Genomic DNA, 144179 nt, shown 5'->3' on the forward strand with positions numbered 1-144179 from the left:
TTCTGTGGTAGTACACAGTTTGGTTTGGTTTTTAACTGTGCCGATTGCAGAACATAGCAAAAAAAGCCCATTGATCAAGAAGTACTTGAATTCTTCAGAGGCAAATGTTCTCAGGACTTGTGATATCAGTAGAACATGTACTGTAAAAAAGCCCTAAGTAGAAGTGTCTGATAGATGAATTCATATACAAACATCAAAAAGGCCACTCGGAACATTTGAGCTGTTTGAATTGGTGGAAGTGTTTACCACAGTGTAATAGCCTGAGAGAGTGCTTTATGTTTAAAAATAAAGAGTGTAAAGGGTGATCAGATTTCAAGCTGAAAAACTTGGACATTTGCTATGAGAGAGAGGGAGTTTGTAGGGTATGGTTTCAGTGTGGTATCAGAAAGATGTGCATAAAGTGGAGAGAAGGGAAGGAAAAAGGGTCTCATTCCTTCCTCTTACATTTTCTATGCTTTAGGGTTTTTTTTTCTTTCATTTACCTTTTTTTCATCTGCTCCCCGCTCCTCCTCTTTTTTCCCTAGCTCTCACCCTCTTAGCTCCCCCTCACGCTCTTTATGCCACACTTACTGTCATTTGTTTCCAACTTTACTCTTCTGTTCTTTCCCACCCTCGATATCCTGCCACAATCTGGTACTCACTTCTGGGGCAGATGAGGTGAGCAGAAGTGTGGATCCCAGTCATCATTCTGGGTCAATAGTTGCCTGCATATGGGACAATGCAGCTGAATTATCTGTGCACTTAGAGCTGTGTCCAGAGTCAGACTTGATATAGATCTGACTCTGAAAGAGCAGTCCTAACTGGGAATCTAATGGAGGGTCAAGCTGGTACCCTTATTGTAGGAGAGACCTCAAGATGGCCCTTGAAGTGCATATAACTTACTGTCAATATTTGGCAGCTCAGCCTGGACTTGGATCCTTAAAGTGGCCAGTTTCATGACAGTTACTATACAAAACAGGACAAAGCACTTGTGCATAACAAGTAATTTTTGTATGTACTAAAGCAGGAATATCTGTGAGCCAACATGATAGCTGGCTGCTAACTGTAAACAGAACCGCATCCATCAAAAGCTATTTAGTTTTCTTGCTTAATTAGTTTTAGTCACCAAGCTGATGGGCAAGATTTAGTTCCAGCAGATGAAGAAGAGAATTTTTAAAAGGCTAAGTGAGGTGTATATATACACAACACTGTATTATCATAACAATGATGGAAGCCAATGCTGTAGTTAAGATTGCAAACTCTCCTTCATAGCAAAACTATTGTTCATTGAGAACTGTCTCTCTCTACATACAGATTTGTTGCCTGAGCAATTATTCCTAGTTTGTCCTCCATGTAAGGTAGTTGTCCTGCAAATACATTTTGAGATTGAGATGATGAACAATACAACACAGCTTTATCTAATAGTTGAAAACATCTGAATTTGTTACAAAACCTTTTCTGGCAATCAGGGTAGAGACATCCAACATGGAAGCATGAAACCTCAGTCTGCTGACTTAATCCTTGAAACAGATATTAAATACTTGTACCGATTTGGAAATCAGTGTGCAGGATATAAGTGTGTTACTGAAGATTTTTTATTCCATTCATACTCTTGTATATTCTTATTCTCTCTTACTAGAGCCACCTGCTTCTTTGTTGTTTCTAGGCTGGCAGAATAGCATTGTTCAGAGACAGTCTGCTAAGAACATAGAGATCCTCAAATCAGCATATCTTTAAACATTTCCCATACATCTTAAACCTCTTAACTGTGTCCCTGCATTAAATTAAATAAAGAAGCTTCTACCTTCTCTATACCATTTTATATAATATATATAAAGCTAACATAGAGAAGATAGAAGCTTCTGTTTTCTTTTTTTAAATATATGCACACACACACACACACACACACACACACACACACTTTTATCATGTTACCTCTTATTCATCTCCTTTCTAAAGTAAGCAATCCTAATCTTTTCATTCTCTCTTCATGTGAGAGCTTTTCCATGCCCTTAATCATTCTTATTGCTTTCTCTGAACCACCTCTAATTTTACAGCATCTTTTTAGACGGTCACCGTGCCCCAACTGCAAAGGACTTATGTTCACCATGACCACATCGTAATGCACAGCGGCTGCTTGAAGATTTTGTGGGGAGAAAGGGGTCAACAAGCTGGCTCTTCATAACTCTGCTCCTCCCTGCATATACACTCATCTCTTATCATGTTCTTCTTCTTTCTTTCCGACCAATGCTGCCAGCTTTGACTCCTTGTCGCTCTTATCTTTGTGCTTTCTTCCACAATGTCTGTGTGCAGGGCACATCCTCCCTGAATTGATCCATAAGGATTCCTTTCTGCCTTCAAGGTCCTCCTCCAGACACACTGCTACCTTGATGCCTACAAGAAAATATTAAATTAATACTTCTGGGTAGATGATATTTAAAGAAAATAATTCAACTGACCGTATTTTTGTCCCTCTCCTCCATCCTTCCTTAGCTGCCTCTCTCTGATTATGATCTCTTCCAGGCTGGAAACTATCTTATTACGTGTTTAGACAGGGTCTAGCTGATTTTGGGAGCTTCCACACCACACTCCATACATCATTTTTCTAATAATTCATTTAAGATGTGTGTGCTCCCAGCCTCTTACTGCAGAAGAAGTAGAGCCCAGCTTTTTGTGCTGGGACTTGTACATACTTAACAGCCTTTAGAAGAGCTTAGCAAGGGACAATTGCCTAAATAAATTGGGGTTCTCGGATGGCTGCTACATCCCCAACCACTGGAAGATTGTTTGCATTCTGTTGAGATTTAGGACTTGTATAACACTATACAAACTAATTACTTTATTGTGGTTTAGAAGGTAGGGAGTGGCATCATTTCACAGAGGTGGAAACCGAGGCACATAGAGGTGAAAGCCAAATTTTCACACCTGGATGTATAAAGTTAGGCACCTAAGTCCATATTTAGGCATCTAACTATAAGAGGCTTGATTTTTGTCGGCAGGGCTAAGCACCTGCAATGCCTGTTGAAGTAAACTAGAGTCATGAGTCCTTAGCATCTCTGGATATAAGTGTGTAAAGTTTGGAAATCTTGCCCTAAGGGACTTGATGAAGATTGCAAAATGAGTCTGTCAGTCTTGGGCTCCACTTCTTTTAAAGTAAGAAGCTAGGGCAGGTGGAACCTAAAGATCACCTGCTCCCACCATTCACCTGAAATGAATGATCAGTACCATGGTTGCTTGTTTTCCAGTAGCACCCATAGGGTATATCTAGAGTGCAAGTGAAGGTGTGATTGTAGCACGCGAAGGCACTCCTTTAATCAAGCTAGCACAGGTAACAGTAGCAGTGTAGACATGGAGACATAGGCTTCAGCAAAGGCTAGCAACCAGAGGTACATACTCTGGTTGCTAGCCTGTCACCCAGTGTACACTGCTATGATTGTATAATAGATGGAAACAGCATGGTTACACACATAAAACACAATCCTAGTTTACGCCTCGCAGTGATTACTGTTCCTGTTAAGAAAGTAGTTTTTCTCCCAAGGATTCAGTCTTTGTCTACAGAGCTGCCAGTTTTTGGTCAACACCAGGATCCAAGTGTTCATGAATGGCTCACACCATTCAAGGGTTTCCTCAGTGAATGGATGATGGGTTTTTTCTTTGCCTTCTACTTATATCCCCAAAGTTCATTGTCTTTGCCCCATCCAGGGCAACCCCCAGTGCCTTAGTGTCTGCTATCTTCCCATCCTCTGTTTACAGCATATGCAGATTTGACTTACAATACTTAATTTACATTTGACAGAGATACACATCTTATCTGCTGGCAGAAAGAAGCCCGTTTGTCAGCTCTGCCTTAACACAGACTGTTTAGGAACATATTTCCAGTACATGGACATAACTCTTTTCATGGTAGCAATAAATACATCTTGCAATGATTATGAGAATCCGTATGACACAGGCTTTTATTAGATAGTTTACGGCAGTGGTTCCCAACCTTTTTGGCTCGAGGGCCATAGATATCATTTTTACAACCCTGAGGAGCCACCATTCTCTGTCAGCAGCCCCCTCCCCACCCACTGCAGCCAGACGGAGGAGTTCAGCAAGGAGGTTGCCTCCCTCCTCGCTGATCTCCCATCCCCCTGGCTGCAGCAGGGAAACCTCAGGCATCCTGTGGCTCCATGCATTCTACCTGGGTCCCTGGGCAGTGGCTCCCTTCTGCAGCCACTGCCAAGGGGATGGGAGAGGAGCACTGATCTCCCTCTGACTCCAGCAGGAATCCCCAGCACCTAAGGACCCAGGCAGAGCGCTTTGCCATGCTCCCTGCTACAGCCAGGGGGAGGGGACTGGGGCAGTGCTGATTTCCCATCCCCTTGGCTGCAGCAAGGAGCCTGCACCAGTCTTTTAGCCCTGTGGTAACTTGCTCTGCTTGGGTCCTTACTAGGCAGCGCTCCCTTCTGCAGCCAGCAGGAGGGGAGCAGTGGACCACTTTGAAAGCCCCCACAGGTTGGGAACCACTGGCTTCCATGATATTCTTGATGGATATATACTACAAAAGCAATGTGTGTTAGGTGTAATGAGCTTGGCAGGCCTGATAGGAATTGCTGACATAGAGTAGTGAACCTTTTGCCAGCTGGGCACCAATGGGCCTCTATGTCACAACAAACTGCCCCTTATACGTGTAACTTGGCATGGAGCTTCCCAAGAGTCAATCAGCCCCTAGATTTCCAGACCCCCGAGGAGAGCCTTGAGTGGCTGTGAAAGGACTGAGAATAACTTGGGATCTTTAGGACAAAGCAGCGCCAAGCTTTCACTCCTGGTGACTGGTTTGCACGCGCTACCGTTCCAGTGTGATCGCTGCCAAGAAAAGGGCCAGCCACATTTTTAAAAGGTGCGGTTCTCCTCTGGCTCTCTGTTTCTCCAACGTACAGGGAGGCCAGGGCTGTAGATTTTGCAGGCCCCCAAAGGCCGGCTGGGAGAGCCAGGAGTGGTGCATGCAAACAGCAAAGCCCTGGCTCCTGCTAATGCGGCAGCTGCCACAGCAAGCTGTGTCCTAGCTTCGACTGCACCTGTCGCCCAGCTTCAGTCCTTGCACGCAAACCTATGGCCGCAGATGCCGCGCGGGGGGGCATGGCAGGGCACCCCTCAGAAAATATCCAGCCACGAGTTTGCACCTCCTCTGCTCCCTCTCTCCCCCCCAGCTAAGGTCTTTCAAACCCCCACCCCCGGCTGCTCCAGTCCCTCTGCGCCCCAACTTTCCTCCAGCTCCCCCCTTCTCAGCCTCCCCTCCGCTTCCAGCGGGGTAGCGACTCCCCCTCGTCCTGTGCAGCTGCCTCTGCCCCCCGGGGGAGCGGGGGGGGGTAGCCCGCATATGCCTAGAGCAGCGGCCGAGCGGCGGGGGCGCTGCGAGTGAATCATCGCTGGCCGCGCTGGCGGGGGGCTCGGCCCGCCGGGATTGGGCGGCGGCGGCAGAGCTGCCCCGGGTAATGACCCAGCGCGCGGCTCCTCCTCCTCCTCGGTGCAGCGCGGTGCCCCGAGCTGCAGAGGAGAGCAGCGGGCGGCAGGCGGGGTTATAGCCGGGGCGGGCGGGCGGGCGGGCTCCCCGCGTTCCCGCCGCTGCCAGCGGAGAAGTGGGGCAGCGCCGGCGGGGCTGCTCTCTCGATGCTGCCCGCCCCGGCGCGAGGAGTCCGCCTCGAGGGGCTGCTGCTGCTGCTGCTGCTGGGATAGCCCCCGTCGCCCTCTTCCGCCTGCAGCTGCTTCCCGGGCCGGACAGAGGATGCTGCTCGGGTCGCGGGCGGCTCTGACCAGGGGACCAGCGGCGGCGTCCTCTCCTCCGGCACCGAGCGCTCGTGCTGCCCCCGGTGCAGCCGCCGCCTGCGGGGAGACATGACTTCAAGGCACCAGGCGGACTGGATCCCGTACAGGTAGGGAAGGAGCCTCCCGCCCTTGCAGGGAGCAAGGGCAGCCTGGCAGGCTGAGCTCGCCCTCAGCGCTGGGAAAGTTTTTAGGGACGGGAAGGGGCTCCCCTTGCTTGGAGGGGAGAGCTTCTCTCTCCCCCTCCCCGCCCGGGGGATTTTGGTTTGCTCCAGTTTGGGGCTGAGCGCGCTCCTTTGTGCAGGGACGGGCTCCCACGGGCCAGTGCTGTCATTGCTGGTTATTGCTCTGGAGGCCAGACAGCGAGTCCATTTTTGCTCCGTTGGGGGAGTGTAAGGGGGCCTGGCCTTTGCTTGTCCTTGTTTTCCAGATTGAAACCTGAAGTAGGCTGGATCTGCTTTTTTAAAAAAAAACACGCGAGAGAAATGCTGTGGGGCACGGCCGGTTTTCTGGAGGAAGCCTTGATACTTTCTTGCTTTTGCCTCCCATGTAAAGATGCCCTCCCTGCACTCCCACCCCCCATCCTCTCAGATACAGATAGGTTCTAGGATATCACTGGTGTGAATGTGAGCCAGATGGGACTACCTGAGCAAGAGTCCATATTTTGGGCCCAATCCTGCTCCCACTGAAGTTAACGGTAGCTTGACCTCTGACTTCTGTAGGAGCAAGTTTTAGGCCCAGTCTGTGACCAGTAAACGTCTCTGGCTGCTATAGTACATCCTTGACTATTCGGAAACCTACTTTTATTTTGCAGCTGAAAAGCTTTGTAACTGTTACATGCCTGTGGTGTTCAGAGGCACCAATGTGCAGCAGCAGACAAGCTTTTGGGGGTATCTTGGTGTTAATACAAAATCAGTTCCAAAGACCATCCCTGTTCTACTTCGCTCATAGAATGAATTGCACCATGAGTCCCATGCTGCACTTGCATTAAATAAAAGGGACAGTCACTGGGGGAAGGAAAGGAGTTTGGAAGGTGTTGCTCAAACAGATTAGGCACCTGGCTAAGCATCTGTAGTCTGAATCCCCAGCTGATTTTTCTATTGTAGGCATTAGTGGGTAACTTCTTGATGGGAGAACAAAGTAACTTTTTGTATAGGATGCTTCAAATTCTCCTTTTCCTCTTGCCTCACTCTCCCACTCTGCTACAGCATAGACACAATTTTGGCCATATAGAAGCCTGACAGTCAGTATTAGTTGCCCTCCCTGCTGCTGCCGCGCCATGGAGAAGAACTGTGATTGCCATGGCAGCGCCAGCCATCGCTCTCTGTCATTGGTTCCTTGGTTGCCATAAGCTACCAAAGTCTGTCTGCTGGCTCTCTTTCTGGAGAGGTGTGTACGTCAAAAGTGTAGTGGGCAGCGCCTGTCACTCTAGAATGGATCCCCTTATCCCTGCTTGTGTGGAGAGGAGGAAGGGCTGCAAGACAGACTGCAGATTGCAATTCAGACTTGCAGGGCAGCTGCTCTTTAGGGGCTCTGATTCTTGTTTATGTCTGAACTGGCACTGTGGCTGAAGTCATTAAGAGTTTGGGCGCACAAGGAATACAGGATAAAGATTTCAGAAGATAGACTCTGCTTGTTTACATCAATGAGGGGGTTTAGCCCCCCACACAAAAAACCATGGGAATTGCATTAATAAATAAAAGTGTGTTTGGGACAGAAGTTCATTTATCTCACTTTTAATAAAAAGTGCACAAATCTAGTTATGGTACAAAACTACTCATGAAAGTGACATGCAGCTACTTTATTGCTTTTTAATGCTGCATCTCCTCCTTGTCCCCAAAAAGTTGCTTCTGCCCTGGCAGTGGCTACATTACAGGTTGCTAATGCATCTACAGGTTTATGTTGTTGTTTTTATATATTTGCAATGTTTGTCTTTTGAATATTTTATTTGTTTTTATATTGTCTGTTTCATGAGATTTCCAGTGGCTGGAGCAGTGCTCTAAACACTTTTTTTATTACTTATTTTTAAGAGTTAATTTGTTTATCAGATTTCATTTTAAAATGTTCAGTGTTTTAGGTTGAAAGATTGCAAAAAGAAAGTGTGTGAGAGTTTTATTTACTTTAATATAATGGCTTCATTTTATAAAATCATATATATTTCAGGGCGTTAGTTACTGGGGTTATAAATGGAGATTTTTTTAGTTTGAATAGGTATATTCATAACATTGGTAAACAACAAATCTATCTTATCCATGTTCCACCCGTTTCTGTGTAAATCAAATAATTCTTTATATGTAGATAGTTTTCAACACTTTTTGGGAGGAAATCTTTTTATTTATTTATTTTTTTAAGTTCTGTACAAAACAAGTACAACTGTTTGAAAAGTATTATGGGAAAACTTTGCCCTTATATAAAATCCTTCTTATGTGAATTGCAGCTATTCTAATGCCTAGACATCACAGTGACGGGTACACTTTAAATACAGAAGATGAATAAATCAGTCCCTAACATGGAGTAAAAATGAGGTGGTTAATGATGCAGATAAAGATTGTAACGTGTTTTTCTTTTGGGAGATCCATGTGGATTATAGTCCTAATGAACATAAATATTTCAGAGATTCAAGAGTTTTAAAATGATTATACAGAATGTAAGAATACTATCACTGATTCCTGGACTGTGCCTTCAGGATGCGTATGTCAGTAAGACAGAGCACAAAGGAAGATGAAATACTGCTCCAAAAAACACTAGCTAAGCCTATTAGGTAATCTGTAGCCATGTAGTAAGGGAGAATGTACCACAAGTACAAATGTTCCATGACTCTTCCCAGTTGCAGTCTGGCTGTTCCCCTTATCTCACATAGTATACAGGCCAGGCTAAACCTTTGCAGAGGTGCTGATGGTGTCTATGGAGAGGGAAATAAAGCATGATGTGTTGCTACGTTTTTCTTTACACACTGCTGTTTTGGTCTCCTTTGTACTGCACTATTCATAGAAACATACTACCCTTGGCAGTGGTTCTTCATATTTGCCTCTCTTTGATGTTTATCACAATCTGTCTGGTTTCAGTTAACTTATGTTTTCTTTACATTACAACCAGCAACTGAAAAAAAAATCAAATTCTTTCTGCTGTGAAGTAAATGTTTTTGTTTAGATTTATGTTAATTATATCAATTCTGTCCTATAGAACTTGAGCTCTTTATTTTTCATTTACAAGGGGCTGGACCCTGAATTGTGGTGAGCACTGGCAAATCATATTAAACTCTGTTGCATTCAGTACCTCGGAACACCCAACCCAAAATATGTTTATCCAGGAAACTTGAATCTCTAAACTGTTTTATTTCAGTTATTGAATTATATATGAAAAAGTTTTACTAAATTAAGGCAAAACTTGCTCTTCTCAGAGATGTGCACAGTAATAGAAAACCCTGAAGTTGTGCACATCTTAGACTATGTTCTTTCCATCTGATAGCAAGATTTATATTGGCTGATTTGCTTGGAGATATCCTATCTCCTCTTGTATGTCGTCCTGGTTTCTGTGCTTGTTAGCTTTTAAAGCTGAAAGGTCTGTTGCATACCTGCTGTTGGTTGTCACATACCACCCAGGCTATACAATGTCAACAATGGATCAGAAACGGACCTCTTCATAGGAGCTAAGCAAGGCTGTGTCATCGCTTTAACTCTTTTTTCCACTTTCCTCCTTCTCCTCGCTGACAAGTTCCCCTTCAGACTTGACATCTAATACAGAATGGACGGAAATCTCTTCGACCTCATTCGCTTCTGATCCAAGACAAAGACTATCACTAAGTCAATCATTGAATTCCAATATTCAGATGACTCTGCCCTGTGCGCCCACTTGGAAGAAGAACTTCAAAAAATAGTCATTGCTTTCTCCGAGACCTACAGCCAACTCGGTCTCACACCCAACATCAAGAAAACTGAAGTACTCCACCAACAGGCTCCAAAGTACCAGTATTCTGCTCCTATAATTCAGATCAATAAAGAGAAACTGGAGAACATCAAGCACTTCCTTTACCTCGGCAGCTATTGTCGCAGAAAGCTGATGTTGATGAGGAAATTCAACACCACCTTCACTGCACTATTGTAACTTTCGGGCGCTTGAGAAAACATGTCTTTGAAGATTGTGACATCAAGAATCAAACCAAGCTTCTCGTGTACCAGGCCGTTATCATCTTTGCTCTCTTGGAGTGCTGAAACCTAGACACCTCAAGGTTCTTGAACGATATTATCAATGGTGCCTCCGCAAGATCTTCCTAATCAAGTGGGATGACCGACGCACTGACATCAGTGTTCTGCCCTAAGCCTAAGCCTCCAGTATTAAAGCTGTAATCATCCATCACCAACTCCGCTGGGCTAGTCATGTTCTTCAAATGCCAAAAAAATTGACTCCCGAAGCAAGTCATGTTCTCACAGTTGAGCCACATCCAACAGATGAGGAAGGGCAAAAGAAAAAGCACTTCAAAGACACCCTCAAAGCCAACATGAAATAGGATACCCAACCCCTCGACTGACCAAAATGGAAAAGAATCTTGTGGCAAAGATCCCAGTATTTAAAGATCCAATGGTGACAACAGGAAATGGAGAAACAGGAAAGGAGGAGAGAATGCGTCGCAGCCTGACTCAACAATCCAGATCCATCCTTTACATTGGGAAATGTCTGCCCCAGTTGTGACAAGATCTGTGGATCTCAAATCAGTCTCATTAGCCACCTGCGGATCCATCAGCAATAACTGGCTATCATTTTATGGAAGACAATCATCCTCAAACTCTGAGGGATTTCCGATATTGTACAGTTTCTTTACTATAACTGTGTGAAACTCCCATTACTACAAAATAGACAAGTGTAGTAAAGGGATAACTGCCTCTATGGTGTTGTAATGCCTCATAGCATGTAGTTTTTGTGACTATTTGAATAGGTATAAAAATACTTAGCTGATTTTTAATAAGTTTCAGCAGAACAACATTTAAAACTGTTTATAAAGTAGTATTTTTACACCAGAAAAATATAGTACTGTCAGATGAAAAGTGATGTGAGCATGGGGAAATGTGTCCCTAGTTCTCGGAAGCTTTCAGCAAAGCATCTGTGTATTTCTATTTTAAATCTACAGAGGTCTGCAAATAATCCTACACAACCCAGCAGGATCCTGTGAACTGTACAGCATGGGATCTAGCAATTTTAGCAGTTGGCTCTATATAAAGTAACTTACATATACAATACAAGAAATGTACATCTAGCAGCAATATATTTCTTTAAAAAGACATTTGGATTGTACTTGAGTTTTCTGTTGCTTAAATATATTTGCCATGAAATATCTAAGTTGTTCTTAGAAATCCTAACCTTTTAAATGGTCACTCTATAGCAATGCTATTGATTTGTAAGATAAAAGATTGATTGGATAAAAATTGTGTGGAAGAAGTGCAGTCAGAAATTCACAAATACTGGTAATTGGATTGGTTGAAAGTTTTTTTTGTTTTGTTTTGTTTTTTTCTTAAAGAGATGACATGCAGATAAGCTCTGTAAGAAGGATGTTGTTGAAGATGAAAGTGACCAATACTTGTTCTTAATCTATTAAGTTCAAAAAGACATTTATTTGAAGTATATTTTCAGTCTTTTAGCCCTGCACATCAAGGGCTACAATACAGCTAAAAAACCTAGCTTCTCAGATGGGTTCGTTTGTGACTGTGAATGTGTGGCAAAATATGCATGTTGTCACTCAGCCTACCTGCTTGTAGGTGGTAGTGTTTGATGCTTAAGGAGGAACGTGCTTAGACCACATGTCTACTGCCCACCAAATCAGGCTGATGGGACTAGTCTGAGGATTTCTGTGATGGGTAAAATTTAACATGGTCTCATCCTTTAAAACATTTCACTTATAACTCTGCATAATATGGAGACTGTCCTGCTTATATAAGATGTTATAGAAAATCCAACTGAGATCAAAACCCCATTGTGCTAAGCCTTGTACAAACACATCATAAGAGACAATCCCTATCCAGAAACATACTACCAAATAGACAAGCCAGACAAAAGATGAAAGAAAGGGAGTGTTACTGTTCCAATTTTACAGCTGGGGAACCAGACACAGAGGGTCTGATCCACTGAAGTCAATGGGAATGGGACAAGGAAGAATTGTGACTTGCCAAGGACACTCAGGAAGTCAGTGGCCGAACTGGGAGTGGAACCCAGCTCTGTTGTGCTCAGGCCAGTGGTGGAACCTCAAGACCATCCTGACCATTCTAATAATTAGACTGAGACCAACATGTCATTTAAGGTAAAGCCAGTTTAGGTATCAGCTAGTAATGACATTCAGTAACTGATTCAGCTCCGGCCCAGCTCAGTAGAGACTTTGAATGTGTGTGTCCTATTACAAATACCTGAACCGCCAGTTTTCTTTTCTTAAGCATGAGAATTTGGTCTCCCTTTGATGCTTCTTCCACTTGCTGACTTTGGTGGAAGGCAGCATTTCTTCTATGTAACTGGCTAAAAATGCTGCTTCTGGAGGGATGGATTTCCTCCACATTTCTCTTTGTCTGTTTCCTTTCCCTCATTTTGATGACTATTCCTTGTTTTTATTTTCTATTTACTCTCCTCCCATACACTTTCCTTTTAACTTGTCCATATTTATGTCTAATCTTTGCTGCCCCAGGCCTTGTTGTTTTTTCTCTCCTGTTTGCTTTTCTTCTTTGTTCTCCATGTTGTTCTCTTGCATAATTTATTTTGCCCCTTAACATTGCTTCAGATATTTCCTATCATCATTTTCAGTGCACAGGGATTAATTGCTAGGCTTTCAGGCCATTCAGAAATCTTCCTCCTTCTAGCTGTCCCTGAACTGAATGAAACCCCACAAAAATAGGCACATTCTATTGTGTTACTATAGAGGCACTAAAGAGAGCAGTGTGTGAATGAAGAATGCATGTGAGCCTGCAAGCATGGTGCTTAATTTCTATAAGCAAATAAGCAGAGGGAACCTCCTTAAAACAAAAAGGTAGGAGACTTTGCAAAATGCAGACTCAACAGCGATGTTGCAGTCTGAAAATTACTGTAAGGGGAAAAAAAGCAGCATAGTGTTTTATAAAAATCATAAAAAGTGGTCTTTCTATGGAAGACATATGAGAGAATCAAATCAAGAACAGCAACTCACGTTGGTACACACTAGGGTGTTTCATTTGCATTTTTATATAGAGTATCAGCCTGCTTATGAAAATAGTGTGGTGCTGTATTTAAACATGGCATATCCTTATATTAAATCTGCTCCTCTGACAGGTTTATTATCTTTAATTGGGATTTTATTATGTATAACTCTTAAATAATAGTATCCCAATTTATTATTTTAATAGTTCAGTAGTTAATACCCTTTAAAATTTAGCTGAAATTATTCATTCCACATATTATCAAGCATTGGTAGAAAAGGTTTCCATTGTTGCTGCAGGTTGCTCAAAGATAAACTTGCACAAGTATATTTTTCTAAAAGTAGAGTTTTTCTACCTTTCTACTGCTTACTAATGCTCTGATCACTGTGGTAGATAGGTGCCGATTATAAGGATTAGTGGATTGCGGGAAGATATTCCTACAAGTGCTAAATTGTGTCATGGGAAGATCTGTGCAAATGAATGAGAGTGGGGAACAAAAGAAATACCTCCTTGGGATTTTGCAGCCTTCTTTCCTATGGGAAGGCCCATGCAAAGAGGCAAGTCTAGTGTTGTGCTCTGCCCATGGAAGGATGATGTCAGGGAGTTCTGCAGCTGAGGGCTCTCAGATAAGAGTGCCCTGCTGTAGATCCCTAGGAGTTTCACCTTGAGCTCTGTTATTAACTATTGATGTTACAGTAACACTCTACAGATATACAGGGAGACTGTCCTGTCCTGAAGATTTTATAGTCTAAAAAGATAGAGAACAATAGACAGGCTAGGAAAAGGGGTATAATATGCCAACAAAGTGATCACGCTGATTATTGCCATCTATCTTGTTACTTCCATTTTTATTTATTTTTTGTTATAGATCATCAGCTGCCCCTCTGGTTGGCTGATTTCTTGTGAGTGTTGCTCTAGAGCGGAGTCATAATGAAGGCAGGATAGGAGAGAGTGGTGGTCTTACAGCTGTGATCAGGAAAGGAGTTCGTAAATGCACAGCCTCAGGGCAGCCCTGCAAGTGGCCCCTTGCCTCAGTTTCCCTCTTGATTCCTCAGATAAACTCCGTTTAGCTACCAAGTAGCCCTTTTTGTGGGGTTAATTTATTACTGAAAGTCCCTCTACCGTAAACCAGAATCCCCCTCTTCCCCCCCCCCCCCCAACAGTCCAAACAACAGTGTCCCACAGGTCTCAACAAATCCAACACCAAGTACAGCTCCAGCATGTCTTACCACACCTCGCCCCAGCTCCTGGGCACGACTCAGATGTCTCTCATCATGCCTCATCCCATCCAGTTGGGGTGTTTCTTTGCCATGTTTCCTTGGCCGGGGGGGTAGGGGGGGTCAGTGCACTGACCCTCCTCCATCATTCTCAGCCTTCAGCCGTCTCTGGCCTTCTGGCTTCAAGTCTTTGGCTCCGAGAGCTAGCAGCCATCTCCTTCTGCTGCTAGCCTTCAGCCCTCTCTGGCCTGGGGAAGTTTGTAGGTGACCGCCCTCCCCCAACTGCCTTCCACTTTCACCAGGCTGATTGGGTTCCACTGCTTAGCCAGGGAACTCTCTCACTGCTCTCTCCTTCAAGGGCATCCCCTTGCTGAAGATCTCAGCCCAGCTCTGTTCTTCCTCTGAGCTTTCTTTCCTCTCTGTTTCTGGACTCCCCCTCTGAGTTTCTTCACAGGATTCTGGACTCTTGAGTTCTGAGCTTCTCTCTCAGGCTTCTGGGCTCTCATTTATAACTCCGCAGGGCAGCCCCACCCTCCTCATTACACCAAACTAGGGGACAACTGGGCTGAAACAAGAGGCCATATCATTTCAGCCAGCCACTCTGTTACAATGTTCCATGAATAGGGGCATGGAAGAAAGTGCAGAGAAGGTTGTGGGAGATGCAGATAAATGAGAGGATCTTAGCTAGAGTGGCATGAAGGGATGACTCAATAAAACACACGGTTGGGTAAGTAGGGAGAGGAAAAGTTTTTTAGGGCCAGGACGGCAAGGATTAGCAGTTTCAACCCAATATAGAGAAGAAGATGCAAGTGGAAGGCGTGACAGAGGTGAAGATGAGATGGTCAGATTTACAAGCAAGGATGGTAATCTTAATAGCTGCTGTCTGTATGGATTGAAGGGGCAACATGGGTGCTAGAATGATGAGGGTGCAGGTAGGTGTCTTACAGTTGACCAGAAATGATTCATATGACTCAATCAAACCCAGGAAATATTTAATCTAGCATCAATTTTATCTTAATTTGTTGGCTTTGTATACATGGAGGCTTTGCTACCAGGATTTTAGTAACTCTATGTGTATGGTGGGGATTTGTTAAATGGTTTCAATGTGTGTCACAAAACTAGAGGATGTAGAAACTTAAGAGGGGTGGGAGTGTGGGGGTGTGGAAAAAATGATGTATGTTACATATATTTTCTTTTTTTCCCCCCACTAACTGGAAACTGAAATATGTCCTTACGTGTCTGTTTTCCCTCCACTGCTTACAAAAATTGCATTAATAGGGTTGCTAATCCTGAGATTTTGGTTTTACTCTGAAAGGGGAAAAAACAACCCAATTTGAAATGTTTTCTTTAGGGGAATGGTGTGTGTGAAAACACAGTATGGCCTCATCCAGCATTAAATATTAACTGCTTACCAATCTATGCAAAAATGGATGATGATTCTATGGCAGGCGGACTTATCTATCCATGGATAAGGTTAGCCTGGTGCTGAATAGCTAACTTGTTCCACTCGAAGCTTCACTTTGTACTGTAGAGTTGGGAAGTTGCTTGAAGGGAGGGGCTTAGAAGTGTACTTTGTAGGAGACTTTCCACTGATTTCATTGGGGTTGAATCTGGGCTCAAGGCTCTCTGTAAAATCACATTCTAGCTGAGTGCATGATGGAAAATTGTCCACAATATTCTGAATTTGAGAGGGAATTTGATTTGATTGTGTTTGAGACATTGTGTTCACTGTCCGAACAGTTGAGTGCTCCAGCTTTTTTCTGTGAAGCTGAGTTTTAGCTTTAGTTCTCAGATGTTCCCGCACGCTGAGTTCTGAATTGTAAGTTTGATTGTAAAACTTGTAATTCCTGCTGAGATGCATGTTAGCACAAATCTGTGACTATTATAATTCATAATTAGTGATGTAAATCATCTAACAAAGGTAATGAAGTCACAGCATGAGTTTTGAATGGTATATTTGATTGTAATCACAATTTTAACTACCTGCAAATGAGGAATTATATGTTGAGGAAATTCCTTGATTAATTTCAAATAATAAGTTTGAGAATATGAGTGAAATTTACCTACAGGTGGATTAGATGCATCAGTACTTGATCCCTAGTTAGGGGTGGGATCAAAACAGTTCTCTTTTCTAATGATATCACTTTGAAAGTCAGAATGGATATCAAGTACAAAGCTAAGTACTTTCCTCTAATAATGACTATGCCAAAGCAAAAATAAATGGAAGAGCAGTTGCACTTCTTTCAAAGTTAGATTGCAGTTTGTCATGTCTGTTGCAGCCAAATTTTCATTGGTCTTCAAAGGCAGGAAGACACACTCTACTTCTAGACTATAATTCTAATAAAACAATGTGAAAATTAATGCAAATTAAAAAATATGGCTTGCGTGGATGCTGACTTGGACTAACCACTTAGTTACCTAGTTGCCACTAATAATGACCTAAACAGACATAGTATATGCTAGAAAGCATCCCATTATTTTTGGCAGATATAAAACCCAAACCCAGGGTAGGAGGAAAAATTGCTTTTTCACTGTACAAGGTTTTGAAGACCGTGGGGTAGCATGTATTCTTGTATGCCTAGCTAAAACTGCAGGGTAGGTATATGGGGAGATCATTCATCTTTTGGGACATTGCATCTACGGAGCAACTGTTAAATAAGATTAAAGTTGCTTCTGTGCACCAGTGAGCCAGACTCTGATCATTGATTCTTCCAGGTTAATGAATTTTAAATCTCTTCATTTGCTGTTGTTGCAGATGTTTTAAAAGGAAGTAATGTACAAAATTGTAGGGAAAGTTTTCCATACTTTCAGTGGAATAATGCTGGCACTGTTTTGTTACATTTCCATAAATTAGGCCTAATAACTTTACTTGGCATGTTACTAAATCTATCCTATAAAACAAATTTTTTCCTTTGTTTGATGTTGGATTGGGTAAGTATCTTTTATGCTATTTGATCTCTATCTGAAATTGATTACATAGGTTCCTGTGATCATTAACCCTTGGCTGTTCAAGGATAAACTACCCCAGCATGAGCCATTTACTCTAAACCTCTCCTCTAATGCAATTTTCTTCTTGAACCAGAATTGTAATTTCAAGTTAGGTAAGATATAAATGATCACAAACATTCACGTTTATTTTGGGATATCCAGAATAACAGTCTAGAAAACTACACAACAAATTTGAATTATTTTCTTTTAAGAGTGTAATTTTAATTTAGAATTTCCAGGCTTTGTATATTTTTTTAACTACAAAATTCCCTTGAGGGTTTTTATGCTCTATAAATAATTGAGAAATATATTTACAACTGTAACTCTGGGTTAACACAATGGTTTTTGTGGATGGGAATATACAGTTAGACCACTTATTCTGAAGCATGAGGCATTCTGGAAAAGTATTTAACTTCTGTATCCAGAACAACATAATCACATAGATTGAAACCCTATCCTTATTGAAGCCAATGGCAAAACTGCCATCGATTTAAATGTGTCCAGGATTTCACCCATTGTCTTAAAGATACAGCAACTCCAACCTTTAAGAAACTTAAAATCAAATGGAAGCAGTTTTATTTTCCATATGAAAGTTATGACCCTGAGGCAGGCATCAGTTGCTTATTTGTCTAATAGTAACTATATGCTTCTGACTGTACAAAATAAAAGCAGTCCTGATTCCAAAGACTTTACATTCTAAAAGTATAAATTAGGATTACAGGCAAAATAGTAGCATTTTAATTTTAGGCTAATGTAAACCTACCAGATACAGAATTTTATGGGGGATTTAAAACTTGTAGAGATTATGGGTGGGATTTTCAAAGCACTATGGGTTCATCTAACATTGCTCCCACTGTTAGCCCAATACTGAGTCCTTTTGAAAATTTCATTGTATAACTACCACTGAAAAGTTTGTTCTGCCTATACAAAATGGCATGCAGCACAGGCTGTTTTTGTGCATTCCTTAATAAGAATAACTCATTCTCAGCACAAAATGATTATTATCAAGAAAAAACAAAATACATCATAGGCACAAAAGCATTAAGTTTTCGCTGTGTGATGAGTTATACTTACAGCCATTTAACCATACTGGGAGTTCTCAAATTAATTCCCTGTGTGTCGTGATGTAAATTCAGCCCAAAGGGTCTTAGTCTGGTTATAACTAGGTTTGCAATTTCTGTTTTTTTTCTGTGACCAAATGTTTGGATTAATGGTGCTACACATGCATATGCAATAAGCAATAACTAGTGTGTGACTTTGCTTTTTACTCAAGCTGCATTTGACTAGTATCATTTTGTTGCTCATTCCTCAGCAAAACTTTTATATGTTTTTTTTTCTCTCTGTGTGCGCGAGCGTGCGTGTGGCTGGCAATGATTGCTACTGTTTTAATAGTCCTGAAATTATTTATCTTGTGAACTGGAAACAATCTATTCATTTTCCTTCTTGCTTGCAAACCATTTTCCTGTATATTGTAAAAATCAAATAAGTTCTTCATGAACTCTACTTAATTTTACCTTAGTGAGTACTTCCCTTTTTTTATATGAATCCTTCATGTCTGGAAAATTGCTATGTGGTATCTATCCTTCTGATTATTAAATGTCTCATGCTCCTTTTTGGAAGAGTAGGGATGCTGGCCAAATTTCAATTAGGGTAATTGCAATTCAGTTTTCAATATTTTGCCTACTGCTGTAGGATTTCTAGACATGGCATGGGTTAAATTTAAAACTTGTCATTAAGTCAGTAGTGTTAAGTCATTAAGTATAAGTACCCTTCCTCCTTGTAGTACAGCTATTTGTAAATAACTAATGAATAGCCCTAAAACAACCAAATGCCTCAGCAAGAAGATGTCATGCAGCGGAGGACACTCTGTTGAAGATTTCTTGCCTCTACTCCCAAGTGTATGCAGTTGGGAACTTTCACTTAAAGTAGTCCTAAAATAGCTCGATTCCAAATGTAGGTAAGTCTTTATAAATTAGAAACACCTTGACTTGTACCTGGAAGCAGATGGGAAACAGGCACATTCCACAATAATTTGCTCACAACACACTACATTAAGCAAGCAGGTTATCACATTGCAGTAATCCAATGTGGAGGTGACCAAGGTATTGAAGGCATTATGATTATTGCATCAAGAAATGACTGCACATGACCACAGTTAAAGGTAAACCATGATATTCAAGAACTGCTGGGGGTCCAATATGAGACTGGGAAACTCTTTGCAATGGGTGCATGCATTCCACCAGTTGAGGAAGCAGCTACAAATCCTCAACAATTCCTAAAATTGCTCATCTCTGCCAGCTAGCCTTCCCTCCGTCATTTCTGGATTGAACTTCTTGTCATCCAGATTCCAGTTCTGGCCAGGTACTGAGAAAGAGAGAAAACTTGGACCACTCAGATTGATAAATAGACAGATGTAAAGCTGAGTGTTGTGCACATATTGATGGTTCTGCAGCCCAAATTGCTTCACCATGCAGCCTCATATCCCATGTTAAATAGGAACACATGAAAGGAATTTTGAGGTGAAGTAGCAGCTAACCAGTACCATCCTTTAAGACTTCAAAAACAAGAAGCAAGGGAACCTTTGGAAAACCATCAATCCCTCCTGCTGGGACTTGCGATATACAGCAGCACATCATCCTCAATGATGTCAAAGGCTGCTGGTAGTGGGGAAAAAAAATCTATGATGATTTACGTGGATATCATAATCTTCTCTTCCAGTCTTATGCTGCTATGAACCAGTTGTGGTGTTTTACCCCACAAACTGGAACGCAGTTCCAGTCAAAGTGGTAAGTCAAAGTGATTGTACGCAGACTATATATTCAGTTAGTACAGTGCTTTGGGACCAGTTTAGATGAAAGGCACCATATAAGTGTAAGGATTATCATAAAGTTCTCATTTGTCTGAGGCCTCATCTACAATGGAAAATTAGGTTGGTTTAACTACATCAGTCAGGGGTGTGAAAAATCGGACCTAACTCCCTGTGTAGACAGCTCTAGGTTGTCAAAGTATTCTTCTCTTGACTCAGTTACCTCCTCAGGGAGGTGGATTAACTATGCCAAAGGGAAAATCTCTCCTGTCGATTGTGGGTAGTGTCTACTCTGAAGCACTACAGCTGCCTGAGTGTTGACTGGAAAACCTTTTTGACTGATCTGGATGCCAAGTCCAGTTTTTTTTGTTTTGTTGAGTTCTTGCTGTTTCTATGAGTCTAGTATGAGTATTCCAAAATGACTGCAGAGAAGATGAAAAGGAATAACAAGGAGAAAGATGCAAATACTTTAGCAGCTTGGGCACTGATATTGAGAGTTGTGACTTGATGTGCAAATAACCACAGTTGGCACATGATATATTGATTGCATCCTGTCATGCGATGGGCCTTCAGCTAGTTCATCAACAAACCTGGAAATATGCAGTCATGTATAATTATCTGGGAAGCCTGGCCAAACATACGCTGGCATATGGATTTCAATTACGAGTAGAAGGAAACCATATTTTGACTATATAAACAGTTCAATTTTGGAAAGTACACATTATTCATCAATATTTAGAAATAGCTTCCCACCATGCCAGAAACAGCTTAATTGCATCTGATACAGTTGTACAGGACCTCCAGCATCATCTAGTCCAGTTTCCTGCATCTAGCAGCCAAGATAGTAATTTTTTATTTTAACAATTGTACCTCACCTTGTCTGGAACATCCATAGCGACTCATATGTCATGAGTGGTCCATGAAATAATTGCCTCAGTGGTCTTTACATGCAGATGCCACTTCTGTTTTTAGCTGTATTTGCTTGGTATGCACCATTGCTAGCTAAATAGACACTATAATGCTTTGCCCTATGTGACAGTTTGGGGAATCTTGTGAATTCTGTGTGGTATTATGAACTTTCTGTATGTATCTTTACCAAGCTGCAAACCCCATTTTGAATGTGCAGCCCTGTGCATACTGTTGTTTTTCTACCTTCACATTGGACTCAGTTTTAAAGGGTAGTGATACAGGGTTGACCATATAGAGTTTTTAAATCAGGATGGTTTGCTATTCAAATACAAACATCCTACATGATAGACTGGTTTCCCCCACAGGAGAAGTGGCTTGTCAGAGGAGGAATAGCCTGACAACAAAGTCACCTGGAAGAGGTTTGGGATCCCCTGAGAAGGCTGAGCTGGTAGTCACTTGACAGAGGGACTGAAAGGCTATAGAAGAGCAAGAGCTGCTTTCTTAGGGGATTTTGGTTATTTTCACCATCTTAAGCAGATGGAAGCTGTTGCAGGAACCTGATGAGGCAGGGGGAACTCTGCCTACCTGAACTCAGACAGTTCCACAAGGACTCTCCAGGGAAGAGTGAGGCACATTGCATATGGGACGTTTATTATTTTTCTAAATGATCTGTACTCACTCATGCTATTGAGTAAACAGCAATGGTGCTTTAGAATCCTGTGCGAAGTTTCTGTGTGTTGTATGTTATACCTATTACGTGACCTTGAAGAATTAACCAGTGACCCCAGAGCACCCACATGGCTGGAGTTCTTGGAAGAGGGTGTGTTTAAGCTCTGAGTCTGAGGGAGTCAGTACTAGTCCCAGGTGTTAGGTAGCTTGAGCGCAGGGTCTAAACTCTCAGGAGAGGCAGATCAGCACCCCAAGATTATGCCTAGGAACCCCAAGTTAAGGGCAGTGCATGGATTCAGTTCTGCCTCTGGAGGCTTAAAGCAGACAGGTCCAGTGGTTGGATCTCCCACAGCAGTGTATTAAGTGCCCAGGAGGGAGCATTTGACTAAATATGTGACACCCTGATATGATTTTCATTTGAGAATCTTGGACTAAGTTACAAAGGAGGAGAAATATTATTATCCCCATGCTACGAAAGGGGACACTTGAGATTGTGACTTTGTCACATAGTGAGTCGATGGGAGATTTGTGGTACGTTCCTGATCCTACCTCCCTCCCAACACATTCTCATCACTCTAACCACTGTAAACCATGCTGTCTTTTTGGAGTTTTTCCACTGTAAGCATTTACAACTCCAAATAAGAATAATGGTAAGCATACACGTATCCAAGACACACACTCCAAAAAGTTATTTTATGGTACCTGAGGCTTAAACAAAGGCTTCTGGGTGTTTCGGGGTTTTTTTTAAGCAACAGTAAATAGATGTTGAATAATCAGTGTAGGAATGACAAGAATAAACAAAAAACACTTTCTATACATTGTACATTTAGTACCAAAATACATTTTCCACTTGCTAGAACTTATTGCTTATTTTTATGACCAGTGTACAAAATATTGTTTTTTTCACTCTTTATTCGTGATAGCTTTTTCTCCTCTATAAAATCAGTAGTAATCATACCCCAGTATTATGCATTTGCATCATATTTTCCGTATTTTAGTTGGAATTTTCCATATGAGTGAATTAGCAGTTTCAAAAGTGTGTTCACCACATGTAGGCCTTTAGTCCTCAGTGGAGAATTGCTTTTATGGTAATTGTTGCCTCTGTTGCTGACAGACAACATGGCAAATGAACTGGAATGATTAAAATGGCAGTTGCAGTCTTACATTAATAAAATATGAAAATGATGGTACAAAAGCCCTTTTGTGTCATGGCACGATGCTATTGTTAGAGCATCTATTCACTGTTTCTACCTGATTCAGGAAGACAGATACTGTTTACATCTTACTTTTCTACAGTGTCTTATCAGCAGTGTAAATGAAAACATAGCAGAGCATATCAACAGTTAAGTTTCCATATGTTGTCTGTAATAACTTTGTGTGGCTTCTGGCATCCACAGGAGAAAAGTGTTGATGAACTGATTCTGAACATTAGTCTCTTTATTCACTAGGGACAAGTTTCAAGTTAATCTAACTCACTTCAGTGAGAAGTGAATCCAGACTTCTCCAGAGGTAAAGTCTGCTCCCATTCTCTCTGCTCCTCATTCTCTTGGTGAGGAGAAACAAAAACTGCAGGACCTGTATTATCTTAGGACCCACTTCTGTGGCGTGCTTAGCTCACAACTGCTACACACATTCCTGGCTCATGTCAGTGACATCCCTTTCAAGTTATGATCCAATGGGGGGATAATTTGGGCTTCTGGAGTTAGACTTGCATGCATAACTTTGGAGGTAATTTTATACAGACAAAAAACATATTTTGGAGTGGGCAAACTTGCAGATTTGTAGATAGCTTTTGAATATATAAAAGGTGAGGAGTTACATTGTTCAGGACACACTTCCTGTCTTGAAGCTCTCACTGGCTGAATGCAAACACTTGGGAAACAGCACTTTTCATGTACAAATTGAATATGAATTTAAGTTTCATCACAGCCCTGCTGCCTGGGATCATAGACTCAGATTAAGACAGGGTCATATTTTCATCTTTCTTAGTAGAAAAAATTAGTTGTGTGCAGCTAACTGTGTGCTTAAGATGTTCTTTTAGATTATACCATAAAAACTGATGTCTTGTCTACCCTGATGTCTTGGGTGGATGGAGTACTTCCAATGGCTTTTTTGGGAGGAACATGGAACTGCCCTGGTAGTCCTGGCCAAAACGTCTCCTCCCCCTGCTTCCACATTGTGCTACGTGTCTCAGTTTCAGGGTAACTGCATGTGTGTTGCCCCTTCATGGTCCCGCAAGGGCACCCATGTAAGGTTTCTAACTCTGCTCTTGGGTGGAGACCCATGCCTCTCTTCCTCATGACCAGTGGTTTTAAGGCTGCACAGCTCCCTGCCTTTCATTGTCATTCCCCTACCAAGCCAGTCTTCTTAAAGGCCAGCACCTATGCATTGCTTTCTCTCCAAGGGCTATGAGCAGCTAATTGCCAGAAATTACAATTTACCACACAGCTCTTTCTAAGTAAGCACATTTATTCTTAAGGTAAGAGCATTACAGAGAAAACATAAGAAAAACAATAAACATTTAAACACACTCTAAACATACCAGTAGTCACCCATCAGCCTCATTGGGCCTTAGTAGACCAAAATCTTTCCAACCCTTTTGCAAGGGCCAGAAGTTCCTATCCATTAGTAGGATCATAGGCCCTTAGTCAATTTAAACCCAGTCTTTTTATATCAAAAGCCCTTTCTTTGTCTGTGGGTCTCTGAAAAACTCATTTTGAACCAGCATATGCAAGCCTCCCTACGGGATGGTACGTCTCTGGAGGTGTTTGACAGCCTAAGTTATTTACCTGAATCACCCCACCATCACCACTACTGTTTTTGGTTCCTGGAGGAGTTCTGATAACCCTCCTCACTAGAATTGCATACAATTCCAACCCACGGTGATACACCAACTTCATATGATATGGTTCCCAAACATATTGCATGTGGCTGCAATATCTGTCACATTGTGCACTTAAAAAGGAAAAAAGGAATAGTAAGAAAAACAGATTTTCTCTAATTGGTAAATAAATTGCAGTGTTTTCAATATGAAGAGTTAACATGAAAACACCCATTAGGATTGCAGATTTGCTTTCCATTTTGTTTCAAAGCACTGACAAACAAACATACAATTTGCAACCCTATATAATTAAAATCTTGCCAGCATTCTAAAGAATTACAGTTCTTACAAATATCCAGAATATAACATTCTGGTATAAATTTTCACTGTGTGTGCAGGATTAGCAGCACAACTTTAATGAGAATTGTATTACTAATTCCTTGATCTTTGTGCTGGTAATATATGCTTCTTTGGCTATTTTGAGACTCAAAACTATTTCCTGGAAAAAAACATTGTTTTATGGCTAATGAAGAATACGTAAGCAATTTCTCAGATGGCTATCATTTAGTTTATAAAGCATGCCAAGCCATTTCCAAATAACAAACAAAGAGAAGACTAAGGGCTAAATCAATTAAGAATGGCTCAAATGATGTTAAATCCCAAATTCTTTCATTATTCTAATAAATTTGGATTTTATATTGTAATTTAGGGATTGAGAGGGTTTTTTTTTTTTGTTTGTTTGTTTTTTTGTTTGACATTAGAAAACGTTGCCATACCTGGAGTTGTGATGATTCCTCAACCCTACCCCCTCAACCCCATTTCTTTCATCCGTCGTCTTGAAGGAAAGCTTAACATTTTCCCTCTTAAAATATTTAAGCTATTTAAATGTATGTTAAAATATTTTCCTAGAGGTCCATCACAATACATATCTTGTTCTTTTGTTTTCCTTGTATATTACTATATGGAAATGTTGACTGTCTGACATTAATTTTAAAAAACATAGGCAATACATTAACATTGACAGGTTAATCAGCCTCTCTCTTGACAGCCCCAATTTCACACCCACGGTGTTATTGCAACTTCATAGACTTCAGTCTTGCAAACACTTACTTAAATATTCCCATCGAGGCCAAGAGGATTACTTATGTATAAAAATTAGACGCATTCAGCAGCCTTTGCAGGATTGGGACCATAATTTTAATTGATGGGGCACTTAATACCAGCCCCTAATTTCAAGCACTTACAATTCCAGTGGCCTGCAAACTTCCATATTTGTTGTCAGATGAAATGTGACTTAAGGAAGGTTTGGTATAATTCTCTTCTGATTGTTTATGGAAAGTATTTTTCAAGACTTAAATTATTTTTTGGAGAGGAGCACAGTAATTAGGGACTATACCAGTTGGGTCATCTCATCCAGCTTCCCAATATTGATAGTAAGATTATTGAAGAAATTTTGTTCAACACCAACAAACCATGTTTTCAAACTCTTAAAACCACCAACCAAAACTCTTAAAGATGATCCTCATGCACCTTGAAAACTTAATTTTATACCACAAAATTAATAACCATTCAATGTGGGGGAAACCCCACATTTTGAAGCAGGAGCCATTTTGGACATCTTACAGAGGGTTGGGAATGGCACCTATTAAAATGAGTGACTTCAAAATGGAAGAATAAGAAGAAAGGAGAAAAGTACTCAAGACAAATGTCCCTACACAGGGGATGGTGATTGGAACTCAGATTCTCAGGGAAACTTGTTCCCGGTGTCATAGAATTGAGAGGTTTCCCTTCCACACCATTTCCCAGGATCCCTCTCCTTTCTGGCAGCATGGCTTATGTGGACAGGGTTTGCACATGTACACGTGTTTAAAGCAAAGTTTTACATCTTATTATGAAAGGTTGGTATACCAGGTAACAGCCAAAAACAATGAAAAACATTTAAAACAATTTAGTCATGCAAGTAGGTAGTAATCGATTTCTAAATTTAATTTAAACAAAGAAAATGGAAGATTATTAGACTTGTCATTCTGCCTACAGCATCTCTTTTTAAAAGAAGTGAGAAAATTGGAGCTGCTTCTGTGTAGTAACTTTAGGTGGTGTCTTTCCTAATTATCTGCAGAAAGTGTCTAGTGGCCAGGCAGAGCAATGTGTAATGCTCACATCAAGTCACAAAGACCATTAGTAATTAAATTGCGTTCATATGCTTTCATTTGTATTTCACTTCAGGCAGATGGTGGTTAGAATGTATTCCCCATTTTTAGTCATTTTCCCTGTTTGCAGATGGTGACTGGGCTATCACTATTTCTTATAACTCTGTGATTCCTCCATACAACATTTGAAAAAGTATTGGAAGAGACATCCAGAGTAATTGTTAGAATAAATTGTAGTTTCTCATGTGATTTGCTGTAGGCAGTTTGAGAGAATCAAATGGAGACAACTCAGTAATAGGATAGATATACCATAACATATGCCATTTCTATGTTTGTTCTTGTTTTCTTGCTTGGCAAAGAATTAATAGGAATCTTTTAGAATGAAAGTAATTCATATTCAGTAGATCACTGGGTAAAGTCACTGGGAAAAACTGTCTTTATTAAATGAAGCATGTTTATAAGGCTTACATAGTGTAATTTCCCCTAATTTTCAATTTGCAAAGCACATGTTCTACCCAACTGCTCTCGAGAACCAAATATGTTTCATGGCACATGCAATATAAATGAGAGCTGGAACTGATTGAAGTGTTCAGTATCCCGTTTGGATCTGCGATTATTATAATCTATGAAGTGCATACAATAGGAATGTGAAGGAATTTAGGAATAGGAAGTCCATTTTCAGTATGGTTCTAAAATTATCCTTACATCATGAAAGATCTTTGGCAGTTTGGAAAGACTTAGTGTAAGGGAGATATAGGAAACAGATTCAAGAGATCATTGAGGTGATTTCTGCTATAGACAGTCTAAATGTTACTTTCATCTTGGAACTCTGTGGGTTTTCCTGCATGGATAATACATTGTTTCAGCTTGTATTTTGCAGCATTATAAGATGGCAGAATTTTTGGAGTGGAACAGGGTGCATAAAGATTCTCAGCTTGATTCTGTAGTAGCCAGCAGAATTATTCCCGTCATGATCACTTTAAGAGCTCACCCTTGTTTGCGATTCTTTGTTTTGTTTCCTCTAGATGTGTTTAGTTCTTAATTTCTTAGCTTTTGCTCAGGATAAAGGGCATGTTAAAATGTATAAAGAATAGGGCTCTCAAATTAACCACTACAAAAGACACAAAATAATTACACAGAAGTTAGTTATGGGACTGTCTCAATTCATAATGAAGGTGAAAATAAAAATTCAAGGATTCAAATAAACATTGGATGTTTTACATTTTTCTCATTTTTTTTGAAGAGCTAAAAACAGATGTTAAACTTGATATTAAAATTCCACCCCAATTTGGATTAAATGTGATATGAAAATCACGGGACATAATTAAGATGTATGCAGAGCACACGGTTAAATAAAATTTACAAAATGTTACATATTTTTGCAAGAAACTATGTGGATGTTGCATAAGTGCATAGACTGTTAGCTGTATATGCACTTTCAAGTAATTATGGAATGCGATTAATTTTTACTATGAATGAGACTTTTTTGCCAATTTGCATATGAAAATTTGCCAGTAGTTTAAATAATAGAGATTAACTGTGTTCAGATTACAGTAGTACATGGTAACCTAACTATGATGTAGCTATGTCTCAGATGGTCTTAAGATATGGCATCAATGACTGTTTTTTCATTAGAACAGGGGGCCTGTTGGCATGAAATTCCACACAGTGTTAGGTTTTGTGCTCTTTGAATTTTCTATGATGTTTTTGTTTAGTTTCTCTTTATATATTTTGAATAGTAAAGGTTTGAAATGGGTCTCAGGTTGAAGTTTGTCCTTGACAATCTGACTTTTCATTGTTAAATAACATCGTTTATTTACACTGAATTGGGTAGATAAGCATATGCTGAATAGATCTGGTGCAAGATGTAATTTTTTTTTAAATTTGGATTTAGGGTCATTTTTACCTGTTATTCATCACACCTGAAATGATGTGCTCCAGTCATTGCTGACAGATAAAATTTTCTCAATCAGCAACTATACTCTTCTGTCAGATTTTATATTGCAGTGCATAAGGTTTTATGTAGAGTGGCTGTAGTTCTGCTCCATGTCACCTAACTTTCCACCTTTGCTCTTAAGAATTTTTTTAAAACTAGGAAATTAATATACAAAAACTTAATTGTGAAGCAGTTTGGGTTGCTATTTATCCAACAAACAGCCACAAATCTACAAAAGCAGGGAAATAAAAGGTTAAACCAACTAACAGTTTAGTCTACCCCAGTCTTCCACCCATAGGCACTCATGTTTTCATTACCACAATTATAGAGCATCACAGACCACACTTTAAATTCTGTCCCCAATTTAGGTTGCCAACTTTCCGTCATACCCTTTCCAAATTACCTCCTCCTCACAACATATTAAAGCACCAAATATTTAGAGCTAACATTGTTGGGAAGGGGTAGTTTGGTGTAGAAGTATCTGCAGAAAGAAAGTGTCATAAGGTGCTGTTCCTTCATCCTGGATTCCTTGCTGCAAACAGTCCTCATGCACGCCAGTGGCAAGTCCAACACTACATACTTTATGTACAGTGTGCTTTATAAATGTTTGTTCTGCACAGCATAAGGCTTTTTCCAAAGTGTTTACCTACTCATGAGGCTGCAGCACCTGGTGGAGAGAGAGATCTCTTTGCCTGTATCTTTTCTTCCAGCCTCCTTCTCCCCTGTCTTGTCCTGTCTCTCTTTTAACCATGCTCAGCTGACAAACTGACTGGTTAATCACCTGGTATTTAATCAATTATTTTGTCACTTTGGGTCCTGTGGGGTCGCTCACCAAGAGCACAGAGTGGTGAGTCAGCTTTAGGCTACCTATACTCTGTCACAAACAGGTTGAGGGGACAGAGATAAGGTTGTGCTACATGATATGTGGTGTGTGGTACTTGTGGTAACATTATGGTGAGCTCCTGCAGGTCTAGGAAAAGAGGAAGTGAAAAGTTGCCACTTTTCTTTTATGGGTTTGTGTTACATATGATGGGTATGCAGCAACTAGAGTTGATCAAAGGACAATTCCATTTCATGGCAACTGTCTGAAAGAAAACAAATTTTGAGATCTTGAGAGAGTGTTTGTCTATATAGACTAGTGGTTCTGCAAGGCCCAGGTTTAACGCTGATTTGTGGCAGAGTTTTTAACCCAGATGACTCCAAAGCAGGCTGATCAGTGACTTGAACATGGGTCTCCTGTATTCTAGGCCAACACCCAAGCCACCCAACTACAGCGAGTCTCTCTTGCTTGCTCTTTCCCTTTTGATCCCTGCCTTGGATCCGAAAACCTTTCAGACAAAAATTCAGGGATACGTCTCAATGAAATGTTTCAGTGAAAATGTTCTGACCTCATCTAGTAGCAACCCTAACTATTTCAGCACTAAGTTTTTCTTTCTTTCTTTTATAGGCAGCACAAGTAGCAATGCCTATAATTAAGGTTGTCTGACATTTTCCATTATAGTACCCTGTTTTCAGTTGCTGATAACTTTGCCAAACTTTAACAGTTTGAGGTGAAATTTTCCATTCCAGGTGTCAGCTGCAAAGTGAATTTTGTTTTAAAAAAATCTGCAGAAACATTGTAGCCATTTCTCAAAATGAGGCTAGGAAAAAATACGTTGTTAGGAAATACCAGATCTTAAGGTTGCCAGTTCACCCCTGTAGTGAATATGCATTATGATATAGTCATTAATTATATGAACCCACTTTCAATTTCTGCATTGTGCACTGAATTGTCACAGTAGTTAACAGAAATATTCACCTTGTTTTCAAAGGCACACACCTCCAACATCCTGCATTTTCTGAACATATAGCTGATTTGACATCTCTCAAAATTGTGTTTCCTGAAGTATGGCAAAAGTGTCTATGCAAAATTGCCCAGAAACTCAGTCAATGTCAATTAATGCCAGCGTTGTTCAGTATGGATAGAGTTCCCTTCCATCTTTCAATGAAAAATACAAAGGTTTTAAAAACCCTGGCATCATGTTTTCTGTTTAGCTATCCTTTGTACACCTCCAGGAGCCTGTCTGAATAATCCACTATCCCTCCCCCGCCCTCTAAATAATACCCAATTTTGTTCATGTACTACTGGAATTTTTGAGTGGGGGCAGAGAGAACAATGGGTGCATGGTTCGCTCAGAGACTGCTGCATTCGAATCTTAATTGTTTAAACCCCTCAACAAGCTCTGACATATTACCTGCTTTGATCATGTGCCCTTGTCATCTGCTATGTAGTGCTTGCAAAACCATCACAGCATCACCCATTGTGAACTTTCCAACTGGTGACTGACTACCAGGTAATTATCCTGTTCGTGCAGGATAGGTGCAATTTAGCAGGGATGCAAAACCATGCTCTGAAGTGTCTCTAGTCTCTGTTTGCCAGAAGTTGGGAATGGGCGACAGGGGATGGATCATCTGTTCTGTTCATTCCCTCTAACGCACCTGGCATTGGCCACAGGTGGAAGACAGGATACTGGGCTAGATGGACCATTGGTCTTGACCCAGTGTCGCTGTTCTTATGTTTTTATTCAGGGTAGCCATTATCCTTTTCCATGGAAGATAATCTGGCACTGCAACGTCAACTTCTACTTGCCTCACAGGTACAGAAAAGTCTTTGACCTTATTGTGACGTTCTGCAGCTACTGCTGCTTCTCCCAGCTCTCGAACTGCTCAGTCCCACCCATCTGTGGTTGCAGCCTGGGTTTTTAAATATATCAGAAAGAAGCCCCCCTCCCCCCCAAAAAAGGCAAAGGCGCAATTTCCCAAAAAATGTTTTGCAGGCCAATTTTTAGCCACAAAACTAGTCTTCCTTTGGGACTTTTCTCCAGCTCCCATATCAAGCCCCTAAATGTATAATTAATATTGAAACATCGCTATTTAATTGTACAGACTACAATATTGCGAGATGAATGAATAGCTCAAACCTGTAAAAATGAAAAGTGAATTACTTTGTCATTGCTTTTTATTAACTACTCCCTCATACCCTATAACATCGCTTTATGATTCTTTATTATGCTTTTTTATTTTATTTGTAGCTCCTAGAAGACTGTATACATGTATAATGAATATACATTTCCTGCCTCAAAAAGCTTACAGTTCAAGGCCCAAGTCCTGTGAAGAACGTATGCACATGCTTAATTTTGTGCTCTGTGAGAAGTCCTGTTTGAAGTCAATGGAATACTCTCAGACAATAGTTAAATACATGCAAGGTTGGGGCCCAACTATGGAGTATGTATGGTATTATATATATTTCATACTCCTAGAATTCCAGATGAAATAACAAATAGTTTTTAGTAATACCTACAAAACATTGTATAGAATCTTGAAGACTAACTAAAATAAATGTCTGTTTGAAATAAATATTTTGTTCTCAGGCAGGAGAAGCAAGTAAACCAGATGTTGTCCATCAAAAGCTGTGTCAAAAATTTCCATTTGGGTATAAGATAAATATAGAGAATGAATCATAGCAGCATGAAAAGTTTGTTTTCTACATTTTTAGCAAATATTATAAAGATGGCATTTGTATGAAACAGGTGTTAGCTAATGAAATTGACTTTATAGTTTGTTATTAACCAGAAACACTATATCTTCCTGTTCTAAATGAGACTGCAAAATTCTCTCTTCTAAAATGAGACTGCAAACCTCCTTTTTTAAAAATTAAATCGGAACTAGTGATTTATCACTTTACAAATATAGCGTAGAGGAACTATAATTCTTTCTGTATTCTGTTCAGCTTTGAGTACTTAAGTAGCTCAGGAGTTCTTAAGTATGCATAAGTCATCCCCCTGAATAACGTAAGTTATGCCAACCTAAGCACCAGTGTGGACAACGCTATGCTGGCACGAGAGCTGCTTCCACCAATATAGCTGCCACCTCTTGTTGGAAGTGGATTAATTACATTAAGGGGAATGCTCTCTCTGTCGGCTTAGAGCAGCTATACTAGAGAGCTTACCACAGCGCCCTTATGGGTTCATCACTGAAGTTTATATGTGTACGTTTGTCTGTAAAGCACCTTGGGAAACTTTGGGATAAAAAAAGCTATATAAATACATGCTATTATTTTAAAGGTCAACTTTCATTACTTCCTGTTCTTTCATTTTTTGTGCTTCTGTTATTGTAATTGTAGGTAAAGGTATTCATTTAAAATAATAGAACTTAGAGCTTTTCACTCTTCCATCTCAAAGATGTTTACAAAGGAAGGTAAGCCACACTAGCCATGATTTTATAAACAAAGTAAGGCTGTGGTGCAGATCAATTGGGTATAGAACCCAGCTTTCTCTCTTCGAGTGATTGCTCATATGCATTCCAATGTAGGTGTGTGCGCGCCCCGTGCACAGATTCCCGGAACTTTTTTCCCTAGCAAGCCCCGCATGGCCAGCTCAGGCGCCCCCTGGAGTGCCGCGCTCATATCGTGGTATAAAGGGCGCTGCTGGCTCCGCGGGTCCCCAGTTCCTTCTTTCCGCCTGTGACGGTTGCTGGAACTATCGCCTCTTGCTGCATGCAAGTAGCTCATTCCCTAGTTTTCTTTTACTGTTCAGAGTTGTTTAATGTATGTTTTTCCCCCTGTCCCGCTCCTGCCCCAAGTCCTCCTCAAAATCAAGAGGGACAGGGCGGACATTATCCTGATTGCTCCAGCGTGGCCGAGGCAGCATTGGTACAGCATGCTGCTCGACCTCTCCATCACCGAACCGATTCCGCTACCCAGACGGTGCGACCTGATGTCCCAGGACCATGGGAGATTGTTGCACCCTGACCTGGCCTCCCTCCACCTCACCGCCTGGAGACTTTGTGGCTGACGGAGGGAGAGAGAGCCTGTTCCATGCAGGTTCAACAGGTCCTCCTGGGCAGCAGGAAGCCGTCCACGCAAGTAACATACAAAGCTAAGTGGCGGAGGTTTTCGGGGTGGGCAGAAGCGAGAGGGTTACACCCTAGCATCTCCCCTATACAGGCCATCTTGTAGTACTTACTGCAGCTTAAACTGCAGGGCCTGGCTTTGGCCTCCCTCAAGGTCCACCCAGCGGCCATCTCGGCCTTCCACCAACCCATGGAGGGCCGCTCCCTGTTTTCTCACCCCATGTCGGTGAGGTTCCTTAAGGGGGTGGAGAGGACTTTCCCTCAGGTGCGGGACCCGGTGCCACCCTGGGACCTCAACTTGGTCCTCAACGGGCTGATGGGTCACCCATTCGAGCCCTTGGCTACATGCTCCCTTCTCCTTTTGTCATGGAAGGTGGCCTTCCTAGTGGCTATCACCTCGGCTAGAAGGGTCTCCGAACTGAGGGCGTTAACCTCGGAGCCCCCATACACAGTTTTTTATAAGGATAAGGTCCGGCTGAGGCCTCACCCGGCTTTTATGCCTAAGGTGGTGTCTCAGTTCCACTGTAACCAGGACATTTTCCTTCCTGTGTTCTTTCCAAAACCCCATGAGTCGGAGGAGGAACGGAGGGGACATTCGCTGGACGTCAGGCGAGCCTTGGCCTTCTATCTCGAGAGGACCAAGCCTTTCCGGAAGTCGACACAGCTCTTCGTAGCTGTGGCAGATAGGATGAAGGGCTTGCCTGTCTCCACCCAGCGCATCTCCAAGTGGATTACTGCCTGCATTAAAGCATGCTATGAGCAGGCAGGAGTACCCCTCCCAGGGCCGGTGAGAGCACACTCCACTAGGGCTCAGGCCTCTTCCGCAGCCTTTTTAGAGAGGGTTCCCCTGCAGGACATCTGCAGGGCAGCGACCTGGTCGTCAGTCCATACGTTCACGTCGCATTACGCCATCGTGGAACAAGCGAGGGAAGACGCAGGGTTCGGCAGAGCCGTGCTGTCTAGAGCAGGTCACCGATAACTCCTACCCTCCTCCAAGGTACGGCTACGCAATCACCTACATTGGAATGCATATGAGCAATCACTCGAAGAGAGAAAACAAGGTTACTTACCAGTAACTGTTGTTCTTCGAGATGTGTTGCTCATATCCATTCCAAACCCACCCCCGTCCCCGCTGTCGGAGTTGGCAGAAAGAAGGGACTGGGGACCCGCGCAGCCAGCAGCGCCCTTTATACCGCGATATGAGCGCGGCACTCCAGGGGGCGCCTGAGCTGGCCCTGCGGGGCTTGCTAGGGAAAAAAGTTCCGGGAATCTGTGCACGGGGCGCGCACACACCTACATTGGAATGGATATGAGCAACACATCTCGAAGAACAACAGTTACTGGTAAGTAACCTTGTTTTCCTGACTGCCAGTCAGGTGACCTATCCCCATGACCCTACTGCACTGTATAATTCAGCTCTGCCTGAGTAAGTAGAGAGAGAACAGCAATTCTGTTTAGCAAGTATCCTCTTTATTGCAGTGACTCTCAACCTTTTTGCATACCAGGATTACCCAAGAAGCTAGCTGGGATCTCCTTCCCATTTAGTAATATTGGAAACCTTAACCTCCAGATTGAGACCCCTGTTCTACATTATTCACTGTGTCTGATCAATAATTCTTTTAATTTTCCCATATATTTTCTTTCCTCATAGGATCACTTAAATTACTATAGTGTGGTTTTTGGATTTCTGGGTCGATATGCTATCCTAGAGGCTCCTTTTTAACATATTTCTTGTTACCAATGGTTGGGTAAGGTACTGAAATATTTGCCTGTCCAGCTGAGAGGTCCAATAATTCAACACATCTATGAGCATGCCAATTAGTGTTGCTGATGTTGTAATGTTACTCTTAAGTTTTCAGTAATTGCACTTCCTGGAAGTAATGTGATTCATTGTGACAATACACACATTTAGATGACAAATAAAATACTCAACCTATGTTGGAGATATACAGTACCTCCAGTTCAGATTTTTTTTATTTGCTCCAATTCTCCTTTTCACTGATCTATTTAAACTTCATTTTACCTAATCTCACATAATATTCAAAGTCTGTTCTATATTGGAGTTCCACCACTCACGTTTGCTTCCTCTTTTGGAGCATAATCTTCATCTTCCCTAATACTGCATTCCATGAGAAAAAAAAAGTCTAATACTCTGCTTTCTTCTCAGGCTTCCTTTCCATTACCTGTAATTTACTGGTATGTGCTTTCTCAGTCACCTCTCTGTAATTGCATAGAATGAATCTGTGCAAATATTAGTTTAATCGATTTTTTCAAGGTAAATGGTGGCTTGGGTCTCTTAAAGCACTCAGGCTTACTATAGGAGGCAATTTTGTGTCACCTATTAGATCATCACCTGATTTTTTGCTTTCCTAATTGAAAGTCACCAATCCAAATGTTGCAAAAAGACTACAAAACCAAGCCTACTTTCTTTGAGATGCTCAGTTGGGACCCAATTCTGCTGAGTGCCTTCCTTTGCCATTAACTTCATTTTTGGTATGTGAGACATGTGGCGTCTCTTGCAGGACTAGGCTCTTTATTGTCAGAATCTTAAACCATATCTGAATGATACATAGCACATAAATGCTCCATCTACGGTTCTTACACATAGGATTGTTTTGCCTTTCTGATCAACTGGTAATGCTACTTGACTGTATATCCCATAATACTCTACTCCTGGAACTTAGTCACAATTGACTTATCTTTTTCTCTCTAGCTCTCTTTCTAAAAATTATGAGTTTAATTTTTACAAAAATTTCATTTCTACGTTTCCAACTACTTTCATGTGCCTCTGTAGTCATACCACAGGAGATGTATTTTGATGAATAATGTGAATTAAATTATGAGGTGTACAGATTACTATGGGTATTTTGTGTGCATCCTTGGAGATTTGGTTGGCATTTAGTATAATAATTAGGTACTTGAAACTGAGAAAATAATTGCAAACATATACTTGTTGTGATATACTTACCTTTACTTTATACTATACTTTTCTTTAGTTAATTCCATTGGCTGTGTGATATCTAGGGAAGGGTAGCTGAGTTGAGATATTGACATTTCAGCTCTGTGTGTAGTGTGATTTTCAAAAGGAGGTGTTGCAAACGGCCAGTATTATCACTTGTACAATTGTGACTACCAAGTTTGGGTGGTGCAGGAAGGAAAATACCATCACCAACAAAAAACCCTACTCCGTATTAACTGATTTAAAGTATAAAACTCCAGAAAGTAATCCTAATCCATAAATACTGAAATGTTGGCGTTAAGCAAATTATGACTGATCTTTATAGAATGGACAATGAATATTCAGTTAAACCAGGCTGGGGCAAGCACTTCAAACAGTAAATTAATGAGACTTTCTAGGAATGGAAATTCATAAGTGATTTTTCAAGTTATTGTGCCCACCAGGAATTTAAAAAAAAAAAAAAAAGAATACTTGGTTCTGTAATTATCAGTACAACAGCAAATCCAGTCTGTGGTCCTAGCCATCTGCCCTGCAGGAATTACTTTCATTGTTATTTTGAACATTGTTCGCTCTTCTTCATTTACTTGTCTTTACCCACTGAATCTGTGCTGATAATTCTGATACAAATATTACGGATGCAAGATAGCTATCAATATATTGCTGACCCTCTCTTTTGTCCTCCTCCTGCTTCATCTCTTTGGGTCTTTGGGGGGGGGTCCGTCAAATAGCTGCACTAGAAATTAAATAATGCTCCATTCCTTCACGGAAGTGTTTTTACTTGTGGCATGAACTATAGATTGAAATTTACTAGATTCAGGACAGTGCTGTCCTAGCCAATTTATTCTGCAGTTGGTGCTGTCTATTAAAAAAATCTCACATACAGGAATGCAGCCATTCATTTTGTTAAAGTTCCTGGCACTAGTAGTCTACTGAATGGTTAAGATGAGTTTCTGAAGACTGGATTTCTGCTTTCTCTCAGGTACTTGTAGGCCTCAGGAGAGAAGCTGTCCATCCTATTATAAAATATAGTGTTTGGATGTTCTCCTTTAGATCAAGGGATAGAGCAACTCCTTTTGGGTTAGAGGGTCCTGATGAATAGCCCAGCATGAGTTGACCCCCACATACATTAAAAGAAAAGTATCCAACTAAAAGGATTCTCTGATTAGGGAATTTATGCACTATAGTGGTGAGGACTGCTAATGCTCTGCCAAGTGGCTTCTAGGGCGCTGCAGCATATGGGTGGCATGGGACTACAGCATGTCATTATGTGGGGACTTTTAGGGGCAGAGCCTTCTCACAGTTTATTAGCTTGACTGGCTTGGGAACTTATTTAATTAAACTTGCTTCAGGGAGCTAATTATGTGGCATTCCTTGTGGAGTACATGTACAGTCTACAGGCCTTGTCTACAGTAGCATATTCGCTGAGAAATCTTGTCACTCAGGGGTGTGAAAAAAACAGTTCCCAGAGCAACATAAGTTTTGCCGGCGTAAGCACTTATGTAGCCGCGTTATGTCAATGGGCGAGAGCTCTCCCACCAATATAATAAAACCACCTAAACAAGCAGCGGCAGCTATGTTGGCCGGAGAGCATTTCCCGTCAACATAGCACAGTCCACACAAGTGCTTATGCCGGCAAAACTTATGTTGCTCAGAGGGGTGTGTTTTTCCCACCCCTAAGCAACAAAAGTTCTGCTGGCATACATGCTAGCGTAGACAAGGCCTGGGAGTTCCTTGAGTCTATCGTTCGACTTTTGCAGAGGAAGTCAGTGGTACTGCTGGAAAGCTTTCTGCTAAGCAAATGTTACGGTAATGTTTATCTAGATTTTGTCACTATCTATTTAGTGAAGTGAAGAGATTTCTAGCAGACTGTTAAAATGTACTTGGGCGAATGTCATGGAAACAACTATCCAGTAAGCCAAGTGCTACCATTTTACTTATTTAATTTATGGTAAGAAACATAAACCATTGATATGTCAGATAAGATTGGAAGTTTTAAACAGTTGTTTAAATTCCCTCCAACTCCTGTCCTTAAAGTCAGCCTTGATCTAAAAGATAAAAAGACCTTCTTTTTCTGTTACGCATATTTGTGCATGCTTTTCCCCAAAATAAAAATAAAATCTAAATGAAAAGATTTGAGAACTCTTAATGCTTGCTCTTTTTCCCTCTAGTTTTATCCTGCATGTTATTTGAATTGGTATTATAATACTAAATCCTTTTTTATTTTACTCTGTAAAAAGGTGAAAAATGTACATCACCTAATTTCTCTGTACTTCTGCTCCCATCTGTTAAATAGGAGTAATATGTACTTTTTCACACCCTTGTCTGGTTAGAACGTAAGCTGATTGGGGCAGAGATTGCCTCTTATGATGTACATGAGCCTAGAACAATGTGGCCCTGATTTTGCTGGCACATCTAGGTGCTACTGCAGTGCAAATAATTAATCACCATAATGCAAAAAGGGAAAATTCAAGGTGACACTTGGAAACAATGTGTGAAGTACCAAATATTTAGTGTAGATGCTTGTCTAAACTGGATCATTTGTCATTGCAATTTGTGCATCTCTTGACAGCTGGGCTGCATAGACAAATTGGATGTCTGGTGCTTGTAAACCTTTTTCATTGAAAATATTCCCTTTAGTGAGTGGCGCAGAAGCAAAGCCAGCAAGTAGCAAAATAACACACACTTTCATAGCTTGCTTCCTTTTTCAAAGACATTTTTACTTTAAAAATAATTGTGTTCATTTTGCACTTTCTAATAGAATAAGTTTTTCATTTGTTATTTTTTCTTGCAGGGACTTACTGAAATGTGAACAATTTGCACATTTGAAGAGACATTTTGAGAGCAGAAATGGAGAATTAACTACTGTGAAATGCATTACTTGAATTTAGACATTTCAATTTTACATTAATTTGAAATCCAGCTGTGTAAAATTAAATAAATGTAGAGAGAGGTTTATTTACTAAACCTCCTGCCTATATGGTCCCAGCTGCAAACTGAGGGACTTCATTGTAATCTATATTATAGCTTCCATTATGTATTAGCTAAAAACTGGCTCTCACTGGCTTCTCACATATCTCTTTTGTGGCATTTTTCAGATGTTGAAATGTTGCTCATAAATAAGACTCTAAAATATTTAAATAATTATCACTGATTTTTTTGTTTACCTTCATTATCATACAGAACTTAAAAACATGATGAATTTTGTCTCTGTTGCATTGAAGCATTTCTATTGTGCCTGTTTCATGCATTGCTGAATAAGTGATACCAAACACAGTATTCTGGCCAAAAGATTGTAGTGAAACATGTTAAAGCAACCATGGTGAATGAGAGGGGAAAATATTAAAATGAAATTACTCGTTTAAAATAGGAGGTCATCCATTTTTAATTTAGGGCTTGATCCAGTGCCTATTTAAGTCAATTTAATAGACTCTCTCTCATTGGTTGCAGTGGGCTTTGTATCTGGTCCTTAGAGCAAATCTCTAAAGTATAGAATTATTGGCCTAATCTTGACTCCTATTCAGGCCTTACCCCCGCTGACCTGAAAGGGGCATTTACCTGAGTTAGAGTACGGGACAGGTCCTGGGTGGGAAATTATCTAATAGCTGACCTACATAAATTCCAAATCTTTAACTTAATTTGAATTAGAATTGTATTTCAGCAAAACTGCAATAAATCTTTTTCAATATTTTACACAATATATAATTGCCTTTTCTGATAGATTGTGTTCAGCAAAAACAGCTAGCAATATGTGGTGCTTAGTCAACACTAAAATAGTGGCTTGTCATATCATTCTAATTTGCCTTAAAATTTGCAGCTGTTTAATATATGTAATTATTGTAAAAGTTTGTACCTAATTAAGATTTACTAACTCTGGCTACCTTTGTGTTGATGAGGATTTTCTGATTTGCACATCAAAGGAACAGCCAGATTTGTTCTAGTAACCTCACTCTATACTCAATTACTTTCTCTAAAGAGCCCCACCACAATACTCCCATCATTTTTGCCATTGTATTGTGCTTTTAGCCACAGACCTTCTCCATCATTGGGACCACTGATCTATGAAACTATGTCCACTTGTTTATTCAAGACGGTCTTAGGCCTGGTCTGCACTACAGAGTTAGGTTGACGTAAGACGGCTTACATTGACCTAACTTTATATGGGTCTACACTACAACGTTGCTCCCGCCGATGTAAGTTGCCCACTACACTGACCCAATAACTTCACTTCCGTGAGAGGTGTAGCACTTAGGTCAATGTAATTAGGGCACTGCAGTATCTGTGTAGACATTGCCTTACTTACATCACCTGTTGGCTCGTGTGGCGCTCACAGCTGCAGTCCCCACACCCTGGGGCCAACAGCCCGAGTTGTAAGCCTCGCGTGGGGCTGGCAGCTCGGGTTATTGGCCCCACGGTGGGGCGCTCCAGCTGTCAGTGCCCCACACAGTCGGTGGAAGTGCTCCTGGTGAGGACACACACTACTGACAGAGGGGGCATCGTGTGGACATGAAGTACAGTGGCTGCACGTTGACCTAACTTAGGTTGACTTAATTTTGTAGTGTAGACTTTCCCTAAGATACTGAGTCCTCTGCATGCAGATCAGGAAGGAAGAACATGAAACTGTTCTATTTCCCCTATGTACAGAGGGAACTGGGAAATGTAGAGGATGCTTCTGCCGTAGGTTGGGAAGGAAGAAAATGTTACTGCTGCTTCTGAACTTTCGTGTCTTCCATAAAACGGTGTAGAAAAGAATAAATCTCTGTAGTTCGATACTAAGGGCCTGGGCATCTGTATGCCAAGGATGCTGAGTGCTGTGGCAGGATCTTCTGTTAGCTCTTTATATTGTGTTTTCATCTACCTCTGTCGAAGGGTCACTTCAGTGCTAGTAAGGCCACATCCCTGGATTTTTATGCAAGCATTTTAGGGCAGCGTAGGGAGCCACCAGAGTTATCCAGGCACCAGAAACCTATTTTTAAGATGCCAAATGTCCTTTCAATAGCATATCTAGTGGGTCATTGAGTTTCATTATAATTTCTCCCTTGGGGAGTTGGAAATGTGAAATAGCAGTCATTAGCCATTTGCTCCAGGGGTAATTGCTGTCCCTTAGAAAATAATAATGGGACACTGTATTTCCAACTCAGGGTGACCTACTAATATAACAGAAAACACTGAAGGCTAAATTCTACCCTCATTTTCATCATTGACTTCACTGGGGGGTTATGCAGGCATTAAGGGAGGGAAGGGAGGTACCCATAAGCACTATTGTTGGTATTCTTCACTTATTTGAGAATGAAACCCCTGTGATAATCCCCTGTGATGATATTTTCAAAAGCCTGGTCTAGACTAGGAAGGATTTAAAGATGTGATATTAAAAAATGCCATCTAACACGTCTGAACAGTCTCGTGCAGATAAGGTATGCTGCCTTTCATGTGTGCTGAACTGCCTGAGATAAAATCTAGGCTTTAACTTGACCATGTTAGCAGATTTTAACGTATTCACTGCCTTGTTTGAAAAGTCTGGTGTCATCACGTTAATGAGAACTTGTTAGCTAATGCATTCTAATATCACACCTTTAAATCCTAAACTTGGTAAGGCCTAAATGATATCCTGTAGTGTAGAGGATTGTCTGAGAATGTGCTGTAGGAATTCTTTGGACAGTAATGATAATACTTTTCTAATACCTGCATATTTGGAGCTCCAGAACGCTTCATAAACAATAAGTCTCACATTGCCATTTTGAGGGATGTATTCCAGTCCATGTCTCACAGAGAATGAACTGAGAGGCTAAGAAGATGCTGGCATATTCACATTCCAACAGAGCTCAATTTCACAGAAGATGACTAGCGTCCAGTTTAAATGAGACCACATACAGTTTGCACTTACTTATACAAGGAATGTGGGAAATAACCCAGATATTTATAATAGCCATCAGGCCACAGAAAAGGGCCTAAAGAAGAAGCAAAAGAGTTTCATAAATTGTTTAGCAAGCAGCTCTCAGTCCCAGCTGTGGCTGCATATACTTAGAGATTCTAAAAATAATCTCATTCAACAGGAAGAGGGTTTGGAGAGGTGTCTTAAAATGCATAGTAGCCACAGCACCTGGATGAAGATTCATTACTTTGAGCTCCATTCAGCATGAAAGTTAGTCACTTTGCATCCACTGCATGCTAAATCAGTGAAAATTACACCTATATGCTGACCAGTTTTTATATACTGTATAATTTAAAACACCATTTTTATCACTGTAGGTTTTGGCCCAGCCTTCTGTAGGAGTTGTTCTTGTTTATACAAAGCCTGAATTTTGCCCATTATGCTCTACTCAATTAATCATAGGTAGTTGGCTGGCCGCCTCAGTTCCATTTCCATCTACTCTTCTGACCATTAAGCCACACATGGATACTATCATGATGTGTGCTATGGAAAATCTAAAGTTAGATCCTGGGTGTTTAGCTACCATATCTGTGGTACAATACTTAGCCTATTACTGGAATGTAATGGTTTGCAATAATAACCTATTTTTATAGAAATATAGATGATGAAGTCTATAGCTCATTTGCTGTATGATCTGAGAGAGGCAGAATGGTCTAATGTATAATGCAGGAGATGACATGAAAATTCTGCAAATGATTTGACAGTGCAAGTCACTTACCCTCTGTGGGCCTCTCCATGTACATTTTTGACTGTGCTGTTCTAAAGCTGTGGACTGTTATCTAATTTTTTAAACACCCACTTGAAATCTTGAAAGGGAATTTTTAATTTTGTGCACTATGACTTATACATTTCACTAAAATCATTTGGCCAAAAATATATTTTGGGGATGTAACTTCCTATGTAATACGTGTAACATGTATTATAGGAAAAATAAATATTCAGGATAAGGTGGACAGTCTATAACATGTGGATAGTATTTAAGTACCTTTCATGATATGCTTTGAGTTTCTCAAAAGAAAGGTGCTAAGTACAAATTATTATCTGTTGTAGGTATTTGGTTGAAAAACTCCAGCATACTTTGCTGTTGGTGCATTGTGTCTTTTGGAAAATAATACATTGCTTGGTTCTTCTGAAAACAGCATCAAGATCATAAACTCCTTGGGACAGGGAATATGGGTGAGAATTTTATCCCTGCTATGGCCACTGTATGCTCCTGTGCAGTATACAGGGGCTGTAAAAGTTCTGTGGCCAGCCATGGGAGATTTTCCACCCAACAAATGAGCTGTATGGCACAGCTGTAGGCTGTCAAGTGTAAGCCCTGTCAGGGGCCGGGGAGTGCATGATAGGGGCCTATCAGAAGTAGGTGGGTGGTGTGCTATAGCACATTGTGGTGTTGGGATTCTGGGCAGTGCCAGGAATTGGGAGGTCATAAGTGGCTTTATGCCACCTTTCCCATTCTACCCCAAGGGCTGCAAGTTTTACAGCGCCGAATGTCAGCCAAAGTCGTCATCTGTATCTTGTCCCATGCTGGGCATGCTGTCAGTGTTTAATAAATAAGAATAAGAAACTGATGTGTACAGGTGACATAGATAAGTAACTAATACCTCTGGGGTGTTTTGTGATTAGCAATGGTTCTCTTGCTAGGGATCCTAAGGCTATTTTAGAATCTGACAACCATAGATGAGACATAACTATGATGTGTTTGACATGCCACGCTCTTTTAGCCTTTCTCACACAGGCAGCATAATTTATCAAACTTGTATGTCTGAACCACATGTTCATCTTACAGATTCACAAAAGGAATGCTCTGTATGGTGCCCTGTTTTCTGGGTGTTAGACACATTTCCTTATGGGTCTGGTAAATTTTTACTAAAGCAACAAAAACAAATTTCTTTTTTTTCACATCCACAACACTCTCTGTCCCTCAGGATGTTGCCTTATGTGGAACAAGGCAGTGAAAGTTTCAAACAGGATTGTTTTAACAGCAGTCGTGACTGAATCTGCTCAGATATATCTCAGGTCAGCTGGCTGCAGGTGATACCTGCTCAAAGTTTGCAAGTGTTGTAAAGTTCACTTAGATGCCTCAGGGCCAGACCTGTGTCCCGTCTCGCCTTTGACTTTTTAGATTTAAATATTCTGAGGAAATCTTACTGGTAGCACAGCTGGTTGCATAGATATAGACTTTTCAGAGGCCACTTTTTATGCCTCTAACATGGGTATGAGCTTTGAAATTCTAACCATTTATCTCTTTATTTTCCAGAATGTTGCATGTTTTGTTGGCAGGTGGTATCCTAAATATAAAACTGCTAGCATTATCTCCCCAAAGGACCACAAAATTTGGTGTATATAATTCTTCTAAGGCATGATTCCTATTCCCAATATGAAAATTTTCACTGTGCGTCTTGTAACATCAGCCTTTTATAAGATATATGGAACGATGCATGCTGCAGATCTTATAAAAGGCTGATGTTATGCTACAAGCTTTATCACACACCTTTATTTCTTTGTCCTCTGCAGGGTGAGAGCTCAGAGCTTGTTCCTGTATTCATGTCTCCCACTTAACTCTAGTGCCATGCTGCCTGCAGCCTAGTTAACAAATGCAGAGCATGCTGAATTAGTATTATGTCACTTTCCAATTATTTTAATATGCATAAGGCCAGAAACCAATTTTAACTCTCTTGTTCTGTACTTGTAATTGTCAATGGCGCTTATAGTATGGGATGCATGTTTTGGGTTGTTAGAAGTGGAAATCAGATTAATATAGTCAATTTTAAAGCATGTTATATTTATATCTTTTTGGTACTCTATATTCACCTATTTAATTAAATTTGTGAATTTATTTATCTATTAAATTTTTAGTCATAATATTGTTACAGAGCATAGAATTTGCCCCCCCCCCCCAAAATAAGGTGGATTTAATAGTTTTATCAATTGTAGTGCATAGAAGGTTTCTTTCTCCTTTATTTCCATCCAACATCTAATTAATGAAAATGATTGAATCTGGCATGAGCTAATCCCCTAACCAGCAACAATGAATAGTCACCTAGAAACAAAGAGGAAATGATGGTAATTGGTAGCACACAATACTGTTTGCATTGCAGATCTCTGACTTTTTGAGTGCGCGACAGTAAATCAGAATTCCTTGTAAATGTAATTCTTCAGATTGGCAGGAAAGAAACCGTTCTGAATCTCAACCTGAAGAAGCTTATACCATTCATTTTCCCAAGCCAGTTTTAAATACTGATGATTTGCTACACAGCTCCTGAAACTCTCTACCATTTTATGTACTTTACATACAATTGTACAATCAAATCCCACTGCTGTATATGCCAGTATCTTTATTAGACGATAAGGAGAACAAAGCATTTTGTACTTCAGGCATAGGAGCCTTGTAAAATACTGTGGATTTGTGTTCCTTTATGATCTGTCTGAATCTAAAGTAGCCTTTATACACAGAACTTTATTTATATTTCATGGGTTGCACTTAAATCTCTTGAAACAGCTTTTGTGGGTTTAGTTAGGCAAAACTTCTATGGACTTCAAAGGAAGTTTTGCCTGAATAAATCCTGCAGGGTATGACTCCAGTGATTTCAACTTGGTACTCTGTTGACTGACACAAACTTTCTAATGAATTCTTTCTCTTTGCAGTGTTTTAGATGATGAGAGCAGCAATCTGCGTCAACAGAAGCTTGACAGACAGGTGAGATCTTGGAGTCTGCTTTTGGCCTATTTTCTTTTGATAAGTAGAGCGTGCTTAACTGGATTACTGGGGGCTATGGAGACCTCCTTTCATTGACACATACAGCTGATGGAGGTATCCTACCAGAAAATTACATCTTGAAATATTAGTTCCCTTGCCTTCTAGGGGTGTGTTATACATGCTTAAGTGATGGAAAGGAGAGGATTGTGAAGATTACTATTTGTGTTGACTGAGTGTGATTTGAGCGGTTTTCGTTTTTGTTGACTTAGAGTTGCATAATGATGACTTAGAATGTATTATTCCTTTTTTGCAGACCATGAATAAACAAAAACCAAAAAGCACAAGGATACTAGCAAGAGTGTCAACCAGCTGAGAATTAACACACAGTTTTCAGAATTTTTCCTCCTCATTCCCAACCAGATAGGGTTTAATACTTTTTGGTAATCTGCCATGACCACACTGAGTCATGTGCTGTGTTGTCTGTCTTTCTACCACATTCTTACATGGCCTTCATAAAAAGTCATTCTGAAGACCTTGGGTGAATTCATGTCTCCATTGGGTATGTCTGTGCTGCAATTGGACACCTGTAGCTGGCCAACGCTAGTTGACCCATGTTCACGGGCTTCAGGCTGCCGCGATGTTTGTTTGCAGTGTAGATGTTCCAGCTCAGGCTGCAACCTGAGCTCTCACACCCTCCCGCCTCGCATGGTCCTAGAGCCCGGGCTCCAGCCTTAGCCTGAATGTCTACACCACTATTAAACATCCTCTTAGCCCGAGCCCTGTATGCTGACTCAGCTGGCATGGCCAGCTATAGGTTTTAAACTGCAGTGTAGACCTACCCACTGAATTCAAAGAGAATTTCACATTGACTTCAGTGGAGTTAGTTTCAGCCCTTAACTTTAATTTCCTCTTGGGCCCCTTTCCAAGAACCTCTCGTTCTCTTACAACAAGCTCTTAGGGCTTGTCTACGCAAGCGCTTATGCCAGCAAAACTTTTGTCCCTCAGGGGTGTGAAAAAACACCCCGCTCAGCGACATAAGTTTTGCCGGCATAAGCACTACTGTAGACTGTCCCCTCATTTTGGTGGTTTTATTATGTTGGCGGGAGAACTCTCTCCTGCCGACATAACGAGGCTACCCTAGCGCTTGTACCAGCAAAACTTATGTCGCTCAGCGGGGTGTTTTTTCACACCTTTAAGCGACAAAAGTTTTGCCTGCATAAGCACCAGTGTAGAATAGCCCTTATTCATCAACTCTGATCTTCTGTTACTATTGCTTTCATTGTAAAGTTCACTCCACACCCATCATTCCTTCAATCTGTGCATCATTTTCAGTCTCAAATACTTTATATCTATGCCATCTTGTCTCTGATTGCAGTGTTGTTGTTCCCAGGATATTATAGAGACAAGATTGGTAAAAGAGACAAGCTTTTGAGCTATACATTCTTCTTCAGGGCTGGTAAAGGTACTCCGAGTGTCACAACTAAATACACGGTGGAACAGATCGTTTAGCATGAGTAGTTAACGCATATTCTAAGGGACGATTCATGCTGAAGTGGCCTGTTAGCACCTCTGGGAATTTAAATTCCTAACTTTGCTAGACTCTAAAAATCCTGACCTAACCTCCCTCTTTTTCCTTTGACTGCAGAGGTATTAATGGGCCACTGCACCATGAATAGTCCATTAGAATATGTGTTAATTACTCATGCTACATCATCCCTTCCACCTTGTATTTAGCTGTAACGCTCATGGTGCCTTTCCTAGACCTGAAGAAGAGCTCTTTGTAGCTCAAAAGCTTGTTTCTCTTGCCAACAGAAGTTGGTCCAATAAAAGATATTACCTCACCCACCTTGTCTTTCATGTTGCATCTGAGTCAGATTCTGACATCTAACTCATGTTGAGTAGTAGCACGTCACTCATGGAGAAAAGTACTACCCAACATGAGAGAAGGCTGTCAGAACCTAGTCCTTCATGGATATTCCTCTATTTTAACCCAACCTTTTTGCTATTTATAACCACACTGCATTTTCTTTTCCTCTGCACTGTGCTGTCTTTTGACTTCTCTCCATATAGAGAGAAAGGGGACAAATTAGACATTGGATTATTATAATTAAGCATTGTTAACCCCTATAGTTCCTTGTGGATGTTCAAAGTGGCTGCGGTAAAGTGGTACCTCATAAATGAAGATTGGTTGCCATCACATTCCAAACTTAGAAACATCTAGAGGGAGAGACTTATGCCATCGTAAAGTTTTCCCCTGCCTTCTAGTGGTAATACCTGCTTTTCACCTGGTGTAAATGAGAATTGAAAATAAAGTGTGTAATTAAAATGTATCCTATATCTTCATTACACTGGGCTTGTATCCAGTCTTGTCACTTGATTCAAGTTTACTGATAATCTTTTCTTGATTTATAAAAACATAAATCAGTGTTTACATGCCTCATGCTCTTGGTTATCATATTTGTTCTCGGCAAGTGCTCCCACGCTGTTGGCTTTCCAAAAGATGTCTTTGTTTTTTTTTTTTTTTAATCCACATCTGGCAGCCAGTAGACTGCTCAGAAACACCTATTTTGCCTGTTTGGTACTTTCAGTAGAGTTTTAGAAAGGTCTTCTTTGGCCTGGCATCCCAGTGTCCCGTTAGACTCTGCTCTTGCCACTTGAAAATAGCACACAGGTGGACTGCCATTGCAGGAGATGTAATATCTGTTGAAATTTATTGGGAAATTCTACAGTATGAAGTCAAATAACAATTAGTTAAGCAGAGTTTGCAGAACCGCCTACAGCAGCTATGTGCACACAGATTCCCTTAGAAAAGTGACATTTAATCTAATAGTAAAGTACTTTTCTTTGTATTTCCCTCAGCGAGCATTGCTAGAACAGAAGCAGAAAAAAAAACGCCAGGAGCCACTAATGGTTCAGTCCAATGTAGACAGCCGCACAAGAACACGCAGAATGAAACATTCAGAGGAACAAGCACCGTTGGTTGAATCATATCTTAACAGCAACAGCAGCACCATTTTTCATGGTATATTGACGTGATCTATAGTGTGCATGTTTACTGCTAGAAGTCCTGTTATATTGTTGAAAAATGAAGTGAATGTGGAAACAAGAACATAATCTTTTAAATTAATACCTGAAAATTTAGTTTTTTGTCCAAATATAAAATATGCTAGTGTGCCATAATACTCAGAGGGGTTATGAGGGATGCAGCTTTCAGAATCTCCACACTTCTCACAAATTGTGATGATTTTTTTTTTTTTTTGTCTTTTCTGTGGAATTTATTCATAGAAGTTCCAGAATGCATTGACTACAAATAAAGGTTTTGGAATAGTGAACCTTTTTTAAGTATGCTTCCGAAAGCTGTTTAAGCTACAGAGATCTGATTTCACATCAATCGTTTTTCAGCCAGGTCATCCTTTGAATAATTATTCACTTCTTAGCCTCAAATTATTTTATTTTAAATTCTCTCTCCAACCCTGCCACCAAACGATGTCAGTGGACAGCACAGACTTAGAAACCCTGGTAAAGAAGCAAGACACTCTATTTTACAATGCCATGCAAATCATTAAATGAAGTTCTTTTTACATCTGATGTAATACAAGTAAATGAGGTGGGCAGAATAACATAGTACAGAAAATGCATTAATAAGATATAGGCTTATTTTCTCATATTCAGCCCTGGATTTGTAAACTTCTGGGGACAGCTTTTTGGGTAATAAACTGCTTTAGCATTTATCAGAAGCCTCAACTTAATCTCATTTAATTACCCAATAAAGTGGTTTGGTGCATTGTAAAATCCTCTCTCAGGAGCATAATTCTTGAAAACATTGTGAGAACCACAGAAGCATACTTTTTTGTAATAGTTTCTTATAGTTTGTAATAATTTCTTCAAGAGTGTGGTTGGTGGTCTCAAGATTCAGCTGCTGCTTGGGATATATTTAGGTTTCAATTGCGATTTTTAACTACAGTATTCATCTCCATTGAAAACATTTGTACCTGGGAGTGTTGGATGCATGAGACAGCTGGGCTGTATCTAAAGAACTGTTCTGCTCTTTTCCATTCACCTGCTTCTGTTGTGGGAATGCTTTAAAATGACTCTTTGTGGGAGCTGGTGTCCTAGTGCATAAACTGTACTTCATGTATGAGTGTGTGAGATTCCTTCCTGTGGAGCAAGCACTGCACAAAGACCATTTTTCCATATCTACCTCCCCTGATTTTTTTTTTCTTGTAAAATTCCTGTCCAGAAGCTTCAATAGGAAGGCATAACACAGGAATGCTTGTTTAATTTGATGAGTAAAATTAAGCCTGCCTCTGGTGGAAGGCTGGATGATTAAACAATGGGGTGTATATATATAATGAGAGGTCAGGGACAGGGTAAAAGGATACCTCTGTTGTTCCTATTTTATTGGGGTTTGTCTACACTGGGAAAGCGATGGAGTAGCTATAGTGGAATAATCTATTCAACTATGGCTATTCCAGAATAGTTCCCCATGGCAACACTTTATTCTAAAATAAACAAATCTTTGTTCCAGAGAAAAGTTACTTTTTATTCCAGAATGGTGTTCACATTGGGAGCTATTGAGGAATAGCTATAGAGGAATAGCTTATTCTACTATAGTTACGCTGGTCATTAGTTTCCTCTTATAGTCCTTAGCTAGTGTTGGAATTCTACAGGGAGTTGCAGGATGATTACTACTAATCCATCGTGCAACTGGGGTATAATCTGAAACAGGGAAAGAACAATTAAGAATTACTTAGACAAATTAGATGTCTTCAAGTCAGCAGGGCCTATCAAAATAATTCCTAGAATACTTAAGGAACTGGCTGAAGAGATTTCTGAGCCATTAGTGATTATCTTTGAGAGCTCATGGAGGACAGGAGATCCCAGAGGACTGGAAAAAGGCAAATCTAGTGTCTGTCTATTAAAAAGAGGAATAGGAACAACCCAGGGAATTATCAACCAGTCATCTTAACTTCAGCACCCAGAAAGATAATGGAGCAAATAATCAAACAATCAATGTGTAAACACTTAGACGATAATAAGATGATAAGGAACTGTCCACATGGATTTGTCAAGAACAAATCCGGTCAAACTAACTAATATCCTTCTTTGACAGAGTAACAAGCTTTGAGGATGGTGGAGGGGAAGTAGTAGATGTAATATATCTCAACTTTAGTAATGCTTTTAATACAGTCCTACATGACTTTCTCATAAGCAAAGTAGGGAAATATAGCCTAGACTAACCTATTATATAAGATGGGTGCACAACCAATTGGAAAACTGTCCTCTGAGAGTAGTCAAGCTGGAAAGGCATATCGACTGGGATCCTGCAGGGATCTGTCCTTTGTTAGGTTCTAATTCAATATCTTCATAAATGATTTGGTTTATGGCATAGAGAATATACTTACAAAGTTTGTGGACAATACCAAGCTGGGAGGAGTTGCAAGCACTTCGGAGGACAGGATTAGAATTCAAATGATCTTGACAAACTGAAGAAATGGTCTGAAATAAATAGGATGAAATTCAAGAAGGACAGATCTGACCCATCAGTTCTCATTCTCAAAGGAAACCTGCACAACAACACTTTCAAAAGATGAGCCTGGGAGTATAAATTCATTACTCTGTTCAGTCCATGATTTTTGGTGTCTAGCAAACAGACTGGATTTATGGCTTATTATAACAATCTGTAACCCACTAACTCCCTCTTTTAGTCCTATGACTGCAGAGGTGTTAACGGGCCATTTCACCTTTAATGGTCCCTTACAATATGTGCTAACTACTTATGCCAAACAATCTGTTCCATCTTGCATTTTCTATGAGGCTTGGGAGTTCCTTTCCCAGACCTGAAGAAGAGCTCTGTGTGGCTGGGAAGCTTGTCTTTCTCACTATACAAGTGAGTCCAATAAAAGATACTACCTTACCCACCTTGTCTCTGTAAGGCCCGGTCTACAATAGAGAGTTTTGTCGTCCAAAGACAGCTTTGGTTGACAAAACAGAAATAGAGGTGGTGTACACACTGCAATCAACCCCCGCTGACAAAACTGCCCTGTTTTTTCGACAAAATAAAACCACCTCAACAAGAGGCATGGGGTTTTTTTTGGTTTACTTACAGCGACGCATTGTCAATGTAGACACTACGTCCACTTACATTGGTGGTGGGGCTGTCATTTTTGTCAATTTCATCTCTACGGTAAGCCTAAGCGGCAGGTTCCCGCTCCCGGCTGTGAGCCTGGGTGGCTTTTTCCCACTTCCAGCTGGGAGCAGGGTGGGAAGCCAGGGTGCTTCTCCACCTGCTCCCTGTTGGAGCAGCCTTGTGAATTACACGGTTGAGCTGTGAAATTAACATGGCTGCCCCTTCTAGTGGGAAATGGAGAAGCCTGAGTGGCTTCCCCCAGCTCTCGGCAGGAAAAGGGGAAGGGAGAAGTCCCTGGCGGCTTCCCCAGGCTCCTGGCTGGAACCAGGGAGTAGAGGGGCAGCCCACAGGGATCCTCGGAGCCGAGAGATGCAGAGATCCACACTGCCTCTTAGGTCGGTGGAAGTGTTCCTGGTGGGGACTCAAGGAGGGCACTGTGGACATCCGCCATTATTGTAATTACAGCAGTGTCTATGTTTCGTCGACTAATTTTTTTAAGTGTATACGAGGCGTAAGATGCAAAGTACTGCACTCAGGAAGAAATGATCAATTACACAAATACAAAAATGACTGCCTAGGAAGGAGTATTGCAGAAAAAGATCTGGGGTTATACTGGATCACAAATTAAATGAGTGGACAATGTAATACTGTTGCAAAAGAAGTGAACATCATTCTGGGGTGGATTAGCAGGAGTGTTGTAAGCAAGACACAAGAAGTAATTCTTCCACTCTACTCAGCACTGAAAAGGTCTCAGTTGGAGTACTCTGTCCTAGTTCTGGGCACCAAACTTTGGGAAAGATGTGGACAAATTGGTGAAAGCCCAGAGGAGAGCAGCATAAATGATTAAAAATCTAGAAAACATGCCCTATGAGGAAAGATTGAAAAAAACTGGGTTTGTTTAGTCTGGAGAAGAGACGAGAAGACTGAGGGGGGACATAAGTCTTCAAGTATGTAAAAGGATGTTATAAAGACGACGGTGATAAATTGTCCTCCTTATCCATTGAGGACAGGACAAGAAGTAATAGGCTTTATTTGCAGCCAGAGAGATTTAGGTTAGACATGAGGAAAAACTTCCTAATAGTAAGGGTAGTTAAGCACTGGAACAAATTACCTAGGGACATTGTGGAATCTTTTTAAGAACAGGTTATGCAAACATCTGCCAGCGATTGTCTAGATAATATTTACTCCTGCCCCGGTGCAGGGGAGTTGATTATATGATCTATGACTTCCCTTCCAGTCGTACATTTTTTGATTATATGATCATTTGCAGATGTCTTGTTACATTCAGGATAGCATCTAAGGAAGGCGAAAGTGAATCTGAGATTCAGGTCCCAGTTAAGGGCTGTGTCTGAGCCCAGAAAGTGAGTGGGGCAAAACTGACTTGACTTTACTTTTGCACCTACACATGCTGGAGTTGAGGCCAATGTAATCTTCAGCGTAAGATAGAGCAGCACAAGGTTTCAGGTTGTGTTTTTTAAAAAATACAGTGAAATATATGATTGAAGCTACTGCTGGTGAAAGTACTGGAATGGCAGCTCTGGAAGTCTCTACCCCTCGAATGGAAAAGAGCATAGCTGGGAGCTGTGTAGACTTCTCTAGATATTAACAAAACAATGTTCCTAAACTCTTAATATGGAGATCAGAGGCCAGGTTGTTATGCCCATTCATTTCTTGGCGTTTGTTAAATTGTCAATGAGAGTCCACATTAGCACCCTTAGTGACCCTGGTGATGACACCTTTCCACTCAGGAAATGGACTGAGATCATAAAACTCATTTTGCATATGTCACCAAACACCCAATAGCTGGTAATTATTTTTCAATCTGCATCGACCTTTGACCAAGGAGTGAAAGGCGTTGTGTCTCTGAGCCCATCTGTAATCCCGTATAGAAATACATGCTTTTCATCTTTCAGTCAATTACCATATTTGCGTTGGTAGCAATTAATACCATAGGCCAACTTCAGAAAGCAACATTAATTTTCAGGAAAAGGCAAGCTTCAGGGAAAGTGAGGGCTTCTAACATCAACATGCCAATCCATAAAGTGGTCTAATTGAGCTGAACAATTAGTAAGGAGCAATGGCAACACTGAGAATCTTTTTTTCCCTTGCATACTGATTTGAGCTGCTACTTCTAACAATCCACCATCTGTATTATTTCCACATTACATAGCCATTCTGGATGGACCATTTGAGACCCATCTGGCCCTAGTACAGATCTTAAAACTATTACTGAAATATAAAACTTATATTTAACAGCAATACTTTTAGACTGATGATCTACAAGAGGGTCCCTTGTATGAAAGAGGGGTTTTGTTTTATACTAGATGAATATAATGACAGGTCAATGCCTTTTTGCCACTTAAATCAAGCTTTAAAAGTAGTTTAAATTCTGGGCAAATAAACAGATCATTTTTCGCCTGATCCACATACCAGTCAAGGCAATGGGATTCTTTCTATTGACTTCAGTGAGCTTTGAATCAGGCCTTTCGTCTTGTGAATAATCCCGATATGTCTCAAATCATCAGATAAAAATGTCGTCCATCATTATAAATAACTGCTTAATAATTGTCAGCAATATTGTTTGCATCATTATAGAAGAAAGATATATATATATATATATATATAATTAAAATAAAATAATTTACAAGAATAATGTCTGGCCATTTATTAACTACTTTTTTCCCTCTCCCAGTTTGTTTCCACTTAGTATCCCTTGTAAGGCAGACTGTTAGTGGTTAGTTGAAAATGTTTACTTCCTAAATCCCTGCACATAATTCTGGATCATCAAGGTCACATCTGATGGCTTTTTTTCATGTATCTCTACATCATGTATTGCTTCAGATTTTCTATAGAATTGGACAAAAGCATGAGCCCCTACAAATGCGTGATAGCAAAATTCCTCAATGTATGCTATTTTTTTCAGACTGTTTAAAGTATTGCAAATATATGATATGTATTCCTGGGATATTGCTACTGATTTAAGTAAAATGGGGATATAGACAAAATGTTCATATTTACATACTTGCATTGTTAGCCTTTATTGCTTTTCTAATATAGGATTTACTGAAACATGGTAAATGTATTCATTTATTTTTGTAAATATCATGGTGGGCCCAGTCCCGCACCTATTGAAGCTAGTGTGAGTTTGCTAGAGGTACAGGATTGGGGTCTGTAGACAGAAATGTACAGCAACAGTTCTGATTTAAAACGTCTGTATTTGATCCCAGATTTGTGTTCACCTGGTAAACAGACCAATGCCAATGAAGAATAATACTTTAATAGATTTATAAAAAAAGTGATCTTTTCTACTGCCCTCTTAAATTTTCTGCAAAAATTAAAGGCAGTTTTCATAGGCAAGAAGGAATCTTCTTTTTTCCGTGAAAATGGTGAATTTCCACTTGGGAAAAATTCCTTTGTTTCCCACAATTTTGAGTGAGGCTAGAATCTGAACAAGTGTGAAGTATACTTTTCTTAATGTTACTTTGTTGCAGATGTGGCTTTTGTATGTTTGAAATTTAAAATGTTATCAATTAAAAACCGAATAAAACTCTCCTTCAAGTAACTTTACAACAACTTTTGATTTAGGGGTTTGGATTAACAATGTACAAAATAGAAAAATGACTTGCCTACTTTCTCTTTAGTGATATATAGTGGTGGTGTAGCCATGTCAGTCCCAGGATATTAGAGAGACAAGCTGGGTGAGGTAATATTTTTATTGGACCAACTTCTGTTGGTGAGAAAGACAAGCTTTCGAGCTACACAGAGCTCTTCTTGAGGACTGGGAAACATACTCAGTGTCACAACTAAATACAAAAAAGAACAGATTGTTTAGCACAAGTAGTTAGCACATATTTCAAAGGACCATTCAAGGGGAAGGGGCCCATTGACATACTTCCAGTCTTGGGGCAAAAGGAAGCGGTGAGGGTGAAAGACCGGAGGGCCTTCCACTAACAGATATTACCTCACCACCCTTGTGTGTCTAATATCCTGGGACCAACATAACTACAACAACACTACGTACGTTCCCTTTGACATTTGGCAGCAGGGCTAAATGAGATGTCTGTATTTTGTGCCAAACAGATTTCTGATCACAACTCATAGCTCTGGATTGTTAAATTTGACATGTCATTCTGTTCTGGCACCATGAATGAGGAGAGAGAGACTTTTCCATTGAATGGCAAACTGTCAAATTTTAAGGTGACATCATTTTAATCCTTCATTTTAAAAATATTTGTTTTTAATCCTGTTTTGATCCTGTTTTCTGTTGACCTCAGTCTGAGGAAAGGTGTCTGTTCCTTTTAGGGAGAAAGCAGGGAATACGTTCTCTGCATTAGATCATACTCTTGATACTTGGAGTGCTGCCTTCTTCTCTATGAGATGTGGGAGAATTTTGTGTTAGAAGATAATCTATAATAATTTTTAGAAACTCCAAGGGTTTCTTACAAATAGCAGCATGAGACCTCCAGTATACGTCCCCAAGACCGAAATCTCCCATGCTAATTCATTAAAAAACAAAAAAACCCAGAGTGTAGCTAGATGTTTGAGGAGTTGCTCATTCTGTTCTCTTGTCTGACTTGATGATCTGTAAGAGAAACCCACCAGTACCCCATCTTGTGATTTACTAGTTAGTATGTCGATCCATAAGCATTCCAGGTCTGTTTTTTCTAAATTGTCAATAATGCTAAAGTAATGGTAGCTTTGACGCAGAGTGTGTCTACACTGGGGGCTAGGGCTGTGATCACCAACTTGCGTAGCCTTATTTGCTCTAACTCTCATCACGCTAGTGCACTAGAAATAGGAGTGTAGCCCAGGAGCATGGACAGCTGTGAGTAGCGGTGTGGGCTAGCCGGGCCAACATCATACCCTGTGTGGTCAGGCAGGTGTGTACTCAGCATAACTAGCTCATGCCGTTGCTGTTTGTGCTACTCCAGCCATGCTGCTATTTCGTAGCTTGCTAGCTCAATGATAGCTAGTGAGAGTACATCTGCACAAGGTGGGAGTCATACCCCTGCCTCCAAGTCTAGATGTAACCAGAGTGTGCCAACCCTGATCCCCTTCTGCCCCCTTTTTCTTTTCTAAATAAGGTTTATCCTGAGATTTTACACTGTGACTCATCCCACCAGGTCTCAGTAGTACCAATTATATCAGATTTGTTTTCATAAATGAGCATTTCTAGTTAAAAAGTCCAATAACAAATGTAAAAATGAGGACGTTGATAGCCATGAGTACAAATTAACAGTTGGGAAATACAAACAATTAATAAGGGAAGCTAACAGTAGCAATGAAAAAATCTGTGGCCAGCAGGTTTAAGGACAGTCAGAGGAAATTTTTTAAATATATCAGGAACAAACAAAATCCTAACATGCAGTATGATATATTTATATCTTAATGGTAAGGAAATGCATTCCATCCCATCAGTAACTAGGGAGGATGTTAACCAGCACCTATTAAAGTTAAACATTTTTAAATCAGTGGGTCCCACATAACTTATACCTATGAGTATTAAAATAACGGATCAAAAAGCACTTTGAACCATTAACATTGACTTTTAACAAACCTTGAAACACTGAAGAAGTTCCAGAAGACTGGAAAAAGGTTAGTGTTGGGGCAGTATTTAAAAATATTAATCAGGGTGTCCTGGATAACTGTAGATCCAGTGAGCTATACATTTATCCGGAGAAAAGTAAATGAAAGGTTGATATGGGATGCAATCAGTAAAGACTTAAAAGATGGTAGCTAATGCCAGTCAACATGGTTTTGCAGAAAATAGGTCTTGTCAAACAAACTTGATATTTTCTGTGAGATTATAAATGTACTTGATAAGGGTAACTGTGTTAAAATATACTTAAACTTCTGTAAGTCATTTGACTTAATCCTATATGCCATTATGATATAAAACATTAGTAGTATACAACATCAACAGATTAAAAACTGTTTAACTGATAGACCTCAAAAAGTAAATGTAAATAGGGAATCATAATTCTTTAGGAGTGTTCCTAGTGGACTCCTACAGGGATCAGTTCTTGGCTAAATGCTATTCAATACCTTTATCAATGATCTAAAAGAAAATAAAATATAAAACCATCGCTGGTAAAATTTTCAGATAACACAAATTAGTGGAGCAGCAAATAATGATGGAGACAGATCAGTTTTACAGACTGATCTGGATTGTTTGGTAAGGTGGGTTCTTTTGAACAACATATGTTTTCATACAGCCAAATGCAAGGTCACTTGGAAAAAAAAATATAGGTCAAAATTACAAGATGGGAGACCATATCCTGGAATGCAGAGATCCCAAAAGGACCTTAAAAGGAATGGCACATAACTAACTGAACATGAGCTCCCCATGCCATGGTGTAGTGGTGAGAGTGAACACAATCCTTGGATACATAAGCAGGGGAATATCAAGGATGAGTTGGCAAGTCACATTACCTGTGTATATTGCATTAGTCAGACCATTACTAGAATATGGTATCTAGTTCTGGTATCCACACTTCAAAAAGGATGTTGAATTGGAAGGGGTTCAGAAAAAAGCTACAAATAGGATTTGAGATCAGGAAAACATGCCTTACAGCGAGAGACTTAAGAAGCTCAGTCTATTTAGTTTATCAAAGAGATGGCCTGAGGGGACTTGATCACAGTCTGATAGCAGATAGGTCTTTAATATAGCAGAAAAAGGCACAACAAGATTCAGTGGCTGGAAGCTGAATTGGTTGGAAGACAAATTCAGACTAGAAATCAGATGCACATTTTTAATGGATGATGTAGTGCAAGTGGTAATTAACCATTAGGACAACTCACCTAAGGGATGTGGTGGATTCTCCAACACTTGATGTCTTTAAATCAAGGCTGGATATCTCTCTAAAACATATGCTATAGCTCATCCAAAACTTATCAACTTGCTACAGAAATTACTGAGTGAGATTCAATGTGCTGTGTTGTGCAGAAGATCAGACTGGATAATCATAATGGTCCCTTCTGGCCATAAAAATCTAGGAACTAGAAATGTGCTTAAGAGCATGATTCTGTTATCCTTACATTGAGTAGTAATTTACTCCAATAATAGTTCCATTAATATTGATGAACATGCACAAATACTATTTAGACTTTTTTCTGTGGCAACCACTGAAGTTAATGGGGATACTCATGGAATAAGACTCTATCCATAATTAAGGGATGATCAGCCGCTAAACAAGTAAATACTGGAACTACAAGATGTGCCAATCCTAAATAATGCCAACCAATAATTTTGTTGTCCCCTCACCCCTGTGTTCACAGACAGTTTTTTCAGGTTCTTTGGAAATCTACGGTTGTTTGGCTTCCTTTGGTTGAGGATTGCCCCTTTGGATTGTAACCTCTCAGGGAAGGTTAGATGAGAGGGTCCCAGAGCTCATGTTCCAGCCCAAGCCTGAATGTCTACGCTGCAATTTTACAGCTCCACAGCCTGGCCCACTGAGCCTGAGTCAGCTGACGTGAGCCAGCTGCAGGGGTTTAACTGCAGTGTAGACGCACCCTAACACATGCTCCTGCAATTGTAACTTGCTAGACTCCTACATTGTGATCTGCTTAAAATATGCCACCATGGATTGCAACACACAACTGGGTCCCTACATCGTAGCTTTGATGACTTATTTGACTGAAAAACACCATGTAGACCTTGGGACTTCAAGTAATATTTGTGTTTAAAAAATGGGATTACCTCCGATTGCACTGGTGTTAAACCTGGCATTATCTACTAATTAGACATAGTTTTGATTCCTGACTTGACATATTGGGACATTTCTACAAGGAGTTATGCTCAGTTTATGAGGAGCGATGCTATTTTGAATCACTAAAGAGAGACTCCTACAGCAAGTTCAGTAGTAGTTTCTTCCCGCATGGAGCCCCATTGGGTTGAGTGGTATTCCGTGCAGGCACAGCAATCTGCTGGCTCACTACCAGTTGCACGGACCTTAGACTGTAGGCTTTTGGGGAAGAGACACAGGGACCCTGATCCTAACTGGGGCCTTTGGGCATCACTTCAATCATTGTTTTACAGGTCTTCTACAAAACTTGTGAAAATCGCTGATTTCTCAATAAAATTGAACATTTTTACCCATCATTTCTTCACTAGAGAGTTGCTGTAACTCTAGGAACATCCCATGCTTTTAGACTACTTAAAAGTTATAGTTTAAAATAGACCAGATAAAATTTATAGTGGATCACTGTCCAAATAAACAGTAACAGTCTCAAGAGCCAAGAAATTACAAAGAGAGGTGCCAAGTCATTTTTATGTAGATACATGAGAGCACATCAAATGAGTAGGCAAATGCCAGTGGATTTGCATTGATTTGGTAAAATACATTTATTAAACTGTTGCTTAATTTTCTTTGCTCAATACTCCTTCTGGTTTCACTTGTCATGAAATGAGAATTGTGAGAACTTTGATAAATGGACTGAATGGTTGCCTAGTAAAGCGGAGTGAATAATTTGCAATGAATAATTTATCCAGCTGTTTAGCTTCTCTTTCCACTTGTGCAGTGTTTTTTCAAGCAGATTGCAAATTCTTCAGATGAATTCATTATTCAAATAATCTTTGCAGGTTTTTTCCAGATCCAGAAAAGTTCTTTGTGGGTATTTAATATTTACTACATTGTGCATGTTGGTTAGTTGCAATTGAGATAGTAAACGTAATTGTTTCAATTATCCAGTTGTAGCTACTGGGCACTGGTGTGCCTTTAAATGTTTAAACCACTTGCACCTAATTGTCCTATCTTTAGCAGGTCCAGTCTGACAATGTGTATTCAGGGTGCAACTAGACTGAGTGTCTTCTTGGCCTTGAGCATAAAATATTGGAAGTCTTTCAAATCCTTCCTTGAGGAGGTCACACCTCCATGTTAATATGCAAGCATCTATTACTGAAATGTAGGTGCCAGCTTTTCAAAACTAATTCATGCAGCTGCAACCCACAGCAATAGTTATTTAACTTCAGGGTCTTACTAGTTAGAACAAAGGATAGCTGACATGATGGCAGGTAGTTGGTCCTAAAAAGTTCTGGTGTTTTTTAGTGTTTCAGTTAGTCATACCAGAATGTTGCAATCCATTCTGATTGTCACATTTTAGACTCCTTAAATGGTGTTTGACCTGAGTGGATGGGCATATTTAAAGAAATATTAGAATGGCTTGTAAGTCATTTGATCAGTTAGGAAAATACTGAATTCTAATTACAAACTAGATCGTCATCTTGAAAAAAACAAAACGAGAAGAAGAAAAAACCCCCTCCCTAATTTAAAAAGGAAAGAGAGAGAGACAGCTGCAAATATAGAACAAAATTACTTGGGCATGCAAATTCAACCATTTAAAGATTATTCACAGCAGGGGCTCTTTGCTGCCCTGGTTAGTCAGAGGTTTTCATGATTGAGGAAACAGAGCCTAATGTGCTGCCTTTCACATTAATCTTGCCATCCTTCCTGAGAGCAGTCACTGCCTCTGTTCTGCCTCATGCATTGTCCACAGTGTTCGGTAATGCCTTGTAAAGGGATTGCAGCCAATGAGCTTGTGACTAGTACTAGTCATTTGCTAAAGGCTGCAAGTGGAATGAGGAGTTGGGGTGACACAGCCCCATTGGCCCATCTGATCATGTGGAATTCTACAGATTTATATAACTGCATTATTAGAGCTCTCTCTAGTAAAAGAAAGAAAATGGTTAACCCTCCGTGTGTTGTAAGTTTAACTCTATTTATTAGAGATGCCTGTGCTGCGGGAGACGAGATGTTGAGTTTGCAAATGATTTTTATAGAGGTTGGGTGCTCATCTTGGCTTACTCATGTGAGGACTGTAACTGAAGTCAATAGAACTATTCATATATTAGGAATGCAGGGTTTGGTCCATAGTGGACTTGTCCCATAACTCCTGAATTTGGAGATTGTTTATATCTTCTTTGATAGAGCTACCACAAGTATCATTGGACCTATCTATTTACTGAACTTCTGGAGCTTGCCAATTTAAATGATCTTGTGAGTAAGCCAATTTTTTCCTCTAGCTTCCATGCCATATGTAACTTTTTTTTCCCCCTGAAAGAAAACTTTTTTTTGTTTCTGGTGCAGGTGAGTGCATAATAATGGCAAATCTGCACCTTTAAAAAAAAAAAAAAAAAAAAAGGCATATTGTGGGATCCATGTCCTGCAGTGGGGGTTCTGTGCCGCTCCAGGATCAGATCCTCCGCAGATGTTAATTGTCATAGCCTCGTTGATGACAGTTTGCACAAGCTGAAGATCTAGCTCCTGAAGTTCTTATTGTACTGGTCAGTGTTGGTATATTTGGGGGCTGAACTATATGTAGTTCATGAAGATAATTGCTTTAAATGCCTGTGCAAAACCTGAAAAATATTACTAAAGCCACTTTAACAAAAAAAGAAAGTCACTTTATTTCACGTAAGGGCTTGATCTGGCCAGAAGAATAAACTATTTATATGTATTTATAACTATTTATATGTTTTAACAAATTTAAATACAGTCCTCTGGCCACACTTCATAATAAACAGTAAATCTTTGTTACTTTGAAAGTCGCTGTTATCACATGATTATGCTGGCATTCACAATGAATGCTGTGTTCCACTGAGATTTCTATAGAATGAACTTGTATGCAGTGCTTATAAAATGAGACCATTTTTTGTTGTTGTTGCTTTAAATGGATATATAAAGTCTCCATAAAGTAAAGGGCCATTTGTGCTGTGAATTATACCATAAGAACTGAGTTTTTGAAGTTAAACTCCAGATGATGCTTTTGGAGGATTTAGCTGTATACTTGGGGCACTGAGAACTCTGGGGAAAAAAACAGCTATCATTAACTTATACTATTGAGCTGGCTTATGGGGCTTGATCAGTGATCAGTACTGACAGAGCTTTACTATGGGGAAATGTCCTGCTTACAGACACTCAGCAGCATAACAGCATTTATGGTGGTATTTTTGGCCTAATGAATAGCAATCAATACATTGTAGGAGTGGGAAGAATGGGAGGAGATGAAAACAAGGTAGAAAAACCTAACCTTAACAAATCTGCCATTTTAAATTCCACTGTAGCTCTGCAATCTTTGTTTAGGTTAATTTCCTCTCTGCACAAACTGAAATGTCAGCCGAACCTTAAACTCTGCTGCACTTGCATTCTTCTCTGTGGCTTCACAGAGTTCTCATTTCATTCTCTCTCTCTTGTTTTCCTCTCTGTTTTTCTTTATGGTGGGTGCCCTGAATCTCTCAAGCAGTTCAGGAGGCCGAGCAGGAAGATGTAAAGGTGGTAGCAGATGCTCAAGCTCCAAAATCGACTAAAAAAACCAAGGCAGCAGCTGCAAGCTGTCAAACTGGCAGCACAAGAAAGGAGAAAAAGGGGAAACACAAAGGTCAGCTGCATGCTGCTGAATATCAAATATTGGGTTGAGTGGCAAGATGCTTCTGTATTTTTAAAGATTCTTTAAATGCTTGTGATGTTGTGATAGCTGACAACTGTTTAAAACAAATGTTATACAAATGCATGCACCAGATGGGAAAATTTGCATTGCTTGATCCTATCTTAGCATGTACATATTGGAGTGAAGGATGGTCAAGATTTGTCATCCTAATCTTTTTGCAAAACTGCATATTAATGTAACCTGTACCAAAAGAAGAAAGGAGGCGAATGTTCGGATAACCGGCAACTAAATTCTATAGAGGTTTTAGGAAATTGTTGGTTTAGAGCCATGTTACACCAATTCATTTTTCAGACCAATCTGCATTTCCAGGAATCAGACTTAAATTGCAGACGTGTCTGTCCAAACCGATACTGAGTTTTAAAAGATGTACAAATTTAAGGTGATGTCCTAGCCCCTTTGAAGTCATTGGGAGTTTTGCTATTTACTTCAGTGGGACCAGGAATTCACCTCTAGAATGGATCTACAGTAATTTCAGAGCCATTGCCCTCTATCAAGACAGTATGCATTTAAGTGCATAAATAAACATGTTTAGGAAATAATTCTGGATGCTCGCTAATAGACACACACAGAACCTATCCTGAAAGTTTAATGTCTAAGTCTGTTTTGCAAAAGCATATACCCACTATAGATAGTGACAGAAATGGAATTACTGCCAGTATAAGGTTCAACTGCTGAATTACTTGAGAGTAGATGGAGCAAGCAGGATGAACTGATTACAAGTTATATCAGTGATTTGGGTTTTTTTTAATATCAGTGTGTGTAATTTACTTTTAACTGGAGACCAATCCAAAGCCCATTAAAAATCAGTAGTCTTTCCATTGACCTCAGTGGGCTTTAGATCAGGCCATTATAGCCTATATTTTCTGGACTCCACTGTTTTCCCTTTTCATATATATCCAACATTCTCTCCTTTACTGCCTTGTTAAGGAAATAACTTGTATGGTCAACAATTCTGTTAATAACTAATAAAATAAAGCTAGTTACTAATGCCCAGATCCACAATGGGACTTTGGCATTGTGACCTTGTGGCATTGTGGACTTAGGCATAGACCCTGAGCATTGTGATGCCTAACTTTGAGGTGCCTAGAAAGTCATTGGTGTGATGAAGTGAGCCATAAAGCTTGAGTTAGGCACTAGGCTCTTTATACAGTGCACGGGGAGAGATGGGCACCTAAGAATGCGATCCTCAAAAGTCAGCATGCTAGGTGAGGAGCTGCCTAAGATAGGACATGGAGATGCTGGCAGCATCTCCATTGGCTAAGTCACACCTCACTCAGAGAGGTAGGCATCTAAGTCAGGGCTGCAGGAAGGCCCCTATATCTGCTTGTGAGCCACAACTGGGAACCTCTCTCTGGGAGCTGAGCAGCCTAAGTCGTTTCTGGCGAGAATGACAAAATGGCGGAGGAGGTGGTGCCCACTTTTAATCCAATGGTTAGAAAAGTCATCTGAGATGTGGAAGAACCAGGTTCATTCTCCCTCCCCACCAGAGGGGGGGGAGAGAATTTGAACAGGGGTCTCGCACCGCTCCAGAGAGTGTTCTAACTGCTGGGCTATGGGATATTTTGATGTGGGGCTCCCTCCGTGTTGAAGCTGTTCCATTGTGGATAAATACTTGAGTCATTGGAACAGGGGGATTGGATCCTCGGTCTCCTACCTCCCAGATGGATGCCCTAACCACCAGGCTATAGAATCATATTCTCTCTCAGGTTCTCAATGATTCTTCAGTTATTTATCCAAAGCGTAATAACTTCAGCAGGAGAGGCGGAGGGAGCCCCACATCAGATTATCCCATAACTCAGTAGTTAGAGCACCCTCCTGGGATGCAGGAGATCCAGGGGGGAATTAAGCCTTTGTCTCCTACATCCCAGGTGACTACTCTAATCACTAGGCTAAAAGTTGTAAGGTGGGCGGTGGATTTTGAATGGGACCTGATCTGGTAGGCGTGCTCAGAAGCCACCTAATGGATCAGGCCCCACAGGTGAGATGGCACACCTCTACCTATCTTCCCCTGGTTCATGGCTCACGCTGGAGCTTAGGCAGGAGATAGGCATCCCATCATGTAGAGTGAGACAGCAGCGTGCAGAAAGCTAGGTGTTTAGGAAACTTTTACCCTGAAAACTTAGGTGCCTAGTCAGTTTAGCCAACTATAGTGTTAAGGTGCAGCTGAACAGTTTTGTGAATCACAATGGTGTCTAAAACAGACTTAGGCATCTCAGCACCACTGGAGTTGGGCTTAAGGCAATCTTATTGGGGTTTGCCTGTACAGGTTTCCTTGTCTTTCTGGTACCTGTGGCCACCACGGTTCCAACAACACTGCATATTACTTTTAAAATCAGTTACATGTTTTGTTTTGTTTTTTAAATTTAAAACAAACAGCTTCTGAACTGAATTTAAAAACTGCTGTTGGAATTTAAAAAACGGGAAAGCCAATATTTCTGGACTTCAGATAAAAAAAATAATTTACTCCAAGACAGAAATTTGAATGCCAAGTTTTGGTGGTGAGTCAAATCCCTTTAAAACCTGGAAACTCACTGATGGAAGTGCTGACTCAGCTGGTAGTCGAGCATTGTTCATGATAGAACGTAAATCATTTTTACTGTATAATCACATAAACTCTGGGCTCTAGTAATAGTCAGATTGAACGCTGGATTTTGACTCCAGTAGTAGTCCATTTCGTTATGTGGGATTTCCATACAAGTACTATACTTTGTACAGAAAGTAAAATATTACTTCAGTCAACTAAAATAGATGAGATTGACAAATTTATACAATTAAGATTTCCATAATACTAAACTGTGTATAACCGACTGCATTATATCTTTTTCTGCGCTGATTTTCAGACAATTTTCTAATCTCTGCTCAATGGGTGAAATCCTAGCTCCATTGAAGTTGACAGAAACTTTGCCATTGACTTTAGTGGGGCCAGGATTTTACCTCCTGTTTTATTATGTGCTTGTTTAGCACCTAATGCTATGGGGGCCCAATCCTGGTTGGGATTTTTGAGCACTACTGCAATAAAAATAATAATAATTACAGGAATGTGTTATTTAAAAATGGCCGTTATGTCCTATAAGACAAGGTGTGATGGAGAACCATTGGGATTGTGTTTGCTGCATAGTTCTTGTCTCAGTGAGAAAACATTTGCTGTGTAAATGCAATTATATCAAGATCAGTATGTGCTGACCAGGTTTATTGTCATTTCAGTCATTCATTATCTCAGCACTGCCAATAAATTAATTAAATTAACTATATTTCTTGATCCCCAAAACTTTGCTTCTCTGCTTTCCCAAGCATACAAATGTTGACATATTTTAGCAGACCTAGATCATTGCAATTGTGGTAATTGCATATAACAATAAATAGCCACAGAATTTGTGTCAGTTAGTAGCTGTCGTCTAACTTAAAAACATCAGGTTAGTAAATACAACGCTAATGAATTCGGTAATTTTTGCAAAGCTGTAGTCACTGTTTTTCTAGGAGCTTTCAGTAGTTTTCACTTACCTGGGAGATTCATTTAAAAGGACATTGTCAGATAGTTGAGATCTAAAATTCATGTTTTAAACTTTATTTTTTAAATAAAATTATATGAACTAATAGCAGCAGAAAATATTTCTCTGAATTAAAAGACAATCCCTAGTATAACTTTTAATCAAACATTGTAACCCTGTGTTAGTGTGTGAGAACTGGAAAAATTGAGACTGGCTAATATCATGTCCAAGCTATCCAAGGTAAGTGAAACGTAAGCTGGGCTTGATCGTGCAAGCAGCTGGAATTGTTCAACTTCAGTTGAAGTCTATGGGAGCTGGAAGCACCCAGCTGTTCCGAGAGTTGCTCAACTTCTTGCAGGATCAGGCCCATAATAAACATAGGGTGAAATTCACATGAGAGCAGAGGCTCATACAATACCCTCCACACCACTTCAGCCCCCTGCCCACAAATGTCATTGTCTGCATGCAGTGTGGCACAAGCAGAGCAATTGTACAAGGGGACCTCTGTAGCTCCTAGTTTCCTTAGAGAAAGAGTCTCCATGCTGGCGCTGACTAGACCAGTCTTGAAGGCAAGCTAGGGTCAGGCTGTATGAGGGAGCTCTGGATCTGCAACTGCATAGATTCTAGTGGCCAGAAACAGTCGAGTAAGGGAAGCTGTGGTCAGTATTCTAGCCCATGGGTAGAGTTGTTGCCCCAAAAGGGGTTTCAGAGAAGCCTTCCTGCAGTATAAAGAGGAAGATAATGGATTTTATCCCCTGCAGTGAGTTCCCTTTGTGAAGCCTTCTTCCTCTTGCTTTGTACAGAGAGAGGGGATTTCACCAAAAGACCAAAAATAGTGGAGGTTGATTAAATCTTTAAAAGTTCTTTTACCATCAATTATCATCATCTAAGATGGTATTAAAGTGAGGAAAGACAGACAGACACACACGCAAAATCCAGGGGGACAAATTTAGTACGCAGTTACACGTGAGTAATCTTGTTCATTTAGTGGGAATTAATTTACCCCAGGATTTGTAGCCTTACTATGCCCTTTAGGCAGCAGGATGTATGTTAGAAAATTATATGCTTTAAAGGTTTCTCTTATGTGTAACTGTAGTGCAGATTACATGTCTGAGCATAGCTCATCCCTTTGTGCTAAAGAGACCAGATTTTATGCATAATCATCTAATTCAGAGCTAATACATTTCAATTATATATGTGCAGCACTTGAATCTCTGTTGTAATGACTGTACTCTGGGTTTTAGATGTGCAATGCTTTTCTGAGTGGCTCCAAGAATGATGAAACTATGATCAGAACAATGTGATAAAGATGAGCATGAGGGAAATATTAGGCTTAATGAGGCTGCACTGAGAGAAGGCAAGAGAAGCAGACATAGGATGAGACTAATTGCTTATGTTGAGTTGATCGTTGCTTCAGAGTTCTGGGTTAATACATTCTGTGGTTCAACTCTGTATAGCACAATGATTACCAGCTTAGCCAAGAGCTGTGATTGTTAGGGTCTTTCATACCTCACTATGATAGTTAATCGGTACTGAGCCTGATTTTTATTTTAAAAAAACCCAAAAAACCAAGCCTCCACTTAGGAAGCAGAACTGCAAGTGCAATTAATTGTAAGCAAAAATGCTAGCAGTTAATAGTATCTTAGCTACCTGATTAAACTGACAAATCTTGTAGTTAGGCATATTAATATGAACATTTGGGCCTACAATTAATTGTTGGGTGTAAAACTGATTTCATAGAATCATAGAATCATAGAATATTAGAGTTGGAAGGGACCTCAGGAGGTCATCTAGTCCAACCCCCTGCTCAAAGCAGGACTAACCTCTGCTATATCATCCCAACCAGGGCTTTGTCAAGCCGCAGCTTAAAAACCTCTAAGGATGGAGATTCCACCACCTCCCTAGGTAACCCATTCCAGTGCTTCACCACCCTCCTAGTAAAAAACTTTTTCCTAATGTCCAAAGACCTCCCTCCCTGCAACTTGAGACCGTTGCTCCTTGTTCTGTCATCTGCCACCACCGAGAACAGCCTAGCCCCATCCTTAGAACCTCCTTTCAGGTAGTTAAAGGCCACTATCAAATCCCCCTCACTCTTCTCTTTTGCAGACTAAACAAGCCCAGTTCCCTCAGCCTCTCCTCATAAGTCCTGTGCTCCAGCCCCCTAATCATTTTTGTTGCCCTCCGCTGGACTCTCTCCAACTTGTCCACATCCTTTTTGTATTGGGGGGCCCAAAACTGGACACAATATTCTAAATGCGGCCTCACCAATGCCGAATAGAGGGGAATAATCACTTCCCGTGACCTGCTAGCAATGCCCCTCCTAATGCAGCCCAATATGCCATTGGCCTTCTTGACAACCAGGGCACACTGCTGACTCATATCCAGCTTTTTATCCACTGTTACCCCCAGGTCCTTTTCTGCAGAGCTGCTGCCCAGCTCGTCGGTCCCCAGTCTATAGCTGTGCATGGGATTCTTTCTTCCTAAGTGGAGGACTCTGCACTTTTCTTTGTTGAACCTCATCAGATTTCTTTTGGCCCAATCCTCCAGTTTGTTTAGGTCACTCTGTATCCTATCCCTACCTTGCAGGGTATCTACCACTCCCCCCAGCTTAGTGTCGTCCGCAAACTTGCTGAGGGTGCAATCTACCCCATCCTCCAGATCCAGATTTGGGCCTGGGGAGACTGCAAAATTTGTTTCCAATTTTAAACCCACTAGGACAAATTCTGTCTTGACTTACCACCCAACTCAATTATGCCAATGGGGTGCAAATTGGGAAGAATTTGTCTTGCTATCTGTATCTGATTTGCAATGTTGCCTGGAGAGGCACAAATAAATTAGAAAAATAAGTGAAATCAACAAGTAGAAAGAGTTATGAAAAAATGCATATAGTACAGTTATGAACTGTTATTAACCACAGGACTAAAGCAGGCCCAAAGCATATGGAACACTTCTACATCAAATACATATATTGTTTTTTTAGATCTGAAATTTCTGGAAGTATTATACACACAACATTAGTGTGTGTATTTTTCACTAATGGTTACCAAGAGTAGGGATTAATAACTATGTCTGGTAACATGTTTTCTCCTATGTCCAGTAGACTAATGGAAACAAACAAGGAGATAAACAAACAACCCTTTTACAAATACTCAGACCCACGCCTAACTCTAAAGCAAAAATGTATTTAAGGATATTCAGGAGTAAGTGAATTTTATAATGCTAAATCCACAAATCTGACACACATGGCACATAAATACATCAGGCGGTCATAGCACTGGTGCATTGTGTGTCATGGGAAACGTTGTTTGCTTTATAGGGGTTTTGAAACCTAAATCTGCAAGCTGGAGGTATTTCATTGCCAAAATGAAGAACATCCTTCCATCTGTCTCATTTTTTCTTTTGTCTTTTATATTCTGTTTTAGTTTATTCAGCCTTCACCTCTTGCTCTCATTACAGCCCAACGGCAGAATAGGCTTTTCTGGATGTAGTCCTGTCTAACTGTCTGTCTGCCACAAAACGTTCTATTTGGCAGGCTGGTTATTCTGGGTTTGGTTTTGTTTTTGTTGGTTTATTTCATCCTTGTTTCTTCCCTCTGTTTTTCTTCCATTTGTTTGCTGTGAATAGCCTATCCTGACACAAATATGTGTAATGGGGAGCTGTGTTAAAAAGACGCCAGGTAGGAAGGCATCTCCACTTGTACTGGAAGAGGCTGGATTACTCCACATTTCCTTGTTTAATGGGAGGAGCTTAGCTCATTTAGAACTGTTTAAGCTTGGCTCCACTGGGCATAAAAGCAATGGGAGAGCAGGAAGTACAAATGGGCTTCATCTGAGAAAATCCTGTTATCTCTGGGCATAAGAACACTCTCAGGACTGTCTTTTGGCCGCCCCTGAATTTGACTGTAAGGAAATCATTATGATCTGTGGTCCCAAGCCAGGCACTCCCTGGCATATAGACAGTGGAAGAGTGGTCACTGTTGGGGTAGTCTTGATCGTGTCAAGACCTATTTAGAAGAATGGTTAACAGAATATTGTAAACAATAGAATGGAACATTCCCAAACTCACTTTTAGTGAATTTTTTTAGTTGTTGGTCCAAAAAAACATCTAGGAGAATGCACACGTGTTGAACAAATGGCTCTCAGAAATCTGGCAACTAGAATATATTTTAAGGGTTTTGATAGTCCTCAAAATGGACCAGTACATGTTTTGTTTTACACTTTTTTTATTTTAAATTTTTTTCACTTTTTGGCAGAATTCTTCAAAAGCGATATTGTTGTTTTTTTAAAACAGCTCAGTTAAAACTCGACTGCTGTCTGCAACTTTATAGAAGAAGGATGGTCTTGTGGTTAAATGCACCAGACTGAAACAAAATGTAAAGTTCAGTTCTCTGCTCTGCCACAGACTTCCTATCTGACCTTGGGCAAGTCGTCAGACCTGCTTCAGCAAAGTGCTTAAGCATGTGCTTAAAGCTCAGTATGTGAGTAATCCTGTTGAGTTTAATGGAACAACTCAACATGCTTAAGTGCTGGTCTGGATCAGAGCCTGAATTTCTCTGTGCCTCAGCTCCCAATTTGTAAAATAGGGATGATAATGTTTTCTTTCTCCCCAAAGTGCATTACCTTGGCCTTGTCTGCACTGAATTTCACCCGCCATTGTGTTACCCAATTGGTTAATTTTGTTAGGTCCATCTGAAGTGCCTTTTAGACTTGTTTCCTAAGTTAATTCATGAATGTCCTACGAAGAAAGAATTACTTTAGTAAAAACAATTCTTTTAAGTTGTTTTAAAACTAAAATTAGCTAAAATAAAGTGCTTTAGGAACTTGGAAGTTTTCATGCTAATTGAGTACAATAAAACTTCCCTTTTAGTAAAAGAATTTGTTCATTATTCTTTCCCATAGTACTGCAGCATTTTTAGGTCTACATACATGATCATGCAAAAGAAAGAAGCCAAATATTTGAGTCTGGTTTGCACAATGTGTATTAATATGAATTGATTTTCTTTGGATAGATCCAGTTATTAGGGATTCATAGCTAATGTTTTGGAGAGCTGACTCTGTGTGCTTATGTCCATAATGTGTTTCTGCCTACAGTCATTTTCAGACTGTAGTACTTTAATACCATTTTAAATGTTTGGTTGCTACTGTCACATTTAGAACCTGTGACTAATTTATTCAGGTTTAAAGGAGAATAATATGTGAGACAGTTTTCCTGTTTACGATGTTAGATAACTATACAGGGCAATATCTATCTTCATATTAGTCTAGTGCTTAGGTTTTATCTACTGGCACTTCTGAAGCCACCATACGTAAACATCATGTGGCTGTGCATTTGAAATTTATTCTTTCTTCTTTCTTTTTAAAATACTTTTTTTCTGAAGATCTCTTGAAAAATTAAAACTTTAACGCTATCATTTTAATCTGTAAGTCTTTATATTACCATTCTGCCATTACATTAGTTCAGTTTTCTGTGATGAAATCTATCGTAACTATTTCTAGAGTGCCCCTCTGGATAATATCCAAGTTCTGTCACAATTGGTAGTTCCCAAATTTGACCTTCTGTACATTTGTTGTCTCACATCTGAACTCAAAGCTCATTTAATTTTTTCTTGTTATTCCCAAAACAAATGCTTTAATTGCAATAATTATTTAACACCCTATTTAGCATTAGTTTTAATAATAGCCACATTGTTGGAAACTCTCCAGTAACAAACCAGTCTGCTCATGGAATGCAGGGGAAAATATGTCAATAAATACAGCCTGACCCTGCAGTTCTTTCCCAGTGACATCTTCCACCAGCTTCAGGATTGCAACTGTAGACACAGGTCTCAATTTCAGGTTTCCAAAAATGTATTATCATTACTAAATCAAGGGAGGCTGAAGAGATTTAAAAATTAGGAAAAACATGTTGATCATTTTGAAGCTGAAGTTAGACAGGTTTAATGCAACACCACAAAGTCCATAAAAGCTTAGACTGGGAAAACTGATTTGGCTTCCGTGCATCATGAACATTAAGCAAAAATTTTTCATGTAGCTCCCTTTCCAGTGGTTACAGGAACAGCTCCCCTGTTCCCTGTTATAATGATTTGTTTCTTTCCACTTCAGGAGAGACGCTGTAATTGTTTCAGTCTTTGCTTGTAGTAGTCATGTTCTGTTCAGAAGTTTGAGCTTCTGTCAAAAAAAATAAAAAATAAAAAAGAGCCCGTTTAGTAACCAGGCTAAAAAAAATGCTGTGAAGAATGTCATTCTAAATTAATAATAATAAATCATAATGGACTTTATAACTTATGAGTCCTTCAGAACAGGGATTGTTTCTTGTGTGTTTGTGCAGTGCCTAGAACATTCAGAGCCCCCACATGGCAGGGGGGGCGGGGCGGGGCGGGGCGGGGAAGGGTACACTTTACCGGAGCCTGGCCCAGGCTGCAATCCCCATTACCACGAGGAAAAAAATGTTCATCGCTCATGAGATTGTATGTATGGGATGAGGGATTGTAGTGTAGTGTAGTGTGTAGTGTAGTGTGGGAGGCAGCCCATGTTACTAGTTTGTGCTGGGCCCGAAAACATTATGCTTGGGCCCTGAGAACATTGTCCATGCTACAATTTCTCATAGGCTGGAAATGCCAGAAGCACAGCCTATTTTTATAATCTCTGGGCTTCAGCTTCTGGCTTCAGACGAAACCAAGAAGTGCAAAGACATGAAAATGTCAATTTTAACCAAATTGCCCTCTCTCTCTCTCAAAGGGTTTGGTTAGCATTTAGGTCAGATCATATTTTTTCTGCCTTGGTTCACCCACTCTTGTAGAATTCTGCTTTCAGCATCATTTTAACAGGAAGGCAGAGACTTCTGCATCAATGATGCTGCATCCTGCACTTAGGAGATCTAGTGGAAAACTCTGACCCTTGGCACTAAAGACTTTATTTTTCTCACAGCCCACTGTCTGCCTTCGCCACCTTAAGTCTGAGTTCTCAAACCACTGAAGTTACAGAAGACTGATGACTAAATATGATTTTTCCCCCTGCACAATGGGCCACTTTTTGGTATGTGGGTCGAAGGAGCCAGGAGCCCACAAAGTTTAGAAAGTGAGGAATATAAGGGGAGGGATCCACCCTAAAACTGTAATGAATGATGAATCAGGGCTGCACAACTTTTGAAATGCTTTAAGAAATCAGGTGTGTGACAGTAAAGCTGCCTCTTGACAAGTGTCTTATGTATTTACATTGTGTGTGCGCGTGCGTGTGTGCATGCATGTGTGTGTGCATTACACATACACATTCTCTCACTCTCACTTAAATAGGGATAATTCTCGTGTGAAGATGAGCTCTTCTTGAACATTTCCTTTGCTGCGTTAGTCTTTCAATATCATGCATCTTCAATTATTTTTGTACAGTATTTCCCGTTATTAATATTGTAGAGGATTTTGTTTCACATTTGTCTTTTCTTTTTCTTCTGGTTACACCTTCCATCTCCAATATGGAGACAGCTCCAGGGACAGTTTTCAATGTGTAATAACACTATCTGCTACCAACGCATTCTCTGGATGCTGACATTGATTTTCCTTCTTTTAATGTGTAACTAGCCAGTGTGACATTTATCCCAAAGCCTAATATGTGATGGCCCTGATAGCATGGGATGTGAACACAGCTGTTTTGTGTGTATCAGAACAGCAACCCCAGCGTGATTAGACTGTACTATATAATGTTGGCATTTAATTTGCCACTGATCAAGGTCTGCTTGGGGGGAAAATGAGCAATAGTTTTAAAAATTGGATGCCTAAAGTTAGGTTCCTTAGTCCAAACATAGGTGGGTAAATAAATGGCTAGATACGCAAAAGAGATGAGCCTTCCACTGCCCCATTAATTTCAATGGAACTGCTGGCTACTCAGCACTTTTGAAAGTCAAGTGTTTGGTTTAGAAGCGCAACTTTAGGTACCCATTTTTTACAGTTTTTATTATTAAAATTAATAATTAAACATTGTATTAAAATAATTCCTTTTATCGGTTTTATATGTGTTGCCTTTCAATTTAAATGAATATCCTCTTGTACTTGTAGTATGAGAGAGGGTAAATAGAAGTGCCTGAGTTACCTTGTGTATGTAATTAAGGTCACTGAGACAGCTATAGCAATTGCAAACATGGAAAAGCAAAATTCAAGAAAGTATTTAGTATATTTCTAGCTGTCTTTTAATGCAATTTAACAGCTCCAAGCAAGGAGATTCTGTATTGTGATCAGAGAGCTCGGTACAGACCACTCATGACCCACAGAATAGTTTGAACACTTCTGCTCTAAACAAAAAAAGTTCAAATCTTTACAGTTTCCTCCTATATGGAAGACTTTTTATGCCTCTAATAACTTTTGTTGCCTATATCTGAGCTGCTTTCTTTTTCTTGTATCCCTTTCTGGAGATAGGATGACTAGAACACAGTATTCCAGCTGAGGGCAAACTGTTCATTTATAACATTCTATATAATTTTCTATCCCATCCCATTTATACATCCTAAAATTGTGTTTGTTTTTTTGACTACCACTGCACAATGAACATCGGTTTGCACTGAACTATCAACAGATATGCCATTTTCATGACAGATTTATATAGAATCCTGCAGCATGTCGGAGTAGTTTTAATTATTCCTTCTGATGTCCACTTCTATAGGTGTTTTAACAGTGAATTTCATCTTCCCTCATACTTTTAATTTGTTTAGCTTTGTTTGGTTTTTGTCAAATCTAGTCCAAAGTTTTTCAAATCTTCTCCACTCTTATATGCACAAACTTCTCTCTGTAAAGTATACAATACTTAATATATGGAATCTCAGCTGCACTAGTTAGTTGTAATTGGTCACACAAGTCACATGGTCTTATTTTCTGTTTTCTGACTAGATTAGAATAACTCTTCTAGAAGGCACTTCCAGGATAACTACTCAAATGTACAAATTACAACTAGTTTAGCAAGAGCATTGATTGGCTCACTGTCTGCAACTTTTCATGAGAAATAGCTCAGTTACTCAAATGATTACAGAAAGCAAACACAAAATAGGTGCAAACGGTGAAGCAAATTCATTTTAAAATTTGACTGAACAGCTGAGGCAGAAAAATTAGAAGTATTCACTTAGCTCTATTTGACCATGCTTGACCAGTTTTTTCAGCCAAAGTTATTAATGATTACCAGTTCTCCTCTTTGCTGTTTATTAAATAACCTTGTGCAGCTGCAAACTTATAGAGGCTTTTATTATTTACTATATCTATAAATGATATTATTACAGCTTTTATTAATGTAAAAGTACTTTTTTTATGTGGCTGACATTGTAGTACACAACAGCACTAAATCTTAACTAAGGAGTTGAAGTACGTTTACAATCTAATGTTGATAATTTGCTGTCCTGGCAAAAATAAAATTGGCTTTCTATAGAAGAGAACTATTATCTCCACTGTTCGGCCTAATAAGTGATTTATTTAGAATTGAGGGGAAAAAGCCTGGTAAAGAGTCTTACTCTGAACACCCTCTTCCCAGCCAAGGAATGTATTCTCTTTCTCTCTAAGTAGGATTTTGTTCAGGTTTCTGTCACATCTAGATATTGCTTGACCATGACAAAATGGTTGAGTGTTAGAGGATGCAGCATGGTCTAATGAACAGGATGCATTGGACTGAGTCTGAAGACTTAAGTTCTATTTCTAAACCTGAGTTTGGGCGAGTTATTTCACCTTTCTATTTCCCCTTCTACCATTTGTCTATTTTGACTGTCATCTCTTTTAGGGATGGACTTCCTTATTATGTGTATGTACAGTACCCAGAATAATGGGCCCCTGTTCTCAGATAGGGTCTCTAGATGCTGCTGTAATACAAATAGTAAATTCATAGACTCATAGACTTAGGCCAGAAGGGATCATCATGATCATCTAGTCTAACCTCCTGCACATTGCAGGCCACAGATCCTCATCCTCCCTCTCCTGTACTAGACCCATAACCTCTGGCTGAGTTACTGAGGTCCTTGGATTATGATTTAAAGACTTCAAGTTACAGAGAATCCACCATTTACACTAGTTGAAACCTGAAAGTACTCCAGGCCACATGTGAAGAAGGCGATAAATGCCCAGGGTCTCTGCCAGTCTGATCCTGGGGGGAAATTCCTTCCTGACCCCATATATATAGTGATCAGTTAAACCCTGAGCATGTGGGCAAGACCCACCAGCCAGACACCTGGGAAAGAATCCATTGTAGTAACTCAGTGCTCTCCCCATCTAGTGACCCTTTTCTGGCTGTTTCCTTCATGCTATTGTAGACAACCTCATCATACTCCTCCATAAACTTAGCAAACTCAGTCTTGAAACCAGTTACATTTTTAAATAATACAATAATAATACAATAAGGTTTTTTAATATTATAATACTGCTGTGTTTATAACATCAGCACATAAAGTTGAGCAACTAAATATTTATGTGCCTAAATAACCATTTTAGGCATCTGCAGACTGATTTAGGAGCCTAAATATGGCATCAAATACCTTATATAGAAAGGGTCTCTCTTTAGAGGAGTGATTTAATATAGTGTCTATTTGGGTCCCAGCTGACACATGAACAGTTTGGTGGGGTTCAGCCTGAAAGATGCAAGATTCACAATAGTTTAAGTGAAAAATCCCACAAGTATGAACATTTTTTAAACTTGTCTGTTGGAAATTTATAACAAGCATGCTTGAAGTAGTTGTAGTATGTGAAAATCAACTTGTCACTCATATTTAGCATTTTTATGTGCTAAAAGTCTCAGCAATGACTGATTGTGTTATATTCCCAGAATACACGTGAAAAAGAGGTGTTTGGACCTCATGGAAATGAATGTGCTACAATCAAAGGTCTGAAGGCTAGAAGCAGAGAAATCATCTAACCATTCTCCGTTGCAATGCTCACACACACAGAGAGACATACACACTTTCCATTTGCTTCAACAGCTCAGAAAACCAATACTGCTGTAAAATAGCTTTTACACTTGGAGCCTCAATACACTCTACACCCAGCTTCAAAAAGAGGATTTATTGTGGCAGCATCAGATATGGACAGTCTGAAGCCAAGTGGCTTTGCTCAATGAATCCCATGCATACCAATACTTGGAACACTCTCTTCCAGGTCACAGAGCTAGTGTCTGATCTCTGGGAACAAATAAAAAAGCGTGCAAGTGAGTTGTTTGCCTTGAAGACTATTTTAGTCATGAAAATGTAATTGCAGATGGACTGCTGAGCTGTGTTTCTTAGATAGGAAGGCATCTAAGTATTTCTGAGTCAATATTTTTTAGCTTTTCAGTAATTCTTTGATTAGACTTTTGCTGTTATCTGACAGGAATTGATGGCCCGGCTGCTTTTCAAGATGACGTTCAGGAGGTAGGAAGCCAAATTCAGATTCTTACTGTTGGGCAGTCTAGCCACAGTGAAGATGACGGAGAGACAATGGCTAGTGGCCAGCAACAAAGCAGGCAGGACCTTAGAGTAACAATGCAGAAAAAGGGTAAGTAGTCAAAGCTACCTACTTATGCTCTTTGTTATTTGCTCTGTTTGTATATTGGTAACTCCTTCTACTCCCAATGGTAACCCAGTTCTAAGCTAAGACAGAGACTTCATTTTCTTTAGGCCCTTTCACTTTAAACCCTTCCTTCAGTGAGTAATTATCATCCTTCCCTTAGTGCTCCGTTGTATTATCTCCATAATAGTAAGAGATCTAGCAGCAAGAGATCTAAGTGCATTCTGGGACATGACTTTCACATACTGCAATGGTACATTGTATCAAGCTCTCGTCCATAAGTTTACAATCTAAATTGTAGGACGATAGAAATCACATACTTACCCACCAAACAGGGTTTTTAATGGCCTCATTTAAATGAGAAGACAGAACATTGTGTGGTTGTAGTAACAATTCACAAATTCACATCATACGTTCATCCTCCTAAAGGTGAAAATGACAGAACTCTTTTTTGTGGCACTTCTTGGCAGCATACTTCTCAAATGTTCTGGATTTTTTCAAGGGCAGCCCCGACTGGGGATGAAATGATTATGTTTGTGTGTATGTATCTGTCTCTTCCTTTCAGTGACAGTGTTATCTCTCATCACACAGCAGCTTAGGAGAAAAGAAATCCTAAAATCTTCACAATGCTTCTCTGAAGCCTTAAGCCTTAATGGCTCTGCTTTTTTCAGCATACAGTCTTTGAAGTGAAGATAGCTTTGGTCAAAGCTGCTCTACAGAAAGAAACTGGTGCTTTAAAAACATACAAATAGTCTACAAAGAGCAAAATGTAAGTGAAAACTTGACTTGTATAAAATAGATGGTTCTTTTCTAAATGCCAGCTTCTTTTTGTAGAGCAGCTCTCACTGAGATTCTTTCTCTCAAATGCTTCATACTGTGGATGTGAGCAACTCAACCTGAAATGAACAGATTTCCTCAAAGTCTGAAGTTTCCTGGGTATCTGGATCTGAGCGACACTGATATAACTAACAAGTTCTGACCTGTGTGATGGTTGCCCCTTAAATGCCTGGCTCAGAATAGTTATGAGCCAGTCACTTTGCTCACTAAAGTTGGTTGATTTAAAGATTATAAATAGAGCTGGATGAGAATGATGCTTTATGACACTTTGTTTCATGGAAAGTTCTGCAACTTGGAAAAAAAAATCTGTTCCAAAACAGAAAGAGGAAAAAAAAAATTTTTTTGAAATTTTCTATTAAACCAAAATTCCAAATAAAATTTTGTTTTGGGTCAATCAAAACATTTCATTTTGAAAAAATATCAAGCCTTTTTTCTGATTTTGATGTTCATGTTTTTTAAATTTTTTATGATACAAAATAAAAGAAATTTCAAATAAAAATTCATTTTGAAATGAAAAAATAGAAATGCTTCGTTCTGAAAATGTCAGAAAAGGACATTTCATTTTTTTCCATTTTTTCCTTGAAATGTCATTGAAACAGAAGCATTTCCACCCAAAATTTTGCTTTCGATGGATTGGCATTTTCTGAGTGAAAAATGTTGTCTTAGAAAATTTCTGACCAGCTCTAATTATAAACCAACTTTTAAGTTAGGTCAAACCACTGGGATTTATTATTTTGGGGCAGTCTCTCTTTTTATGTTTCTTTCCAAGTTAAAATAAGATTATAACAAATACAATTTTTTTTTTGGTTATCTCCAAACTTTGGTTTGTTTTGCTTTTAAGTTCGATTTTAGTTTTAAACTTTATAAACATAAGATTTGATTCTTTAGTCATTTCGCGCACCATAATCTGAGAGTTTTTGTGATCAAGGAACAACAACCTTGTTAAAACTGGCACACTTAGTAGACAGTAAAGGCAGCCTACTCTGCACGCTTCTTATGGTGGCATGCAGAGTACATACATGCAGGTAGCACCCCTTAGCATGTGTGGCTGACGAGACCTGGCTTAGGTGAGTAGAGTAAAGGCATGTCTATAGAGGTGTGGGCATGTATGCAAGTACATACCCTGCCTGCTCTCTGCTCACCCAAGCCATGCCTCACTGTCTACACTGCTATTTTTAGCAGTGTACAGTCCTGTGTTGCTGAAACCTTTCTCCCCCTCAGGAAAGACTCCCCCAGTGGGGGAAGGTTCTGGCAGGAGGGAGGCAACAGGGAAAGAGCTGGGCATCTTCCCGCTGCAGGACCTTTCCCTGCCACAAGGAAAGACTCTGGCAGCAAGAAAAGGCTGCCGGCTCCCTGCGGTTGGAGCCTTCCCCCGCTGTCTCCCCTCTGTCAGGCTGTTCGTAGGTACACATACCCTTCACCCTGCCACCAGTGGTGTGTAGTGTAGACATAGCCTAACAGTTTACGCAGGGGATGTTTTAAATGAGAGCACTGGGATTTAGCTTAATGACTCCTGTTAAGATTAGTGGCTCATGCCATGCCCTGCATGGGTACAAAGCACCAATAAGCTGGTTTCAACTAGTAGAGGTTCCATGGGATGTTCCTGTTGGATGGTGGGATTTGCCATCCCATGGAGTGAGTAGCAGGCTTGCAAGCCAGCTTTTCTCACCCCTGAATATCCCAAGATCTATGGGGACATTTGTTTAGGGCTGAGGTTTTCAGCTGGAAGCACAATGCTTCTGCACTGCTCCTTGGACTGCCTCACTGCCATATCACTATGAATCTAAAGAACCATGCTCCTGTGAGAACCTTGAGAGTAGCTGCCTATAAGCCACCTTCAGCTTATTTATGGGGAAGGGGAAAGCCGCATGAGGGCAATGCTGACTGTAGGAAAAGTCTTGCTGATTGTCATTAGAATTGCTTAGCCTGGATTTGAATCCATTCTGCTGTTTGGCAGGAAATTTGTGGTGGAAGCCCAATATTAACAGATGCCTGTCTGGTCACAAAGGGAGCACTCTACATGTCTGTTTCAGTTAGGAGAAGATAGGTTATAGAATACATTAGTGCATAAGCAGTACTCCCCTGCAAGGAGAAGCCAAATGTTTTATTTGATTTCCCCATCTGCTGGAAAGTGCCACAATTAGAATTATTCCTGTGTTAAATATTCTGGCCTTTTGATTTCGGTATTCTTAACATTGAGCCTTCCTTGTCAGTGAAGGCATCACAAGGACAGACACTCGCTTCCTCAGGTTTTAGGAAAAATCAGATGAAAATCTAACATGGAGTTTTCAGATTTATCAATTTCATTAATGTCACTATAATGATTGTGACCATATTCGTCTGAATAGTCTTAATTCTTCATTGCCAGTTGGAAGTAAAATTGCTCATACAGCTTTAAGATTTAGAGAAGGAACAGATTTATGTAATAGTTCAAGCAGCAGACAAAATTGCTTTCTGGGAACAAAGCTGAAACTGGAGCTTCTTTAAAGTTTTCTCAGGGTGTTTCCAAAAGATGCTTAGAACCAGCTTGTCAAACATTGGCACTAGTTACACCAGCAAAATCTGAATAATGCACGATGGGTGTAAATGCAGATAATAGCTGTTTATGCCACTATGCATTAGTATGCTCAACCACCTGCTTTTATGCACCAATGCCCATTTGGGACATGGAATGCAGAGGTTGCCCTCACAAATTTGGGATATAATTTGCATGCCAATATTTGAGAAATAATTTTTTTCCATCCCAGAGCATCTTTGCAGACACAGGGAACAATACAGCATTGCCATTCATTCCTGTTTTTGACTTGTTCCTCCATTAAACCCAGCCTGATCATGTCCCTGCATATAATGCCCTGCTATCTAATTGGTGGTCAGCCTGTAGGTCAGACTGACGTTGATTGCATTTGCATTATTTTCATTAGCATCCTATCATTTGTTTGTCATCTGCAGTGTCCCCACCATCGTAATCTTTTTAATTGTAGCCCATCCTGTACGCTGGTTTAACATCCTGCTCTCCTTCTAACCTCTTCAATCGTCTTAAAATCATTTCACTTTACACCTGCTGTTTTTCAAATATCTCTCATCTCTACTGCCGCCAGCTTTCTGATCTCTGTTTCATTTAATGCAACTGCTTCCAGGCCATAGAGTAATTCTGTTAGTACACTGGTTTGATAAATTTTCCCTTTGATCCCAAACATAATGTTTTTCAAAGTCTGTACTTCCATCAATTTCTGTGCAGAACTTGTGGCTAAGGCACATCTCCTTTTAACCTCATCCTTGATGGAGCCATCAGCACTGATCAAGCTGTCTAGGTACATATAAAATTCTACTTGTTGTAGGACTTCACTGTGGCTGCATTTCAGCACTTTATCTATTGTTCCTTTTTCAAGGTTCAACCACTTCATCTTTTGGCATTTATTGTAAGTCCAAGTTGACTACACCAATTTTCCAAGGTAGCAAAGGGTTAATGATTAATTCAGATGTGTCTGCCAGTTGTCATCTGCATAAATGAAGGAGCTTAACTTAGATCATTCAATGTCACACTCTCCAACTCATATTTAATGTCCAGTTTTAGAAAAGCGACGGTAATTCCATGGCCCCAGTTTGACAAATTGGCTCTTGTTAAATAGCTTTTAAGGTTCTTAATGGGAGTCAAAGAATGAACAGTCTCTTCAAGTTGTACCTAATCATGCATGATGATGGTGGGTGAGCACAGGTTTTCGAACTCTGACTCGTCATTTTGGCCATATCTGTTAATCTATGAGCTCTGACTTTCCTTACATGCAGTATGTTGTTGGAGACTCTTTTGATGCCTCTTTTTATATTATTTCCAAAGTAATAAAATCCAAAGTAGGGGGAACTAAAGCAGTGGATGATGGGATGACAACTGTTGCATTTCTAAGGGATACTTAACGGTGCATATGCATGTACTTGACCCATGTGCATTTATGGGAGGATGAGCATTTGAAGTGATTGGAAATAGCAATAAAAAAAAGAAATAAATTATATAAAAGCTACAGAATGCAATTTCAATATTCAAACCTAAGAATATTGCCATGAGCATTTCAGCTAATATATGAGTCTGTGCAATAGTTTAGTTCAATCTTTGCTTGCTGCAAAATAAGTATTACTGAATACATTTTCCTGTAGAATTTGTGTGTACTCCTGAATTATATCTGTATGTCAAAGCTCAAAAACTAAACCAAAGACTCAAAACGAAGAACACATACACAAGGTGCCGGAAGGTTTACAATGCAACCATTTAGTACGAATAATGCACGCTGTAACCTCAGTTCTGTAATTCAGCTCTTTCTCATTTAATTCAAATACTGAAAGGGAGGTCACACCAGGTTTCAATGGGCCTAAGCTAAATTTGAATCTTCAACAAGGGATGGCTTTTATAAAGGAGAATATCTGAGAGTTATGGCAGCAGAAATGTGACTCGACCCAGCAAGCCCTTAGTCATATTTGGGGTCCTCTCGTTAAGTAAGGATTGTTCGTTCATGTGATTAAGGGTTTGCAGAATCGAGCCCATGGATTTTTTCCTTTCCCAGATCCCCACGCAAATACATCCTGGTCCACTTCCACCTCCCAATCCAGTCTTGTGGCCCTGGATCATGTTCCAGGTAAGTACAGAAGGAAGAAGTTAACTCTGCCCCTACTATTTATTTGGCGCCAAGGATCTTTGTTTAATACTTGTCCTATTTACCCTTCTGCGTTTGAATTAACGATAGTGGAAATTCTTGACCAAAACTCTGGAAAATAACTAACATTTTTGGAACATATTATGTAAATGAGCTGTAATTTCAGATTTGAACCAAAAGTGGAAGGTGGCTTCATCTATGCAAACTCCCTGGAAAAACCAGGCCTGGTAGACTTCCAAGGCCCCACCCACCTAGATCTTCTGCTGCCAAGCCCAACCTGGTCTTCAAAGTTCCATTCCCTTAGAATCTTCAAAGCTTGGGTGGTTGGGGCACCTGTGGGACTGACACAGAAGTATTAAAGTGAAATGGATCAGTGCTCTAAGGGAGCCTGTCTGTCCTTGTCTTATTTTTACATACATAAACATAGAATGTGATTGTATAAATATTTTTTCTCACACTAAGATCTGCTCCCCATGAGATCATATAGGAATAATAGCTAAATATGAAATCTTACTACAGTGAGGTACATCTTGCATTTTTTTAGGCCCCTGGTAAGGGGCTGCCCTCTCAGATCCAGTTGCAGGATTGGGTCTTTAATGGTCTTGTGTTTAAAGCACTCAACTCGGGAGATCTGGATTCAGTTCCTGGCTCTGCCACAAGCTTCTTGTGTGTTCTTGGGTAAATCACTCAATCTCTATAAAATGATACTTCCTTTCCTCCCATCCTTTGTATGTCTTGTCTATTTAGATTGTAAACTCTTCAGGGCAGGAACTTTCTCTTACTATGTGATTGTACAGCACCTACCACACTGGAACCCAAATTCACTTGGGGGCTTTTAGGGTGCAACAGCTGGAGAAATACTTATCATGGTCTGTATCCTGTTTGCATGCATGCGCAGCTTTAATGTTTTCACATTTCATATAAACTTGTTTGCATGCTCCTCAGGCATTTCAAGCAGCATGAATTTTGATGAAGAGGATGAGGATGATGAAGACAGCTCGAGTTCCTCCCAGTTAAACAGTAACACCAGACCTGGCTCTGCAACAAGCAAGAAATCAAACAAGGTTAGAAAGCAGGAGTGTTGCCTGTAGATGAATATGAATTCTGTCATTTCCAGGTCAGAAAGCCAGCATTTTTTAACATAGCATCTTGAGGGAGATTTACTGTGATACATGACATGATTCAGAGGAGCAAATAATGGGAAGGTTGAACAGGAGAGTATCCTCTGAAACCAAAAACAAGGGATGGGTGAAGTGGTTTAGATAAAATAAGAACTGGCCTGAAATTTTACTGAAAAGTCAAACCAAACATTCCCAGAAGTAAACAGGTGTTGATTCTGGACACTTTGTGATCAGTGTGGATACCAGTGAGACAGGGAATGCCTGACTTGCAGATCAATAAGGTTTAATGTGCAAGGTTTTCTATAAATATACTAGTTAGATACAAAGCCTAAAATTAACTACAATGTATCATACTCACTAAACCTGGAGAGCTAAGCAGTTACTCAGAAGGCTGTATACAGGAAAGCTTTCTTCAGAGGCCCCACCAGTGAGTCAGTGGATCCTCCGGTCCAACCGGCAGCACCTCCTGTGGAGTCAGGTGTTGATGGAGCGACCCCCTTTTGTCTGAGGCCTAGTCTACGCTGGTGGCTTAATTCGAATTAAAGTCCCTTAATTCGAATTAATTACTCCCACATCTACACTTGCGCATTGTTAATTTGAATTAAGGAGCCTTTAAAATTGAATTAATATAAAACCACCTCTGCAAGTGGATTAGCGCCTGAAGCGCATCAGTTAATTCACAGTGGTGTGAGTGTGGACGCAATGGGACTTAAATCGAATTAATTGGCCTCCAGACTGTATCCCATGATGCTCCATTTCAGTACCCTCCCCCAAAGCAGCCCCAGGAAGATTTAAATCTTCATTTCCTGCGGTGAATGGGTTTAAAATCCAAGTTGCGATCATCCCCCCCCCCCCCCCCCCACACACACACACACAACAAGCCCTTTGCAGTTTGTCTCTTTAAGGGTTTGAAAGATTTCACCACCCCCCTCTCCCCGCGTGGTGCATGCATTTTAAATGTCCATCAAGCCCTTTGCAGTTTGTCCCTTTAAGGGTTTGAAAGATTTCACCATCCACCTCTCCCCGCGTGGTGAATGCATTTTAAATGCCCATCAAGCCCTTTGCAGTTTGTCCCTTTAAGGGTTTGAAAATTTCAACCCCCCTCTCCTGGCGAGGTGAATGCGTTTTAACTGCCCAGCAAGCCCTTTGCAGTTTGTACCTTTAAGATTTGTCCTTTTGAAAGTTTAGCCCTTTAAAGTTTGTCCATTTGAAAGATTTCACCACCACCTCCCCTCCCCGCGTAGTGAATGCGTTTTAAATGCCAGCAGTGAGAGGAAATTCTTTGCTACATTGTTTCAGTGGCCAATCATGGAAATTGATAGTTTCTTAAGAGTTTATTCACAGTGCTACATGTGGATACATTATATCATGCTTTCCATCAGTGAAATGGAAACATTTGTATCACTGTTAATATACTAACTGTTATTTATCTTGCATTCTACAGACACCTGTAGAATCAAAATCAAAGGCAAGCAATATACAGGTGGTGGTGGGGGGAGCATAAAAGGGAAACAGCATACAGTTCTAAAGTAATCCAGGATAAGCTGCTATGTATTTGTCATGGTCAAAATGAGAGCATAGTTCAGCTGGCTCCATGTGCCTGCAGGAGTGGCGATCGGGGGAGTAAAAAAACAGCATGAAAATCCTTTTCCTGTTTGTTTGGGGGTGGGGGAAGAGGGTGGGGGAAGCAGCACTGCATCCTGGGATGATGACACTCATCACAACAGCCTCTGTGGTTAGTTGCACTGTGGGATAGCTTCCCAGATTGCACTGCTTTCTAATTCGAATTAAGGCTGGCCAGTGTGGACGCAAGAAACCAGCACAAACGCTGTAGTGTGGACAGTCTGCAGCGCTTTCTATAAATCACTTTCTGTAATTCGAATTAAGCTAATTCGAATTAGTGCTGCAGTGTAGACGTAGCCTAGTGGTGACTACTTATACCCTTCCATAAACAACCTTCACCTAATTATCTCTTTCTCATTGTCATATATGCTAATTACCTACATTGGGTTTCCACCCTTAACCACATTCCATTCTTACCATGATAATTGGGGTCATCAAAACAACATCTGGTGATAGGAGGGGTGGAGTAAAAATATGCCTCTTGGCAATAAAACAGTGTACCCCAGACGTTCAAGGATAACTATGTTATCTGTGTACAGCTGCAAGCACACAGTACCTGTGTTTTGTCTTATGTGCCGTGGTATGCAGAAACTGAGACATCTATAAGGTTATTCAGTCTCTGCCAACTGGAAGATGTCATGCTACAGGGGTCAGAATAGCCAAGCAAGCAACTGATGCTATGCTAGGCCTGTAGGATAGTGGTCAAGCAACTCAAATTGCACTGGGCCTCCAGCAACAGGTAGCTAATATTATCTGAACTTTAATGAAGAGACAGGAAAAATAGGTAAACTAAATATCAAATTGTTCAAATAAAATCTTTGTTCAGAGTTGGTGGCTTTACAGTTATCTCCGTCTGTAGTCTCTCACACTGCTCCCGCCTCTGGTACCCAAAGTGCTCTCAACTCTCTAGTATAGGAATTCTTAACCCTACTACCTCAACTGTAATCTATCCCCAAACAGCCCACTTTTCCCTTTCGTGATCTCCCAGTTGTCCACCTTTCCTAGATACCAACTTTCTCAGAATTGGGCATATTCAGATCTAGGGTTGTGGGATGGACCCAGCTATAAATATCAAGCCAGATTCTGTCTGACACTGGTTACGAGTCTGGCTCTGTAGCTGCAACTGACTCCGCTCTTTTTTTCCGGTATGTCCCTCGTGCAGGGCTGCAGTTGGCATAGGAGACTGTTCCACTGGCTTTAAACCAGCTGAGAGGGGGGATTCGCATCTGAGCAGTTGCACCCAAATTCCTCCCCTTTGCAGCACCTGCAAGGCGTAAGGGCCAGAACAGTGGGAGAGGCAATGTGCTATGTTGTTGCCAGTATTTTTTTTTAAGAAGCTGTTTCTGCAGTGCAGCTGCTGACATTTTTCTTTAAAATCTTGTGTTTTCAGTCTTTCCTTTCTAGTTGTAACGTAAACATGAGGTGGCCTTTCTTACTCTTCTAGGAGGCAGCCTCAGCTCCCAGCCCTTCCACAAATGAGCCTGTTGTAGATGTTGATGATCTGGAGGAATTTGCTGTGAGACCTGCCCCACAGGGCGTCACCGTCAAATGCCGAATCACAAGGGACAAGAAGGGAATGGACCGAGGAATGTACCCCACCTATTACCTCCATTTGGAAAGGGAGGATGGTAAAAAGGTCATAAAATATACCTCAATGGCATACCAGTTGCACCTGTATTTAAAACAACTAAAAGTGTCAGTACAAATAAGAATTAAACATTTAACGAAGTGTGTCAAGTTTAATTATTTAAACCATAAATAATGGATTGAAGAAAGAAGCAGTCACTTTGCCTTGCTAGTTTTTACCCATTTTTGCTAAGTCTCAGGTGTCTGCTGATGATGCTAAACCTCGGGAACATTGCCCATTTCTTTGGAGGATGAGGTGTTAAACATTCTTTGACATTCTAGAATGTGACGTTTTCTGCATTCCCTAGGTATTCCTATTAGCTGGAAGGAAGCGAAAGAAGAGCAAAACCTCTAATTACCTCATCTCTATAGATCCAACTGACCTGTCTCGAGGCGGAGAGAGTTTCATTGGAAAGCTAAGGTAAACATTTAAGCACCCAAGATAGAGAGGAAGGAATATATGTTTTCTTGACAGAATATTCAGTTTCTTGGCAATTATGATCCCTGAAAATTCTGTAAACAAAAAAGAGGGCTTAACTAGAACTGTATAGCTTCTTTTATATCTGAGTTATTGCCTCTTAATCTTGGTAGATTACAAGAATTCTCCCAGCACAGTTCAATAATAGGGACAGTGACTATAACATGCTTCTTGTAATATCCTGTTTCCCAGGGGTGCATGTATATTTAGGATTTCAGATGACCGCTTTATTTACCGTTAATAGAATATTATGGGGTTTTGGCCACTTGAGCCTCTGATACGATAAGGGATTAGATAGTTCAGGCTGTATTGTGACAAAAGTAATTTATCTTCCTGTTTTTTTTGATAGATCAAATCTTATGGGGACTAAGTTTACAGTATATGACAGTGGAGTAAATCCAATGAAAACAACATCAAGCCTAGAAGCAAGTAACCTGCGTCAGGAGCTAGCTGCTATTTGCTATGTAAGTACTGCTCGCAGGCAAAGGCTGCAATGAGTAAGAGTTAATTTTCAAAACATTGGGCCTGGTTCTCTTATCACTTACACTGGTGTAAGTCAGCATTCGCTCTGTGAACAACTCAGTCTCCTGATTTCAAATTCTCTCTCAGGAAGATCAGGAGACTTCGCAGGAAGTAGAGGTAAGAAATGTATCCACACATACTTCTTGCCTCCAGCCAAATTGCCATCTGACTTGCCCCTCACCTCCAGTCAGAAGACCTCAGAGCTGTGGTACTATGGGGATAGAATGCTTTCCACTCCTTTATGCATCTTATGGAAGAGATCTTTCTCAGTGGGAGCTGTGGCTGTGGGGACAAGATTCCCCCACCAAGACATGGTCAGTAGCAATGGCACCCTGGAGATGGCATCTGTGAATTCCGGTGGAGTTCACAGGGAGTTGGGCAGGTAGGTCTGAAACAGTCCCTCAGAGAGAGCGAGAGAGCACATGTCTCCTGTTGAAGGAACCAGGAGCATCAGGCCTCTTCCTGCCTGTAACTCCTGTGTGATGTGGACCAGTTAGCCACAGCTGGGGGTATGTTCCACATACATTCCCTCCCCCTAGCTTGAAAGAGTGAGTCTTGGGCTGTAGGAAACAATCTGTCTGGAGTGATGGGCAGAGCTCTGTGAATGATCCCTAAGATTGTCAGCACATGAAAACCAAAATGAGGGGCCCCTCCACTTCCATGGGCATGTCTCAAGGCAATGAGGGTCAGTGATACTACCAACATGAACATGGCTTTTTTCTGGGGGCATGGGGTTGGTTCTCTTTTTGTGTAGATGACACAGCACATTTCCCCCACCCATTAACCCATCTCTTCACTCTGGTGTCTGGGTGCTTCAGGCCCACCCTTTCAGATTTTCAGCAAATACCTTTAAAATCATAAACCCAAGCATCTGACTTCTATTTATATTTAGACTTCAGTTTCACTACGACTTACATGTCCAGTAAATTATTTTTACTGACTTTTGTAGTGCGGCATTCCCTGTAGCAGAGCAACTGATCTGCTGCTGCAAGCCAGGAGTAGGAAGAAGTAAAAAATTAAAGCAACTTTGTATATGTTTTAAAAGAAGAGAAATATGCAAATGAGGTGATATATATCATTATAAAGTATGCAAATTGAGGCATTGCATCATTTTCATGGAATCACCAGATATTTGGACCATCAGCCCTTGCAAGTAAAAACCCCAGTGTAGTCAATAGAGTTAGCATCTACATGCATAAAACTATGTAAAAACTATGTAAAACTGTAAGTGAGATCAGAATCATACTCACTGTTTGGGGAGTGTGGCTAAAACAGATTAACAAATTTGCTTATATGCCTATTATCAGATGAATGTGTTTAAAACTTGCATATATATATATATATATATATGCATAGTTAAGACAATTACTTGTTCCATTGATCTTTTAATATTTCAGGAAAATGTTATTAGATTTGCAAATGCACTATGATTCTGACCACAGCACAAAAGGAGATCTGGATTGGATTGGATTTTATTAATGACAGTGCTCATTAAAGTAATGATTGTTGGTACTGATTGTAGCACAAACACAAAAATACCACTCAGAGAGTTCCCAAAACAACTTTATTCTAAAGTGGCCTTTTTCAGTTCCAGCCTTGGGTTTCCCTTGAGCAAAAACTACCCATTGTAACAAAGATCTGAGGTAAGATGTAAAAAGCACTGCTATGCACCCAACTCCCTCTTAATTCATGCTGATCAAGTCCCCATCTGAAGAAAGCTGTGCCAGCCTACTGAATCTGACCAGCAGGTCTCAAGCAAAATCAGAGACTGGCAATTACTTCATTGTTATTTGTGAGATAAATGCACTGAAAACCCAAATTGTGGAGTTCCCTTCTGTGTTACGGTCCAAGCACTGTGGCTGAACTGAGTGCAAGTGCTAAGTTTCAGTAATTGCTCTTAATCATTTGTACTCTCACCACAGAGCATCTTATCATGACAGCAGAATAGCTGATTAATAAATCTGCAGCAGCACCTAAAGGCCAATTTCAGAATAGCTGTGCTTTTGGGTGAGATGCAGAGAGGTCTGGCTGTCCGCTTACCAGCAAGACTGTTTGCCATGCTCAACACTTGGCCTTTTAAGTTCTGAACAGCACACAATTCAGTTTCCCCCAGACTCTGTTAGCTCAGATAATAATAAAAAAAATATGATCCAGTTACTGTTGTAGTCAATGAAAAGACTCCCACTGACTTCAGTGAGTGTTGCTTAGGCTCTAAATCCCTTGCACAGAGAGAGAGATAGTATATCTTAGCATGTTGTGATGTAGTGAGAGTTTTGGCCTTGTGTGTGATTCAACAGTAAAGTCTACAAAAAGGCATTGGTGTGTACATGTGGTCCAGATAGGAAGGGAAGGAAACCAAGGAAAGATAGTGGATATCATGTATCCAATTTTTGTATTCCCTATAAAACTATTTGCATGCAAGCAGCTCGGGTGTATGGTACATGGATTTTATAACTTATTATTATTATATTAAAAAACACATAATCTACTAAATTTACACTGTGTTTTAAAAGCCAGAGTATGGACAGGTTCCCCACACTCTGTTGATTAAATACATGAATCACCATTATACTATCCCCAGGAAAAGCAATGGTCAGGTAAAGAGAAGATGATCCATCACTTAAAGACACGGGAGCAGATCTTCGATTGATTTACCTCACTATCACTCCATTAAAGTCAACTGAGCTATTGCCATTTACAGGAGCAGAGGATCTAGTCCACAGATCCTATTTTTGAGCTCCTTTGCACCAGTGTAAATCAGGACTGTCTTAAAGTAAATGGAGTTACAGTGGGGTGAGATCAGGGTTTGGTCCATGTCTTCAAATAGTACTAGTCACAGCCCTGGAATAAAAGCGTGTTTATACACAAAAATATGGGGCGGAAGACAATGACAGAGGAGGTATTGGAAAATGACTTTATTTGGTTGATGATGTGTTGGGAAGTTCTGAGCTTAAATTAAGCTCCTTTTACTTCACTCCTTGTTTTATTTATGCATTCCGTGTTTATTCAGAACTGAATTTTAATGTTGCGGCTTGATGTTGGCAAAATGATTACATCCATTGATATACGCTTTCATAAAGCCTTTGAGTGATTTACTCATCAACTGGTATAATTTACAGTGTGAAATCAGTACTTTCCTCCCTTCAATTCCCTTTTCATTTAGCAAAAGCATTAATTTTAGTTTTTACTAGAAATTCTGAAGACTGTGTTACAGAAGTTTCAGGGGAATAATATATGCTTGTCATGAGTAATATGATAAAGCATTAGTGTTTAACTCCAGCTTTCAGAAAGTCTCCAGCCACACTGGTGTCTCAATGGATTGCAAATAACACCACTGCAGCTTGAAAAGAAATGTTCAAAACACCGAATAGCAAATGAGTATTGTCAATAATTAGTGGAAGATAAGCATAGGTATGGGTCTCTTCACAGAAGTTGGCTCTTGCTATATTATCTAAGCTCTCTCTGGCTTTCAAACGCTGTTGGCAAACATATTAATTTGGGTATCACTATGATACAGGCATCCAATAGAAATTCCAAGATGAAATGATGACCTTATTTTTACTCTGTCAAAGACTTGACCATAATCATTTTGTAAAATAGGCAGAAAGCTTTCAATTACTGTATATTGTCCTGGAGACATAAAAATCCACCTGTCTTTTTAATACCGAACGGGATTTGTCAAGCGTGGCTGCAAATCTTTTGCAGGACTGGTAGAAATATAAGGTTAAATTCCCTGGAATGTTTATTGAAAAAACGGGGGGTGATTTCAGAGATTTGGAGTATGACAAGGCTTCATCTGTAAGCAAGAATTTTAAGCCTACATTTTCAAAAGTGACTATAGATGTGGGGTGCCTTAATTTTCAGGAGCCCAACTTGAGACATCTTAAAGGGCTCTGGTTTGCAGGGGAGTCAGGCTCAGCACTGTACGAAAAATCCAGGCTTTTCCACTTGTGTACCCAAAAATGAGGCTCCAAAGTCATAAGTCACTTTTGAAAATTCCCGCTGGTTGAACTGCCCTAGTGTAGACAAGGCTCTTTGCAATTCTGGTGTCTCCCTGGAGTAGCTGAACTGATGGCAAAACCTGCCACTGACTTCAGGGGTGCAGAGATAGGCCACCATGGATTTTGAGACTCCCTTCTTTACAGTTTATTACCCCTTAAACATAGAAGAGGGGGTGGAGAGGACCATAGCCCTAATCAGCTGAGGGCAAGTAGGGACTGAAAAGAAAATCAGAATACTGGTCTATTTTGATGTTGGTAATAATCTTCTGAGAGACTCTTGGATACCCCAGTGGTGGGCACTGTTAAAACCTGAGTAGAGAGAGAGCAAAGTTGCGTGTAATACAAAATACAATATTTTGCATGGACAAATCTTGGTGCCAGTATTTTTTCTCTACCGCCTCTGCCTCTGTAACTAAGAAAACCTGCTTCGTGATAGCATGTTTGTTTGTTTGTTTTACCATTCTCATCTCCAAGCCTAACATATCTGAAGACTTTACTAATCAAACCAATACTAACAGATGTTAACATTGGCAGCTCATCCTCTTTTGCTTTTGTACTGGCTGTGGAATGAAAGGAAGCTAGGTTCCTCTCTCTCTCTCTATTAAAAATGTGTGTCTGCATTTAGTGGTTATGAAATTATAACTGCAATTTATTGTGATAACCAAAATGCCTGGGTACTATAGTTATGTCACATTCATTTTAAAAAATGAATGATTTTTACCTACATTAATGTAGTTACCTGCCTATCCTAAAAGTTTTGTCATAGAGGGCTTTATGACAGACTATTACATTTCCATTTTTCCTGTTGTCAGAACTTTTAAGACAGAGAGTTTGACAGTGCTGATGAATGTCAGAGCTTCTGTTTGTTTTTGAATGGATAATGGGCTGATGACGCTGCTTTATCCTCTGGCCTAAAGAAGTTAACTTCCAAGATTTAAAAAAAAGAAGCATTACAAATACTTGTCTAAAAATTTTTTTAGGAAACAAATGTCTTGGGATTTAAAGGACCCCGTAAGATGAGTGTGGTCATACCAGGGATGAATATGGACCATGAAAGAGTTTCTATCCGACCACGTAATGTAAGTCACAACGTCGGTCAACAATTAAAGTTATTTTAAAATGTTCTCTTTCACCTAGAGTGGCTATGTTTCTTCTTCTGAAGGATTGGATGTTAGAGATTTGTTCTGTGTTTGTACAGCACCTAGTACAATTGGGTCCTGGTCTGTGACTGGGGCTCCTCAGTGCCACCACCTTACAAATAATCATACATTTCAGAGAACAGCTATGGACTAGGATTTTCAAAGAAGCCTATGGGATTTGGATGCCCAGTTCCAATTAAAATAGTTTACATGACTTTGTCTTGTTTTTATTTGTACTGTGATACTGAAAGTGAAGAGTGCCAATGAGGGAGGCATGGTTGAAGTTGTTAACCCCTTTTCCCCTCAGAGAGTGCTAACCTGAAGTTTGTATGTGTGATGTATGCAGGAACATGAAACGCTTCTTGCAAGATGGCAGAACAAAAACACAGAGAGCGTCATTGAGCTGCATAACAAAACTCCGGTCTGGAATGATGACACCCAGTCCTATGTTTTAAATTTCCACGGTCGAGTTACACAGGCCTCCGTGAAAAACTTCCAAATTATTCACGATAATGATCGTAAGTACAGATCACTGAGCTAAACAGATTGGAAACAACACTTGTTTTGTACATATCTGACATGGATTCTGTCCCTACAATTCAGATCAGATCGTGCTTTACACCTACTGGGACAAATTTTGTGCTGTGCTCACTGCAAGGTGCAGCATGGAAGCGGCAATGCAAACAGAGTAGGCCCCCAGTGTAAATTAGAGCAGCACTAGGGGCTTTGCTAATTTACAGCAGCCTCCTCAGGGCTACCGATGGACTGGGCAGCAGCCCAGGATTCCCTGTTGCACTCAGCACTGTGCTATTCCCTAGCCTGCCCCAGCACACTCCTGTACATCAGGGGCTTCATTAATCCTTTGCTGGGGAAATTCTACCCAAACCATTTGTGGCTCTTTTCTGATCCTTCTATGCCCTCTCTGTGGAGCACAGGGGCTAAAGTGCACTTGGCAAGTTGGGGCAGAATTGGCCCCATTAGGCACTCACCTTTCACGGGCATAGATGACGACACCTTCACCACGATGTATCAGACCAGTGCCTTGTCTAGGAGAGTCAGGGTGTTGAGGCCTTGGCAAGATCAACATTGTGAAGATCATGCTTGGGAATTGGCAGTGCCAGCCTCTGAGAGCTATATGGTGTTTGAAACATTTGAGCAAGTATTTGCCAAGACTTCTAAAGCAAAGCAGTTACCATCCTCCTCATGGTAATATCATAGCATGTTACTTTAGGCCAGGAGTTACTTGCTGACGTTCGCACTGCATAATTATCTTTGCAGTGTTTCTGTGTCAAGTGTGTACAGTCACAGTGGCAGAAAGGCAGCACAATTACACCCATATTCACCCTCTATTTCTCCCAATCTCCTTGCCTGTCTGCTTGCCTGATATGCTCCTGTTGAAATCAATGGGAGCAGAATTAGATCCTGTTTTGTATGAGTGAAATTCTCCCCTTTGCAGAGGGTCAGCGCAATGTCTGTGCATAGGCCTTGCTGGCCTTCTACAGAGGTGAATTTCGTGCTTATGAATGCAAGGGACTAGCAGCCTGACCTTTTAAAAAAAATCCATTGGTTACCTGGCTAAAATTTTAAAAGAAAACACATATAAAGCCTTTACTCCTGCAATTTGTCCTCATTCAAATTGTCCTCGTATGAATAGTCCCATTAAAGTCATGACTACTTGCATGAGTAAATGTTACAGCATTCAACCCATCTACCCTGGGGATTTTTTTGAGTGGTGGGTTGGTATTGAACACACACTTATTGAATAGGGGCTGTAGTCAAAAATAACATTTTGTCACTTTTATTACAGCTGACTATATAGTGATGCAGTTTGGCCGTGTGGCTGAGGATGTATTCACCATGGACTATAACTACCCAATGTGTGCACTACAAGCCTTTGCTATTGCCCTCTCCAGCTTTGACAGCAAATTGGCTTGTGAGTAAACAGGAATGGTAGAGTCTCCATACGGCTGAAGCAGTATGCCACAGAGGAAAACAACTTGATTCCAAATACTCACTGGTATCATTTATGTTCCATACAAAACAGGCCAGGTAAAATTCATTTTTGGAAGGACCACCATATCGCTGGGGAGAAAATAATTGGAATCTTTTAAACATTCAGGACATTCAGGAAATATTGTTGTATCTGTTATATATTTTTCTGGAAGTGGCATCAATTTCTGTAAATAAAAGTCCTGTCTGATATTCTTAGCTATTTTATGAAGATGTGCCATGATGTACTGTACCGTGGCTCAAGTAACACCATTACCAGTGGTGTGTCTTTTCTAAATCCATGAAAGCTATCTCAAAAAAAAAAAAAAAAAGTCTGTTTTTATGTTTAAGAAGTATTCAGAGGCTGTAATCTTACCTCAAGATTGTGTTGAATACTTTGAATTTCACATCACTCGACACGAAAGAAAAGATCACCAAAAAAGATGCACTTTTTGAACAGACAAGGATCTCGTGTAATATAAAACCAAGTATGAGGGTGGAAGGCCTATATTGGACTGAACTTGATTTGTTGTTGTTATTTATGTGGAGGAGCAGGGTGAGTTTTAATTATAGTAGGAGAAAAAGGAGCAGTAGAAAGCACAAAATAATGTTGCACAAGTCACTTGACTTCTAAGGTGTCATTTTTTATGTTTTAATATTGCCTTGCTTTTAATTTCCATTTCAAATGAAAACCTATTGGAATTCTAGAAAGGGGAAAAAATTCTGAATGCCAGCAGTTGGGCATGCTGGGTCTTGGGAATTGCATCCTTATCTATCACTGTAGCAATTCAGATACGTATTTTGTGTCAAGTGATATAAATATTTGGATAAAGATCTCCTCACAGAGCTGCATCATTGTTTGAAGCCAGTTGTGTAAATGGCTGAGGAAGGGAGTAGAAATAATTTATTAAATTAGTCTGGCCTTTTGTGATTTAAATTTTGGATTTTGAGTTTTTTCAAACCTACAATAACAAACAATTTCATATTTATTTCTCATTGTAAAAGTGCTTGAAATCTATTGAAACGGTATGTCACATTATAATGTAAAAGTGCCAGCTACAGAGCTAAATTCTTCTAGGCAAATAGAGTATAAATTACAGACAAATTTGGGTTCATGCAGGACATACAAATAGCTTAAAATAGGATTTTATTTTGTTTAATCTTTTCTGATAGGTCTGGAATATAGAAACAAATATCATTTCAAAATACAAGCACTACACACAGCTTTTGTGCATTGTAAACTTCTCAAAAGTCATCAAGGAAAGACAGACTGTGAGCAATGCGTAAAACCCCATTTAAAAATAATGGACCACGAGTCTTACTTCCATTGTCCCATACAATAATATTACCCCCAAACTAACACACAACAATGTATCAGAGGAGCGTTAAATATTGAAGTAACATTTTATACTGTGCTTATTAAAATCCTCTCTTTTTATCCTTAATAGCATATATACATTATATAACCAAAGATTATATAATGAGAAAATGAGGTTAGATCTGCTTGTCTCATTGCTTCCAGTTCCTGGGTGACTGTAGGGGACAGGCCATCAGGATAGGTTGTGCCATTTATACTGCATGATTTCAACTAATAAGAGAAATATGTTCTAGTCTGCACCTCTGCCTCAGAGATATAGGGACAAGGAAATGAATTCAGTGAACAAATGTGCTTGCAGTTGGATTATTGTTGCTTGGTTTACAGCTTTATTTGAAAGACTGTTTTAGGGGGAATAAACTCATTTCAAATCCCATTGAAGTCAGTGGAAAGAGGCCTCAAGGCTTTGATGGGGGTTGTTCACCTCAGGCCCAACCTATCAAATACATTCTGAACAATGGCAGAGGCTGCCCTTCATTTTCAATCTTTTCGCAAAAGAAGTATTTTCTTCCGGGATTATAAAATAAGAACGAGATCTCCTGATTTGTGAGAAATGAGCAATGAGTTCCTACAATGAAAGGTGAAAATGGTAATCAACCATGACTTCCAGTTTTTGTTATTCAGCACTTTGCTAGTCTTGAGACCACAGCAAATGGGTGTGTTCTCTCCATCACCTGGTGAGTTCTTGCACCACACCGGACCCACTCTCAGCCCCAGTCCGTTATCTGATTTTGAATTTTAAACAAACAAATAAATGGCATTCATGTTATTGTATGACAACTTCTAAGATCACTCACTACTTGAAGTACTAGCTACAGTTTTGGTTCAGCCCATTACAAAGATAGATACAATTAGTTGAATTTGGATCTGGTTTGGATTGCCAAGGTGTGGAAGGTGTTGGAATCTGGGGGTTTGATTCTGGACATCTCCAGTGATGATTATATACCTAGAAAATGACATGTAGCATTGACATGTACTTCTGTCGATCTGCAAAATCCACTCAAAAGAACAGAGTGTCTTAGTCCATTTTCTTTTAATTGGACCAGGAAATGGCCTGTAAGTTACACTGGAAAGAACATTGACTCCAATCTTCCTAATGCTTAAAGGGGTACCGGCTAAGTAACTGCAAACAGAAATGATCTTTACAGTAGACCTTAGTTACAAGAAGGTGAATATCTTGTATGAAGAAGGATCTTCATCACCCAGAGCACCCCAAATCAGCAAATACAATAAAAAAACAAAAAAAAAATTCTGACAACTGATTCAGCAAGAAACACCAGCTATGAGCATCACCCCAACCATTGTGTGATGTATTCAGTTTATCAGAATGAGCTTTAACTACTAAGATCTTTCTGTTCTACATTAGCATATAGATTAGGATTTTCAAAGGAGTCTACAGGAATGAGGTTCCCCAAATCTCACTAAAAACCTGTGGCACTTTTTGTAGGAGTTCACTCTGGTGTCCTTACCCAAAGTCTTGCCTGACGATTGTTTAGCAAGATTCTGTATTCTCTTCATCCACCAGGCTGCCAGCTTCTGCCCCAGAGGTGGCTGCATTTCAGTGGCGACATATCTATTTTGTGAAATGCGTTGGGACATTTCAGAGTAAAAGACACTACTACTTTTAGGTTCTAATTCCTCCTCTCTCCAAATCTTTCATTCTTGCCATCTTGTTAAACATGCAGATTCTTTCTAAATAAAACCCACAATATCTGGGATTGCATAGATCCCAAGAAAGTACATATGCCTTGCACAATAAAAATGCATTTTGGCACCAGTAAATATTTTCAAAGATATCTGCCTTCCCAAATAACCTGTTTGACAGGTCTCCAAATTAGATCTGCTGGTAGAAGAGGAGCTAATATCAATTATCTCCTGGAATTCCTTCATATCAACAATTAACAGAACATAAACCTTCGCCTTTCAGTATGACAAATAAGAATTAAAGAACAATATCAAATCATATGATTCCCCTACTATGTCCCACAGTGTCCCAATGAGAATTCGATTAGAATTGAGTTCATCTTGTTTTAACTATAAGTACTGATGATTTAATCTTGCTTCTGTTATTAATTTTGGCAGGGAGTCATAAAGAAACTCTGCCTGAATTGCTTATAGGCTAATATCCTACTTTTTAATGTGACTTCTTAATTTAACTTGTCACTTTAATAACTAGATTATTGACACCAAATCATTTCTTTCTGGCCTCTGTCCAATTTACTTAATCTCTGATGTTCTTCTACTGCTGGTCCCCCTCCTCTCTCCAAGCCCTTTATCTTTTATTTTAAGCCAAACGTATAAGCCAAATGTGCTTATTTTGTCAATATTATTCAGTGAATCAGCTGAATAGTGCCCTCCGGTGCACATCCAATGAGGCCACCACAATGGGGAGTTTTATCTGACTGCAGGCTGAATTTGGCCCTTTGGCCTTACAGTGAAGTAAGTTAACACACTAAGAGGCAAGTGGATGGATACAAAAGCTTGTCTGAAATATAATCAGAATTTCAGTTACTGTAGGAAACACAATAATAGCAGTTTCCAAGCCAGTCACAAATCGGTAAGCAGCACTGTCCAGAAGCGAGGAGTTTCTGTTAGGAAAATTCTCATTGTAGGGTCATCTTATTTGTCCTTTTAGTAAGGTTGAAAGTGATTCTATAAAACGCACCATGTCAGTGCTGCTAACCTGAGTCCACATCTTAGAAGCTAACCATCGTCCCACTCTGCTCTGAGGGAATGAAGGTCACTTTAAAAAAAAAAAAAAAGTGTAAAGCTCCATTGCACAATAGTAATAACTAGGCCTTTATTATGAATTCTGAAATAGCAGAAATCCACTTAAGTGTTTCCAATTTATTTCTGCATGAATCACTTACTTTTCAAGTTGCCTTGCAATAGTATTGCTATGACCATTATGATCCAGACCACTATGATCACACAGCACCATAATTGAGCATACTGTTCTCATTCTAGAAAAACATTTCTACACACACTCTAGAAAGGGACCCATAATAAAATCCTGTATTTCAACATCCCCAAACTTTGAGGATTTGGAACCTGATCATGGCTCTGGATCCAAATTAATACTGACCATTCTTTGTATAACGCTGAACCTAAGCCCTGAATGCAAAGCTTCTGGTCCATCTCTGGCTTTTGATGAATGAATTTTCAGTGAACTGCAACCAGCATAGACATGATGGGTGTGATTTTCAAGAGCGCTCAGCATTGGATCCCCAAGACAATCTCACCCCATATGTTCATTGCCAGCTGAAGAGAATGTGATCAGTTCAGCCCATGGGTACAGAAAACTTATTTAAATTCTTCCCAATATGATCTCTTGCATCTTAGCAACTTTTCATAGCATTAATTTATTATTTGTTTTACAGTAGTGACCCACGGTAGTGGACACTGTACAGACACAGTGTAGGAGACAGTCCTTGCTGTGCAGATTGGTACCAGTAGACTTAGTCTTTGATTATGTTAATAGAATAGGATAGGACAGTCTTTCTTCCTGGTTCTGCAAAGGGCTGGTGGACTCTTACACCTAAGATGTGCCACTGATGTTCAGGAGGTGTTTAGAGAGACAGGGTTTTGGTTTGAAGTCAATGGATCTCTGCACAGATAAGGGTTTGCCTGTACTATCTTTTGCAGAACTGGAACCTAATACTATCAATTTCTAGACTGGCTGAGAACACATGGTCTTGTGAATCTATTTAAAAAACACTTGTGCAATTTGTACATTTTTAGACTGAAGTAAGCTCGTGCCTGTAAAATATCTTTTATGATAAACTTGGATTCCACATTTAGTAGAACAGCACATAGCGGCTGCCCTTGTTAGAAGTATTTCTTGTCAAATCTCCATAAAGACATGGTTGTGGTTATTAGAAAAATGTTGCTCTCCATTCTCATATAAACTTCAGTTTGGGCTTAGATCTGTCTGCAGATGAAGACCATACATGTCATTACAAACCAATGATTTTCCTCTAGCAAATCATAAATAACCTATACAGGCTCCTCTCATGCACACTGCTCTGTGAAAATACAGTCCATCCATTTGCTTCTACCCGGACTAAAGTCCCTTTTAGATTTCCTAATCTGTAGCCACCTAAAATTAACTATTTCGTTGCATTTTTAGTGTTTGTAAAAATACTCCCATTTTGTTTTTCAGAAATTTCAAAATATTTTGCTCTGTCTGCTGAACTAGAGCTCAGTAGCTGACACTCATTATTTAACTGCCAACAGGATTGGAATATTTCTTTTTAGATAAGTGCATGTTTGTCAAAACCCTTACTAAGAAGACTTCAACTGAGTTTTCTTGAAAGCCTGTTTATTGGTTTTGTCAAATTGCTTTATGTAGATGATGCACTTAAGAAAAGTTAAGTTAAATTGTTGAGGAAAACTTTCTACCTATTTTATAATTTGGTTGGCCAGTAACTGTTTCAACAATTGCCACATAATGAGTATGTTTTGTGTAAAGCTACAGTAGCAGTTTAAAAAAAACACTTACAAAACCTTGCTTATGCATAAATAGGAACTTTTTTTAAAGCCCTGCTTCAGAGTCAGACTCCACAGGTCCTGAAAATAACAGGTTATGTTGCACATGTATGTTGATTGCACACCACTTGGAAAATGTACTCCTAAAAGGCAAAATCTCTATTAAAACTGGTCTAAAATTGTAGAATTATCTAGTAGTTAGATCATATGACTGGAAAGGAGGAGGACCTGGGTTTAAGTCCCACACTGAGTCACAGGGTGTCTTTGGGCAAGTCACCTAACCGCTTTGTGCCTCAGTTTCCCCATGTGTCAAATGGTGATGAGAATTATCTGACCTGCTTCCTAGTTCTGTTGTGAGACTTAATCAGTTGAGTGCTTTGAGACTCTTGGATGGCAGATCTTATTTATGTGCTAAGTATTAAATTTCAGTTGATATCGCTGGAAACAAAGAAAAGAGTGAATTATTATCTGTTACCCGTGCAATTTAGAGAAACTTACTAGCTAACTAAATTGTTTGGATAAAATCCTTGCTCCATTGAAATCAATGGGAGTTTTGCCATTGATTTCAGTGGGGCCAGGCTTTCACCCTCAGTGTACCCCTGATTATTGTATGAGCAGAAAAACACTGAGTCAGAAATATTGGGCAAGCAATGTGATACAGTTTTCCTTTTTTGAAAGTGATATATAGTTGTATTTTAGGATGCATTTTTAGTCTTTATAAAACCAGCATTCCTGAACATGTTGCAGTGACTCTCTTAATCATGTTGCCTGTTTGTCCTTTATTCGTGTGGCAAATCAGACACTCACTGTTTGTGTGGCAAATTGTCTTTTGCATACTTTTTGTCTGAATCAGCCATTAAGAACTGTTACAGCAGTCAGTCAGTCTGTGGTGCATGTCTGGTTTAAAAACAATGGAACTTGTATGAACTATGACTAGCATCTTACCTATATGGGATATTTACAACAGAACTTGCTTCTGACCTATGAACATGTAAATGTTGCTTCTCCCTTTTAGTTATCCTTATCCAGGGTTGTGCAGATCACTTAGGAATGTCACAAGTAGCACTAAATTGTAAAACAAACTTTCCCCCCCCAAAATAAATAATGATAAATCATATTTACTTTTTAGTGTTCAGATCCGATTGATCATTAATATTTGTGCATATGATGAAATCATAAGGAAATTACTTGTTCAGAATTTCTGGTTGGAAGCTTGTCTTGAGGTTTGGGTCTAATTTAAATTATTCTGAAAAATATTAAGGCCCTGATCCTGAAACTGGTCTGGCACTGTATCTGTGGGCCCCTGTAACCAGACACTTTGACTTCAGCCACAGCAATCTGTCAGTACGAAGGTAGTTGCAGGATCAGGACCAAAAACTTAAAGGATGGGAGTTTCATAACTGCCTAAGAGAATTAGGAGCCAAAGTACCAATAGGATTCCCTTGAACCTCTCACTCCAAACCATTTAACTAAAAATCAATGTTTTAACTGCTAACAAATGCACAATTGCGTGATCTTAGCCCCATTTGATTGGTCAGGCTGTACTGCACTGTCTCAGATACTAATACTATCACTTTATCCTTTGTTTGGCCGTGAGCTTGGGGGGGAGAAATCACTGCAAAATCACAATCAGTTTTGTAATGCAGAAATACACCAAAATGTATGAAATGTGGATGGATTTGTGTTAATAGTTCTGCTTTAGGTACTATCTACACTAGAAAAGTAACACTGTTGAAACATGTTTGTCAGACAAGGCTGCGGCCCACCCACCTTATAGTAGGACTCTTTCTTCCCAGTATGGAGTGGAGAGAAGACATCCTAAATCTTGACATTGGCCAAAATGTTGTTCCCTAATATAGAAATGATTTCCTGCCCGTCCTAGAAAGAAGAAATCCTATTATAATATAATTTAGCCTCACATGTCTCTAAACATGATCATTTTTCTAGCATGGAGGGTGACCTTACTTAAAACATTCCCAAATAAAAAGATAGGGCCTAGATAAAGCTGTGATTTTTGTGTATCTGTAGACACACCACCTTGATCCTACTGAGAGCTGCCTTTACCAGCAACTTTCTTTGCCAGTCTATGGAGATACATGGTAGTCAGTAGCTGCCTTAGGGTTATTCTAGTGGAGTTACTACGACAAACATCTGATCTCCTCATTTTTTGATGTGCCTCCTTAGTAACCTCCTTAATTCTGGACATCAGTATTTCCCATGCTAACTGCAGATGGGTTTGTAGTAGAGCTGGTCAGAAAAGTACAACATTTTCACGAAACAACAGATGCTTTTTCCACTACATTTCGCGGACCTCCCTCCACGCTTGCATTTTTGACCAGCTCTAGTAGTTTAAGCATTAGGAAATAAACTTCTCCTTCAAACTAAAACAAGGATTTATAGACTTCATCACAAAGTGCTTAACACCATACCATCTGTCTGGCTGATAACTGCTACTTGCCAGCAGTCCCATTGCTGGTAGTGGGACACATTGAAAGAAATGTGAATCCTGCTATCCAGGACTTTGGCAAGTCTTCAACTATATCACAGCTTTGGAAACTCACCTGACCATACTCTTCTTTCACTGAAAACTTCCTTTTGTTGTTTTTCTTGCAATAGCGTTCCATAGATTTTAGGGTCAGTTTATGTTATTACGCCAATAAATGTCAAAGCTCCTAACCAAACATCTAGGAAATAATAACAGTGTGTAGCATTTCACAAGGGCTGCACAAGTCAGCTAATAAAGCCTTAAACCAGCCCCGGAGAGTGGTCAGTAAATATTATTTTCCTCTTATTGTTGTTAGGGTATCTGAGACACTGACAGGTTAAATGACGAATACTAGGGCAAACAGCAAGTCATTGGCAGAAACTGGAACTAGAACTCCAGAGATCTTGGTCCCAGACCTGGAGCTCTACTGACTAAACTAGAGGTGATTAACCTCTGGGTAGAGGTACCCAGTTTTCAGGTCACATTGAAAACACTAACCTCTTTCACTTTAACACTGAATCTTAGAAAATCACAACTCCACCAGTCCTAACATTTATCATCGGGATATTGAAAATCATATACAAAAATCCAGCTTCAGATAGTTTAATCCCATTCGTCTTGTTTCTGCCATGGAAAGACTCTTTCTTTACTTTAATGGCTATCCCAATAGAGTAAGAAGGCCATGCTGTATGTGAAATGGTTAGTAGCGGAGGAGTTAGGAATCTTCAACAGCCCAGAGGTCATTTTTTATGGCAGGGGATTTGCAGAACAGTTTCTGAATTGTATTGTGGTTCTCCAATATAATGTAGATCCTAATTGGTCCTTCCCTCCCTCCAGTGAATTAATGAGATAGCTGAATGACTTATAGAGGATGCTCCATGGTATGTGGGAGGAAGTAGAAAATAATAATGCAATTTACCAATTTGGACTCTTCCCTTTCCTTCACCATTGTAGAAAAATCATCCATTTTAGCACCATTTTTTAAAATCAGGTGTTTTTGGTTTTAAATCAGGGGCCATATTATTCCCACAAAGGAGACTTTAAGGTTGTCTTTGTGTAAATGTCAGGAAATGAAAGGTACTCAGCAAATAAATTAAATCAGGCCAGACAACTTCTGCCTAGTAAAATAACACTGGAAATTATATTCAGTTTCTAATCCTTCCAGTTCTTTCCAAGGTTTAATCTACTTACACTGCAAGTATAAACCCATCATTTTCTCGTATTCTTACCTTCTGAGTCTGGGTTCAGGGGTATGTCACCAAGTCACCCTTTTGGAAGATTTATAACCATGTTTTGCTACAAAGCTGAGTCCAGGGGGCAGAACCTCAGCTCCCATATATTGTCAATGTTCCATTGCACTTAATGGAGCTAGGGCAATTTACATCAGCAGAGGAGCTGCCCCCAGGAGTGTGCAATATCTGTGTTCAGCACCATAAACCACGGGTCTTTTTGGAATAGTTAGAGCAGAGATTGAGACAGTCTCACTGCAGATCATCTCTTACAGCCTTAGTTACACATGCTAGTCGGATCAGTACGTTTCTGGTTTGGAAGCCCTGCTTTGCACTCTTCATCCAATTAATTCCCTCTTGCTTCAAGGTTCTACGTGTTAAGTTTATCCAGACAGGGCACAGAAACAATACCGTGATTTGTGCCCATTCAAAATGATCCAACCAGACTTGAATTTCCTATTTCAGATACTAACCATGAATGGCTTGCAAACAATCTATGGCCAAGAATGGTCTGATGAAACTGATTAGTGAATAGTTTTGATTAGTGAATACCTCTGTGAAAACTGTAAACTGCTCTGAAGAATTCATCAACAGAATTAAAGAGGCTAAGGTAAATGAATAAACTGTTTACTATAAAGTAAGCTCTCAGCTCTAGTCCTTCACCTCTTTCCATATTTTGGCTTGTCATAATGGAGATGAGGGTGGAATTGTCTAACCTCCGCCTCCCTGACTCTCTTGAGAGTGAATATTTTGTAACTACTTCTAGGAGGGTGTTGAGTCATTAAGGCATTTGATGCCCTTACTACTGGTGTTGGGTAATTTGCCAGATTGTGCCTTGCACTGGTGCAATTCAAGGTAGCTGATGAATTTTAAAGCCCCGGATAGTCTCTGACCAAGATATTTGAGCGCATTTGTAAAAGGGATTCACCTTTCCCTTATGCTCCGTTGTGGCAATTAAGATCTGCTCTAAATACTGGCTCCCTAAGACGAATTGTCCAGGCACAGCAACAGATCACTATGGACCCTTACCTCTGGAGTCGTCTTCTTCTGGTAGCATGACAGAGCCAAAGCTGATTGTGCTCAGAGCAAGGTGTAGATCATACCAGTGTAATCGTCAGCCTTTAGAATGGCTCCATTATGACAAAATCTTCTATTTATTTTTAACTGCTCATTGGAAAGACCAATATTTCCTTTTCTCCACTCCCTTTCCCCCCTTCCCCCCCATGGGGATTTTAATGCCTGATGTCATTCATAGCCATGGCCACTGTGTACGTAAGAAAACGCATAGCTGAAGGGTATTTATCATTAAGAAATGCAACTGCTATATTATTCTCTGCCATCATTCTGCTGCATCCTGTGCATGTTTCCTTTTGTATGCTTGCTTCCCACTCACTCTAAGTACAGTAGCACATTTTGTGTGCCGGTGAGGTTGCATAGAACCTTAAAGAAAATGAATTGTATTGCGTTAGATATATATAGTGTCTGTGATGGTAAAGAACAGCTTCTCATGAGAGCAACCGATTTTGACTTGTGGCTCTTTAAGTATGTTAGCATTTTCAGTCAGAGCTCCGTATTAATGTGCCGCACATCACTGCATATAAGAACATAGAAACTTTAATCACAGCTTCTCCAAATGGATTCCTTTTGTTCTTTCTAATTCCAGTGGTTTCAGCCTTCTGGCCATCTTTTCCTAAAAGAACAAAAACACAAACTGGGGAGTGTAGTTACAAAGAACCTAGGAAATAAGAGAGAAATCCATATACAAATGCTATACAGTTTCATTTTGCACACAGAGTGGTGTCCAGGTAATAGAATGAAAGCCACTCAGTGAAATAATAATTGATAATCAGTGTGATTTCTGTGTCAACGCTTTGCCATGCCATTTATTGAAAACTTTTTCTCGATAATAAAAGGCATCCACATCTGTTGGACAGTACTAACAAGAAATATTGGAATTTGATATTTCTTGATGTTATTTGATGATCATTGGTGGGATGATGTCATGTTAATGAGAGAGCATGGGGGTAGTTCTCCATGTACCAATTGTTTCTTTATCTGTTTAGTGAAAAAGTGTCATCTCTTGTTCAAATTTTGTACATACTTATTTGTAGTTCCCCAAAGCCCATTGGAGTAAATTAGTTTTTTCAGTCACTTCGGTGGACTTTGGTTTTATCCCCTATACTGCACCCACCTACTTGTGCCTCCATTAAGATATCCCTGTGGTTTTTTTTGTTTGTTTTTTTCTAAACTGGGCTGACCTTGCCTTCGAGAAATCAATCACTACTTGCATAAACCCTTTTTAAAATAAATCGGACATAAGAGACCAAATGAAACCTCATTACAGTCAAAGGGGTTACACAAAGAAGATGCCAGCACAGAATTTGGCCTGTTCTATGGAATGTGCCTTAAAATCATGAGACATACATTGCAACCAATTGCGATATGTAATAAACCTTATATTGTGCGTGTTGAAGAAACTAGACATGTCACACACCCATACTTTGCAGAATAATATTGAATAATCTACCTTGCACAACAATTGTAAATCGCCTAGGAAGGTTTCCTGAGAGAGAAGGAATATTAACAAAAACTAACAAGACTTTTTGCTGCATATTCTACAACCTGTATAAGAAAAAAAATAAATGTTTGGCCTTTAAGTTAATTTTGTTGGCATTTTAAAGCAGAAGTTGTCTACGTGAAATTTAAACAAAAGACTTCTTTCAAAAGAGATTGATGGGACTTCAGTAAAGTGACATGAAAATAAGGGCACACTTATGTTTTATATACACATTATAAAAAGAGAGCACATACATGCTCTAAGTAGCTTTTAATTTGTTGTTTTTCCAATATTCCCAGTATGTTTTATATAAATGCACAAGAAATTTCAGCAGGTGGAGCTTGATTACACTTGACTTCTACTGTTTACACTGATAGAGTAAGCAGTGGTATTAACTTGTTTTAGGGTTAATCTTTGCAAAGTATCGATAAAGGGATTCAGTCAATTGAAGATCACTTTTCTGTCCAATAATCTTGTACTGACTATCATTGCAAATAACATCAACTATAAGTTAAAGTTAGGATTTTTTTTTTTTTCAATTTGTTTACCTTGTGTATATGGTAGATCTGATGCGTCCAGTCAATCAGTAAGGCCCCAGTCTTGCATTGATCCTGCACTGACTTTCTGGGGGGCTCTGTGGAGGTGCAATCATCTATGTACGTCTCATTGAAGGATCAGGGCCTTCATTTTTCCCTTGTTGAATAGATTATTAAAAATATGAAGAGGGGAACAGAAAAGATCATAATTTTATTAAGGGTTTTTTAAAAATCCCAGGACATGCTTCTTAAAGCCGGATTTCAGAAAATGGATGTTTTTGCAATTGCTTGTTTTCCAAAAATTCAAGTTGATGTTGACCCCTTAAACTAAAGTAATGCTTCCAGGCACTATTGTGATCAAGCTAATGACAGAATGAAGCATCTGGTGTAGGGTAGTAGGTGTTAACTCAGCTTTTTAGGATTTCTTGGAGCTATCTGGCTCTTCATGGAGGATTTATCTTTGTTTCTGATTTCTGTTTACTTAAACTTCCAGAAAGTAGAAATTGTAGGTGCTACATGTTTGTTTTTGTTTTTTGTTGTTCCTGTAAAGGCAACAAGCAAAGTTTACTAAAAGATCCTTTTTCCCCACAGTAAACATTTTCTAATTGATCACTGTGCCTTTCTTAAAACAAACCAATGAGTATACAGTAGAATTTGACTATGTTACTGTCTGGATTTCCTTTATGTTATGTGGGGGGAATCAAAAAAGGAGAAATGATTAGAATTGGAAAAGTTTCTGTCTTAATCTTAAGAACAAATATTTAACCAGTCATATTTTTTTCAGAATGCCTAGACTGTGATATGTCTGTTTGCACAAGACTGTCTTGTCCTGTTTTGAGTGGTCAGGCATCTTATTTTTGTTCAGAACTATATGAAGTTTTAGATAAACCTGCAAAAATGTGCTTTTATGAAGTAAATTTTTAAAGAAACTCTTTGGTATTCTGGAGCAAATGTATTTATCAGTCTGTGTAAGAACTAATTTGGTATTTTCACAATACATTGTGTATGTTATAGAGATTACAGTGTTTGTCAATACGAAACATCTGCAGAAAAATTAAACTTGAACTGTTTCAAACAAATATGACCTTTTTTAAAAAAAAATGTGGGGAATCTCTTCTGAAACTTGCCTGCACATAATCGTTAGAGAACTAGCTGGGTATAAATGTAAACATTCCCCAGTCATTTGTCAATGAATTTTCATTTGTAAAGCAAATACAATCCTCACAAATTGTAATGGGCCCACTTCAGCCCAGGTCTAAGCTCACTGACTTGAGCAGAGCTGTAACCACTTTCAGCACATCACGGGTTTGTGTTGAGCCATATCATACATGCTGTGAACATAAGGACTTGAAACTCTGGCACAAGGTGCAAAAACTCCTCCCCCTACTCTCCCCAGGTGAAGGGGAGAATGAACTCAAGAGGGTCTAGCCATTGGGAAGTTTTCAGGCCTGAAAGAGGCCTGATTGGCTGTTGCCCTTTCTATTACACGTCTGATTGGGATCACCTTGGCGGCTATGCGATCCTGAGGGGACAGACTGACTGCTGTCTCCTCTGCCTGCTGCCCATGGAGCATGCTGATCTGTTTCTCCTGGCCAGCGGCTGCACACTTTCAGCCCTCTGCAGAGAACAGACTGGTGCAAGCAGAAGAGAGACAGGGCCAGGGTTGCCCATGCAGCCTATGGTGGGGACGCTACGGTCAGGCTTGGGGTGGGTGGGATGCCTGGTGCCTGCTGACCCTCCATTTGTTTGAACCGTTTGTATGAAATGAAACTAAACTAAAAATAAAGCAAACCACCTGTTAAATAGCATTAAAACAAATAAAATATAAAAATTCAAAATAATATAAAATTCACCACCATCTCAAATAAATCACAAACAGCTATATATTAAATAAATGTGTGGCAGTGTGAACTGTCAAATGGGCGGAGAGAGAGAAAAAAACAAAGCCGCTGACACCAATTAACCACTCCTCTCAGAGGCTGCTGAGAGTGGGACCTGGAGGGCTCTGGCTCAAAATCAGCCAGGGAGGAGGTGAGGTAATACTCAAGAAACCTGGCAGGCTGAAGGAATGTCAAGGGGGAAAAACAGCCTCAGAAGAGGTGGGAGGAGAGGCAACCTCCTTGGGGAAAAAGTTCCTGAGTCTGGAGAGAGTTGGCCATAGGTGGGGCCTGCCTCCCTAGGAAACTTTGAACTTGCTAGAGAGGTAAGTGAATTTATGGGGAATTGGGATTAAAAACTCTAGGTGCAAAAGATAAACCAAATACTGATACTCCCCTCTTACAAGTATTAATACATATTCAATCTCTCTCTCACACACACACTTTCTCCCATCCTCTATTTGTTTCTGTGGTGGTGAAGTCATCCTGGGCCAACGTCTTGGTGATATTTGGTGTTGTGGGATTTGGGCTTAGCCAGAGGCCCAAGTCACTTTTGTGACTGTTTGCTGAACTCCCTGGGATTTCTGCAAATCCCCTTTTCTATCTTCGAGTGATTGCTCATATGCATTCCAATGTAGGTGTGTGTGTGCCCAGTACACAGATTCCCGGAACCTTTTTCCCTAGCAAGCCCCGCATGGCCAGCTCAGGCGCCCCCTGGAGTGCCGCGCTCATATCGCGGTATAAAGGGCGCTGCTGGCTCCGCGGGTCCCCAGTTCCTTCTTTCCGCCTGTGACGGTTGCTGGAACTATCGCCTCTTGCTGCGTGCAAGTAGCTCATTCCCTAGTTCTTTTTACTGTTTCAGAGTTGTTGTTCATTAGTTGTTATAGTGTTAGATAAGTTAGTTAGTTATAGTGATAAGATTAGAACCCCGGACGGGGTTCCTTCTACGAGGGAGTCATGCCGGGTTCCACAGGCTTTAAGAACTGTGACTTGTGTACTAAAGCCTTCCCGATCAGTGACCCGCATGACCGCTGTCTCCGGTGCCTTGGCGAAGAACACCGTCGAGACAAATGCAGAATTTGCAAGTCCTTTAAGCCTCGGACTCAAAAAGAAAGGGACGCGAGGCTAAAGGCAATTCTGATGGAGTCGGCGCTCCGTCCAGCTTCCGAGCTGTCCCGGTCTCCGTCGGCACCGAGTGTGTCGTTGGTGCGGAGCGCTCCCCCACCGGCACCGCTTTCGGCACCGCAGCGGGCCTCGAAGGGGCCAAAGAAGACGGCACGGCCCCTGGCCGCACCTAAGGACTCCCCCCGGCCCTCGCAGGGCAGAGGGAGTACGGAGACGCCCCAGCCAAGGGCCGTAGAGATTACTCCGGCACCAGGGTCTCCGCGCGGGCTGCCTCCCCCGACTCCTGGGGGTGGGGGAGTGCACCTGCAAGGGCCGTCGACGCCGGAGGCGTTTACTGCGGCACGAGCCCTCATGGCCATGCCTACGCCTCCGTCCCCCCCTCGGCCGAGGGACAAGGGACCTGCGTCTCGGGGCAAACCCGCGCTGGGTGGTCCCGGTGGTTGGAGACGTTCCCAATCCAAGTCTCCTTCCAGACGGTCACGGAGGGTGGAGAGCGTCGGCTCCCCTCCGAGCTCCGACTCTAGGTCGTCGAGCGACTCGGCACCGCGGCACCGTGGGCGGTCCCGAGTCCATCGCCGGAGCCGCAGGTCCAGCTCTAACCTGAGCAGGGACCGGAATTCGGGCTCACAATCTTCGGTGCGGAGCCCGTCCCGGCACCGATCCCGGTCACTGTCGGCCGTCTCGAGAGGCAGCAGCTCGCATCCGGCGGCACCGATGGGCCCGGCACCGATGGCTGGGCGACAGGAGTCCCCTCAGCGTCGCCGTTGTCGGCACCGCTCTCGGTCCCGAGGGGGTAAGCGGCACCGAAAGTCATCTCGCCGCAGGGGCAGGTCCGCTACATCATTGTCGTCCCCGACCTCCTCGTATCGCCAGCACCGCAGACGTCGGCACCGGTCCACGTCATCCTCGTCGGACCGATCCATACGTCGGCGAAATAAGCGACGTACGGGAGGCTCCGGCGACAAGAGGGCCGTGAGGCTGCAACAGCCTGCCCTGCAAGCCCCCGGGTGGACCCAGGCGCCTTGGCAGTGGCCGTATTGGGGACCCTGGAATGCCCCTATGCCCCAGGGTTCCATGTCAGTACAATCTGTGGTGGCCCCCCCAGTGCCCCCTCCCCCTAAGGCTCAAGGGCAGGGTTCAGAGGACGATTCGGACCCAGGGGAGGGACCCTCCACTGGACCCTTGCCCCATCTTCCTCCTCGTCACCAGATGAGGCAGCAGCCAGGGATCGCAAGGGCCCCCTGTTTGATTTCTGGGCCCACCAGGACCTTCTAAAAAGGGCTGCTGAGAACTTAGGCATGGAGTTTAGGCTCATGTCTGAGGAGGAGGACCCCCTCTTTGGGCCCTCGAGTTCTGTGGGGCCATCACGGGCGACCTTGCCAGTGCATGACAATGTCATGAAGATCGCAAGGAAGCTCTGGCAGACCCCTTCCTCTCTCCCCTCCACATCCAAGGGGGTGGAGAGGAAGTATTACGTCCCCAAGGAACCTTTCGAGTTCCTTTATAACCACCCCGCGCCAAGCTCCCTGGTGGTCGATGCGGCCAACCAGAGGGACCGTCAGGGGAACCAGGGGAACACTCCCAAGGATAAGGAGGGCCGTAAACTGGACTTATTTGGGAGGAAAATCTACTCCACTGCGGCGCTGCAGTTTAGAGTAGCTAACCACCAGGCCCTCTTTGGGAAATATAACAAAAACCTGTGGGCCTCAATGCAGAGGTTCGCATCCCAGCTACCCCCCGACCAGGAGGCGGACTTCTCCACGATACTCCAGGAGGGGGCCGCGGTGGCAACCGCTGCGCTACAGTCGGCTAGCGATGCGGCGGACACCGCCAGTAGAGCGATGGCCTCGGCGGTCGTGATGCGCCGCTGCTCGTGGCTTCAGGCATCTGGCCTCACCCAGGAGGTTCAACAGGCCATACAGGACTTGCCTTTTGATGGTCTGGGTCTGTTTTCAGAGAAGACAGATGACAAACTGCATGCACTCAAGGACTCTCGGGCAACCCTGAAGTCCCTCGGGTTGTATACCCCCCAGGCCTCCAGACAGCAGTCCAGACCACAGGCTCAGAGGCAATCTCTACCCCCCGCCCAGGCCGGCTCCTCGACCCACCCAGCAGAGGAGAGGTCGTGAGCGCTACCGCGGTCCCAGCAGAGGAGGCCGTCAAGGGTCCTCTGCGGGGGGCCCACAGGGGCCAGCTAAAGGGGGTAATACTAATAAACGGTTTTGACCCAGAGCAGGAGGGTAGTACTCTTCCTTCTATCTGGGATCTTGACTGGCCGTTTGCAGATAGGCTTCGCCCTTTCCTTGCAGAGTGGGAAGCCATTACTACGGACCGGTGGGTCCTGGAGGTGATTGCCAAGGGGTACACCCTCCAACTCACAGCATCCCCTCCCAACGCCCCTCCTAGGCTGTCCCCGATGGGGGACCCGGCCCTGGTTCAACTCCTAGTACAGGAGATTGAGTCGCTCCTCATGCTGGGGGCGGTGGAGGAAGTCCCACTGGCCGAAGAGGGTCGGGGATTCTACTCCAGATATTTCTTAATCCCCAAGTCGAAGGGAGGCCTTAGACTCATCTGGACCTACGTCGCCTAAACAAGTATATTAGGCGTATTAAGTTTCGTATGGTCTCCCTCGCCACGATCATTCCGGTCCTTGACCCAGGGGATTGGTATGCCACCCTTGATTTAAAGGATGCATACTTTCACATCTCTATATTACCTGCCCATAGGCGGTTTTTGAGGTTTATGGTAGCGGGACGACATTATCAGTTTCGGTCCCTACCATTTGGGCTCTCCTCAGCACCCAGGGATTTTACTAAATGTATGGCCGTGGTGGTAGCCCACCTGCGCCGCAGCGGTGTTCAAATCTTCCCTTACTTGGATGATTGGTTAATCAGGGGGAAGTCAAGTTCTCATGTGAGACATAGTCTGCTCCTCACACGTGAGTTGTGCACCAGACTGGGGTTGCTTATTAATGAGCAAAAGTCCACACTCACTCCGGTACAATGTATAGAGTTTATTGGAGCTAAGTTGGATGCGGTACAAGCCAGAGCCTTCCTCCCTCAAACGAGGTTTGAGGCAATGGTGGCCATCATATCTAATCTCCACCTGTCCCTCATGACGACAGCCGGGCATTGCCTGCAGCTGTTGGGACATATGGCAGCTTCTACATACGTAGTGAGACTGGCACGATTGAGGCTTCGACCTCTCCAGGCGTGGTTGGCTTCGGTGTACGTGCCGCACAGGCATTCTCTAACTAGACTGGTCCTGGTTCCCCCACAGGTGCTGTCGTCCCTCAATTGGTGGAGGGACCCGAGAGAAGTGATGATGGGCGTTCCCTTCAGAGAGTTTATCCCATCTGTGACGCTCATCACAGACGCATCCGATCGGGGATGGGGAGCCCACATTTGTCACAACCAGGGCACCCAAGGGCTTTGGTCACCGGAGGAGAGAGCTCTGCACATCAACGTACGCGAGCTCAGAGCGGTCCGGTTGGCCTGCAAGGCCTTCCTTCAATTCCTGAAGGGCAGGGTAGTCCAAGTCCTCACAGACAATACGGCGGCCATGTTTTATGTGAACAGGCAAGGGGGGGCACGCTCCTCGGCGCTCTGCCAAGAAGCTATTCGCCTATGGGACTTTGCGGTGAGGCACGATTTTCATTTATCTGCCTCTCACCTCCCGGGGGTATGAAACAGCGAGGCGGACCGCCTCAGCAGATCCTTTTCTCCCCGCCACGAATGGTCCTTACACCGGGACATAGTGGCTTTCATCTTCCAACGGTGGGGTACTCCCCATCTAGACCTGTTCACTACAGCTGGGAACAGGAAATGCCCGAGATTTTGCTCGCTCAGGGGTCGCGAGCCGGGCTCTCTGTCCGATGCCTTTTTAATACCCTGGACAGGGGACTTGATGTATGCATTCCCCCCCGTCCCGCTCCTGCCCCAAGTCCTCCTCAAGATCAAGAGGGACAGGGCGAACATCATCCTGATCGCCCCAGCGTGGCCGAGACAGCACTGGTACAGCATGCTGCTCGACCTCTCCATCACCGAACTGATTCTGCTACCCAGATGATGCGACCTGATCTCCCAGGACCACGGGAGATTGTTGCACCCCGAGCTGGACTCCCTCCACCTCACTGCCTGGAGACTCTGTGGCTGACGGAGGGTGAGAGGGCCTGTTCCATACAGGTTCAACAGGTCCTCCTGGGCAGCAGGAAACCTTCCACGCAAGTAACATATAAAGCTAAGTGGCAGAGGTTTTCGGGGTGGGCAGAATCGAGAGGGTTACACTCAAGCTTCTCACCTATACAGGCCATCCTGGAGTACCTACTGCAGCTTAAACTGCAGGGCCTGGCTTTGGCCTCCCTCAAGGTACACGTAGCGGCCATTTTGGCCTTCCACCAGCCTATGGAGGGCCGCTCCCTATTCTCTCACCCCATGTTGGTGAGGTTCCTTAAAGGGGTGGAGAGGACTTTCCCTCAAGTGCGGGACCCGGTGCCACCCTGGGACCTCAACTTGGTCCTCAACAGACTGATGGGTCACCCCTTTGAGCCCCTAGCCACATGCTCCCTTCTCCTTTTATCGTGGAAGGTAGCCTTCCTGGTGGCTATCACCTCGGCCAGAAGGGTCTCCGAACTGAGGGCGTTGACCTCGGAGTCCCCCCTACACGGTTTTTTATAAGGATAAGGTTCAGCTGAGACCTCACCCGGCTTTTATGCCTAAGGTGGTATCTCAGTTCCACTGTAACCAGGACATTTTCCTTCCTGTGTTCTTTCCAAAACCCCATGGGTCGGAGGAGGAAAGGAGGGGACATTCGCTGGATGTCAGGCGAGCCCTGGCCTTCTATATCGAGCGGACCAAGCCTTTCCGGAAGTCGACACAGCTCTTTGTAGCTGTGGCGGATAGGATGAAGGGCTCACTGGTCTCCACCCAGCGAATCTCCAACTGGATTACCGCCTGCATTAGAGCATGCTATGAGCACGCAGGGGTACCCCTCCCAGGTGCGGTAAGAGCACACTCCACTAGGGCCCAGGCCTCTTCCGCAGCCTTTCTGGAGCGGGTTCCCCTGCAGGACATCTGCAGAGTAGCGACCTGGTCATCAGTCCATACGTTCACGTCGCACTACGCCATCGTGGAACAGGCGAGGGAAGATGCAGGGTTCGGCAGAGCCATGCTGTCAAGAGCAGGTCACCAATAACTCCTACCCTCCTCCAAGGTATGGCTATTTAATCACCTATAATGGAATGGATATGAGCAATCACTCGAAGATAGAAAACAAGGTTACTTACCAGTAACTGTTGTTCTTCGAGATGTGTTGCTCATATCCATTCCAAACCCACCCCCCGTCCCCACTGTCGGAGTTGGCAGAAAGAAGGGACTGGGGACCCGCGGAGCCAGCAGCGCCCTTTATACCGCGACATGAGCGCGGCACTCCAGGGGGCGCCTGAGCTGGCCTGCGGGGCTTGCTAGGGAAAAAGGTTCCGGGAATCTGTGCACTGGGCACGCACACACCTACATTGGAATGGATATGAGCAACACATCTCGAAGAACAACAGTTACTGGTAAGTAACCTTGTTTTTCACACTGTGGCAGCAAATTAAATTAAAAAGTGTGGCGTTTCCCCTGAAACAGAAATTCTGATTGCCCCATACCACGAGGCTGGCTGCAGTGGAACAATTGCTCCAGCTAGGTTTAGCTGCTTGCCAATGCTCTTCTTCCCCAGTTCTGATTTGGGCTTTGCTTATACCACAGCTGTGTTATTTCTCTGTGATTTGTTGCTCTGTGTATTCAACTTGAAATGTGTCAGTGCTGAAACAACAGCTATAGAAACGGGCCATTTTTAAAACCTTACCTGGTTTCTCCGCTTGCTGTCAAACTGGAAGAGATGCGGGCAGTCGGAAAGGATTGATTTTCTTGTTTGTGTAAAGTAATACCTGACAGAGAATCATATTGTACTGTGTCCTAGGGCCGAAGCATATGTTGTACTTTTTACAACAAGCCATTACACTGAAAAAGAAAGAGACCCAACAAATGGGACTTCATGAGTGATGCTAGTGGAAAATTACTGAAGTGTTTTAACCCCTTCCCAAATGTCATCTCAGTTCTATTTTGAGCATTATGTGTAGCCAGCACTGATCTGGTAGTCCAGACTTCATTTTGTGGTCTGCTTGCTATGCCTGTTATTGTTGGCAGTAGTAAACAAAGTAACAGGACTAGTTAAGTGTGTGTGTTTTATTGGAACAAAATGTTTCATTTAAGCAAGACGCTGGCTACTTATTTTACTTGTAACAAAATGTGTGTTGCCTTAAACTGCTGGTGTGGGGAACGCAGATGCTTGTATATCAGTACAATACAGCGATGACTGCTTTCCATAAACCTCAAAGCATTGGCAAATGACTGTAATTGTGCCTGGACTATGCCAGAGCTATCACAGTTTTACCAGGATCCCAAGTTTGAGGGTGTCTGGAGCTGGGATCTTGACTTGGCCAGTTCTGATCTGGCTCCAGATAAGCATGTCTCCAAAATGTGGAACTGCCTCTAGTAAGAATTAGAGGCAGCAGTAGTGATGCAAATAACTAAGGCTGCCCATTGCCTAAGACCCTATTTTCAGATGTGTATATCAATATATGCTTATCTATAAGAGGAAATAAGGTAAATTATTGTAACAAAAATAAGTTAGTTGAAGACTATCAGTTCAGGACTCCCTAGAGTCCACAGCAGACTTTCCATTGATGTCAGAGGGATGTTTGCACAAATACCAAGGGGAGAATACATCTTTTATGTAGTTACTAAACTTCATTGATTGTTTATGCAGCACCTTATTGTGTCACACTCAGTGTGAAAATACACTGCCTTTTAGGCCGTTCATTATCTGTCCACGCTCATATTCTATCCAAGCCACACTTATTTATGTTATTTCCCATTAGGGAGAGTAGATCACTCCCATTAGTTCTTTTGTATGCAGATTTTTCCAGCTACTCTCTGGCATAATCTTTAACTCTATTTGTGTGGTGCCTAAAATGGACTTCACTTTCCAAGACAGTCCACCTGGCACTTATACAAAAAATTACATTCCCTTGAATACATTTGATTTAAATACGGTCTTTATATGTAGAAGTACAGTATAATTGTAGTTATCTGAATATTATCTGTTCCTCATGTAGCCCTGTGTTCGTTACTCATCTGCTAATAACTTCTCAATTAGCCTCTGAGCGCCTGTTAGTGCTAATCAATGGCTTTGTATTTGTATAGTGGTTCTGAGCCATTACCTAATCTTGTTTCAGCACTTCAGCAACAACAGCATGGCAGGGCAATGTCAAAAATAAAAAGATTGGAGTTTGGATCTAAAGCAGAACCCACAGATTCTCAAGAACTCTTTAACATCAACATTACTCCCTTCATTCTGACTGTCTTACTATACCAGTGAAACTAAAGCTCAAATAGCAGTGCAATTTATCAGAATGGATGACCTCCAGGATGTTTGGATAAATGGGAGTGTACTTGTATTTTTTTTAATGCTACAGTATATAGCTGAAATTAAGGGCCTGGATTTTCCCAGCCCTGCTAGCATCTTGTGTGAGGCAACTTTATATTCTCTGCACTTATAACATGAAGATTCTCTGATGCTCCAAGAAGTGCTTCTTGGCAATTTTGCTGTGACGTCTCATCTTTCTCCTGCTCATTCAACATTCTGTCATGCTGCTTTTTCTCATTAGAAGAAGCCACTTCTTTGTTGTTTTATTACCCAGCTTTCCCCACCATACATGGAATGACCACACCTTGTGATTAATTGCATTTATCATGCCTAGTCATCCATCTCTGCCAGGGCTCTAAGCCTTTTCACCATCTGTCATCTTTTGAAAAAAAAAAAAAATTAAACAACCCAACAGTTGTTGTTTTTCTTCTATCCCTCCCCATCTCTATTCGTCTGTGATGATGAGTCCTGAACCAAGACACGTTTAAGGTCTTGTATCTCGTGAGGTAGGAATATTTAGAAAGTGAGAAACTTCTCCCCTTTCCACAAGTGGCATTTGTTTCTAGCCATGGTACGGTAGAGCCCAAATGATCAGATATCAAATGTGTCACTGATCAGGGATTGACTATTGCCCTAGCTGGACCTTGAGCCAACTCAATCAAGTACTGAAATACTGTTAGTTATTTCTAAGAGAGATTTCTATATTTCATCCGTTATTTCTCTCACTTTGAGGTCCGATGTTAGGCCTGGCTTTATAGAGAATGACCTTGGTTCATTCCTTGACCATTTCATTGGCCTATGGGATAGTCTGATATAGGTTGCCTAAAGCGCCCTGTTGTAGCTGTTTCACTTTGTGCAAAATAGTCTGTTGCTCTCTGCCACAATAAATGATTCTATAACCCAGTGGTTGGAGTGCTTACCAACAATGTGGAAGACACAAGGTCATAGCCTTGCTACAATGACTACTTAAGTATTTTACACAAAGGAGAACTGCTTCAACAGGACATACACATCCTGAGTACCTTATAGCCAAGTGGTTTGGATCCTCTACAGGGAGCATAGACCTGGGTTCAACTTCCTAGTACAATCAGGCAAACTGGGGATCTGAACTCAGGTCTGTTCCTCATGCACTGTTTTGTGTGGGGCCTGATCCAGCAGACCTATACTGAAGCATCCTCTGGGGACATCTAGCAGTTCAGGCCCCACAGGTGCAATCGATAGGCAGGGAAATGCCTACTTCATAAAGCCTGTGAATTAGACACGACTGCACGTGTGCTAACCGGCAGAAATTTAGATGCCAAGAGGACTTTATGAGTGAAAACTTAGGTGCCTACAGGGTTAGGTGGCAGCTCAGCAGGAGTTTTGACTTAGGCACCTAAGTCCCCCCTTGGAAATCCTACCTTTAGTAGCCAGAGTTTGGCTAGATGGTGGTGAGGTTTTGTTTGCACTGCCCGGAATGTACAGGCATCATGTCACCACATAATGTGAGTTGCATGATGACTATCTATGCAGCCAACCGTGTGAGGGCTGGGGGCGGAATAAAACATTTAAAACCAATCACTCTGATTTTTCACAATTGTTTTTATAAAGAAAAGCCCCCGTCCCCTTTTCCTGCTCAGTGTAGCTGTTGTGCTTTGCAGATGGTTTTGAAATTTTACTCTTAGTAAGTGTCTGCACTTCCAGGCAAGCACTCCCACTTCAGGTTCTTAATAAAAATTAAATACTAAAGGAGAAAAATCACTCCTGGAGTAGATTGAAGCAGATTTCACTGTAAAGTTCGGTCACCTAAAAATACTATTGTACAAACTTGGAGGAAAAAGACTTCTCTCCAACCCACCTGCCACAGCTAAGACTGCTTCAGAGATAGTTATCCTAAGGCTAACTGGTAGTAAAGAATGAACTGGAAATATTGAAACACTCCCAATTCAGTTTCCTTAACTATTACAGTAAAATTGCACATAATTGGGCTGGAGGAGAAGGTGACTGAAATTGTTTTGATAGGGGCAGCATGGGGAAAAGGTTGTTATAAAATTGAGTCTCAGACCTCTTAAGAGCCCTCTGGCCACTTTCAAGTCTCCCTTTCTATTATGAAAGCCAAGTCAGAAGCAGTTTAACATTGTCTAGTTTCTGCAAAGGTCAGCTAGATCTGCAAGTAGTTGCTGGGACATATACAACTGCTCAGCAAGTAGTCAAACTAGTCAAGGCATAGACAGAGAAAGAAGGAGTCCCAAAGAGTCCACAACACTTTACAATGAATGCATTTAAAAATAATGTAAAAATAAATACATTCCAAATAGAAGAGGAAAAATGTTTTCTCTGATTTGTCCTTTCTCCTTCTACTATGGACTATTTTCACAGTAGGAAGTTATCATAAATAACATACAATGTAAACGTTACAGTATGCTTTGTGAGGGCTTTAAATTTAAGGAGCCACATGATAAAAGCAATCGGCCATGTGAGCATGTGCAGTTCTGAGATCCTGTTTCACTTCTTAGGTGCATGCAGGCACTTGGCCAACAGTGCCCCAGTGGTCAAGGAGTGCACATGCTGTTGTGTTGTACATATTCATTACATTGACAGCAATGTGATTGAAAAAGGAGTTGGTCTTTCGTGTTGTCCCTGCAGATCTCCTAGCCCGTTAGCCAAGTAGACAATTACTATTACTACTTTAGAGCAAAAGAGAAGTTACAAACTTAACACCCTCCTCTCCAGCTTCCTAAACAAGCTGATGCAATGGTTTTGTTTTCATAACTAACAGCTGTCAAAGTCAGCAGGCAGGCTCTGGACAGTTGGGGCAGAAAGTCCATTCCCAATCCTGGCAGGCAGGACGTTATGGGGCAGCTAACATTTGAGAGGCAGCAATCAAACAGAATTAAGGAAAGACAAAGCGTGGATATTTGAACAGAATAATCTTCGGTTCCTATTCATAGCACTCTCCAGCATTGCAAGCGTAGAAGGTAAGCAATGGGAGTGACTTAAAGAGAGCCATTAGCTTCCAGTTCAGTTCATTGCCAAGGGAGTGGAAACAGCGTCGAGAGCTGGAAATGGAAAAGATAAGTGTGGGTCAAGAACAAAGAGTGTAAGAGTTTGTGGAATCTTGCTATCACCATCTAGAATACCCACACATGGTTCCTATTAGTCAAGTCCCTTTGTGTTGCGCTTTCTCAGTGTGCCGATTGCATCTGAATCATTGGCTTTTTGGTTCTTCAGAGCTGCATTTTCGTTGTCAGAATCCATGGAGAGAACCTCGTTGGCTGTGTCTTCTGCCTCACTGCAGCTGTCAGCCTGGAACCCAGCATTCTCTGCTATGACAGCAGGATCATCCTCTTCAGAGTGACAACAGTAGCACGTCTCAAAGTTATGGCTGTGATGGAGGACACTATCTTGGTCACTGAAGCTGATCTGCCAGTCCTTTCTCTGTCCCGTATCATGGCTTTCACACTCTGTAGCAAGATCAGACAGTAAAGCTTCACTACACAAATAATCCTCATCTTCCATAACCTCCATTCTTTCAGCTCTCTCTTCAGCAGAGGGCTGGTTCAGATCAGGGTAATCCACAAAGATTGTGTCCTGTCTATGCTTGAAGCAATCAGAATGATCATAGACAGGATAGGTCTCTTCTGGATAACCTGAGGAATAAAATGACATTCACCTTAAAATATTTAATCAGATTTTAAAAGAAAGACTGCACTGATACAACCACCATGCTGACAAATCCATTCAAGGAATTTAGAGCTTATCCTAAGAATTTTCAAGTCATAAGGAAGCAACACTTAGTTTTTACTCTGCTGAGACTCCCTAAAGTACAGCTAATTCAAATTAATACCATCCCAAACTTTTAGGGGTGATATCCTGGACCCTCCGTAGTCAATGGCAAAACTCCCATTGATTTCAGTGGGGTTAGGATTTCAATCAGATTTTTAAGTGCTCCACACCCACCACTGGGGCTGGACTGGAAGCTATGGGAGCTGCTGGGTGGTGATCTTTTGAAAATCTGGCCCTAGAGCTTTATTTCTGAAGACCTCAGTTCCTCTCTACAGACAGACTAAGACATGTTTTGAAGACCCGAGATATACAATTAAACAGCGTCCTTTACAAAACTGGATAACTAGATAAAGCAGAGCTTGAGGCTGCCATTTATGTTTTGAGCTATTCTGAAAGCTTCCAAAAGGGCAAAAATTAAATCTATGGGGGAGGGGGAGGACAACACAGGCATGATGTCTTAGAAACACAATTGTATACTGAACAATCAAAATGAGTTTAAAAAAGCAGAATTTTAGAAAGACAGAACTCCTGGAGTTAATTTCTCCAATTATCTTTATAATATTAGAGCAAACAAAACCAAAATTAAATAAGTAAGGCAAAACATATTGGTTCTGATTTCCAGTGGTATTACACTGAAGAAAATAAAATGTGGCCAAATTAAGAAAAACAAAGAAATAAATCTGTCAGCCAAGATAAAGCAGCAAATGGAGTGTACTCAAGCTCATACGCCAATTCTGGCAGCAGATACTGTGTTATCCACGCAAAATGAAATGCTGGATAGTTCAAAATCCATTTGTTCATTTTTATAATTGGAAAACTAATCCTTCTTGTAAAGTCTTGGAGGCCACCTTTCTGAAAAGAAATAAGGCAATTGTGCAGGATTCTATTTTCATCTGGGGGAAAAGAATCCAGTTCTGGCAAAACTATTTTGTTCAGATGATATTGAAGAAATAAGATCTCATTTACCTTCCCAATCCTCCATATAAGGAGCTTCTTCAGCTTCCTTTTCTGGGGAGATGCCATCTATGAGTTTTCCTTCCTTCATGACCCTAGTGATCTCTCGGAGCTGCTCGAGTAATCGCTTTTCCTGGTCTGTTGTAACATTTTGGGCCCTGCTAGAAAACATCAGACACCAGTCTTGAGGAGTCTGGATGACAATATTACCAGTATCTATTAATATTTGTGTACAATAGGATGATAACAACAAGCAAGAGGGATAGGCAAACACCATACACAAACTAAGGCTCTGGAGTTACTTGGGTGGAAGAGACTGTAGCATGGTAATTGTAAAGTCTTTTTAAAAAAAAAAAAAAAAAAAAAAGTTGAATGAGATATGGAAGATTCTTGTTTCAGAAACTACAGGAAAATGCATGTCCTGTCATATTGCTTCATTCGGGATCTACGATAAATTTTAAACTACATATGACAATGTGTTGGCAACCCATAAAGACGCTTCATTGAGAGGGTGGTCAGTCACTAAAGCAGCTCCTTAATTGTTGATTTGACGGTACCGCATTTGTATTGGCCAAGTAAAGTATTTTATTTGCAGACTGACCGCCATCATTAGTCAGTTGGCTAGAATCATAATGGTGTTGTCATCAAACAACACAGGCAGGGTAGCTCTGTGCAGGGGCAGGGGAGAAGAAACATTAGGGAATTTTGAGTTTAAACTGTGGCATCTGGATTTTGATGGTGGTGTGAGAGAAGTGAGATTATTTTAGGATTAAGGCAGATGTATAGTCTTTACAGGGAGATAAATTAACATCATTTATTGATATTTTATTATCCAGTGAATACAAGCTCTTTAACATTAGAAGCACTTAGCTATAATGGTGCATTGTACAGTAATTACAGTTTTTTTTTTTCTCCTATGGCATTAGTGGTTAGGCAAAAAAAATATTCAGTGAGTAGCCTTTTCATATGCCCATCTGTTGGCTGAAACCAAGTGATTCATTGTTTCTGTCATCAGTTGCTCCCATGTTGATTAAATGCCTTGAACAGAAGAGCACTTGGTCTGAGCAAACTGTTTATTTGTTAATGTCTTTCTAAAAAAAAAAAAAAAAAAAAAAAAATTACCATACAACGCAGCTGTAATTTAAAAAAAAAAAAAAAGTTGGCCTGGTTCTGATATCAGTTATGCTGGTGTAAATCAGGAATCAGTGGTGTTATGCTAGCACAAAAGACATGTGAAATTATAATTGGACAACTGGCTTGTAAAACTGTCAGTGGTTAGGGACTTTGAGCCAGATGCTATTCTCAGTTACACAGGTGTAAATCCAGAGTAAGTCCATTGATTTCATTTGAAGTACTCTGGATTTGTAATTCAGGCATCACTGTGCCAGCTGGGGTGCATAAGGGTACAGGGACCCCCATGTGTGGGATCGGCATACTAGTGCACCAAAGAATTTCATGTAAGGGCTCTAATGAAAGTCTGGGTAACACTGATCATCATAATCATTGTGAGATATATGTATGGCAAAGCTGTGAGGAAGTGCATGTGTGCGCACACGCACCAGATACACACACTAAAAATTATGTTCTGGAGGTCAGCGTTAAGACAGGTCACCAAAAAATGAGCCACACACTCCTCTTAGGCAGCCAGGAAGAGATGCTTGTGTAATGTGAGTACTGTATGGTTCACAGTGGAGGCCCATTTACAGGCAGAGCAAAATGTTAATTGCTGGAGTGTGGGGACTGCAGGAAAAAAACAAAACACAGCAGGGTCTATGTTTAGGAGCAAATCCAATGACCTTTTGGAAGTATAGCTGGTGGGCAAATGAACCCATGCTTATCCAAGGGGAGACAAGCTGCCACAGGACTTGGACTCACAATAAAAGGGTTTCAGCCCTCCTGGCTAAAAAATGCCGTGAGAGAGTTTGTGGGTAAGCAGTACCTTATTTGATAAGAGGATGTGTGAGTTGAGCATAGGCTCTAGAATATATGTTATGATTTTATTTGATGTATAACCCTTTCCCCCACTATTCCTGTTTGCTATCATATGAATCTCTATTCTTTGTTGCTTTTTCTATAAACAATCTAAGTGCTATGTGTTAAACTGTGGTGTACTGTTCTTCTGTAGCTTTAAATATCCGCTCAGACAGTGAAATTCACATCCCTGTGCAGAGGGGCAGCACAAGGCCTGTGCACTATTTACATCCCCACCAAAGCCCTCAAACTAGGACTTAAGTGAAACTTAAATGCTTCATAAGCTACGTGCTCGTCTTCTGCACAGGGAATTGTTCACACAGGATACACCGAATGCGTGGACACTGCATGAGAAGAGGAAGCAGACTGTTTGCAGTGGAAGAAATGATCCTTTCATAGAGCTGCCGTAGTTAATTCTTGCTGTGCGTGGTTGTAGCTCCAGAAGAGCTATTACAATTTCTCATGTCAATGAAGCACATGCTGCATGGTGGAGTCCCAAAATACTCATTGGCAGGTACAGCAATGTTTTTATATACTTACACTGCTATCATAACAGTTCCTGTGGAGCTATCATGACTGCAATGAAAATCCATTATCTAAGTTGGTGTCTCATATACTTCAATTTGGAGCTTTTGGTCTTCAGCCTCTTAAAATATCAGCATTAAAGCACAGTTATAGGGAGAAGAGAGACTGTAAAAATTGCTTGATGGAGTTCTGTATTTAGTCCCTCTCAACTTCCACAGCACATTTGTTCAGTTTATGGTTAAAAACGTGTTTTGCTAAATGCCACCTCTGTAAACGTGACTTTGTACCAATGAAGTCAAGTCATTTCTAACCTCTGACCTAATCATCAGAAATAAAGGTTTTGCACCTGAACATTAGCTGACAATTTCATTGATACACAAGCCAGAATCAAATTCAGCTCTTTAGTTGCATTGACTCTGCGTTGTTGTGAGGAAAATCAGATGGTTTCGGTCAATAAACAGAGACCTAGGGAGGCTAACTCTGAAAGCTGGGCTCCACAGTGAGCTTCCCTAAAACATCATTTGCGCTGTCAAGACAGCACTTAGCATACAGCTGTATCAAACAGATATTTGTGCAGCTCAGTGTTCACCTGAGTGGAGCCACTGTTCGTTAGAGTCAGCCAGCCAAGTTTGAAAAGCGAGTTCATGGGAGCAGATATGCTGAATGAGAAAATACCATTTCTTACATTCTCTTTGCTAACTATAATTAAACAAAGCTTCAATTTTAAACTGCAAAACTGTCTCAATGCAGTTCTACTATGAGAAGTACCTAGAAAAGAGTTTCTTACCCTGCATAGCTGCCCCCTGCATCAGTCAGAGCTAGAGAAAAGGAAGATTTTACTCCTCTTTGCTATACTCAGTCCTGCACAGCCACACGGCTTTAGGAAAGACAGGTGGCATCTTTGCTGGTTTCTGTATTTTTAATTAAATTCCATTTGTAGGGCTACCAGTCCACTGTATTGTCCAATCCCACTGAAATTGATAGGTTTGTACAAATGTTTCCTGAGGATATAACGTGAGGCCAGTGGGTCTGCACAGGTGTGACTTGGGGCAGCATTTGAGCTATAGAACCTTTCTTACTGGTTATGATGCTCTCGCCTGAAAGATGCTAGCTAGACCTTCAGATCCCAGGCTGAGTCTGTGGGACTAGCATGTAGAAAAATCTTTTTTTAATTGGAACCAGAGCAAATTTGATATGTAAATCACTTTTCAGAGATCAACTTCACTTGAAGTTCTTGCACAATATATTGCATGTGCTGCTAGACCTCTTGGTAAGACACAATGGGCTGAGTTAATGAATATTTTAAACATTCTCTGGAAGAATTAAAGATAGATTCAAGGTTACTTGTGCAGTATTTTTGTGTATTAACCTGTGAGATTCTCACAATAAAATGTGAAGGTAACAGATAATAAAATAATTCAAGTTTTTTTGTAACAAGGGAAATTAAAATATTTTCCTGTAAACAAACAGTCTTCACTATGAGACAAACCAGGCACAAATAATAAAGATAAATTATTTTCTAGAGCAGCAGTTCTCAATCAAGGCTCTGCAGCCACAAGTAGGGCCACAGGACCCTGTGGATGAAGCCCAGTGCCTGATCCCTGGCGCTGCCACGGGGCTGAAGTCAGAGCTGAAGGGTAGAAGCTCCGAGCCCTGCCTCACCCAGATCCCCAAACCTCCCCCCCCCCTCACCTGGTGGCTGAAGTCTGGGGCCTCAGCCGGCCCCTCCCCCCCACTTCATGCTAAAGTCCTGAGCCCAAGGCTATTCCCCACCCTATGGCTGAAGCCAGGAGCTGCAAGGCATGTGCCCCCTCACCTCCCCAGGCCCTGGAGTTTTTATAGCATGTTTGGGGGAGCCTCAGAAAGAAAAAGGTTGAGAACTCCTGTTCTAGAGGATCTGGGTTAATAAAATACTTTACCTACAGCATTTCTTTAAGGATGGCTTCCTATTTCCATTCTGACAATGAGATTAAAAAATCTTCATTTGCTAAGAAGCCAATTCTGGTAATAAAGATAAATATGCCTAAATTGTACCTTAAATTGGAATGAGAAAACTAACTCAAGCGCCACCATTTTGATTATTTTTTTTCTTTTAATTCTCTATTACTTTCCAAAGGATCAAAGTCAATATGTCCAGTCAAATCATTCAAAATGCTCCATGAGCAGAATAATTTAGCCTAAAGATGTGGCTGGTCACTTAAATACCAAATAACAGTTTATAAATAAAACATCTCTTGAATTGAAACTTAGCAAAAAATAATTTCAAGATATACTGTACATTGAACAGATTGATTAAAAGAATATGGGAAGGATATTTGTGGAAGTGTGTATGAAAAGATTTTGCACATATAGCAGCATTGTCTCCATATTAAATAATAGTAAGAGCCTGAAAGAACAACAGAGAGAGCCCTACACACCCAAGAATCTTTGTTTCCCATCATCAGAATCTCAGCAATGATCTGAGCAATCAAGATGAGTCATTTCTGCAAGGAGATTTTTGCAGTGGCCAGGAGGTCTATGCTAAGAAATAGAAACCAGCAAATAGGATCGGGGCCTTCTTAACATTTATTTTAACTGGATGCTACAATAAATAATAACATGACAATCCACAAACTGGGAAAAAATTACAGTCTGTTCAAGAGAGAAGAATGAGGATTCTGAGATTGTTTCAAATCTTTGATTCATTATGCTCTTAATCAGATAGTGTGTCTATCTTTCTTGGTTTAGACATTATATTGCTGTGTCCTTGTCTAGCCTTCTTCCTTCACAGATCTTTCTTTACCTCCCTGTCTCTGTTAATACTTGTAACAAAAAATTTTTTTTTTTAAATCCTTCTATTCCTTTGTCTTCTGTTTCTGTGAGTGAATCCCTATATAGCATACACTGTCCATGTTCTACTTACTCTTTTCCTTATTTTTAGCTCCTGGCTTCTATTGTCCATTTTTATTTTGTCTGTTATAAATGGTTTTCTGGGTATTCCCCCTCTTATCTCAGCTAGCCTTCCAGCTTACTGCCCCATTTACTTATTTTAGCACAAAAGTTCCATTTTCAGCCTGCTGATCTAGTTTCCTCCCTAATCCTATCTTCCAAGAAATCAGACTTCGCCCATGTTTAATTATTCGCATCAAGCCAGGCCTACAGGAAGTACTGTACTTTACTGTTCAACCCAGAGATGCGTGCAGATGGGCCCAAGGGGAGATCAAAATTTGAATCCAGAAACAAGTTTTACAAATCAACCCTATTTTTACCAAGGCCCAAACAAAAATTCCAGTTCCAAACCCCAGGTTTTTGGGGTTTTCTAAATCTCAATCTGGTCTCCCACTGACTTCACTGGGTACTGGATCAAGTCCTTAATAACATATAAACAATTAGAAACAAAATTAGAGCAGTGCTAAGGTTTTTTATTTTGGATGTAAAGCGTATACATTTTAAAATTAAAAAAAAAATGAGAATAGAGTCAAAATGATCCATATAATTTATTTTTAATTTTGTAAAATTTGTAACAATCTCACTGTATTTAACTTCCATATTGCAGCCAAATATAAATCATATTTCTTGGAGTGTTTTTAAATAATTCAGCCTTTTTATGGAAGAATATGCAATCATTTCAAAATAATTTTAAACATATTGTATATGTTCATAAGTTTTACACCAAATATTAGTGAATTATAAAAGAAAAGACGTATTTAAAAACACTGATTTAGCAAATTTTCTTTTTTCATATTTACTAACCAAATGGCTTTGCAAGTTAAACTGGTGGAAATTGCTTACTGAAGCAGATTAATATGCAGTCTTGCCCTTAAGGAAACATTTTACTGACATTCAGAAAGGCATCTATATAAAGTATAACTGTATTATTGTTTTATAAAAATATCCAGAACACTAGAAGCTAACAGAAAATTAAGTAGTTGTCTTGGGTAATATTAAAAAAATTCACTGGCTACAGAAGATGAAGGATTATTGTTTTGTTTTTCAGCCTAAGACTTTTTCATGTTCAGTTTAGACATATCTGTCTTTATCTTCCAAATTACATAGTATGTACAATGGAGTGGGGAATTGCTCCTTGAAGAAACTGACATTGGAAAAAATAATGTAATATAGAACTTGAAAAGAAATGTGAACAATAGAGAATCTTATGATGTGCCAAATATTATGAAGTAGAAACAAAATTACTATTTTAACACAGACAAGAGATTGACATTTTGATAAAAAGCAGATTTTCTTCCATGAAACAGTTTAATTTATCTACTCTAAACAGAAAGGAATTTTTCTTTAAATTCCTATAATATAAAACATACCTGTCACTGTTAGGTCCTACTCTATTGATTAATTTTTCCATAGCTTCTTCAGTCTCTCTCAGCTTTTCTTGTAGTTGCGTGAGCTCATAGTCAGCTGAAAAACAAACACAATCACTAGCAGCTCTGAAAATGTATTCCTCTAGTATTATTACAGATTGGTTGTCTCAGCATACACTGTACCAAGCCAAACTGGGTACAGAAGGATTTAAGAGCAGATGAAAGCTCAATCTTCATAGTTAATGGAAACATTCTTTTTCAGTTCTCCAGGCATAATAAAAGGAGCATAGAGAGGTTCCCAAAGGCACAAGAGATGCACAGAAAGTGCCACTTATAACGGCTCACAAGCAACCATTTGATATGCAGATTGAAATGATCTGACAGAAAACAGCCACCCCCATCTTATGTGCTAAAGGAAATGTAGTGATATACTACATTATTGTAAAATCAACAGTTCTCATGGAATTTATCTCTTAAATTCTTGTGACTAAAGATTCAAAGCCATTCAAGTTAATACATTGACTGCTGTCAGATAGTGTCTGGCCCTTCTTGGTGTGCAAGGATAGAGGGAGACTGTTCAAGGAGCTCGCACCTATGCACAAGAGCCGACCATAATGTGGGTGGGAGATAGAGCCATGGCCCCTTACTCACACTGTCTAACTCTTCAAAGGTGGAGGCTGCACCCCTTCTAAAGATGGTGGACCTGCTACTGCAGCATACACTTCCTTAGTGCCCACAGGAGAATGGAATGAGGGAGGGGAGGAAACATACAGGAATTAATTGTGTACTGGGAGCAGCTTATGCTCACTGACCTTCCTCATCTTTCCCCCAAAACCCAAGTGCACTAGCCAACTACCTCTGTTGATTGGCATGTGTGCATGAGGAAGATACATGCCCCCCTGTGCACCATATGTTCTCAAGTGGCAAGAAGGGAGCAGTCTATCCATTTATTTTATGTCTTATGGTACACCTTGAGGCCCCAACCAAGATTGGGTCCTCCGTACTATATACTGCACAAACGTGTAATGAAAAACTGTCCCTTCTTCAAAGGGTTTACAATCATGGCTCCAATTCTGCATCTGCTTATTTTTATGCACTATGAGTTTTCAAAGCTTTTGCACAATTGAGGTCTAAATAGACACAGGGTGGGAGGGTAAACAAAGGCAGAGAGAGGTAAATAGAGATCCCAAGGTCACAGAGCAGGTTAGTGGTAGAGCAAGGATTCAGGTCTCCTGACTCCCAGTCCAGTGATCTATTCACTATGCTGCCTCTCCTCTGACTAGTGATAGATTCTTTAGGAATGCAGATAGTAGAAAACAGCGTCAACAGATACTATTTGTTTTGTTTATTATTTAGTCCATCACTAATTTCTGTGATTCGATAAAACATCATGGTAATTCTTTGGTTCTCTGAAAAGTAACTTTTCTAACCAAATGTTATAAAAAATTAATTTCAATTTTTTAAAATAAACGTGTGTGTGTGTGTACATAGATAATACAACTTATAGGACTGTATGTAACACCTGCATGATATTACCAGAAGTACCTTTGTCATGATTATTACAACATTACCTGAACCCTGTGATAAGGCTTTTTAATACCCTACAAAGTATTTTTGTTTTCTATTAGAATCTAGCCAACTTTAAAAAAATACCTTTAAACGTTATTACAAATGATCAGGTAACTACAGGCCCGTTAGTTTGAACTCAGTAGTATGCAAGGTCTGGGAAAAAATTTTGAAAGAGAAAGTAGTTAAGGACACTGAGGTTAACGGTAATTGGGATAAAATACAACATGGCTTTACAAAAGGTAGATTGTGCCAGACCAACCTGATCTCCGTTTTTGAGAAGATAACAAATTTTGTAGACAAAGAGAATGCAGTGGATCTAATTTACCTAGATTTCAGTAAGGCATTTGATATGGTTCCACATGGGGACTTATTAGTTAAATTGGAAAAGATAGGGATTAATATGAAAATTGAAAGGTAAGGAACTGGTTAAAGGGGAGACAACAACGGGTCATACTGAAAGGTGAACTGTCAGGCTGGAGGGAGGTTACTAATGGAGTTCCTCAAGGATCACTCTTGGAACCAATCTTATTTAACTCTTTATTACTGACCTTTGCACAAAAAGTGGGAATATGCTAATACAGTTTGCGGATGACACAAAGTTGGGAGGTATTGTCAATACAGAGAAGGATCGGGATATCATACAAGAAGATCTGGATGACCTTGTAAACTGGAGTAATAGAAATAGGATGAAATTTAATAGTGGAAAGTGCAAGGGATAGGGAGGTGTTAGTACCGTTATACAAGGCAGGGTGAGACTTCATCTGGAATAGTGTGTGCAGTTCTGGTCCCCCATGTTTAAAAAAGATTAATTCAAACTGGAACAGGTGCAGAGATGGGCTACTAGGATGATCCGTGGAATGGAAAACCTGCCTTACGAGAGGAGGCTCAAAGAGCTTCGCTTGTTTAGCCTCACCAAAAGAAGGTTGAGGGGGAGATATGATTGCTCTCTATAAATACATCAGAGGGATAAATACCAGGGAGGAAGAGGAATTATTGAAGTTCAGCACCAGTGTGAACACGAGCACTAATGGATATAAACTGGCCAACTGGAAGTTTAGACTTGAAATTAGATGCAGGTTTCTAACCATCAGATGAGTGAAGTTCTGGAATAGCCTTCCAAGGGGAGCAGTGGGGGCAAAAAACCTAGCTGGCTTCAAAACTGAGCTTGATAAATTTATGGAATGGATGGCATGATGGGACAGCCTAGTTTGGCAATGGACTGATCTTTGACTACTGGTGGTAGATATGCCAATGGCCTGTTAGATGGGGTGGGTTCTGAGTTACTACAGAGAATTCTCTCTTGGGTGTCTGGCTGGTGAGTCTTGCTCACATGCTCAGGGTTTAACTGATTGCCATATTTGGGATCAGGAAGGAATTTTCCCGCAGGGCAGATTGGCAAAGGCTCTGAGGGTTTTTTGCCTCCCTCTGTAGCATGTGGCACGGCTCACCTGCTGGTGGATTTGCTGTACCTTAAAGTCTTTAACCCATGATTTGAGAACTTTAATAACTCAGTCATAGGTTAGGGGTCTATTACAGAAGTGAATGGGTGAGGTTATGTGGCCTGCGTCGTGCAGGAGGTCCGACTAGATGATCATATTGGTCCCTTCTGACCTTAGAGTCTATGAGTCTATAAACTGCTCATCTGAGCTTGAAAGCTAATATATTCAATTCTCCAACAAATGTGTATATTTAGAAATAGGCAGATTCATTATTTCATTAGTACTGTGTCCATCCAACTTGGGGGGGAAAAGAAACAACAACAGTTGGGAGAAAAAAGTTGGCTGCTTCCTTTACCTCCATATATCAAACCTTTTAACAATTTAAAAGGTGTGACCATGGTGAGAGAATGGAAGACAGCCTGGTAATTGCCCAGAAGATACATATTCAGACAAGGCATTTAGCTGTGAGACCTTTGCCTCTCAGCTTGTAATATTATTTAATAAATAATAATAGTATCCTAGACTGAAAGCTCCTTTTTTAAAAAAAAAATCATTTGATAGCTTTGGCCTTTCAGCCCTTGGGTCTGATCTAAAATTCAGTAAAGTCAGCAGAAACTCTTCATTGCTTTCAATAGCCTTTGGTTCAGGCCCATACTCAGTAGGTAATGTTTGTTCAGTGCTTTGAAGGTGTACAGTGCTACCATATACAAATGCTAATTATTATTATTGCTGAAAATGCAAGGTGGAAAAATATTTTACTGACTGGAGCTCTAAGTCATGAAGTTTACTGCTTAGTACGTTTGATTAGCGGGTTTTATATGTGATCATTTTAGGCAATTAGCAAATTCCTTCCATGCTTAAGGGAAATAGGAAACTCCCCTTTTCATTATTAGACCCCAATCATGCAATTTGCTGAGTCTGTGTGGAGGGCCCCACATTACTTTGTCCACATGCAATGAATTGCAGGATTAGGTCATTATGTTGTATAATGCCACTTTAGTGCCAGGTGGACTGAGGACTTTGTAATGTGCATTGTACATTTGTTTCTTTATAGATGGAGTGCTCTTTATGCTACTAATGAGCACTGGTAATATCATGGTGCTTTAAAAAATAAAAATTACGCAAGAGGAACAAAGAAAAGAGAACAGATACTTTTTGTACTATGTTGTGTTGTGCCCACTCTTTACACATTTAATTTTTTTATTGTAACATGTCAATCCTGAAAGGTTTTGATTTTGCACGTTCATTTAGAAAGTGATGGAGCAGTAATTTGCTTTACAACATCTGCTCTATCCAACAGCAATTCATAAGATAATGCTTGTTGCTCTATTTTCCTATTTGGCATTGGAAGTTCCAGAACAAATTCTGAGAAACCACTGGTTAAAATTACTATCTAACAACAACTTTACATGGAACAGCAGTCTTACAATATGTCCAGAAAAACAGACACTGCTCCAACTATAAAGGGTTAGGTAGGTAATTTATAATCACCTGGGAAATAATACTTACTGATTTTCCTATTCATGTTTCCAGGTACAACTGAAGGAGATTTCTGCTCCACGGTAGTGGTTTTCCCCTTGGAAGAGAGCTGTAAGTGAAAAAATAACTATTGTAGCAGTTACAGCAACAGCAATACAGAAACTCCAAAGGCATCAAACCAAGAAAAAAGAGGGAAAGCTAAAATTATGCTATAAACTAACCACCAGAAAATACCACCAGAGGGAAAAAACAGACAGTGATCATGAAAGAAATTATGGTAACTTAACTAACTAAAAACTGCTATCACATATTTATAACCAATGATTTTTTTAGCAAAATTAAGGATTAATTGATATGTACATTTTTTAAATATAAATGCGGTGTTTTACTCCAAAGGGCCCAATTCTACAATCCATTCGTAAACAGAACACCCTATACTAAAAGGGGTTTTGGGGTTTTATTTGGGCAAAGACTGGCCCTTAAAAATACTGGGGGTAAGGGAATTCATTCCAACCTATTTGCCTCTCTTTCTTTGGCAAAAGTTTTCTGCCATTTATGTACTTCAATGGCTTTGCACTAATACTGTGACAACAACACAGGTGTTCTCAGGATCTACCCAAAAGCTATGTGCTCCTCAGTCACTTGCTTTCCTCTGTAAAAAGGTCAGATGCCGTTTAACTGTGCTTAACCAGCCCACCTAATATGCCTCTTTCCTGGCCTGCAGAAGCACTTCTGCCCTTCTTATCCTGGGACTTTCCTGAGCAGAGACTAGCAATTGTTCTTAGTTACAGTTTGGTTTCTGGTTCACCCCTTCTTCTAGCAGGAGATGCAATCTGCACAAACCCTTTATCCAGTAGAGATTAGTGTTACCCCTGTGCAGGCGGGCACACTGAGTGACTGGAATCAAAGTAAAGTCCATTTCAGCTCACCTGCTTACTGTCAATCTGGATGGGAAGAGGTGTAACAGCACTGCAGAGGCTGGTTTCCCTCCCCCATGCTGTAACCTGTGATGCAGGTAGCCCTTATAGGGGACACCTTCCACCCCCTTACTCCCCTGCATGGACACATAGTAAGAGCCACAGTTTTCCCCATTTTAAGTTTATGCAGTTCAGTAGTAAGCATTTCTGAGTAACAAGTATCCATAAAAAATTCAAGCCACTTGAGAAGTGTTTAAGCTGTGGTTTGGTTTTTTTTAAACTGATCTTTGGGCCAGATGCTCAGTTTGGAGAACTCCAATGAAGTCAATGCAGCTCCACCAATTTATACCAGCTAATGATGTTTTCTTTAAATAGTTAAAATAGATTTAACTATTTTTCTCAGACTTTGTGGAGGAAAAAAAATTGTAATCTACGCTAAAAATAGTGGGACCTAAATTATAGGAAGGCCTACAGTGCAGCAGCTAGGTCCGTGCTGTCACAGCCTCACTGCTATTTTTAGCAAGCTAGCATGAGGAAGCTAGAGTGGGTACATCTACATATGCTGGAAATTACACCCACAGCTGTAATGTAGACACCTCCTTAATTACAGTGTTTGCTATTACAAAAGCTATCATACAGAATGTGTCCATTTGTTACTATCCCATAAATTGCTGACTCACTAATTTGTATCCTCTTCTGAGCTGGGTTGAACTAAAATATTTTTGTCTAAATTATTTTTAAAAACAGGCCCAAAGTTAGCATTTTCAGGAGATTTCACAGATGCATCAGTGTCTTAAAAACAAATGTTTATTCTTACCTTAAACAGAATGTACAGTATGTACAAAAGGATTCCAAATCCATAAATGGGTATGATCTGTCCCACGAGACCTCTACCACTGCCACCTCCTCCACCTCCTCCACCACCCTTGGCCTTGGCAACTGCTTCTGCCAGGTGAGACCTTGGAAAATGGGCACCAGAAGATTTGCCATCGGAGGACATCTGGTGATGCATCATTGGTGGAAAACGACTCGTCTTTACTGAAAAACAAGGTGAAGATTTTTCTTCTGTTACTTTTTATCCATTCTGTAGAGACATGAAATAGTAGTTTGCATTGTTGACTTCATTTCTGTATTCTTGTTTAAAGTATCACATTTGCACTGATGAAAGGGTAATGTGCTGAAGATAAAATTGTGGACTATCTTTCCAATAATTCACTATGTGCACTACTGGCAAACAGATAATCACAATTTCTGTCCCCGTGTTACAGATGGAGAAATAGAGGTAAGGATGTTAATTTTTTTTTTAAAAAACCTGAGCTAAACAGACAGATAACGTCTCTAAGGCCATGGAGCAAATCAAGATGAGTGACAGGATCAGAACTCAAACTTTTACTCCTGGTTCTGTTTTTAAAGCAGTGATTTTCAAACTGGGGTATGCAGAAGATGTCTAAGATTTCCCCTCCATTTTAAATTTTTTAGAGGTCCGCAAATGAAAAAAAAGTTGAAAACCACTGCTCTAAAGGCCACTAACCACTCATCTCTTTCCTGAGACAGTCCTAATTCTGCAGCAGAATCGATTAGCGCAGACATGGTGCCCATGTACTTCAGGGAACTCTGCAGGAGTCCATGCTAGCAGATCCTATTGCAGGATTGAGGTCTTATTTGGCACAGTAAACTGTACTGGATTCTTTACAGCTCAGGTAAGAAATTAGTATTTATGGTCTTATTTTAATTAACTTTTAAGAAAGGTGTTGGTTGCATAAAGCATTTACTTACAAAAGTATTAATGGAGAGAGTGATAGACACCAAGAACAAGACAATGTGAGAGGGGAGACAGTACAGAAAGGGCTCCATGTGTTCTGTTATCCCTCAATCACAGACATTTGCTGTGGAATTCACTTCTTGATCCAGAATTGGACTAGATAATCTATTTTCACTATTTAAGAAAATATACATTTCTAGCCTTCATGGCTGTGGTAATAACTTGGAAAATGTGAATTTAGCATAAATTGAGAAACTGATGCCTACCTGAGTCTGCAGGGAGCCTGCAAAATAGTTCTGCAAAGGGGTGAACTGCCTCATTTCCCTCATTCAAGGCCCTGGGGACTCCATGACTCTGTGGTCATGGAATTTAGCATTTTTACAAGATACCACAGAATTAATCATTTTTTGTCATGGAATTTGTCATTTTGCTGCATCGGGTGCCTGACATTTGTTTTCTGTCTCCCTACTGTGCCTGCAGTTGCCTCTTGCTCTCTAACTTTCTCCACAAGGAAGGGTGAATTGAATTTCAATGCTGCCTCTCTGAATTGTTCCAGGCAACAAGGAGTGGGGAGCCAGAATCCAGATGGAGAACTAGAGGAGGCAGAAAGCAGGCTGTTGAGCTGGGCTGACTGATGAACAGTGCAGCAGCCAAGCCAGGTAGCTGAGTCACTTCCCTGACCAATGGCATACCAAAGAGGGCAGGCTCATAGGCGCCATCCTGCGAGGGGGCACCGGGCCAGTCTTTCATAATATGCAGAAGGCGGGGGATGCAGGAGGCTCTGAGCAGCACAGAGCCTCCTGCGCCTTGTGAAAGGCCAGCCCAGCGCCCCCAAACCGGTTGGAGCGGTGGGTAAATGTGGGGGCGCTGGGACAGCCCTTCACGATTGGCAGGGGGGGCATAGGAGGCTCTGAGATGTGCCTCCCCGCCCCCATGCATTCTGAAGGCCGCCCATCCCCCCTCCCCAGGCCAGGGGATGAGGCCACCCCATCTGAGCCAGTTCGGGGCTGCAGCAAGAGAGGCAGGACTAAAGGGCACTGTCAACTTGAAATCTAGTCATTTTCAAAAAAAGGAGTTGAGGTAGTTTCTGATATTACATCTGCCTCTGAGATCCACTGCCACTTTTTGTAATTTTACAATGACATTTTATTTTTTAATGAAACCAAAAAAACACTTCCCCATCCCTTTCCTTTACAATGTGGAGGGGGGGAAAAAACCACACACACAAGCATCAGGGGGAAGGGAAACTGAGGGAGTACAAAGTGCTGTCAGATCCACAGTAAATAAAGAGAAATAGAGATTTTTTTCTCTAATCTCTTTCAATATTTGGTGCCAATAGTGGATAAAAACTGACAGAAATGCAGTAATTTTCAAGGTCACCATGTCTCTTTAAAAGATGCAATTTGATTCAGAGCCCACCTATCTCAATGATTTAATCAAACAGCAAAAAGTCCTAGCACCAACATGACCGTAACTATGCAGGATCTTTCTGTGCAATAATCATTTTCACTATTTAAAGTCCTATTAAAATCAGTGCACAAGTTTTCTGTGTGTTGCAAAAGGGAGCTATGACAAAAAGTCACGAAAAGTAGTTTTAAAAAGCAATTTTCACAAATACATAATATAGAACATTACTTCAGTGGTTATTATTTTAAAAGTCAGTGTTTCCATATTAAGCACTTTTGTGGAAGGACAGAGAGAAAATGCACACATAAGTATGTTATGCAGTTGCCTAACTCAATGGGAAAAACAGATTTAAAATAAGATTACAAAAAAAAAATTTTTAAATGTGCATACAGCCAATACTGTGTGTGTCAATTTCAGCCCAATGCCATTTGAAATAGCTCCCTAAGACATTTGATCTTGAAAAATACAAATCCTCAAACGGGTGCTACAATCAGTTTTCATCGCTGTGTGTGTGTGTAAGCTGTAAATTCATGTGAATTTAGTGCTTGTGAAAGACACCTAGTTGACATCTTTAGAAAAATGAAATAGTCTATTCACAGAACAGGTACAACTTACATTCTTGTGGTGTGAGCTTCCTCACCCAGCTCTGCCATTGGACGAAAAGGCAGGTCAGTTTCCACACTCATTCACTCCTTGACCTCTCTGGGCAGGCTACCAACAAGGTTACCAACTGGTACCATTGTACTGGGCTTTATGATATGGACGGTCATCCATTGACAACTAGACTGAGACCATCAGATTTTATAGAGGCTGCTAAGTATCCATCAGACAGTAAAAAATTAAATTCACTATTATCCTGGGCTGGATGCAAACTGGTGATTGGTGAAGGGTTCCAGATTTCATTCCAAGCTCCTGAGCCAGTGGGTCCTGCTGGTTACACTATTTACATGTTAATTTAATTTCAAAGTCCCTTTATGCCAAAAGGGTGGATGTTTATTATTGCCCCAATAATGTGATAGTTGCACAGAAGACTACTGACCTGAGAGCTTGCAAATCCAAATAGACAGTGTCTGAATGAAGGGTTGGTAAGGATGAATACAAAGCAGAGTTGTAAAATGATAAGCATACATCGTTTTAGACCCACAAGTTTGTGTGGATTAATGTTATGTTTTTACTCTTTTTCAATTGTTAAGCTCCCAATTTACCTTCTCAACACCACTCATGGTTTTGTGTACTTTGTCAGATCATCTTTCCAAACTATCATCTCAATCTTTTCAAGTTCTCTTCAGAGGGAAGTTCTTTGTGCCTCTAGTTGTTTTGGTTGCCTGTTTTTGAACGCCCTATTTTTGTAGCAGCTGGTTACTATCACAAACCCAACAGCCTGTGTAATGGTGTACTACTGGTTTATATAATGGTATTATAACATGGTCAGTATTTTCCATGCTATTGCTTATGCATTCCAACATTGTTTTCTACACTATGGCTGCACATTAGCAGGTTTTTGTTGTGCTATACACATTGATGCCCACTTTCCTGAGTGGTTACACTTATTTAGAACCTACCACAGAAAAGCTAGAACCAGGAAGGAAGCACCTACTCCCTCTCACATTCCGCTACTATCCTCAGTTGCAAGAATAATGATGAGACACAAGAACGTCCCTGGCTTTAGGAATGTTAAATGCCAGTATGGTGAAAAATCTACCTTCAGATTACACTTTAGATAATACTTTATATTATAATTATGGGTTGCATCAGTACCATTTATACTTTTCCTTTGGGTTTTTCATCATAGTGATGAAAGAAAACTATATTTCAAACAAACAATCACTGAAATTAAGAATTTAAATCAAGGTACTTCTGTCATTTGCTTTTCATATGCACTTCACTCTTCAGCAGTTTTTCCTGATATTTAATCTAAATTTTTCCACCAGTCACCAAGTCATTTTTATTGCTTTTCTCTGAACTTTTTCTAGTTTGCCAATATCTTTCTACAAGGAACTGAATGCACTATTCCAGCTTCAGTCAGTCAGTCAAACAAACAAAGATCATGGCCTTCTCCGATACCTCTGCCAATAGGAAGCCCAAATTATGTGAACCTTTTTACAGCTACATTTCATTACAAGCTGGTGTTTAAATCACTGATCATCAACAGGTCTCAGTTTATTTCAGCATTATTTTCTAGGTTTTCAACTCCCACTCAGTCTGTGTTTTGGATATTTTTCTTCACATGCATTAGTTTTACATTTTCCCCCAATATGACTCATTTTATTTTCTTAGCACAATTTAGGTCACTTGAGCTATTGCTAATTATTAAGGCAATGGTGAAGACAGAACCATATATACTTTTAATATGAGCAATGGGTGTAGTTTCTCCTCAGGATGTATATATATTCAATATATATTAAAAGATTTCTTTTATAAACCATGCTTATCACTGCTTTTTAGAAAAGGACTCTTGCTGTGTTCTTAAAAAAGTTTAAAGTTGAAAAAAAATCACATTAAACAAGCTGTTTTAGGAATATTCCTTATGAAATTGTCACCAAATGACTATGCACACATTTTACAAGATTAAACAGAAATTAAACTGCATTTGTGTACCTCTACTATATGAGCACAGTGTTAGCTCACAGGATTGAAAATTGTGTCTTCTAGCAAGTTTACCTTCATAAGAACATCTTTCAATTGCTTACAAAGGTTATCCCAGCCAGAAAAGAGTTAATAAAGTCTTCTAACTATATGAACACATACATGTCACAGAACTAGAAGAAAACACACATTATCAAAGGTGGTGTACAATTACTAAATCCCCACTCCTACAATTGGATCTGCTAGCATAGATTCCTGCCCACATGCAGAGCCCCATTGAGCTCATGGGACCATTCTAGTGGATTATGATTGTAGAGTCAGGAGCAAAGAGGTAAATGTAGCTCAATTAGTGGAATATTTAAAAAAAATTCTTCCTGTGTATATGAGAAATCCTAATTATATGTTATGTAAAATGTTTGTTAAGAAAACCTGGTATATTGATAACAATCAGAAATACTGAAGTAGGAAATTAAACAATGTAGGTAATTTAAATGAACTTTTATTTCATATGACACTTCAAAAGCAAAATGTAAAAACGTAAGAAAATGTCTTTCAAATAATGGCAGAGCAAAATGTATGAAGGGTGCTATAATTTGACCTCCCTTACATAACTCAGACAAAAGTTACTACTAACTACTACTATTAAGAAATAAAATTCAAATGAAATTTGGGAGATTTGATGAAAAGGGTTTTGGGAAAGAAGAAATGTAAATCATGTCAGAGATGGGAACACTGAACTACTACTTCGCCTTTGAAATTCCACGGAATACAAAAGATCTCTGAAATGAGAACAAAAACAGGTGAGATGGAAAAACATTTGCCTGAATAATGTATATAACATTTTTCATTCCAAAAGCCACAAATGCATTTTATACAAGCATTGCACAAACACCACCATAAAGTTGTAATCTGGGGGGGGGGAGCGGAGCTGCAGCCATAGAGATACTACACTGCAACATACTGGGGCGAGGAGGGAATTTTTGGCCAGGCAAACATGTTCTTACAAAATAGGGTGATGAAATAATCATTTCAATTTACAAATCTACAGATGCCATAGTACTTTACACACAAAGCTCATGAAATCAGTAGCAGAATCAAGAATACAACGCCTATGCCCTTGCAAGAGTGTCCAGTGCCCTTTTAAGCTGAAGTAGAGAGAGGTTAAAGTGATACCATCAAGTTCCCTCATTCCTAAAATGGGTATAAGAGGGGCATTGTGATGATTAATGAAGTGTGTGTATGGTGTTTTGAAATCCTGGCACGGAGGACACCAAAGTATTAATATGAGTCTGTGCCCACAGTAGTATTTTAAATGTGGCATCTACGTTTTTATTACTGCCTGCTAATGCAAAATACAACTCAGTAAGAACCTCTTGGACTTATTGACTGAAATGCACAAAAAATTCCCACTTCTAAGCGCTTCAGGACCAGCTTTTTGCCATGTTTGTGCAGCAGCTAGGTCAGAAGCAGTAGGTAACACTAATAATAAATGCTTCCAGCTGGGGCCGGGATCAGGCTAGTCCCAAGTGGCTTTCTCCATGGTCGGATGCAAGTGGCAGGTCGGCAGAAGCTTCCTTGCTGGGAAAGCTGGCCCGGTGGGGTCAGGCACAGCCAGCAGCGGACACCTGCCCCATCCCTTCTCTACACAGGAACCTAGAGCTGGGGCGGGCCGCCTACCCCGGGCACCCCCAAGGCCGACCCTGAGCGAGGCAAGGCGTGCCTACGGCGCGCAGGGGAGGGAAGCCCCTCCTTAGAGGAGGGGGCCGACCAGCCCCGGCCGTCGGCGGGGAAGAGATGGTTCCGCAGCAGACGCTCCTGGCAGGGACGTGAATGGTCGCCACGTTCCCGGAGGGGCCAGCCCCAGCCAAGCCCCGGGGAGGCCTCTTACCCTCGGGCGGCGCGCTGCCGGGCTCCTGCCTCCCG

General features: G+C 40.7%; 2 protein-coding genes across 9 annotated transcripts in view; one reads left to right on the plus strand and one right to left on the minus strand.

Moving 5' to 3' along the window:
• Positions 1–5582: 5582 nt before the first annotated feature.
• On the plus strand, positions 5583–96658 carry TUB (TUB bipartite transcription factor). Of its 6 annotated transcripts, none has more exons than XM_067540733.1 (13): positions 5583–5894; positions 45855–45906; positions 48766–48928; positions 63275–63412; positions 78290–78454; positions 83857–83928; positions 84892–85010; positions 88135–88326; positions 88625–88737; positions 89144–89258; positions 94298–94396; positions 94803–94974; positions 96264–96658. In XM_067540733.1, exons 1-13 carry the CDS (start codon positions 5857–5859, stop codon positions 96395–96397), a joined length of 1572 nt encoding a protein of 523 aa, XP_067396834.1. In that variant the 5' UTR covers positions 5583–5856; the 3' UTR covers positions 96398–96658. The 6 variants fall into 6 exon arrangements, with proteins under 6 accessions (XP_067396834.1, XP_067396835.1, XP_067396836.1 ...); XM_067540734.1 differs by having other exon boundaries at positions 63278–63412; XM_067540735.1 differs by lacking the exon at positions 83857–83928.
• A 25172-nt stretch (positions 96659–121830) lies between these two features.
• The window catches only part of RIC3 (RIC3 acetylcholine receptor chaperone), a 22575-nt gene continuing 226 nt past the window's right edge, over positions 121831–144179 (minus strand). Inside the window, exons 1-6 of one of the 3 annotated variants that reach the window (XM_067540740.1) lie at positions 144145–144179; positions 137319–137539; positions 135615–135693; positions 131101–131194; positions 124319–124464; positions 121831–123216 (exon numbers count right to left, since the gene is read on the minus strand). The exon at positions 144145–144179 is cut by the window's right edge and continues 226 nt beyond it. In XM_067540740.1, coding sequence (XP_067396841.1) covers positions 122723–123216; positions 124319–124464; positions 131101–131194; positions 135615–135693; positions 137319–137539; positions 144145–144179 — 1069 coding nt within the window. In that variant the 3' untranslated portion in view covers positions 121831–122722. Of the gene's footprint in view, positions 123217–124318; positions 124468–131100; positions 131195–135614; positions 135694–137318; positions 137540–140709; positions 143964–144144 lie in introns of those variants that run through there. The other 2 variants (XM_067540739.1, XM_067540742.1) reach the window with 2 other exon arrangements.

The sequence above is a fragment of the Emydura macquarii genome, unplaced genomic scaffold, assembly GCF_026122565.2.
Source record: "Emydura macquarii macquarii isolate MOO-44397 ecotype Brisbane River unplaced genomic scaffold, CSIRO-AGI_Emac_v2 contig_587, whole genome shotgun sequence".
NCBI classification, from domain to species: Eukaryota; Metazoa; Chordata; order Testudines; family Chelidae; genus Emydura; species Emydura macquarii.

Coding starts and splice junctions, on each gene's coding strand:
- TUB (XM_067540733.1), top strand. CDS start 5,857: ATGACTTCAAGGCACCAGGCGGACTGGATCCCGTACAG. Junction 85,011..88,134: donor CAAGCAAGAAATCAAACAAG/GTTAGAAAGCAG, acceptor TTACTCTTCTAG/GAGGCAGCCTCAGCTCCCAG. Junction 94,397..94,802: donor TTTCTATCCGACCACGTAAT/GTAAGTCACAAC, acceptor TGATGTATGCAG/GAACATGAAACGCTTCTTGC.